The sequence below is a fragment of the Myxine glutinosa genome, chromosome 11, assembly GCF_964187855.1.
Source record: "Myxine glutinosa chromosome 11, kmMyxGlut1.1, whole genome shotgun sequence".
NCBI classification, from domain to species: Eukaryota; Metazoa; Chordata; class Myxini; order Myxiniformes; family Myxinidae; genus Myxine; species Myxine glutinosa.
This window is the reverse complement of record NC_136271.1, coordinates 51,731,650-51,875,828: the sequence shown is the minus strand read 5'-3', so window position 1 is coordinate 51,875,828 and position 144,179 is coordinate 51,731,650. Positions and strand designations below refer to the sequence as shown.

Genomic DNA, 144,179 nt, shown 5'->3' with positions numbered 1-144,179 from the left:
CACAAAATCCTTTAAAAAACACTAAAAACACGTCCTGGCAAGGGTCTACAATCTCTGATTGCTCTTTCTTGTTTTCTTTGCTAACCTTCTCCCTAATTTCTCTTTTTTTCTCCCCCCTGGCCCCCCACCCAACCCCTCTCTCTCTGTCTTTCCCCTGCCCCTCTCTGTCGTTCTGCTGCCACTCTCTGTCATTCCCCCCCCCCCCTCCACCTACCCACCCTCCTGGCCCTTACTTTCCTCGCCCCCCCCCCTCATTTTCCCCTCCCCTCCTTCCCCTATTCCCTCCCCCTATCCCCCATCCATCTCCTACCCTTCCCCCTCCTCCCTTCCTCTCCCCTCCCCTTCCCCTTACCTATCCACCCATCCTCTTCTCTCTTCTACCCCCCCCCCCCCCTTCATATTCCCGCACAAAGCGACTCTGCATTAGCCAGCAACACCGGGTACGTGTGTGTGTGTGTGTGTGTGTGTGTGTGTGTGTGTGTGTGTGTGTGTGTGTGTGTGTGTGTGTGTGTGTGTGTGTGTGTGTGTGTGTGTGTGTGTGTGTAAGATAAAGTACAAGGTAATAATGGGGCAATGGGACAACATGTGGACAGAACACACAATGGGACTTGGAAGAAGAAAGGAAAATGGAAAGGAAACAAGTTCCTGCAAGTGAAAGGGTAAGGCGGGAGTTAATAGGGAGAGAAAAAAAAAGGTGGGATAAGAGGGGGAAAAAGAAGGGAATCGAGTCGAGCAGAAAACCTGTATGTTGAGACTTTCAAAAGGAAAAGGTGACTGGAAGAACTTAACCACGGTAATGGCACACAACGTTTCATTCTTTTCAATAGGCAAGTGGGATTTCCAAACTTGTACAAAATGTTATTCCAAACTTGTACCAACTGAGTGTGAACAGAAAAGACACTTGGTTTTGTATCACCTTTGAAAACATACATATGTGATGATGCAAAACATTCCTGTGCAGCACCAGATGGGTTTTAGTCGATACTACCTCTGAGACATCCTGCAATTCTCATCCCAAAGGTACAAGTAATAAGTTAAATAAATGCAAAGCATTCTGTGCTCAGATCTCAAATTTGAAGAATGATCTCTTAGCATTGTGTACAGCCTTGATCAAGTTGTACAATAATAATTTGATCTGGATGTAAATATTGTTGTGGTTTTTGGAAACCGCTAAGAAGTAATGGCAACCACCATACTTGTCCTTTAGAATAGTTATTTCATAGAGGAACATTTTCCTTGTCCCTTCCCCTTTATATGGGTTGGTATGTTGTTATGCTTTGGGAAGGGAAAGACAGGCCCTCCTCTCATAAGGGGATAATTTTCCAGGCAATGCACACAGGCTCAAAGGCACACAATCCAAGAACCAGGTAAACGTCCCTTCAAGAGGGCTTGTGGGGGCAGGGGAAGCGACACTCCTCCAATCAGCAGCCCGGGGAGAAGACCCTAAAACTGCCCCCACCTCTCGCCAGAGCTAAAAAATAAAAGGCCTTGGACTTTGTATGCTCTGGACGTGTTTTTCACTCTCTGTGCATGTGGCCTGCCAGCCGGTCTCTCTCTCTCTCTCTCTGTTCCCTCTCGCTGCACGTGTGCACGACTGACTCTTTCTGCATGAGATCACGAACGTACTCTTACTCTGCATGAGATCACAACGTGCTCTCTCTCCACGTGTCCCTGGCACTCTTACCTGCATTGTTCCTGATGCACTCACTCTGCCGAGTTCCCGGCGCTTTTTGCCTGCTCGTGTTCGTGCTGGGGATTGCCTTTGCCTCTTCATGTTCATGCTGGGGATTGCCTTTGCCTGCTCGTGTTTGTGCTGAGGATTGCCTTTGCCTGCTCGTGTTTGTGCTGAGGATTGCCTTTGCCTGCTCTTGTTTGTGCTGGGGATTGCCTTTGCCTGCTCCTGTTCGTGCTAGGGGTCGCCTTTACCTGCTTGTGTTCATGCTGGGGATCCCCTTTGCCTGCTCGTGTTCGTACTTGGGATCGCCTTTGCCTGCTCGTGTTCATACTTGGGATCGCCTTTGCCTGCTCGTGTTCATGCTAGGGGTTGCCTTTACCTGCTTGTGTTCATGCTGGGGATCCCCTTTGCCTGCTCGTGCTCGTACTTGGGATCGCCTTTGCCTGCTCGTGCTCGAACTTGGGATCGCCTTTGCCTGCTCGTGTTCGTACTTGGGATCGCCTTTACCTGCTCGTATTCATGCTGGGGGTTTTCTTTGCCTGCTCGTGTTTGTACTGGCGATCGCCTTTGCCTGCTCGTGTTTGTGCTGGGGATCGCCTTTGCCTGCTCGTATTTGTGCTGGAGATCGCATTTGCCTGCTCTTGTTCATGCCTGGGGTCACATCTGCCTGCTCGTGTTCATGCTGGGGATCGCTTTTACCTGCTTGTCTTCGTGCTGGGGATCACTTTTGCCTGCTTGTCTTCGTGCTGGGGATCGCCTTTACCTGCTCATGTTCACACTGGGGATCATCTTTACCTGCTCGTGTTCGTGCTGGGGATGGCCTTTGCCTGCTCATGTTCATGCTGGGGATGGCCTTTGCCTGCTCATGTTCATGCTGGGGATGGCCTTTGCCTGCTCGTGTTCATGCTGGGGATCGCCTTTGCCTGCTAGTGTTCGTGCTGGGGATCGCCTTTGCCTGCTGGTGTTCGTGCTGGGGATTGCCTTTGCCTCTTCATGCTCATGCTGGGGGTGGCCATCTTGCCAGCAGAGTGCTCATTGGTGACAACAAGATGAGGTCGTTGCAGTGGACACAACAAGGTCCTGGAAACATCGTAAGCATTTTGCTAACAAGATCCCAATTGTACGTTTCCCCTCTCTCTCCCCTGTGAATGTGTGCTGGGTGCCCATGTCGTGTTTATTTGTTTTAATCATCATTAGGCATAGAATAAGCTAAGTTTCTGCATCTTGTGCTTTTTTCTTTTCCTACCAATAAGTTGCACTGTACCTATTTGTAAATAAATCAAATCGATAAAAACGTTTCCTTTCCCTCTGTCCGTGAATGTCCTTTCTTCCATTGGTTCGCCATTGCTCGCACACAGAGTAACGATCGGCCGTAACAAAATTAGCATTAGCCTGGTGGGTACCAATGGTTGCTCGGCCGTCTAACTTTCCATCCAGGAACACAAGAAAGTGGTACACCGCCAGAGGGTACGGTAAGTTCCAGCCAAACAGTTCAATCTTGGTTTCATCAGACCACAGAATCTTGTTTCTCACAGTCTGAGAGTCGCTTAGGTGCTTTTTTGAAAACTCCAAGTGGGCTTTCATGTGACTTTCACTGAGGAGAGGCTTCCATTTGGCCACTCTGCCATAAAGCCCAGATCGGTGGAGTGTTGCAGTGATGGTTGTCCTTCTGGAAGTTTCTCCCATCTCCACACAGGATCTCTGGAGCTCAGCCAGTGTGACCATTGGGTTATTGGTCACTTCTCTTACCAAGGCCCTTCTCCCCCGATTGCTCAGTTTGGCCGGGCGGCCAGCTCTCGGAAGAATCCTGGTTGTTTAAATCTTCTTCCATTGAAGAATTATGGAGGCCACTGTGCTCTTGGGAACCTTCAATGCAGCAGAGATTTTTTTTGTAGGCTTCCCCAGATCTGTGCCTCGACACAATCCTGTCTCTGAGCTCTGCAGGCAGTTCCTTCGACCTCATGGCTTGGTTTTTGCTCTGATATGCATTGTCGCTGTGAGACCTTATACAGACAGGTGTGTGCCTTTTCAAATCATGTCCAATCAATTGAATTTACCACAGGCAATCAAGGTGAAGAAACATCTCAAAGATGATCAAGGGAAATGCGAGGCACCTGAGCTAAATTTCAAGTGTCATAGCAAAGGGTATGAATACTTATGTCAATGTGATATTTCAGTTTTTTCTTTGTAATAAATATGCAAAACTTTCTAAAGTCCTGTTTTCTCTTTGTCATGATGGGGTATTGAGTGTCGATTGATGAGGGAAAATATGAAATTCAAAGATTTCAGCAGAAGCCTGCAACATAACAATATGTGAGAAAAGTGAAGGGGTCTGAATACTTTCTGAATGCACTGTATATATATACAGTCACGTGGAAAAGTAAGTACACCCCATGTAAAGTTTTGACTTTTTCAACATATTGTTGCGAATATGGAATTTGGCCTCCATATCCGCTTGTAAATATTCCCCTATTTTCTCCAATACTCCCCAACTTTCCCCAATCCCCCATTCCCTAGTCCCATTGCATGTAAATAACAATCAGTAGAGCCGACCTTCCCCTTATTCCCCCATTAAATGTCGTGCCCAGGTCCACCGCACCACACGTAGACAACTTTCGGACATCTTCCTAGTTATTCTTAGTCTATGTCAGTTAAGGCCTCGTCTCCATTAATTATGACTCTTCGTTGCACCAGAATGTGATTATATGGCACCAGTAGTGAGTTTAGGACCTTCCCATACCTCCTCCCATCTTCTTCCCCGTCTACAACAACAGAGGGGCACGGCGCTGCGCGGGGGGGAGTGTGCGTCCTCCCACCGGCTCGGTTCGCCGCCATCGACAATGCGCTCCAGACGATGCGCTCCAGACCATGCGCTCCACGGGGTTACCACGAAGGGGCTCCTTGTCAGCTCCTCGTCAAGGGCGGAGCCTGGTAAACCCCCCGCACGCACCCAATGAGAAGCAACGTGCCGATTCCACGAGGCGGAGCTAACGAGCCGAGGGCGTGTCACTCCCCGCCGGATATACGCGGCCACGCGCCGGATGTGACGTCAGATGCGCCCCGAGCTGGAGAAAGAAGGACCTGCGAGCGCTGAGAGAGAAAGGCCCGCCTGTGAAAGAACGTCCCCTCCGAGCGCTGTGAAACCTCCCGCATCTCTGGACCGGACCGGGTCGATTCTAACCTTTGAGCACAGGTGCACCTGGAGCCATCGACAACCGCTTTCCTGCCATCAACCCCCGTGTGAGTCAGCCTTGTCCCGTTTACCTGTCGTCTGTCCGGGGTTAAGATAAGCTTGTGTCTAAGTGCTTGTCTTTCTATGTTGTACCTCTCGTCCCTGTAATCTGACCTTCCGTAACGAATATAATCTCCTCCGGAGGTCTTGAGAACCGTATCCCTGGTGTCGTCATTTTATAACCCAGCCGGGTGTCTTCTTTTTCTTATTGAGCCAGCGTGGCGCGGCTTCGTCAACGTTCGAGTACAATCGGGTAATTTGTGCGGACACGACGGCCATTCCGCTCGGCCCACCTTAACATCAAAGTCGTGTCTGTAACAATTGGTTGTCAGGAGTTGGATTCGAACCTGGGACTAAATTTATTTAGCCCAAATTTTGGACACCAATTGTGTTAGTACGGTAACAATTGGTGTCGAGGAGTGAGATTCGGACCCGGGACTAAATTAGTTAGGCCCAAATTTTGGGAGGGAAAATCGAGCCGGAGCGCGTACGGCGCTCGACCAAATCGATCCGGAGCGTGGTCCCGCGGTTACTGCGCTCGACGAAATTATAACAGCAAAATTTGGATTGGTGTTACGAAACTCGAATTTTGAAAGTCGCGCTATGGCGGATCAAGACGGCTGGGGTCCGGTAGGGGAGAGTGAAGCAGGGTCTGTCCAGGACCAAATTGAGGGACAAGAGGAGAGCGAAGCAGTGAGGGCGGCAGGTTCGCAAAATAGCGCCGTCACGCACGAAGTAGCGGGCGCGCAAAATGGCGCGCTCGCTCACGTGGTTGAAGGGTCCCAAAATAGCGGCGCCGCGGAGGGCGAGCCTGCGGTGGCGGCTGGGGACGCTGGGCAAACCGGGTTTGACCTCAGATTATTCTTGACCCAACTGAATGCAAAAATGGATAGGATGGAGGGCCAAATGGGGGTAATGAGGGACGAAGCGAGGGCTCGGAGTGAGCGATTGGGGGTAATGGGAAACCAGATGGGGGTAATGAGGGACGAAGCGAGGGGTACCGGAGAGGGGTTAGACAACGGGATAAAGGAGGTGAAAAATGGGTTAATGGGGGTAGAAAATAGAATGGCTGCCCAGGAGAATCAGATAGAGGGAGTGAAAAATGGGGTAGAGGGAGAGGAGATTAGAAGAGGTGTGAGTGAGGAGGTCGGAGGAGTGCGCGAGGAGGTGAGGCACTGTGAGGAGCACATGGAGAAGGAGGTGAGAAAGGGGACTGTAAAGTTACAAGGGGGCATAGAGGACCTGACGCAGGAGGTGGAGCAGCTGACGGTGGGACAGACGGAGTTAGTGGAGCAGGTTCAAAGGAACACTGCGGTATTAGGAGGGTTGAAAGCGACACAGAAAGAAGTGGAAGAGGGGGTGAGCGAAATTAAGAAGCGACGGAGAGGGGATAACAAAGAGATAAAAGAGGAGATGAAAGAATTGGCCCAAAGTCTGTGTTTGGATCGTGATGTGCTCATTAACCGGATGAGGGATTCGCAGGTGATGGAGGAGAAGCGAAGAGGAAGAGGACCCGGTGTAAGTGGTGACCAATATGGTCGTGCGTATGATGCGCCAGGGGATTTAAAAAGCTTGGGGATTGGTTTGGATCCGGGTGTTCGTGAAAGGCCGTTGGTGAGGTGTGTGACAGGTCTGGTGTGCGAAAGAGGAGGTGTGCGAGAAAGTCCGACTCTGGGGTGTGTGAGGAAAAAGTGTGTGCCAAGGAGTGAGGGTGTTGGCGAGAATGAGTCGGTCGTAGCGTGTGTGCGAGGGAGCACATGGAAGCGCGGTGTGGTGAGTGTTACAGAGGGTGTAACGGGAGAGTGTGCGCGAGAAAGGTGTGTGATGGACAGGTACATGGGGAAAGAGTGCGCTGTCAAAGGCAAGGAAGAATGCACACCTGTGGTGAGTGTTACAGAGGGTGTAACGGGAGAGTGTGCGCGAGAAAGGTGTGTAACGGACAGGTGCATGGGGAAAGAGTGCGCTGTCAAGAGTAAGGGTGAGTGCGCTGTCAGGAATGGAGGTGAAAGTAGTGAGAGTGACATGGCGCGTGAGTTAGTTGTGACAGGTGAGCGAGGATGTACACCTGGGATGGAAGTATGCACACCTGGAATGGTAGAGCGTGAGTGGGAATGCACGCTGGAGTTGGTGGTGAGGCACGTGGTTGGGTGTGCGAATGAGGGCACACCTGTGATTGTCACAGAGGAGGTGACCGAGGAGGGGGTGCGAAGCGGTGTATTGGTGAGGTGTGCGAGCGACGAATGTGTGCCAAAGTGTTCGGTGGTCAGGTGTGTGACCAAGGCTGTGAGTGGAATGAGGGTACCTGGGTGTGTAAGGAAAGGTACGAGGAGCATGGGCACGGCTGGATGTGTGAGCAAGGAACGGGCTGCGGGGTGTAAGCATGCAGGTGAAGCATCGACGTTACACGGGTTAGAGGTTAGAGCGACTTTTAGCCGAAGCGGGCCCTCGGTGCGTGCTGGCCTCGCTTTGAACGGCCGCGTCCGTGCTCCACCAGGCGGAGCGGGCGGCAGGATAGGAAGGGTCGTCATGGCGACCACTTTTTGGTGAGGCATTCCGGCAGGCCGAGATCGAGCCATGGGATGGCTCCGTGCCGAGATGGTGCGTGGGATCTCGGCCCGGGTAAACCTCCTTCCCTGCACCGAGTGCTGGACGCATCCAGCCGCTGGCACAGAACAACCCGCATTCATGGCTTGGCTTTACGAAGCCGGGCTTTGGACAGGGATTGGCGCACCGAGAGGTATTAGTGAGTAGACTGGGTGATGAGGTTAGTGTTTTGGACCCAAAATTAGAGAAAAACAAAATTTGATGATTAGCAAGGGATTGGCAGTAGTGATTGGCAGATGATGGGCAGTGATTGGCAAATTTTTAATTTGTTGAAATTTGATGTGCAAAATTGGTAGTGAGAGACCCCCGATGTGGTGGGATGGCATCCCTGCCACCTTTCCCATGAGTGGGGGCAAAGGAGCAATAGCTTATGGGGTGTATGGCAGTGAAAACTAGCCCGGGTGGGTTAGGATATTGTGTGTAGGGATCTAGAGAAGATGACCTTAGGTGACGTTAAGTTTAGTTAGTGACTGATACCTGTAGTAGGGACGCAGGTAGATTAGTGTGGATGATAATGACGTGGGAGCGCAATAGTTTAAAGGGACGACTGGGAAGCGCAAGTTTCAGAAGGGAGTAGTTAGCTGAGATGATGCTGTGTGTGTGAGAATTGAACAGGTGTGATTGCACAGGTGTGCAACTGGACAGGTGTGTGGAGCAGTGTATGAGTAGTGAGTGTTGTGGATCAGCGCGAATGCGCTTGGGGAGAGAAGGGTGCAGGTGGCACCAGGTGTGAGAGCACAGGTGTGCAAGTACAGCTGTGTGGAGAGAGTTGGAGTAAGTGGTACGGAGTGGTGTGCATGGTGCGAAGGAGTGGATGGGGGAAGAGTGGACCCCTTTCACGAGTACCCGGGGCGGGTAGTGTAAGTGTTAGGTGGAGGGTACAGGTAAATTGTGGTTGGATATTGGCATCTGTGGTGCGGTTGCAGAATGGTGTTGTGGATGGGTGCATTAGTGTTGTGGAAATGGCTGGGCGTGTAGCCTGTTGGTGTGTGTAGTTGGTTGGGCACTCCACCACTGTGAGGATGTCGGCCAGGTGAGGCCGCAGGTGGGCTCTGGGAGCCGGTAGAGTTGTGGATGGGGCCCGAGGATCCGGAGGACGGACCCGGGTAGCCTAGTGCCAGAGAGGGCACCGAGTGGGGAGAGTGCCAGAGGGCCTTCCCGAGGTAGTTAGGTTAGGGCAAGGAGCAGGTAAGCTCGGAGGCAACTGCAGTGGTGGAGGTGTGCAGGTGGGTAGACCCGCTGGGATAGGTACACGCCACAGCCCAGAAATTGTGCGAGGGCACCGGGAGATGAATCGGGGGAGTGAGACCCCAAATTGAAGAGCACCACAGTTTGGCCAATGGGAATTGGTTTTTAGAACCCATAGTGTAAGAGGGCCAATGGTTTGGCCGGAGAAAGACCCCGGGTAGTGTAAAGTTGTTAAAGTCATTTAGGAAATAGTTAGGATTGAAGAACCTGTCGCACCATACGCAGCCACTTACCTGTGGTGATGATGATGACTCCACACCTGTGTTTTCTTGGTTTGTAGCAGGAAATGAGATTGCTGTGGATTTGTGAGACGCATCACGACGTGGATGAGACATTGGGGTGATTCCATCTCTCCCTCCCTAGGAGGGACTGATGATGAATTGGTAATGGCAAATTTTGATGTTGAGTTGAAAATGGCAAATTTTGATGAGAGTTGAAAATGGCAAATTTGATTGGTTAGGAGGGAGAGAAGACGAATTTGGTATATGGGAGGAACGGGGAAGACAGTAGGGATGTTTGTTGATTTGTAAAGTAGATGTTTATGGGTAGTGTTGTGTTTTGTGGATACAGTAAGGGGTAAGGGAGGGGCCATGTAGGTTACCTGGTGGGGGGGGGGGCGTACGATAGGAACGTACCTGTCTCACCTGGTTCCCATGTGCCCCCAGTGTGCATCACCTTACATTGCGTGCACTTTTGCGCCCTTACCACCTTACTCACTTGTCTGCTTCTTTTGTCTCCCACCTCCGAGGATCTGGCTTTGGGGTAGAGAGAGAGGAGAGAGAGGTGCTGGCTGCGCAGTTGTGGGCTTGCACTTTCGCTGTTTGCTGCCGGGATCGATACACCATATGGACCGCAATGTTTGTGGCCACCCACAATGGACCGCAGTTCGTTTGCGGCCAAGCACCACCCGGGGATGGACCTATGGGTCAACGTGGCACCTATGCCATACAGGTGAACCACTTCTAGTTAACACCAAGTGCACCACAAGAAGAGCAAGAGACACCTGCAGGGTTAGGGGTTGTCGAATTTATTTTTATTCCAATGAACAATGGTGACTGCACCGATTGGTGGTGGGGTGGTGCTTTTGATGCTGGGAAAGGGTGCTCTGCACGTTATTAAAGGCCGTCGGCCACAGAGCACTCGTGGGTTGGTGTATCGATGCTGGCAAGCGCTCTCTCTCTATGCATAACATCTGCATGTGTTCCTCCAAAAACAGGTCCTGGATCGTAGTGTAGATATCAGCGTAATCTTGTAAATAATGCTCCCTACCGGCTGTATGTTTAGTTTGAGAATTCTTTCCGGATTCGGTTATCCTGTGGGTGTGTTTCTGTGAGGAGAAGGGTGCAACGTCGCAGGGGGACATATTTACTCATTCGTGAATATCTGTAAAACTGTCGCACTCAGGGTAGAGTTAATAGTAGAGGGAACTACATTGCGTGCCACACTAAAGTAGGTAAAAATTTATCGGGTCGGGACGCCCCGAGGGTAGAGAAGGGTGCAATGTTGCGAATATGGAATTTGGCCTCCATATCCGCTTGTAAATATTCCCCTATTTTCTCCAATACTCCCCAACTTTCCCCAATCCCCCATTCCCTAGTCCCATTGCATGTAAATAACAATCAGTAGAGCCGACCTTCCCCTTATTCCCCCATTAAATGTCGTGCCCAGGTCCACCGCACCACACGTAGACAACTTTCGGACATCTTCCTAGTTATTCTTAGTCTATGTCAGTTAAGGCCTCGTCTCCATTAATTATGACTCTTCGTTGCACCAGAATGTGATTATATGGCACCAGTAGTGAGTTTAGGACCTTTCCCATACCTCCTCCCATCTTCTTCCCCGTCTACAACAACAGAGGGGCACGGCGCTGCGCGGGGGGGAGTGTGCGTCCTCCCACCGGCTCGGTTCGCCGCCATCGACAATGCGCTCCAGACGATGCGCTCCAGACCATGCGCTCCACGGGGTTACCACGAAGGGGCTCCTTGTCAGCTCCTCGTCAAGGGCGGAGCCTGGTAAACCCCCCGCACGCACCCAATGAGAAGCAACGTGCCGATTCCACGAGGCGGAGCTAACGAGCCGAGGGCGTGTCACTCCCCGCCGGATATACGCGGCCACGCGCCGGATGTGACGTCAGATGCACCCCGAGCTGGAGAAAGAAGGACCTGCGAGCGCTGAGAGAGAAAGGCCCGCCTGTGAAAGAACGTCCCCTCCGAGCGCTGTGAAACCTCCCGCATCTCTGGACCGGACCGGGTCGATTCTAACCTTTGAGCACAGGTGCACCTGGAGCCATCGACAACCGCTTTCCTGCCATCAACCCCCGTGTGAGTCAGCCTTGTCCCGTTTACCTGTCGTCTGTCCGGGGTTAAGATAAGCTTGTGTCTAAGTGCTTGTCTTTCTATGTTGTACCTCTCGTCCCTGTAATCTGACCTTCCGTAACGAATATAATCTCCTCCGGAGGTCTTGAGAACCGTATCCCTGGTGTCGTCATTTTATAACCCAGCCGGGTGTCTTCTTTTTCTTATTGAGCCAGCGTGGCGCGGCTTCGTCAACGTTCGAGTACAATCGGGTAATTTGTGCGGACACGACGGCCATTCCGCTCGGCCCACCTTAACATCAAAGTCGTGTCTGTAACAATATTTCAACATACAGCTATTTGATCTTCATTTCAACAATAATGGCTAAAGTGTTTGCAATGCTGGCGAAAGTGTTTGCAATGCCGGCTAAAGTGTTTGCAATGCTGGCTAAAGTGTTTGCAATGCTGGCCAAAGTGTTTGCAATGCTGGCGAAAGTGTTTGCAATGCTGGCTAAAGTGTTTGCAATGCTGGCTAAAGTGTTTGCAATGCTGGCTAAAGTGTTTGCAATGCTGGCTAAAGTATTTGCAATGCTGGCCAAAGTGTTTGCAATGCTGGCCAAAGTGTTTGCAATGCTGGCCAAAGTGTTTGCAATGCTGGCCAAAGTGTTTGCAATGCTGGCTAAAGTGTTTGCAATGCTGGCTAAAGTGTTTGCAACGCTGGCTAAAGTGTTTTCAATGCTGGCTGAAGTGTTTCCAATGCTGGCAAAAGTGTTTGCAATGCTGAATAAAGTGTTTGCAATACTGGCTAAAGTGTTTGTAATGATCGCTAAAGTGTTTGCAATGCTGGCTAAAGTGTTTGCAATGCTCGCCAAAGTGTTTGCAATGCCAGCTAAAGTGATTGCAAAGCTGGCTGAAGTGTTTGCAATGCTGGCCAAAGTGTTTGCAATGCTGGCTAAAGTATTTGCAAAGCTTGCCAAAGTGTTGGCAATGCTGTCCAAAGTGTTTGCAATTCTGGCTAAAGTGTTTGCAACGCTGGCTAAAGTGTTTGCAATGCTGGCTAAAGTGTTTGCAATGCTGGCTAAAGTGTTTGCAATGCTGGCTAAAGTGTTTGCAATGCTGGCTAAAGTGTTTGCAATGCTGGCTAAAGTGTTTGCAATGCTGGCTCAAGTGTTTGCCATGCTGGCTAAAGTGTTTGCAATGCTGGCTAAAGTGCTTGCAACGCTGGCTAAAGTGTTTGCAATGCTGGCCAAAGTGTTTGCAATGCTGGAAAAAGTGTTTGCAATGCTGGAAAAAGTGTTTGCAATGCTGGCTAAAGTGTTTGCAATGCTGGCTAAAGTGTTTGCAATGCTGGCCAAAGTGTTTGCAATGCTGGCCAAAGTGTTTGCAATGCTGGCCAAAGTGTTTGCAATGCTGGCTAAAGTGTTTGCAATGCTGGCTTAAGTGTTTGCAACGCTGGCTAAAGTGTTTTCAATGCTGGCTGAAGTGTTTCCAATGCTTGCCAAAGTGTTTGCAATGATGGCCAAGGTGTTTGCAATGCTGGCTAAAGTGTTTGCAATGCTGGCGAAAGTGTTTGCAATGCTGGCAAAAGTGTTTGCAATGCTGGCTAAAGTGTTTGTAATGATCGCTAAAGTGTTTGCAATGCTGGCTAAAGTGTTTGCAATGCTCGCCAAAGTGTTTGCAATGCCAGCTAAAGTGATTGCAAAGCCAGCTAAAGTGATTGCAAAGCCAGCAAAAGTGTTTGCAATGCTGGCCAAAGTGTTTGCAATGCTGCCTAAAGTGTTTGCAAAGCTGGCCCAAGTGTTGGCAATGCTGTCCAACGTGTTTGCAATTCTGGCGAAAGTGTTTGCAATGCTGGCAAAAGTGTTTGCAATGCTGGATAAAGTGTTTGCAATGCTGGCTAAAGTGTTTGCAATGCTGGATAAAGTGTTTGCAATGCTGGATAAAGTGTTTGCAATGCTGGCTAAAGTGTTTGCAATGCTGGCTTAAGTGTTTCCAATGCTGGCTAAAGTGTTTGCAATGCTGGCTAAAGTGTTTCCAATGCTTGCCAAAGTGTTTGCAATGCTGGCTAAAGTGTTTGCAATGCTTGCTAAAGTGTTTGCAAAGCTGGCCAAAGTGTATGCAATGCTGGCTAAAGTGTTTGCAATGCTTGCCAAAGTGTTTGCAATGCTGGCTAAAGTGTTTGCAATGCTGCCTAAAGTGTTTGCAATGCTGGCCAAAGTGTTTGCAATGCTGGCGAAAGTGTTTGCAATGCTGGCCAAAGTGTTTGCAATGCTGGCCAAAGCGTTTGCAATGCTTGCCAAAGTGTTTGCAATGCTGGCGAAAGTGTTTGCAATGCTGGCTAAAGTGTTTGCAATGCTGGCTAAAGTGTTTGCAATGCTGGCCAAAGTGTTTGCAATGCTGGCGAAAGTGTTTGCAATGCTGGCCAAAGTGTTTGCAATGCTGGCCAAAGCGTTTGCAATGCTTGCCAAAGTGTTTGCAATGCTGGCTGAAGTGTTTGTCATGATGGCAAAAGTGTTTGCAATGCTGGCTGAAGTGTTTGCAATGCTGGCCAAACTGTTTGCAATGCTGTCTCAAGTGTTTGCAAAGCTGGCCAAAGTGTTGGCAATGCTGGCCAAAGTGTTTGCAATGCTGGCTGAAGTGTTTGCAATGCTGGCCAAACTGTTTGCAATGCTGGCCAAAGTGTTTGCAATGCTGGCTAAAGTGTTTGCAATGCTGGCCAAAGTGTTTGCAATGCTGTCCAAAGTGTTTGCAATGCTGTCCAAAGTGTTTGCAATGCTGGCCAAAGTCTTTGCAATGCTGGCCAAAGTGTTTGCAATGCTGGCCAAAGTGTTTGCAATGCTGGCGAAAGTGTTTGCAATGCTGGCGAAAGTGTTTGCAATGCTGGCCAAAGCGTTTGCAATGCTTGCCAAAGTGTTTGCAATGCTGGCCAAAGTGTTTGCAATGCTGGCCAAAGTGTTTGCAATGCTGGCCAAAGTGTTTGCAATGCTGGCTAAAGTGTTTGCAATGCTGGCTAAAGTGTTTGCAATGCTGGCTAAAGTGTTTGCAATGCTGGCTAAAGTGTTTGCAATGCTGGCCAAAGTGTTGGCAATGCTGGACAAAGTGTTGGCAATGCTGGCTAAAGTGTTTGCAATGCTGGCTCAAGTATTGACTGTTGCCATGAGACTATATATATATATATATATACACTAGCAAGGTACCCGTGGGAGGCCATAAGCAAACAGGCAATGCAGAAACGGTGAATGTTGAAGCATGAAACCAATAAAATCCACATTCCTGTAGCACCTTCAGTCGTCGCACGTCAGACATGGACAGCAGGTTTGTTAAAGACTTAGGTAAAAATACGACGAATGGGAAACCATGTAACCAATAAATTCCACATTACTGTAGCACCTTCAGTCGTCGCACGTCAGATATGGACAGCAGGTTCGTTAAAGACTTAGGTAAAAATACGACGAATGGGAAACCATGTAACCAATAAATTCCACATTCCTGTGCCACCTGCAGTCGAACATCAAGCATGGACAGCAGGTTCGTGAACGATTTCCACGAAAAACGTACCCGTTTGAATGGTCCCATACCCAGTCAATAGCGAATATGCATATGGCGATCCGCGAATGTCACGCTTCGAAAGTAGAAACCGTCACGACATTTCGTCATTCACTTGAATTCAATATATTGTTGCGGATATGAGGATTGAGTTTTTTTTTATTGTGTTGTATTGTATAGTAAATGGTTGTGAATTATTGTTTTAGTCTGAGCCCTCCTTGCTCCAGTGTGTATAAAGGTCAAAGGGCGTTCCGGTAGTTAATTCCATAAAGCATACATGAAGGACACTATAATATCCCTGTTCAGTAGTTTATTTCCTTATTCTGTGTATTAGGTTAAGGCTTTGTCTTCCATTAAAATGACACTCCATTGCACCAAGTGAAATAAGATAGATTGCCTTCATTCTTCATTCCCATTCCCAAAACCTCCATTTCCCCTTTCGTCATGGCCAAGCCTCGATTGCCAATATTACATCCCCTCCAAAACCACCATTGAACATGTGCTTGGGTCGGGGAAGAAAGGCATCGTAAGCATTTACAAAGGCAAGCCCGTCGTCATCAAGGGTGGAGCCAGAGGGTCGCGCGACCAACCAGGGCCGAGGTGAGCACACCAATGGGCGTGTCCTGAAGGCCGGCGGCTTGATCGCCGGAGGCGTTATAAAAGCGCGTGCGCAAGGAGTTGCGTAAGGAGGTCCATGACAAGAGAGGTCCATGACAAGAGTTGCGGCGAAGAGATCACCGAGAAGAGAGTTGAGTAAGGGATCCCTAAAGAGAGCAGCTTGAGCCACCGAAACTGCAGCCACAGCAGCTTGGGGCCTGGACGGACGTTTTGGAGCAGGGCCGCGAAGGAACGGCGGCTGCCCAACGCGCCGATCGTGCTGCAGGACCCGTTGGACCCCCCTCTCCCTCCAGCCATCCACCTCCTGCCATTCCTATCATCATCCCCCGTGTAAGTGTGTTCGTAGTCTTTCTTTTGTCTTGTCCCTGGGAATAAGTTAAGCCTGTTAGATAAGCTAGTATTTTCACTGTGTCTCTAATATCTTCTGTAAATTATTTTCTTATCTTTCCTTCTTCCTTGGTTATTTTGAGCATGTAAATAGTAGAAATAAATTTAGTAGTATTTCCAACCTTTTGGTTGTCTTCTTCTTCTTCACATCCGTGTCGCCTTAGTCTTTTCCCTATTGAATATCTGTGGCGCGATCTGGCCAACGTTCGGGAATCAGGTTAGTCGGGGTAACTGTACGACCGCGGGGCCATCCGCTCGGCAAACAACATCCTTATCCGCGGGCCGTAACAATTGGTAGTCAGGAGTTGGGATTCGGACCTGGGACTAAATTTATTTAGCCCAAATTTTGGACACAATTGTACAATTGGCAGTAACAATTGGTGTCGGGAGCGGGAACAGACCCGAAGTGCGCTTAACGCGCTCAAAATTACGAGCTACTGAAATTTGTTTTGTTTTACAAAAGCCGAATTTTGAAATCGCGCCATGGCTGGTCAAGGCGACGGGATGCCGGTGGGAGAGATAGACGGGGTAGAATCGACCCAGGACCTCGGGGAAATGTAGGTGGAGGAAAGGGAGGAGGAGAAAAATGGCAATGTGGTTGAGGAGGTTTCAGGCGCGCAAAATGGCGTCCTCGCGCACGTGGGTGTAGCAGCACCAAATTGCGCCGCGCACGTAGCCGCGGCGGCCGAGCCCACTGTACTTCGACATGCAAGCCCTCATGGCGCAAATCATGAAGAGATTGGAGAAGCTAAATGATAAGATGGATGCTAAGGGTGAGCGATTGGGAAACCAAATTGAAGCGATAACGAACGAAATGAGGGCCGATAATGAGGGACTGGCGAGGGACAGAGTCGCATATGAAGTAAGGGAAGCGGAGAGGGACAGAGACCGCAGGTTGAGCGAGCAGGTCCCAGGGGTGCATGAGGAGGTAACGCGGGTCGAGAAGCGCTGGTTGAGCGAGGCGGAGAAAAGCGCGGGTAAAATGACGGAGAAAGAGACCGCGACCCGGGGTATGCAGCAGCCGGCGACCGTTGAGGTAGAAGAAGGTGTTTTATTAAAGCCAGCGGTCGTCGAGGGGAATAAAGAAAAAGAAATTATGGGTATAGTTGAAATTGGAGAGACCGGGGACTTAAAAGAGCAACAATCGGAGGAAGGAATGGAAACTGTACAAAGTCCGTGCTCACATCACGATGCTGTGCTCATTAATCCTCAAAAAGATTTGCAGGTTTTGGTGCAGGGAGGAAGAAGAACCCCGAAGGTGAGACGGGCTGCATGTGGTGCCGGGAGATTTTGTAAGAGGATGTTTGACGACAAGAGAATTGTCGCGCGATTGGGGTCAATATGGCACCCGGGCGTTGGTGAAGGGTCCCGTGGGAGTGGAAATGGCACGCGTGTGAAAAAAAAGTGTGCGTCAAGGGGTGAGCGTGTTACGAAGTGCGAGTGTGATACCGAGTGCGAGCGAGAATGCACGTTGGGGTGTACGGGGTGTGACACAGGGAGTGAGAGCGATACGGAGTGTACGTGCGAGGGTGAGAGTGACCCGGAGAGTGAGTTGGTGGTGGAGCGGGTGCGAGAATGCACGCTTGGAATGGTTGAGGGTGTGCGAGGAAGCATACCTGAGTTGGTCATGGCGCGGGTGTGGGAGAGCCCATGTGAGCGCGTTAGTGGGTGGATGCAAGGGTGCACGCCCATGGTGGTGAGTGGTACGGAGTACGTACCGAGGGAGAGTGCGCAAGACGGTGCGCGAGGTGTGTTAAGGGAGTGTGCGAACGGCGAGTGTGCGCGAGAGGTGTGGTGTGTAACGGGGAGAGCGTTGGTGGAATGTACGGACGGCGTTGTAGCACCGAGCTCGGTGAGGGTGAAAGGGGTAGCGTATGCGTGTGAGCATGCAGGTGAAGCATCGACGGTAACCGGGTTAGCGGTTGGAGCGACGGATAGCCGATGCGAGCACTCGGGGCGCGGTGTGCTTTGTTGGATGCCAGGCCCGGCGCGGATCGAAGCTGCTTCGCTTCTCTTCGAAGCGTCGTTGCCGATTCGGGCTTGGCCCCGCCCCGCACGGTCGAGTCCGGGCCTTGTCGGGCGAGGCGACCGGTCCGGTTCAAGGGCGAAGGGGAGGAAGCGGAATGATGCCCCCTCGTGGGGACGGGGTTCCGACCGGGCGAGCCTCAGCCATCGGGCCCGGGACCGCAAGGTACCACGCCGAGATGGTGCGTGGAACCTCAGCCCGAGCATGCCTCCTCCCCAGAGTCATGAAAGCCGGACGGATTCAACCTGCAGGTGACCAAACCACCCGAATTCATTGCTCGGCTTTGCGAAGCCGAGTTTAATGATGTCATGACGCACCGAGGCTAGGATATAGCGGACTGTGATGATGGTGATACTGATAGTGGTTTTGATCCGAAATTTAGAAAAGTGAATAGAATTGGCAGTAATGGGAAATTTTTGATTGGTTGAAATTTGGTGTGCAAAATTGGTAGTGGAAGATACCCGATGTGGTGGGATGGCAACTCTGCCATCTCTCACAGTGGGGGCAAAGGAGCACTAGTCTTATGGGGTTTATGGCAGTGTAAGCTCGCCAAGGGAGGGTTTGGATAATGTGTAGGGATCTAGAGATTGACATTAGGTAACGTTAAGATTAGGTAGTGACTGATACCTGTAGTGGGGACGCAGGTAGATTAGAGTGGATGATAATGACGTGGTATGTGCTTAGTTTAAAGGGAAGACGGGGAGCACTAAGTTAGCAGGGCAACAGGTAGTGCAGATTATGCCGTGTGTTTGAGGATTGGAAGTGTATTGAGCAGGGTATGAGTAAATGATTGTGAGTTGTAGTGTGATTGCACCGGTGTGCAACTGGACAGGTGTATGGAGCGGTGTTTGAGTGAGTGATGGTGATGAGTATTGTGCTGACCAAATGGTCCAGGAAGGAAGGAGGGTGCAGGTGCAACCAGGTGTGATTGCACAGGTGTGCAACAACAGGTGTATGGAGAATGGTTGTGTGAAATACATGGAGTGTGGAATACAAGGAGTGTGGAATATATGGAGTATTGGAATGGATGGTCGTGGAGTGAGTAGGATGGAAACTGTGGAGTGGAGTGGATGGTGCGGAGGTGTGAATGGGGGAAGAATGGACCCCCATCACAAATACCCGGGGAGGGTAGTGTGTTAGGTAGAGGGTATAGGTAAATTGTGGTTGGATATTGGCATCTGTGGTGCGGGTGAAAGAATGGTATTTGGATGGGTGCATTAGTGTTGTGGAAATGGCTGGGCGTGTAGCCTGTTAGTGTGTGTAGTTGGTTTGGGCACTCCACCACTGTGAGGATGTCGGCCAGGTGAGGCCGCAGGTGGGCTCTGGGAGCCGGTAGAGTTGTTGTGGATGGGGCCCGAGGATCCGGAGGACGGACCCGGGTAGCCCAGTGCCAGAGGGCACCGAGGGGTGACAGAGCCAGGAGGGGCCTTCCCCAGTTAGATAGGTTAGGTAAGGAGCAGGTAAGCTCGGAGGCAACTACAGTGGTGGAGGTGTGCAGGTGGGTAGACCTGCTGGGAGAGCTGCACGACCCAGCCCAGAAATTGTGCAAGGGCACCGGGAGATGAATCGGGGGAGTGAGACCCCAAATTGAGAAGCACCACAGTTTGGGCAATGGGAATTGGTTTTTAGAACCCATAGTGTAAGTTGGCCAATGGATTGGCAGGGAGAGACCCCGGGTAGTGTAAAGTGTGTTAATGTCATTTAGAAAGTAGTTAGGGTGAAAATCTCCTCGCACCATCTACATCCACTCACCTGGCATGACGTACCTCCACACCATGCCAGGTTGTTTTTATTATTTTTATGATGCAAATGTTTGGAATGTGAGATGCATCATGACGTGGGCGTGACATTGTGCTTTGTGTTCCATCTCTTCCTCCTTATGAGGATTGATGACGAATTAGGTGATGGCAAATTTTGGTTAGAGGGATTGTGGGAACGAATTTGGTGTAGGGGAAATATGGGGAAGACGTGACAGTAGTGACGAATTTGTAAATGTGTAGATTTTGTAAATATGGGGTAAGGGTAGGGTAGGTGACAGGGGGGGTGACGTACGGTAGGGACGAGCTTTCTCACTTCGCTCTCCGTACGCACTTCGCCTTGCATTGCCTTGTTTGATGTGTACCCTTGTGACCTTACCCCTCGCTCATCTGTCTTCCCCCCTTTTGTCTCCCACATGAGGACCTGAGCGCCACTGGGCGCCGAGGGGAGCGTGCGTGAGTCCCCCATTGTGCGCCCGGAACTCCCAGAACCAGCTGTCTGCATCGATGCACCACATTATGGACCACATGTCTGTGGCCGAGCACCACTTATGGACCCCATGGGTTGGGGCATGGCCCCTCTGCTGGAACCGGCCATGAAGGCCCAAAATCTTGCTGGCGGACCTTGATCACAGGGCACCAATGCCCCACAGGTGAACCACACTAGTCGGCCCTGTGGGCCATAAATAAAATAAATAGACATGGACACATTGGGTGCATTTTTTATTGCAAATAGGCCGCCAGCAAAGGAAGATGACAACATCTGGAAGAGAACAATAGCCAGCAGAGGGAGCCGAAGAGCAAGAGACCACCTGCAGGGTTAGGGGTTGTTGTTTTTATTTTTATTCATGGACAATGATGACTGTGCACCGATTGGTGCTTGAGGGTGTGTTGGTGCGTTTTGGGTGCTTTCATGGTGCGTCGATGCAGAGCAGACTGTCTCCCCCCCAGAAAGAACAATCCCAGGTCCTGGGTTGCGTTTTGTAAATAAAAGTAGCGTCAATTGTAAATAATGCTCCCCACCGTCAATGTATAGTTTGAAGACCATTCCGCAATTCGGTTAGCTGTGGGCGTGTCTGTTAGGTAGGGTGCAATGGAGCAGCGGGACATATTTATTTATGTTTTAAAACTGTCGCACTCAGGGTCAGGTTAAATGTAGAGGGAACTACACCTACGTGTCACACTAAATTAAAGTTATAGGCCCGGGACGTGCCTAAGAGGAGGAGGGTGCAGTGTTGCGGATATGAGGATTGAGTTTTTTTTGATTGTGTTGTATTGTATAGTAAATGGTTGTGAATTATTGTTTTAGTCTGAGCTCTCCTTGCTCCAGTGTGTATAAAGGTCAAAGGGCGTTCCGGTAGTTAATTCCATAAAGCATACATGAAGGACACTATAATATCCCTGTTCAGTAGTTTATTTCCTTATTCTGTGTATTAGGTTAAGGCTTTCTCTTCCATTAAAATGACACTCCATTGCACCAAGTGAAATAAGATAGATTCCCTTCATTCTTCATTCCCATTCCCAAAACCTCCATTTCCCCTTTCGTCATGGCCAAGCCTCGATTGCCAATATTACATCCCCTCCAAAACCACCATTGAACATGTGCTCGGGTCGGGGAAGAAAAGTGTGCCCGCCCGTCGTCATCAAGGGCGGAGCCAGAGGGTCGCGCGACCAACCAGGGCCGAGGTGAGCACACCAATGGGCGTGTCCTGAAGGCCGGCAGCTTGATTGCCGGAGGCGTTATAAAAGCGCGCGCGCAAGGAGTTGCGTAAGGAGGTCCATGACAAGAGAGGTCCATGACAAGAGTTGCGGCGAAGAGATCACCGAGAAGAGAGTTGAGTAAGGGATCCCTGAAGAGAGCAGCTTGGGGCCTGGACGGACGTTTTGGAGCAGGGCCGCGAAGGAACGGCGGCTGCCCAACGCGCCGATCATGCTGCAGGACCCGTTGGACCTCCCTCTCCCTCCAGCCATCCACCTCCTGCCATTCCTGTAAGTGTGTTCATAGTCTGTCTTTTGTCTTGTCCCTGGGAATAAGTTAAGCCTGTTAGATAAGCTAGTATTTTCACTGTGTCTCTAATATCTTCTGTAAATTATTTTCTTATCTTTCCTTCTTCCTTGGTTATTTTAAGCATGTAAATAGTAGAAAGAAATTTAGTAGTATTTCCAACCTTTTGGTTGTCTTCTTCTTCTTCACATCTGTGTCGCCTTAGTCTTTTCCCTATTGAATATCTGTGGCGCGATCTGGCCAACGTTCGGGAATCGGGTTAGTCGGGGTAACTGTACGACCGCGGGGCCATCCGCTCGGCCAACACAACATCTTATCCGCGGGCCGTAACAATATATTTTTTCACTCCAAGCAGCATAACTCCAATCACAAATTATACACAGACTTGGCATTTAATATGGAATATTTTTTTTGTGGGGGTGAACTTACTATTCAAGATGACTTAGAACCAAAAGTTCATTGGAACTCCCAAACGCTCCCCGGCTAAAGTTCACCCTTTAAAAGAAACAAAAACCACATTTGACATTTCGAAGCAAATAAATTGATCCTTGAAAGTGATGTAAACTCATATCGAACTCAATTCACAGACAGTACTGTGTTAAACTTCTGTGCGTTTTCCAGAAGTATATTTTTATTTTGCACATTAGCCAAAATTTTTTTTAACAAAAACAAAAGTTAAATTACGACTTGGATTACGGAGAGTAAAATTACAGTTCAGTACTTCGTGTAACCCCCACGAGCATTCAGGAGAGCACGTACACGTTGAGGCATGCTGTTCACGAGATTTGCCAAGGTTTGGACAGGAATCGCTTGCCATGCAGTTACAATAGCCTGCTGCAATTCACGCACAGAGGCAGGATGCTGGTCCAAGTTGTCGATTTGACGCGTTAATTCTGCCCACAAGTTCTCTATCGGATTCATACCCGGGGACATGGCAGGCCACTCCATATGCTCTACACCATGGTCAGCAAGAAAGTGTTGGATCATGCGAGCACGATGAGGCCGTGCATTGTTATCTTGGAAGACAAAGTTTCCTCGAAAGGCTGCACGAACAAATGGAAGCAATGTTTCTCCCAGAATGGCCCTGTGCTTGAACTGGTTCAGGTTTCCATTCAGAACAACCAGGTCAGTTTGGCCCCCTGCATGAAAAGCAGCCCAAACGGTCACCCCACCACCTCCAGCTTGGACTCTTGGCACTATACAATCTTCGTTGTAGGCTTCATGCACTTGTCTGCGCACTCGGACGCGGCCATCTTGACGATAGACCAGAAATCTAGACTCGTCACTGAAGATCACGTGATTCCAGTGTCCTGGCTGCCATTGACGGTGCTCTCTGGCCCACTGCAATAGGCGCTGGCGGTGTTGTCTGGTCAGACGTGGCTTTCTCAAGGGACGCCTGGCACGATAGCCTGCTTGAACCAGTCGTTGGTTGACTAGCCTTCTGGATACAGGCACATTTGTCAGTTGCTGCCACTCAGCCCTAAGCCGATTAGCTGACTTGGTACGGCCATTGCGGACTAACCGGTGCAGCTGGCAATCATCCCTCCTTGTGGTTCTGCGGGGACGTCCTGGCCTCGGTATTGGAGTAGGGACACCCCTCTGAGCATTTCGTTTCAGGATCTTTGACACCTGACCTTGGGTGATGCCATACTGCCGAGCAATAGCACGCTGTTTCATGCTGGAATTTCGTAAAGCCACCACTAAATGACAAACAGCATTGTCGAGTTGACGGGCCATCTCCAGGGGAAGCGGCAATAACTTTTGTAGACGTGCAGCAGTTGTTTTCCACTAATACAGAATGCAACAACCCTTATATACCCGATTGTGAAGCCAATCGTCAAATGTACCTGTCCATACATTTTGTCACGCCACCTGTGATATAATCCTGTTATTGACTTCTTGCTGCGACAGACAATCAGTGACATGGTTCTTTTAACAAAAAAATCACCGAAGCGTAAAAGAAACTCACCAGATTGATATACCGAGTTCAGAAAGTAAACCCAAGTCAAGAAAAAAAAAATATTCCATATTAAATGCCAAGTCTGTATATGTGTACCTAATGTAAGAGCAGTACCTGGAACGTCTTGGCTTCACTATCTTCCATAAATCACCCAAATTGTATGTGCGGGTATTACCCAGGTTGTAACTCAGGAACAGGAAACCGATTTACACAAAAACATTTATTGAAAATTTTCAGTTCATTCATTACACATTAATCACGTGAGAAATATTGCATTTACCATCAGGGTGAAGGAGAAGGAAATGAGATTGTGGGAATTATGGAACTGTGTGATGCAATCCACAATTGTGATGACAACACCAGTGGGAATAAACAAACTTGGCTCGTGATGGAGTTGGGAGATTATCATTACGTCATGGAAAAGAAACTTTTCTTTATTCCCAACAGCAATGCATCCCTGTGTGGTGGACAATTGGTTATCATAATATTTAGTTTAAACCTCAACGTTAACTTATGATAATCAATTCCATAAAGTAGTCTTTCTCATGTAGACTTGTGTTTATATGTATCGGCAGACAGGTAGCAAAATTGTACCGACGCAGGGTTATCATCCAAAACGTCAGTTTCCTGCTTCCAGTGGTAGTTAACATGCCTCGAGCAAAATGGCCAGACTCTCAGGTAGAGCAGACTCGTATTCAATCGAGTCAAATACCTCTTTCAGAGCTTTTGGTAGTCGAGACGAATCTAGGGAATAGCCCTGAACCATCGGGATGTGATGTGAGTTTTGGTTACCTGCCACTAATCCTTTTTGCCTTTGGACCCTATACAAGTGGTCTGAATGTGGTTCCTTCCTTGCTCCTGCATTATTGGTAAGGTGCTCTCATTTCCACAGGTACGTGTTCACCTTTCTACAATGCTATTTATACAAGTTGCTTGTCTGTAACGGATATCTCATCACCAGCCTCCTCGCCCAAGAACCTGAGCCAGGCGCAGGTGTTGCTGGAATTCCAGGTTCAAATCTCACATACTGTGTTGCTTTGGCCATCGTCTCCTCAGGTCGCATTTATTAAACACCTGCATGAGCTGTGAAGACCATGTAAAAAATCTGGTGAAATAAATATCACATTTCCCGAGACCAATCCAATATGTAACTTTAAATACTCCTGCAAATTATAGTTTCATTGCTTCACTCGTCTTACTATAATTCACCAAATGTCTGTCTGTCCGTTCCCAGGTACCGCAAAACGGCTGAACCGATCGCAACAAAATTTTGGGTGGGTAATCACGGGACCCCCTGGAGTAAAATAGGCCATGTTGTTTTTCCAATCTTTTTCCCAATTTTTCCAATTTCCAGTTTTTCCAAACACGATGGAATAATATTTACCGATATGAACAGTGATGTGGCTTTTATTGAAATTCTAAAGATACTGTTTAGATTTTGATGATTTGCGTGTGATATGATTCAACGGATGTTTATATGAATCGTTTAAAATAAAAAAAACCTTCAATTTCTGATATTTAACTTTTCATTTGGGCCTCCCAATTGAAGCCCCGCCCATAGGGCGGGTACCGTTGCTAGTCACTTTAATTCTCTTAAGATGGACAGAATCTCCCAGATACCATGCAGTCAAGGTCACGGTTGTGGGTGTGGGTGTCTTCTGATACCTCAGGGAGATGGATGCCCCTGCCCTGCATAACCCCAGGTCACCTGTGGGAAGGTGTCAGCCCCCCTTACCAGGGTAACGGTTCGCAGCCATGCGGTTTAAATGGCAGATGGCATCCACATCTGGTGGATGAGAGTCTAGTTGACTCTATTTGGGCGGAAGAGGGTGAATTCCCCAATGGCCAGTAGAGGGACGGAGAGTAGTGGCAACCCCCCGTCGATACTGTACCAGCCATAGAAAGGCAATGCCATCATTGCCCGAGGACACTCGACATCATCATGGTAAAGCAAGAAAGGAGACCAGCACTTGTTACAGTCGGGGCAAGGCCTCGAGGTACACACAATCCGTCTCTAAACCGTCTCTCCTGTGTTTAAATCCCGACCCATCTATGAACCGTGATCCCGGTGTTTCACAGGTAGGGCTGTTCATCAATGTGTGTCCCGTCTTACAGCATTAGTCGGTGAACGTTAAAGATCCCACAGCATCCTTCGTCAAGAGTAGGCGAGCTATCGCAGGCACTATGGACAAATGACAAATCCCTGCACCAACCAGCATAGGGCATCGCACCCGGTGACACAGCCACGCCCTCGGCCAACAATGTGACCCTGCAGCCCCGTACTGCATACTAACGAAGAAGAAGATCACACTTCTCATGCAGGTGCAATTTCCACAAGGTAATACATGTAGTAAAATACTCGTTTGTAAATAGATAATAATTCTATGACACAAAATCTGTTTATGTAAAAAATAATAAAAAGTTACAGCATTCATTTTCTGCATTAAAAGATACGTTTCTCCAAGTTTGCAATCTCGGCACCAGTTTACTCCGGCTGCGTTACCAAGACCTCACATTGGCATCATCTCTGTAGTAAAGTAAACCAAATAGAGATTTCTTAGACCGACCAAAGCTGACCAAGTCATTATTTTTTAAGTCACAGCTTAGGAGTTAACTTAATACCCAGCTAACACAACACCGTTGGCCCAACGTTGGCCCAACGGTGTTGTGTTAGCTGGACATGGCCCTCACACAGTTGGTACAGACCATTTGTGGTCATTTCCAATAAATATAAAGAAAAGTTATATTGCGTAACACATCAGGTCAACCTTTGCTCTGAGATTTTGGCAACAATTTCTGCATGCTGTTTATGCCATGTTTATAGTCCATACGGGTCATGTCCATACATAGTCCATACGGGTCATGTCCATACATAGTCCATACGGGTCATGTGTCACAGTAATTTAAAAAAGATTGCTCTACACGTCGAAAAACGAACTTTGTTCTTTAATAATCCATTCTGCATTTGGGTTGACGTTGTATAAATCCAGCATGAAGGTTCCCCGGTCAAGGCAACGCTCACCTGTAATGGACAAAGACAAAGCAACGTTTTGGTGTCACAACATTGTTTTGCTGCACAGGTTGAGGATTTTCTTGTTATGGTGTTTTGTGGAAATATAGATCTAAGTGCTGAAGAATAAGTCTTAGACTTCCTCCCCAAACTCCCCAACCCCAGTTACCCTCTCATAGTCCCCACCCTCATTCTCACCTATATTTCCTCCGACCTCATACAGACAATGCTTGTACCTCCATGATTCCTCGGTTGAGTCTCCGCTGTGAGAAGATGACAGTGGATCATTAGGATAACATGTTATAAACTGATCACCAACTGCAAGATCACATGCTACCTCCACCAATATCACGTGGTTCGGCCACCATCTTGGAAAAATCAAAAAGCTTTGCACCTCTATATCTAGGAAAGCACTGAATAGGAAAAATTGAGACATGGCTCATTGTAAAGAACTCTCCATGGGGAATGAAATATGTTAACTAGAACGCCACTCAGTAGAGCGCATACGCCCGCCGTGGGTGGCCGCTGCTGAGCCCTATCTTTCAATGGTAAAAAATCCTTCAAAAATTCCTGGATCCAGAATAATATCCTGAGCTTCACCAAAAACTAATCAATTCTTCCTTATCCCAAGGGCAATCATCCCACCAACCTTCATCCAAATCCGTTCAGAACATTTCCAGATATCTTGTTCACAAACACACGAACACACACACGGACGGACACGATCGAATGCATTACTCCCTGGCGGGAGTAATGATGATGTCATAGGCGCCTCCATTATGACGTCATAATTTGACAAGTACAAAACTTCATCCTATCAAGATGATATTTCTTAAGCATAATCTAGGAATAAATGAGTTTAGAAAAAAAATTGATGACATCATCGGTCACGTGGTTCGGCCGTCATCTTGGAAAAATCGAAAAACTCTGCACCTCTATCTCCGAAAGCGCTGAATAGAAAAAATTGAGACATGGCTCATTGTAAATAACTCTCCATGGGGAATAAAATATGTTAATGATGATGTCATAGGTCCCTCCATTATGACGTCATAATTCGACAAGTACAAAACTTCATCCGATCAAGATGAATTTCTTAAGCATAATCTAGGAATAAATTAGTTTAGAAAAAAAAAAGACCATCGGTCACGTGATTCGGCCGCCATATTTGTTTTAACACAAAAGCCTTAAAAACCACAGAAAATACATCCTGGCAAGGGTTTGCAATCTCCGATTGCTCTTTTTCTTGTTCATACTGTATTGACAACACCCTCCTTTGAGAGATAACAAAGACATCAGAAACTAGAACGTCACTCAGTAGAGCGCATACGTCCATCAGGCTGAACATTTTACGTTTTGTATCCCACTAGTAGGCCAGATCTGGATCCAGACCTGAACCAAAATCTAATTGGCTTGTTCTTGTCTCCTAGCCAACACATTCACCAAGTTTTATCTTAATCCAATCACATTTAGACTGTCTTTCCCTCGCGGTCCCCCTGTGCTGTCTTTCCCTCGTGGTCCCCCTGTGCTGTCTTTCCCTCGTGGTCCCCCTGTGCTGTCTTTCCCTCGTGGTCCCCCTGTGCTGTCTTTCCCTCGTGGTCCCCCTGTGCTGTCTTTCCCTCGCGGTCCCCCTGTGCTGTCTTTCCCTCGCGGTCCCCCTGTGCTGTCTTTCCCTCGCGGTCCCCCTGTGCTGTCTTTCCCTCGCGGTCCCCCTGTACTGTCTTTCCCTCGCGGTCCCCCTGTACTGTCTTTCCCTCGCGGTCCCCCTGTGCTGTCTTTCCCTCACGGTCCCCCTGTGCTGTCTTTCCCTCGCGGTCCCCCTGTGCTGTCTTTCCCTCGTGGTCCCCCTGTGCTGTCTTTCCCTCATGGTCCCCCTGTGCTGTCTTTCCCTCGCGGTCCCCCTGTGCTGTCTTTCCCTTGCGGTCCCCCTGTACTGTCTTTCCCTCGTGGTCCCCCTGTGCTGTCTTTCCCTCGCGGTTGTCAGCTCTTTCACGAGCCTCGATTCAGTATACAAAAAATTTTTTAAAAAAATGGTGAACTAGGCCTAACTCTCTTGATGTGGTATCTCGTCTCAACATTACTTTAAAGGTCTTGCAGCCGTGCACCTGCAATAGTGCAATTTTTTTTTTTTATTGCCGTCAGTTGTTCTGCTCCATAATGCAATGACAATGGCAACTCGTCATACGTTTTACGAGAACGAAAAGCTGTGTTCCTCCAACATCCACCATGGCCCTATTTATGACGTCATCAAGCATAAGCCCAGCAGCAGAGACACCTCCACATATCACATGAATGATCGTTTTAAGGCCATTTTCCCCGCTACAGTGGGGGTTAGCCTTGCGGGCCCCGTGACAATCATGGTTCCCTGTTTGAGGCAGTTTTTTTTTATGGCCGGATGCCCTTCCTGACGCCAACCCTTAATCGCCTCTTACGATGCCCAGGGATACGGTGTACCTATTCTAAATCGGGGTACACACCGTGGTCATTCATCCCAGCAAGCTGGTACTCAATTTGCCGACCTCGGGAGGATGACAGGCTGAGTCAACCCCCCTGGCGTTAATTCAGCGATAGACCGGGATTCGAACTCAGGGTCCTCGGATCCCAACCCGGCACCCTGACCGCTAAGCCAACACCAGGCTGCCAACACTCTCCACCAACATAACCTCCACATATTACATCCATAACATAATTTCAATCATTTAAAAAATTTAAACCAGTAACTGTACAAGGTGTTGCTGATGTACTTATTTTGAAACATGAGGTCTGTGGCCTACCTGCGACAGGCCAGGCTACTCTGGAAGCGATCCAGTATGGTGTCAGCCGTGGTGCTGCTGTCCAGTTGGATGGCCATTGAGACCTTGAACAGCTGTGGAGCCTGCACCCGGATAATACCCTCTGGTACACTGGGGACTTCACTCTGCAACCAACAAGCAGGACAATACAAGGTCATTGGACTCTGTTTCCTCTTTTGCTTTCCCTTCTCCTCCCTTTCTGCTGTCCTATCTTGAAATTGACAAATAGTCCATTCTTTTTAATGAATTTATCCATAGAAGAGGAAATTATCCATAGAAGTGTTTCTCGCTTTATGGCTATATCATCAATGGAGATTGGATTCCACCCAGGAGATGAGCTGGCAAGATAGGACTTCATTTTCAGATATAACCTGCAGGTTATACATTTGAAAGATCTTATTAATTGGTAATGGGTAACAAAATAAATTGGACGTGTGGCACAGGGTTCATGGTTATATGTGTACCATTCTATATAAGAGATGCTCGTTGTATATACTGATGATGCCCCCCTCATGTAAAGGTCTGCCATTTCATCTCTTGGGGGAAATCCACCTCATGGAAATCCCCAAACAGAAAACGCTTATTGTATGACCATGAGCTTTGGCCTTAGGGCGAAGGTACATGTATATCAGGGGGCATTCAAAAATAACATAGCACATGGGAGGGTGGAGGTTGTATGTCCAAGTGCTATGGAATGCTACATGGGGGGTGATGGGGGTTTCCAGTGCTGGAACGCTAAATTAAACAATGACAGCTTTGTTCAAAGCACCATTGTTTTTTTTAAAGATCTAAATATTTAATGATACACGTATTTCAATTCATTAACGATAAAAGCAAATCACCTTTTTAAATTCCATCATTGCTGTTTCCAGACACTTGATCTCATTTGCAAATGAAAGCAATTTAACATATTTAGAATTGATGACATCACTCCGAGGGATTAGTCCGTTGACTCATTGGAGGGATTCCGACTGCTGCCTGGTCTTATTGATCGTACACTGTACACCACCTTTACTTTTTCAAATATAGTGTAATAACATACATAAACAACGAGTTTCTGTTGAAGCGTCACAGAGCTTTAAAGAGGGGTGGGTGTCACATTTGGGCAAAAAATGTGTTACATAATTTTTGAATGGCCCCTTAATTTGAACAGCTTTGTCTGACCGTGTACTTTGGTCAGGGTGTACAAATACAACATTGTGTTTGTGTGTTTGTGGGGGTTGGGGGGGTAGTAAAGGCTATGTGGCCGCAACCTCACGTGGGGGTGTGGGGGCTGGGGATGGGGGCATAAATTAATTATCGATGCAAATGTGTACCATGTAGTGCCACCTTGTGGGGGTGGCAGAGGGTATTATAATTTCCTTCTTTATCTGCGCAATGCTGAGGTTAAAACACTCTTTGCACAAGTAAATTTGACCCTTCCCTTGCCCCACGACCCCAAAATGAAGGGGCCTGTCAAAAATTAGCCAGGTCATTAAAGATCTGGGCCAAATATTCCGCCGGCCAACACCACAAGCACATGGGAATAGTTGTGGTTGTTAAAGAAAAAGAAATTGTGTAGTCCGTCTGGATTTTGGAAGTTTAACCTAGAGGGGGGGGGGGGTATTAGAAGAATGCATGCATCCTGGATTAGATAGAGAGGGTCGGAGAACTGAAAGAGTGGAAGGCGTAAAGTTGGAGAATAGAGGGTAAAAAAAAGACAGACTACCGATCTGCCTGCGATGGGAGAGCAACAGCCCTTGTGCGTCGGCCTCATCACAGGAGATTCCATTCATTTTGAAAGTTTTCTATTCCACAGAATCTGGGAGACCATTGTGATGCTGGAGCGCCAGCCCATACGGAAGAGCAGAGATCCCATAAACCAGCCCACAGCAAAACTTTTGTTTTTGCAAAAGTACTAACTTGTAAATGAATGGATGCATTGTAAAGGTGTTATTGTGGTTACTTGTTATTTTATGCTAAAATGCTATTTTACATAAAGTTATGAGAATAAATCTGGCTTTGGTTCTTTAAGTTAAATAGAGAAGTCAAAAGGAGCACCAAGGGAAAGCTTGGTCAATGACAATAGTAAAACCGACCACCAAATGTAAAAAACAAAATCACAAAATATGGACAAAATAATAGATTTCATGAACTTTTATGTGATAAAGTGATTATGTGACTTTCACTTGCCTCTTTGGCATTCCACTCAGACCGTTTTTCTCTCTCTGAGTGAGTCTTCCTGAGAAACCTCTTCTTGCTCCTGTCCCGTGTCCGCTTCTTGCACTGAGCTGCATTTAAATGCCGCACATGTTGTACCAGGAAAACCGGGACCTGTCGGAAAAGTTGAATGGTTTTAAGGCTCTGGCCTTGGAAAAGGGGAACACCTCTAAGGCTCGTAACTTCCTAAAAACGATTTTACATGGTGGAGAAGAAGAAACCACCGATACAAGGTACATAAACAAACAAGAAACAGCAATGAGAGATTGCAGACCCTTGCCAGGATGTGTTTTCAGTGGTTTTTAAGGCGTTTGTGTTAAAAACGAATATGGCGGCCGAACCACGTGACCAATGACGTCATCATTATTATTCTTCTCCACCAATTTATACCCAGATGATGCTCAAGAAATTTCATCTTGATCTGATGAAGTTTTGTACTTGTCGAATTATGATGTCATAATGGAGTCTTTATGTCGGGTAACTACTCCAAGACACTTTTTTTTTCTTTTCTTTTTTTTTTTTTTTGTATACAAGATCGAGGCTCGTGAAAGAGCTAACATTAATCACACAAAAAGACAAACCGACCACACAAAACACAAAAAACAAGGGGAGCGGCAGACAAGATGGGGAGAGAGGGGGAAGGACACAAAAGAGAGGGGGAAGAGGGGGAAGGACACAAACACAACATTTGAGAGCAGGGACATCGGGAGGACTTGGGGGGAGGTGGGAGAGGAATAAAACATATGAACACTGCAAGGACTCTGGGGTGAATTACCGGGGGTAGAAAAGATCAAGGTTTTCGATGGGGGAAGATAAGAGATGGTGGTGAACAGCTGTTTTAAAGACCTGGAGGGAGGAGTGGGATTGAAGGGAGTGGGGGAGTTTGTTCCAGAGGCGGGAGAAAAGGGGAATGAAAGAGTGAAGGTGAGCAGAGAGCCTAGACTTTGGCAGTTTAACCATAAGAGGGTTGCAGGCAGATCTTGTGCGACCTGAAGGAATATTGGGGGGACAGAGCACAGAGAGAGCTGGGGGAGCAAGGCCGGAGAGGAGTCGGTAGAAGACAGAAAGACCACCAACCTGCCTGCGGTGAGTGAGTGAAAGGCCCTCGGTGTTGACTACATCGCAGGAGATTCCAATGATTCTGAAAGCTTTGGCCTCAACAGCGTGAAGCCGAGCAAGGTGTGAGGCAGGAGCACCAGCCCAGAAGGGGGAACAGTATTCCATTGAGCTGCGGATGAAAGCCTTGTATGTGGTGAGGAGCTCAGGTGTGCCAAGGAAGGACTTCGCACGACGGAGGATGCCCAGTCGGCGACTGGCTTTGGAGGCCAGCTTGGAAATGTGGTTTTCCCAAGAAAGATCATGGCAGATAGTGAGACCCAAAAGCTTGAGCGACAGAACTTCTTGGAGAGGATTGTTGAGAAAGTAGATGGGAGGGTTGTCCAGTCGGTCCTTTCGGAGAGACATTGTAAGAGTGTGAGATTTGTATATATTGGGCTGATCGACACCAAATTTTCAAGGTATATATTCAGCGACTCCTACTTTGGTTTTCCACAATATATGTTTCAAAATAAAAATTCCAAAATTTAACAAATCCTCCCATAGGTGTTATTATTTGGGTTATTTTTTCTCCATTGTGGTAGACCAATCCCATCACTTTGTCTGGTAACTCCAATACCAAAGACCATACATAGATAGGACAGGTAACTCCTATTATGCATAAATGAGCTAAATTAGAATTGTCTCCCTTCCATTAGAGGTCCCATGAGCAACCGGATGACATGGTATTTCAAGGCGTATACTGTAGAATAGGATATCAAAAACCAAAATGTCGAATATATAGCATTTTCGATCCCTTTTATACACGATTTTTTATATATATTATATATACTAGGGCATGCCCGTACTATATCTATATCTAAAATTATATCCCCCCCTCTATTTACATGAATGGTTTGGTCCATTCGCAACGACCACAGAACCCCCCCCCCCCCCCTCTATTTACATGCAATGGTTTGGTCCAAAGCGAACGGTTTGGTCCATTCGATGTGATTCGATGATTCGATGTGAATGGTTTGGTTCATTCGCAACGACCACAGAACCCCCCCCCCCCCTCTATTTACATGAATGGTTTGGTCCATTCGCAAAGCCAAAGCGAACGACCACAGAACCCCCCCCCCCCCTCTATTTACATGAATGGTTTGGTCCATTCGCAAAGCCAAAGCGAACGACCACAGAACCCCCCCCCCCCCCCCCTCTATTTACATGAATGGTTTGGTCCATTCGCAACGCCAAAGCGAACGGCGAACGGCTAAATCGCCACAGCTCGGTAAGTACTTGTCCGATTAATTTCAAACCTTGAAAAGGCACATCCTCGGGTCCCCAGCAATATACCTGGCAAGTTTCAAGTATATCGGACCGGTAGTTGTCGAGAAACAGCGGTCACAGACAAACGTACAGACGTACAGACGTACAAACGTACAGAGATTACTGGAATTATAGATAGATAAAAAAGATCAAGGCACCTCCTAGCTTTAATGGTGAGCACCAGCCATGAATTATGTCTCACACGGTAAATACTACACGGTCTCACACGGTATTTACCGTGTGAGACATAATTCGTGGCTGGTGCTCACCATTAAAGCTAGGAGGTGCCTTGATCATCTTAATAGACGATTTTGGTCCTCATTGGTTAGATTTTTCGCAGTGTGCCGCCCTGTGCGTGGCAGGAGTAATGCCCTGCTGGTGGATTAAGGGGTCTTACTCCTATTAAGAGGAGTGGTCCCAACTGTATGACCATGCATTGTGGCCCTTCGGGGGCATGATGCATGCGTTTGAATGACCATGTGCTTCCCCCTCGGGGTTGAGGCGCATGTGTATTGTTATGGGGACAGCCTTGTTGACGTTGTTCCTTGGCCATGGGGTCAAGGTGCACGTCCGAGGCTGTTCAAATGTTTGGACTTTTTACCTTTTTTCACACGTAAAAAAGGCAGGCCCTGACTGTGGCCCTAAACCAGAACTGCATGCAAATCGGACCTGGCAGGAGTAATGCCCTGCCGGTGGATTACGGGGTCTCACTCCTATTAAGAGGAGTGGTCCCAATTGTATGACCATGTATTGTGGCCCTTCGGGGGGCATGATGCATGCGTTTGAATGACCATGCGCTTCCCCCTCGGGGTTGAGGCGCATGTGTATTGTTATGGGGACAGCCTTGTTGACGATGTGCCTTGACCATGGGGTCAAGGTGCACGTCCAAGGCTGTTCGAATGTTTGACTTTTTACCTTTTTTCAGTGTAAAAAAGGCAGGCCTTTTTGAGCGGGCCCTAAACGCTTAAAGACCTGCATGCAAATCGGACCTGGCAGGAGTAATGCCCTGCCGGTGGATTAAGGGGTCTCACTCCTATTAAGAGGAGTGGTCCCAACTGTATGACCATGCATTGTGGCCCTTCGGGGGCATGATGCATGCGTTTGAATGACCATGTGCTTCCCCCTCGGGGTTGAGGCGCATGTGTATTGTTATGGGGACAGCCTTGTTGACGTTGTGCCTTGGCCATGGGGTCAAGGTGCACGTCCGAGGCTGTTCAAATGTTTGGACTTTTTACCTTTTTTCACACGTAAAAAAGGCAGGCCCTGACTGCGGCCCTAAACCAGTTAAAGACCTGCATGCAAATCGGACCTGGCAGGAGTAATGCCCTGCCGGTGGATTAAGGGGTCTCACTCCTATTAAGAGGAGTGGTCCCACCTGTATGACCATGTATTGTGGCCCTTCGGGGGGCATGATGCATGCGTTTGAATGACCATGCGCTTCCCCCTCGGGGTTGAGGCGCATGTGTATTGTTATGGGGACAGCCTTGTTGACGATGTGCCTTGACCATGGGGTCAAGGTGCACGTCCAAGGCTGTTCGAATGTTTGACTTTTTACCTTTTTTCAGTGTAAAAAAGGCAGGCCTTTTTGAGCGGGCCCTAAACGCTTAAAGACCTGCCTGCAAATCGGACCTGGCAGGAGTAATGCCCTGCCGGTGGATTACGGGGTCTCACTCCTATTAAGAGGAGTGGTCCCAATTGTATGACCATGTATTGTGGCCCTTCGGGGGGCATGATGCATGCGTTTGAATGACCATGCGCTTCCCCCTCGGGGTTGAGGCGCATGTGTATTGTTATGGGGACAGCCTTGTTGACGATGTGCCTTGACCATGGGGTCAAGGTGCACGTCCAAGGCTGTTCGAATGTTTGACTTTTTACCTTTTTTCAGTGTAAAAAAGGCAGGCCTTTTTGAGCGGGCCCTAAACGTTTAAAGACCTGCATGCAAATCGGACCTGGCAGGAGTAATGCCCTGCCGGTGGATTAAGGGGTCTCACTCCTATTAAGAGGAGTGGTCCCAACTGTATGACCATGCATTGTGGCCCTTTGGGGGGCATGATGCATGCGTTTGAATGACCATGCGTTTCCCCCTCGGGGTTGAGGCGCATGTGTATTGTTATGGGGACAGCCTTGTTGACGATGTGCCTTGACCATGGGGTCAAGGTGCACGTCCAAGGCTGTTCAAATGTTTGACTTTTTACCTTTTTTCTTGTAAAAAAGGCAGGGCTTCCCTGTGGCCCCCAATACAGGTAAATAAAACTGCATGCAAATCGGACCTGGCAGGAGTAATGCCCTGCCGGTGGATTAAGGGGTCTCACTCCTATTAAGAGGAGTGGTCCCAACTGTATGACCATGCATTGTGGCCCTTCGGGGGGCATGATGCATGCGTTTGAATGACCATGCGCTTCCCCCTCGGGGTTGAGGCGCATGTGTATTGTTATTGGGACAGCCTTGTTGACGTTGTGCCTTGACCATGGGGTCAAGGTGCACGTCCAAGGCTGTTCAAATGTTTGACTTTTTACCTTTTTTCATAGTAAAAAAGGCAGGGCTTCCCTGTGGCCCCAAAACAGGTTCTCAAGCCTGCATGCAAATCGGACCTGGCAGGAGTAATGCCCTGCTGGTGGATTAAGGGGTCTTACTCCTATTAAGAGGAGTGGTCCCAATTGTATGACCATGCATTGTGGCCCTTCGGGGGCATGATGCATGCGTTTGAATGACCATGCGCTTCCCCCTCGGGGTTGAGGCGCATGTGTATTGTTATGGGGACAGCCTTGTTGACGATGTGCCTTGACCATGGGGTCAAGGTGCACGTCCAAGGCTGTTCAAATGTTTGACTTTTTACCTTTTTTCATTGTAAAAAAGGCAGGCCTTTTTGTGCGGGCCCTAAACGTGCAAAGAACTGCATGCAAATCGGACCTGGCAGGAGTAATGCCCTGCTGGTGGATTAAGGGGTCTTACTCCTATTAAGAGGAGTGGTCCCAATTGTACGACCATGCATTGTGGCCCTTCGGGGGCATGATGCATGCGTTTGAATGACCATGCGCTTCCCCCTCGGGGTTGAGGCGCATGTGTATTGTTATGGGGACAGCCTCGTTGACGTTGTGCCTTGGCCATGGGGTCAAGGTGCACGTCCGAGGCTGTTCGAATGTTTGACTTTTTACCTTTTTTCACAAGCAAAAAAGGGAGGCCCTCACTGGGGCCCTAAAACAGTGATCAAGTCTGCAAAATCGGACCTGGCAGGAGTAATGCCCTGCTGGTGGATTAAGGGGTCTTACTCCTATTAAGAGGAGTGGTCCCAATTGTATGACCATGCATTGTGGCCCTTCGGGGGCATGATGCATGTGTTTGAATGACCATGTGCTTCCCCCTCGGGGTTGAGGCGCATGTGTATTGTTATGGGGACAGCCTCGTTGACGTTGTGCCTTGGCCATGGGGTCAAGGTGCACGTCCGAGGCTGTTCGAATGTTTGACTTTTTACCTTTTTTCACAAGCAAAAAAGGCAGGCCCTGACTGGGGCCCTAAAACAGTCGGTAGACCTGCATGCAAATCGGACCTGGCAGGAGTAATGCCCTGCTGGTGGATTAAGGGGTCTTACTCCTATTAAGCGGAGTGGTCCCAATTGTATGACCATGCATTGTGGCCCTTCGGGGGCATGATGCATGTGTTTGAATGACCATGTGCTTCCCCCTCGGGGTTGAGGCGCATGTGTATTGTTATGGGGACAGCCTTGTTGACGTTGTGCCTTGGCCATGGGGTCAAGGTGCACGTCCGAGGCTGTTCGAATGTTTGACTTTTTACCTTTTTTCACAAGCAAAAAAGGCAGGCCTTGACTGGGGCCCTAAAACAGTCGGTAGACCTGCATGCAAATCGGACCTGGCAGGAGTAATGCCCTGCTGGTGGATTAAGGGGGTCTTACTCCTATTAAGAGGAGTGGTCCCAATTGTATGACCATGCATTGTGGCCCTTCGGGGGCATGATGCATGTGTTTGAATGACCATGTGCTTCCCCCTCGGGGTTGAGGCGCATGTGTATTGTTATGGGGACAGCCTTGTTGACGTTGTGCCTTGGCCATGGGGTCAAGGTGCACGTCCGAGGCTGTTCGAATGTTTGACTTTTTACCTTTTTTCACAAGCAAAAAAGGCAGGCCTTGACTGGGCCCTAAAACAGTCAATAAGCCCGAAATCTGGATTGGCGGCTCTGCTTGATGTTTAGCCAATGGGGACCAATGAATAAATCTCTGTCTGTTGACAGAGTGGCCGGGCTGAGGCCTCCAGAAGACCCTTTGGGTCGGAGGTGACGCTTTGGTCTAGGACTTCGGTCCACAGGAGATCGGGACAGCGCTCGTCACGCTGTTATGTTCGTTGATTAATATATATATATATATATATATTATTTTTTATATATAAATTTTTATATACATTCTTTATACATTATACATATTTCGATCCCCGTTTAGACCCTTTATTAGATGTAATTTTATTTATTTATTATTTAATATTTTTATTTTTATTATAATTTTTTTTTTTTGTTTTTTTTTTTACTTTTTTTTTTTATTATTTATTTATTTATTTATTCTTTTGTCCTTTTTTTTTTTCTTTTTTTTTCTTCTTTGTTCGTTTTATTTATTTTTATTTATTCTTATTTATTTATTCTTATATTTATTCTTATTTATTCTTTCTTAGCAATGATTCTTTCAACCTTTACATCTCTTGTATCCCCAACTCCCCTTAAACTTATTAGACCCACACAAACATCTACAGAATATTCTTGCAATATACAGATTATACTTTTTTCAGCAAGTATGCGCAAACTCTACCCACTCAGAGTGTACTCTGCTCGTATTTACATAGTTTACACCTCACATTTACATTATAGTAAAGTTGCTCGTGCTTTCTCAAAATGCCTTCATATTGGGTGAGGTGAACTAGTACTGAGCTGCTAGTCTGCTATGTCCACAACACTCTTCCACTACCTTCTATCACCAGCCATCTCTGTTCACCTTTCTGACATCTCTCTTTACACATTGTTCCCATTTCAACCACAGCCTACCTCTTTCTCCTGTCTCTCTGTCTTTCAACACCTGCTCTCTTCGGAAGTCTATCCTCCTCTACCTATATCAACAACCATGTCACTTCAATTTTATGGTTTAGTATTCCCAATACAACCACCATCAAATTAGCATTGATCATATAATCCTTCTCAAAATGTCACTATATTGTTATCTATAACCTTTTCAAAACCTCCTTTTGGTCATTATGTATCATTGTGAGTTCACTGGCATCCCAAAGATGGAAAGTTCAAATCACGCCTCTTTTTTATCTTGCATATGACAAATTACAGCTCACAGATCTAAGTCTAAGTTTGACAGCCAAGTCACAGCACTGTCTGTTGTTTGGTGAATTGCCTTAAATCCTTCATCAAGTCACTGTCGGTGACACTCATTCACAATGTGATGAATAGTCTGATCTGGGTGACCCCAGTCACATGTTGAGCTGTCTTTGAAATCCCATTTATGGAGGTGTTGTGATGTCCTGGCATGGAGAGTACGGATCCTGTTGACCACTGTTTCCAGGGGAGGTTTAAACGTGGAGGCTTTTCTGTCGGATCACTCACCAGGTCTTTGTCAGCAATGTTGTTGTCTGTCCAGAGATTGCACCACTTGTCCTTTGTGTTAAACTCCGCATCATAGAAAAAAAAACATTTCCAGAGCGCAGAAAGTTTTCCGTGACCCGAGTCGCATATTTGGTAGGTTCTACAGGTCTTCATGGATTGGAAACTTTGGGTTGGTTTTGATGTAGTAAAACTCTCTTAGAGTTCTTGCCTTCCAGCCTAAATCCAGCCTAAGGGAGCAGTATTCAGCATTCAGACTCGAAACTTGCATAAATCGGGTTATCCCTTGTAGAATTAACTTGTTGCTATGATTTTGTTTGTAAAAACCCAGCTGTCTCATTAATTCCCATCAGGAAGCTGATGTTTTTTTTTTGTTTTTTTGTTTTTTTTTGTATACAAGATCGAGGCTCGTGAAAGAGCGAACATTAATCACACAGAAAGACAAACAGACACACAAAACAAATAACATCGGGAGCGGTAGACAAGATGGGGAGAGAGGGGGAAGGACACAAACACAACATTTGAGAGCAGGGACCGAGAGACATGGAGACATCGAGAGAACTGTGGGAGGGAGAGGGCTTTGGGGGGGAGGCATGGGAAGGGGGCGGGGGGGTGGGAGAGGTATAAAACATATGGACACTGCCAAGACTTCCAGGAAAGAAGTTGGAATTTCAAACAAGGTGGATCTGGGGTGAATTAGTGGGGGTAAAAAAGATCAAGGTTTTGGATGGGGGAAGATAAGAAGTTTGTTTGGTTTCCATCCCTGCCTGCTTTTATCTACAAGTGATGTCAGTCTTAGGGTAACTAACAGTTGAGTAATAAAACGCTATGCATGAAAAGGCAGCTCCATCCACAAAGCCCCTCACCAAAAGAATAACCTCACCGTCCACAGGAGTTGGTGGTAATTAATCAGGAGTCTTGTGATGCTCGCAATACCAGTCCCCGAACGCCCCGCTCTGCGGCTCCCTGTGACCTCGGTGGGACTCCTCCTTGGCAGGAAGAGGTTCGGAGCCATGACCAGTGCCACATTGCGCACGCTCATGCGGTTATACTTTTCATGTGCGCAGACCTTATGCAGGAATACAAGCAAGGCCTGAAAGGAAAATTTATGGGTGGGTGGACTTGAGACACATGGTGAAAGTAATTCCATTCTATGATCACATGGTGAGTACAAATCCATTCTATGATCACATGGTGAGTACAAGTCCATTATATGATCATCACATGTAGTGTAGCAGCATAGCAAACCTGTTGTGCATTTTGTGATACAAGCACCAAATTTGGCACAAATGTACATTAATATGTTGCGAACATTTTCAGATATTGGGCCACTTGAAATTCCGTAATTTATTTTTTCAAATTTCGTAATTTCAAATTTTTCGGGTGACACCGTCACAATTTCGGTCTTCGAGGCCGGCCGATATAGTGGGGCGGCTTAGCCCAAATATTCAAAAGAATTGTGCATTTTGTGATACAAGCACCAAATTTGGCACAAATGTACATTAATATGTTGCGAACATTGTGTGGTCAGCAATGAAGACGAGAGTCTGAATTACATGTATGCAAAAGACCTTGTGAACCAGTGAAGCAAATACACGGGTAAGCATGAATTAAATCTAGGGCATGATATAATTTCCATGATGTTTACCTCTACACTCAATGGTGGAAGGAGGTAATGTTTTGATCCCAGCTTGTCTGTATGTCTGTTTGTCTGTTAGTCCACAAAATTCCAGACAAAGCTTGTAGTAGTGGTAGTTGTAGTGGTAGTGGTGATAACAGAAATTGTTATATAGAACTGAACTTATATTATTATTATATGCAGAAAATAACTTCATTTCTATATGCCCTGCAGTGGACAGGTTAATTGGTTTATGCACTGAAGGGGTCACCCTGGTGTGCACTGCTGTGTTCTGCCTCACTGAGTTGTTCAGGTATGATGTACTCAGCACAAGCTTCCGGTCGGCCCGGAGGTGGGGGTGCGGGGCCTGTCACGGAACGTCAAAACAAACGGCCTGCCGGGGCCGCCCAAAAGTCGGGCGTGAGGGGCGCGTCCACTAATGGAACGCCTCTCGCTTCCCAGATCGAGGGCCACGTGGTCAGGAGAACCTCGTCCCTTCCGGTCACACTTTGCCTATCGGCCGGCCTCGAAGACCGAAATTGTGACGGTGTCACCCGAAAAATTTGAAATTACGAAATTTGAAAAAATTTGAAAAAAAAAATTACGGAATTTCAAGTGGCCCAATATCTGAAAATGTTCGCAACATATTAATGTACATTTGTGCCAAATTTGGTGCTTGTTTCACAAAATGCACAATTCTTTTGAATATTTGGGCTAAGCCGCCCCACTAATGGTGAGTACAAGTCCATTATATGATCACATGGTGAGTACAAGTCCATTAAATGATCACATGGTGAGTACAAGTCCAGTAAATGATCACATGGTGAGTACAAGTCCATTCTATGATCACATGGTGAGTACAAGTCCATTCTATGATCACATGGTGAGTACAAGTCCATTCTATGATTACATAATGAGTACAAGTCCATTATATGATCACATGGTGAGTACAAGTCCATTCTATGATTACATAATGAGTACAAGTCCATTCTATGATCACATGATGAGTACAAGTCCATTATATGATCACATGGTGAGTACAAATCCATTCTATGATCACATGGTGAGTACAAGTCGATTATATGATCACATGGTGAGTACAAGTCCATTCCATGATCACATGGTGAGTACAAGTCCATTCTATGATCACATGGTGAGTACAAGTCCATTCTATGATCACATGGTGAGTATAAGTCCATTCTATGATCACATGGTGAGTAGAAGTCTATTCTATGATCACATGGTGAGTACAAGTCCATTCTATGATCATATAGTGAGTACAATTCCATTCTATGATCACATGGTGTGTACAAGTCCATTCTATGATCACATGGTGTGTACAAGTCCATTATATGATCACATGGTGAGTACAAGTCCATTCTATGATCACATAGTGAGTACAAGTCCATTCTATGATCACATGGTGAGTACAAGTCCATTACATGATCACATGGTGAGTACAAGTCCATTCTATGATCACATGGTTAGTACAAGTCCATTACATGATCACGTGGTGAGTACAAGTCCATTCTATGATCACATGGTGAGTACAAGTCCATTCTATGATCACATGGTGAGTACAAGTCCATTACATGATCACATGGTGAGTACAAGTACATTATATGATCACATGGTGTGCACAAGTCCATTCTATGATCACATGGTGAGTACAAGTCAGTTACATGATCACATGGTGAGTACAAGTCCATTCTATGATTACATGATGAGTACAAGTCCATTCTATGATCACATGGTGAGTACAAGTCCATTCTATGATCACATGGTGAGTACAAGTCCATTATATGATCACATGATGAGTACAAGTCCATTCTATGATCACATGGTGAGTACAAGTCCATTCTATGATCACATGGTGAGTACAAGTCGATTATATGATCACATGGTGAGTACAGGTCCATTCTATGATCACATGGTGAGTACAAGTCCATTCTATGATCACATGATGGGTACAAGTCCATTCTATGATCACATGGTGAGTACAAGTCCATTCTATGATCACATGGTGAGTACAAGTCCATTATATGATTACATGGTGAGTACAAGTCCATTCTATGATTACATAATGAGTACAAGTCCATTCTATGATCACATGGTGAGTACAAGTCTATTCTATGATCACATGGTGACTACAAATCCATTCTATGATCACATGGTGAGTTCACGTCCATTCTATGATCACATGGTGAGTACAAGTCCATTCCATGATCACATGGTGAGTACAAGTCCATTCTATGATCACATGGTGAGTAGAAGTCCATTCTATGATCACATGGTGAGTAGAAGTCTATTCTATGATCATATAGTGAGTACAAGTCCATTCTATGATCACATGGTGTGTACAAGTCCATTCTTTGATCACATGGTGAGTACCAGTCCTTTCTATGATCACATGGTGTGTCCAAGTCCATTATATGATCACATCGTGAGTAGGAGTCCATTCTATGATCACATGGTGAGTACAAGTCCATTATATGATCACATGGTGAGTACAAGTCCATTCTCTGATCACATGGTGAGTACAAGTCCTTTCTATGATCACATGGTGAGTACAAGTCCATTCTCTGATCACATGGTGAGTACAAGTCCTTTCTATGATCACATGGTGAGTACAAGTCCATTCTCTGATCACATGGTGAGTACAGGTCCATTCCATGATCACATGGTGAGTACAAGTCCATTATATGATCACATGGTGAGTACAAGTCCATTATATGATCACATGGTGAGTACAAGTCCATTATATGATCACATGGTGAGTAGGAGTCCATTCTATGATCACATGGTGAGTACAAGTCCATTAAATGATCACATGGTGAGTACAAGTCCATTCTATGATCACATGGTGAGTACAAGTCCATTCTATGATCACATGGTGAGTACAAGTCCATTATATGATCACATGGTGAGTACAAGTCCATTCTATGATCACATGGTGAGTACAAGTCCATTATATGATTACATGGTGAGTACAAGTCCATTCTATGATCACATGGTGAGTACAAGTCCATTATATGATCACATGGTGAGTACAGGTCCATTCTATGATCACATGGTGAGTACAAGTCCATTCTATGATCACATGGTGAGTACAAGTCCATTCTATGATCACATGGTGAGTACAAGTCCATTCTATGATCACATCGTACAGCCCAAAGACAGAGGAACATCTATCTTCATGTTTCCATGAAAGAACATTCGTAGCAACAAGGCCAATGTAAGAAATTTTAAGGAGAAGTTGAATTTCCAATGTGTTTAATGGTTTTGTTTTTTTTGTTAGCTCATCTAATAATGGAGTCGAGATGAGCTGTTAAAACCATAACGATGTCCTTCAGTCAGGCAGTGGATCCATTAACGATTTTTCGTTTTTTTTCCCCTACTACTCCGTGGTAGCTCAACGGATCGTTTCGAAACTCTGCATTATGATTCATTACGTCGATGCGATGCGCAAAACGAATGGAGCCATTTTTAATTTCCATCCAGGTGGTGAGATAATTTACAAATTAAGTCAAAGTGTAATCAGTGTTTGTATGTCCATCACATATGTCTATATGTCCAAAATTCCATCATCTCACAAGATTCCACCATCTCACTAGATTCCGTCATCTCACTAGATTCCGTCATCTCACAAGATTCCGTCATCTCAGGACAGATTCCGTCATCTCAGGACAGATTCCGTCATCTCATGACAGATTCCGTCATCTCATGAGATTCCGTCATCTCACAAGATTCCGTCATCTCACAAGATTCTGTCATGTCATGACAGAATCCGTCATCTCACAAGACTGTCATGTCATGACAGATTTCGTCATCTCACAAGATTCCGTCATCACAAGATTCCGTCATCTCACAAGATTCCATCATCTCACGACAGATTCCGTCATCTCACGACAGATTCCGTCATCTCACGACAGATTCCGTCATCTCACGACAGATTCCGTCATCTCACGGCAGATTCCGTCATCTCATGGCAGATTCCGTCATCTCACGACAGATTCCGTCATCTCACAAGATTCCATCATTTCATGACAGATTCCGTCATCTCACGACAGATTCCAGAATCTCACGACAGATTCCAGAATCTCACAAGATTCTGTCATCTCATGACAGATTCCGTCATCTCACAAGATTCCGTCATCTCATGACAGATTCCGTCATCTCACGACAGATTCCGTCATCTCACGACAGATTCCGTCATCTCACGACAGATTCCATCATCTCACGACAGATTCCATCATCTCACAAGATTCTGTCATGTCACAACAGATTCCGTCATCTCACAAGATTCCGTCATGTCACGACAGATTCCGTCATCTCACAAGATTCCATCATCTCATGACAGATTCCGTCATCTCACGACAGATTCCGTCATCTCACAAGATTCCATCATCTCATGACAGATTCCGTCATCTCACGACAGATTCCCTCATCTCACGACAAAATCCGTCATCTCACGACAGATTCCGTCATCTCACGAGATTGTGAATTAAATGAAAAAAACTAATTTTCGTCTTTTATTAATTTTAAGCTCTTCACACCTCTTAATTTAACCTTTTAATTTAATCTTAATCATAATTTACTTTAACCTCTTAAAGTTTAACCACTTAATGGCATTAATGCCCTCTTGCTTTGAAATATGAGAAAGCAAGGGGGAGATAAAGTTGGGGTAGAGAGGGGACGGGACAGTCCTTTTAGTCCCTTTTTGTGTTTTACAGGCAGGGTGATTCATGATTCATCAGTGTGTGTTCCGTCCCTCAAATGGACGCTAAACGGACATCCCGTCTGCCAACATTCATTTGTGGGCACGAAGGATCTCATGGCGTCTTTCGCGAAGAGTAGGCGAGCCATCGCCGGCACCATGGCCAAATGACAAATTACTGCCTAAACCAGCAGAGGGCACTGCATCAGCGGCACAACCGTGCCGTCAGCCAATGATGCTGCCCTGCAACCTTGTGCTGTATACGAAGAAAGAAGAAGAAGAAATGCTCAAAACTGAAAATAGAGTTCAACAGTGATCAGGAATAACCTCGACGTTTTAACATGACCACTGTATAAGAACCACCTTTGGAGGCCATTTTTCCACGCAGAGCAGGGGTTGGCATTTTCCCCCTTTTTTTGAAGCAATATTTTATGGCCGGATGCCCTTCCTGCTGCCATCACTGTTAGTCCCTCTTGCGACACACAAGGAATTACCAGTGAACTGGTCCTCAATTTGCCGACCTCGGAAGGATGACAGGCTGAGTCAACCCCCCTGGTAGTTAATTCAACGATCGACCGGGATTCGAACCCAGGATCCCCGGATCCCAAGCCGACACCCTAACCGCTAAGGCAACACCAGGCATAATGAGATCACTGTATGTACAAGCATTTCGAGATGCACTGTAAGCTTTAGACTGAAAAAAACTTTGTTTACTCTCCAATGTGATAACAAATGTTAATGTTTACATACAACACATTTGGCCTGTATGCTTTTCATATTTACAATCTAAATCTCAATTACTTAGCTTACACTTACAATCAATATCCCCTTATTAATTTATTTTTTAATGTCAGACTGTATATCCGCCCAATACCTTAATATGGGAAAATTGTCATTATATTACTGACTACTAGTCGTAGTATCAGTAGTAGGAGGTCAGACTGTATATGGCCATATTGCCACCCCACAAATGTCGACACTTGCAAAAGATATGATGAATCCAAACGATTGCAGGCAAGACAGCCAGCTTAACGTAGTGCTCCACAATGCAGCACCCCTCGTGAAACTCCCCCATAACAGCAGTTTTAGTCTGATTTTACTGTTCCGAGAATTGAACCCAAGACCAAATGGCACAGGGAACCAGGCCATCCTGCCATCCTTACTGCCAGGATGTAAACAACCCGAGAGCGAATCTCCGGAAGCATGTGACGCAGTGTTCCAAATGATCTAAGCCGTTAATAAAGGCACAGTGAAACGATGCACACACAACCATTAAAGCAGAGCCTCATGGAGTCCCGTGTTGAGTCATCCCTTGCCCGTCTGATGGTTGACGACCCATTCCTTACCTGCAGCATGTCGCGGTTGGGATCAGGTAATAACATGATGAGAAGATTCAGAGCTTGCAGCTGTTGCTTCTGGGCTGGGATGTCTGGAACCGACACGTGGGAGGAATGGAACACGTAGGGGTAGAAGTTGTGGGTTAGCCTTGTGTTATTTTCTCGGTGTAGTTTCTTGATATGCATCATACGCGTGTATTCATTTGTGGTGCAGCTGGAACCTTGAAACTGTGATTAAATAAATGCTTCAGAAATTGCCAAACGTTTAAACCAGAAATTTCCTTTTTATTTACAGTGCCTTCAGAAAGTATTCACACCATTGACTTTTTTCACATTTTGTTGTGTTAAATGCCAAATTTAAAATGGATTCAATTGAATTTTTCTGTCACTCATCTACACAAAATACCCCATAATGTCAAAGTGGAATATATTTTTTTAAATCCTCACAAAATAATTAAAAATGAAAAGCTGAAATGTCTTGGTACAATAAGTGTTCGACCCCTTTCATATGACACTCCAAATTGAGCTCAGGTGCATGCAATTTCCTTTGATCATCTTTCAGATGTCTTCACAACTTGATTGGAGTCCACCTGTGGTCAATTCAATAAAATTGTACATGATTTAGAAAGAAACACCTTTCTATACAAGGTCCCACAGTTGACAGTGAATGTCATAGCACACACTTCACCATGAAGTTCAAGGAACTGTCTGTAGAAATCCAAGATAGAATTGTGAGGAGGAATAGATCTGGGTAAGGGTATAAAACAATTTATATAGTGTTGGAAGTTTCCAAGAGCACAGTGAGCTCCATCGTTAGGTCATGTAGAGAATATGAACTACCTAGATTCTTCCTAGAGCCGGCCGTCTGATCAAACTGAGCAACCTGGAAAGAAAGAAATGTAGAGAATATGAACTACCCAGATTCTTCCTAGAGCCGGCCGTCTGATCAAACTGAGCAACCTGGATAGAAAGAAATGTAGAGAATATGAACTACCCAGATTCTTCCTAGAGCCGGCCGTCTGATCAAACTGAGCAACCTGGAAAGAAAGAAATGTAGAGAATATGAACTACCCAGATTCTTCCTAGAGCCGGCTGTATGATCAAACTGAGCAACCTGGAAAGAAAGAAATGTAGGGAATATGAACTACCCAGATTCTTCCTAGAGCCGGCCGTCTGATCAAACTGAGCAACCTGGAAAGAAAGAAATGTAGAGAATATGAACTACCCAGATTCTTCCTAGAGCCGGCCGTCTGATCAAACTGAGCAACCTGGAAAGAAAGAAATGTAGAGAATATGTACTACCCAGATTCTTCCTAGAGCCGGCCGTCTGATCAAACTGAGCAACCTGGAAAGAAAGAAATGTAGAGAATATGAACTACCTAGATTCTTCCTAGAGCCGGCCATCTGATCAAACTGAGCAACGTGGAAAGAAAGAAATGTAGAGAATATGAACTACCCAGATTCTTCCTAGAGCCGCCTGTATGATGAAACTGAGCAACCTGGAAAGAAAGAAATGTCGAGAATATGAACTACCCAGATTCTTCCTAGAGCCGGCCGTCTGATCAAACTGAGCAACCTGGAAAGAAAGAAATGTAGAGAATATGAACTACCCAGATTCTTCCTAGAGCCGGCTGTATGATGAAACTGAGCAACCTGGAAAGAAAGAAATGTAGAGAATATGAACTACCCAGATTCTTCCTAGAGCCGGCCGTCTGATCAAACTGAGCAACCTGGAAAGAAAGAAATGCAGAGAATATGAACTACCCAGATTCTTCCTAGAGCCGGCCGTCTGATCAAACTGAGCAACCTGGAAAGAAAGAAATGTAGAGAATATGAACTACCCAGATTCTTCCTAGAGCCGGCCGTCTGATCAAACTGAGCAACCTGGAAAGAAAGAAATGTAGAGAATATGAACTATCCAGATTCTTCCTAGAGCCGGCCGTCTGATCAAACTGAGCAACCTGGAAAGAAAGAAATGTAGAGAATATGAACTACCCAGATTCTTCCTAGAGCCGGCCGTCTGATCAAACTGAGCAACCTGGAAAGAAAGAAATGTAGAGAATATGAACTACCCAGATTCTTCCTAGAGCCGGCCGTCTGATCAAACTGAGCAACCTGGAAAGAAAGAAATGTAGAGAATATGAACTATCCAGATTCTTCCTAGAGCCGGCCGTCTGATCAAACTGAGCAACCTGGAAAGAAAGAAATGTAGAGAATATGAACTACCCAGATTCTTCCTAGAGCCGGCTGTCTGATCAAACTGAGCAACCTGGCAAGAAAGAGCTACATCAGGGAGGTGACCAATAACCCGATGACCACTCTGACAGCACTACAGAGTTCCTTGGCTGAGATAGGAGAACCTGCCGGAAGGCCAACACTCTCTGCAGCACTTCCCAAACATAGGCTTTATGGGAGAGTGGCCAGAGAGAAGCCACTCCTGAGAAAAAGGCACATGACAGCATGCTTGGAGTTTGCAAAAAGGCATGTGAAAGACTCAGAGCAGAAGATTCAGGCAAAGGATTCTGTGCTCCAATGAGATGAAAATTGAACTCTTTGGCCTGAATGAAAAGCGCTACATCTAGCGGAAATTAAGGACAGCTCATCACCCATTTAACACCACCCCTACCATGAAGCATGGTGGTGGCACCATCATGCTATGGGAATGCTTTCCAGCGGCAGGGACTGGGAGACTTGCAAGGATGGAGGCAACCCTGGATGGTACCAAATACAGGCAAATCCTTGAGGAGAACCTGCTTCAGAGTGCAAAATACCTCATACTGTGGTGAACATTTATGTTCCAACACGACAATGACCCCAAGCATACAGCCAAAGCAACAGGGGACTGCAATTTTCAAGTTTTGCCATAAATATTTAATTGAGTTCAAGTCAGGACTTTTCAATTGAGTGACTGGGCCACTCAATACTATTTATTTTATTATTATTCAGCCACTCCAGTGTGGCTTTAGCTGTGTGTTTCGGATCATTGTCCATCTGAAATGTGAATCCCCTACCCAGTTTCAGATTCATGGCCGACTCAAGCAGGTTTTCATCAAGGATTCTCCTGTACTTTGCTCCGTCCAGTGTCCCTTCTATCCTGACAAGCTTGCCAATCCCTGCTGATGAAAAGCAGCCCCATTACATAATGCAGCCACCCCCATGCTTGACAGTAGGGATGGTGTTGACTGGGTGATGTGCAGTGTTAGGCTTGCGCCAGATATAACGTTTTGAATTTAGACCAAAAATTTCAAGTTTTGTCTCATCTGACAACAAAACTTTTCTCCACATGCCCTGCAGTGCCATTAAGATGCTTTTTCACAAACTCTATATGAGCTGTTAGATATGTCCTTTTCAGTAATGGCTTTGTTCTTGCCACCGATCCCAAGAGTCCAGCTTGGTGCAGAGAACGGGATATTGTTGATTGGTGAACACTGACCCCCATCTCAGACAAAGAGCCTTGCAGATCTTTCAAAGTCCTTGTTGGATTTACAGTGACATCCCAAACCAGTTTCCTGCTTGTCCAGTTGTTAAGCTTAGACAGGCGACCTGATCTTGGTCGAGTCTGGGTGGTATGATACGTCTTCCTCTTCTTAATGATTCTTCTTCTCCTTCTTCCTCTTCCTCTTCTTAATAACCCTCTCCTGAATGGTTCTTCTCCATCACTTTATGTCTGACTTATTTGGAAAGCTCTTCACATTTGCCTTGTTGGTTCATCTAGTGAGTTGCACCTTAAAACATGTTAGATAAGTGGGGGTGGGGGGGCTTAACTTTTACGTTCACGAAATGAAGGCCCAGGTCCCGGGTTGAAATCCCATATACTGCGGTGATTTGTCTATTATCTAGTCATATCTTTGTAATTCAATAGATGGCCCATTGCAGCTAACGTCTGCAAATCCACTCGCGTTAATCAATTTACTCAGCAACCTTTCTCCCGTTCTCTTACACAAAACAAACACCTCGAATGATCATGATCATTTCCAATGTCGATGGTTTTCATACACATAATAATTAATTGACATATTTTTTATTGCATTATGACATGTAATACCCACTCCAACCAGGACCGATGGACGCTACACAATACACGTTTACGGAGAATAATTTGTGTCTCCACTTAAGCCGAAAAAAGCAGGGCTATGAATGTTTTTTAACCACCTAAAATCCTCCGTGTACGCCCCAAGTACAACCACTAAGTTTCAACTCGTTCCGCCCAGCGATTTAAAGATTGAATACAAGACAAGCAGACATACAGACAGACAGACAGAATCATGGTAAGGGTGTGGACCTCAAGGTAAGTTTTGTATAAAAGGTGATGATGTAAAAATAGAATACAATGACGTCTCCAAATGTCTTTGTTGTGCATCCCAGGACTATGAGTCTCCTCATGCCCGTGATGGTATATAAGATTGTATATATTAAGATTGTATATATAAGTATATACGTATTGAGTACCAGCTTGCTGGGATGAATGATCCCGGTGTGTACCCCGGTTTAGAATAGGTACACCGTATCCCTGCGCATCGTAAGAGGCGACTAAGGGTTGGTGCCAGGAAGGGCATCCGGCCATAAAAACATTGCCTCAAACAGGGAACCATGATTGTCATGGGGCCCGCAAGGTTAACCCCCGCCCTAGCGGGGAAAATGGCCTTAAAACGATCATTCATTCATATTATATTCCGCACAAGCCTTGAATGCTTTGAAGCAAAAATAATCAAATCGCTAATAATCATTATTTTTCAAGAAGCATTTCAAGCTTTCAGAACTTAAATGTTCACTTGTATTAGTAATTTGTACACATCTCACGGCAGTAAATGCGAATACAGGTATAAGACAACCAGGGTTTCGATTTTTAGCTGGTCTACGACGGAGTTGAGATGAGCTGTTAAGGCCAGAACAATGTCCTTCAGTCAGTCCGTCCTTCCTCCCCTCCTTCCGTCAGTCAGACAATGGGTTTTGAAACTCGGCGTGATGATTCATGATGTTGATGCGTAAAAACTACTGGAGCCCTTTTTATTTCCATCCAGCTGGTGAGATAATTAGCTAATCAACTCAAAATGTGATCTATGTTTGTATGTCCATCATATATAGAAAATTCCGTCATCTCACAAGTTGTTTCATTGTTGTTTCATTTAATAATAATAATAATAATACATTTATTTTATATAGCGCTTTTCAAGAAGCCCAAAGACGCTTTTTTAAATCCCCTATTTTTTTTTGTATACAAGATCGAGGCTCGTGTAAGAGCTAACATTGATCACAAAAAAGATAAAGTGACACATAAAACATAAAACATGATAAAGGGAGCGGGAGAACAAGATGGACAGCAGGGACATTGGAAGATATGTGGGAGGGAGAGGGCTTGGGGTGAGGAGGCATGGGAAGAGGGGGGGGGGGCCCACAAACCTCTTAACCTCTTAAGACCCACCAAACCCCTCAGACCCTCAAGATCCTTAAGACTCTTAAGACCCTGAAGACCCTCCCGAAAGCCCCTAAGACTTGTTAGAACCATAAAAAAAACTTTAAGACCCCTAAGACTCTTTAAGCCTCTTTAGAACCCTCAAGACACTTTAGAACCAAAAGACCACCTTCATCACCTAAAGCAGCTCGACTATGACCGCCCTCCATCGGGAGACAAGCGTCTGTCCCAATTGGGACTATTCATTAATTACCTGATCAGCATGTCTCTATATAATAATGTGCAAAAATTGTGCGGTTAACCAAAATAAACTCCCTCCCCGCTACCTTTTACCCACTGCAACCCATCCCGATGGACCGGTGGTCCCGCTCGATATAGAGCACGATGTTTGATATTTCTATTTTCGTGTCGTGGTCGTCGTAGTCGGTTATCGACTGAAATCTGCTGCGGTGATCGACTACAATCCGGATCAATTGAAATCTGCTGCGGTGATCTACTACGATATAAAAATTAAAAAAACACCTTTAGAGGCCATTTTTCCCCGCAAGCGGGGGTTGGCCTTTTTCGGGGACCGTGGTTGTTGCTGTTTTTCGGTCCCCTTTTTGAAGCAATGTTTTACGGCCGGATGCCCTTCCTGCCGCAAACCCTTTTTGTCGCCTTTAACGACAAGCAGGGAATTACCAGTGAACTGGTACTCAATTAGCCGACCTCGGAGGGATGACAGGCTGAGTCAATCCCCCTGGCGTTAGTTCAGCGATCGACCGGGATTCGAACCCTGGATCCTAGGTATCCTAAGCTGGCACCCTAGCCGCTAGCCCAACACCAGGGCTCCCAACATCAGATCTACTACGATCTACATCAATTGAAATCTGCTGCGATGATCTACTACGATCTACATCAATTGAAATCTGCTGCGGTGATCTACTACGATCTACATCAATTGAAATCTTCTGCGGTGATCTACTACGATCTACATCAATTGAAATCTGCTGCGGTGATCTACTACGATCTACATCAATTGAAATCTGCTGCGGTGATCTACTACAATCTACTAGAAACACCTAGTCCTTAAGGGAGCAGCAAGGCAGTGTTTTATTTTAATGACACATCATCTGTATCACAATTTAACAATTAAATTTATTTCATTTATTTTATCGTGAATAACTCTCAAAGTTCAAATTACCTTATTCAAAGCATCTAGGCCCGTTGATTTTGCAATGGGTGACTGCTAGTGCAGCATATAAATATAACCAACAAAAAGTGTCTCCAACTACTTTGTGTGACCTCCATCGATATGCATGTATGTTCCCAACAACCTAGATTCTGTCTCCAAAGGATGAAATGCATTGTCAGTCACCGGGCCCAAGGAGCCCTAACCACGATGTGCACACCTTGGATTGAAGTAAAAGCCGCCAGGTACTCAAGGGTAAGCAATGGGAAGGGTAGTTCTCGTAAGAACAGTTTGAGTAAAGTCGCTGCATCGTTGCCACGCACAGCATCCCAGTCAAAGGTCCTCCCATAAAAGTGCATTTCCAAGTCCTGGCGCAGAGTCTGTGAGGCACAGGAAATTCAAGGATGTCCCTTGGGTAGAAAGATAACTTTAGCAGAAAGGGGCATTGAAACATTAGTGTTAGGAAGTGAAAATAGCGCTTTAAAATACATTTGATTTTGATGATTATCTATTGTGCTATAAATACCAAAACGCAGTAGAACTCCCTAAAGTTTACTTAAGTTTCTGGAGAAGGAAAAATGCAATAATATTAAAAGTGTAAAAAAAAAATTGGGAATAATTACCCGATTCATTTCCATGTTTTTTTATTGTTTATATTGTATCTCGTGCACAACTTGACAAATATGTTGCGTGTGTGGACCTCAGGGTAAGCAGCAGCCGTTCGGGGGGAAAAAAACATCCACACTTGAACCTCAGGGTGCGCGACGACCTTTTTTTTTTTTTTTTTTTTTTTTTGGTATACAAGATCGAGGCTCGTGAAAGAGCGAACATTAATCACACAGAAAGACAAACAGACACACAAAACAAATAACATCGGGAGCGGTAGACAAGATGGGGAGAGAGGGGGAAGGACACAAACACAACATTTGAGAGCAGGGACCGAGAGACATGGAGACATCGAGAGAACTGTGGGAGGGAGAGGGCTTTGGGGGTGAGGCATGGGAAGGGGGGGGGGGGGGGGTGGGAGAGGTATAAAACATATGGACACTGCCAAGACTTCCAGGAAAGAAGTTGGAATTTCAAACAAGGTGGATCTGGGGTGAATTAGTGGGGGTAGAAAAGATCAAGGTTTTGGATGGGGGAAGATAAGAGATGGTGGTGAACAGCTGTTTTGAAGACCTGGAGGGAGGAGTGTGATTGAAGTGAGTGTGTGAGTTTGTTCCAGAGGCGGGAGAAAAGAGGAATGAAAGAGTGAAGGTGAGCAGAGAGCCGAGATTTCGGCAGTTTAACCATCAGAGGGTTGCTGGCAGATCTTGTGCGACCTGTAGGAATATTTGGGGGACAGAGCACAGAGAGAGCTGGGGGAGCAAGGCCGGAGAGGAGTCGGTAGAAGACAGAAAGACCACCTACCTGCCTGCGGTGAGTGAGTGAAAGGCCCTCAGAGATAGCTTCATCGTGGGAGATTCCAATGATTCTGAAAGCTTTGGATTCAACAGCGTGAAGCCGAGCCAGGTGTGAGGCAGGAGCACCAGCCCATAGGGGAGAACAGTATTCCATTGAGCTGCGGATGAAAGCCTTGTATGTGGTGAGGAGCTCAGGTGTGCCTAGGAAGGACTTCGCACGATGGAGGATGCCCAGTCGGCGACTGGCTTTGGAGGCCAGCTTGGAAATGTGGTTTTCCCAAGAAAGATCATGGCAGATGGTGAGACCCAAAAGCTTGAGCGACAGAACTTCTTGGAGAGGATTGTTGAGAAAGTAGATGGGAGGGTTGTCCAGTCGATCTTTTCGGAGAGACATAGTAAGAGTGTGAGATTTGTCAGGATTGAAAGACATGTTCCACATGTTTGACCAGTCTGTGATTTTGTCCAGGTCTTCAGAGAGTGAGGAGGCTGCAGACTGCCGATCTGAGGGAAGAGGAATGGAGCGGCAGAGAGTGGAGTCATCAGCAAAGAGATACAGAGGATTTTCCAGAGAGTCGGAGAGATCATTGATAAAGACCAGAAAAAGCACAGGGCCCAGCACACTGCCTTGGGGAACTCCAGCCTGAACGGGAAGGGGAGATGAGAGAAATCCATTCAGGGCCACACGTTGACCCTTGGCCAAAGACAGAGCAGATAGCGACTCTTGGGGAAAATAACTTTCACCTGTTTAGGTATCTGCCTGGGCTAGATGGTTATGTGGAAGTAAACCATGCCTTCCTCTTCCGGGGCATTTGTTTTGTCACTTTGCCAAATTGGCTATTATATTGTACAGTAAACCCTTAGATATTGCGGGTTTCGGTTTCGCAATTTCAACCAATCGTGGGAAACTTCTCTACATACCTATTTGGTTATCGCAGGGCATCATTTCGACCATCTGCGGTTTTTTGGATGAGTTTTTGCAACAACACTTCGCTGAACTCTCATCGTGTATACCACAATAGTGTTTGTGCTTACCCATTGTGTGTTTGCACTTAATAAAGGTGCCTCAGCATAAAATGATGGCAAAAGTTAATCTACTGCAAAAAGGCAGAGAAAAGCGATGACCTTGTGCGAAATAATATCGCCTTCCTCTAGGGGAGGTTTCGCTGGTTTGCAGAGCTGCAGTATGATTTATAAAAGAAACACATAGACAGATTACAAAGGGACAGGGATTAATATGGGAGGAATGTTGGGTGCTTTCGACACATTACAGAAGGGAGGGGTCACGTTTTATGTGCTTCAGTGCAGATAAGACGTTCAGAAGCACATAAACGAGACTTTGTCGCAAGATTTTAAAAAAACCTTGTTGCAGAAAAAACAAGACATCATCGTAAAGCTGATTTATATTTAAATCACATGTTTATTTCAGTGTTTACATGTTCATTATTTATTTTACTCGTACATTACCTAAGGTGGACGAAAGTTCTGTCACTCAAGCTTTTGGGTCTCACTATCTGCCATGATCTTTCCTGGGAAAACCACATTTCCAAGCTGTCCTCCAAATCCAGTCGCCGACTGGGCATCCTCCATCTTGCGAAGTCCTTTCTGGGAACTTCTGAGCTCCTCACCACATACAAAGCTTTCATCCACAGCTCAATACTGCTCTCCCCTCTGGGCTGGCGCTCCTGCCTCACACGTACCTCGGCTTCACGCGGTTGAAACCAAAGCATTCAGAATCATTGGAATCTCCTGCGATGAAGCTGATTCTGAGGGCCTCTCTAACCACAGGCAGGTTGGTGGTCTTTCTGTCTTCTACCGACTCCTCTCCAGCCTTGCTCCCCCTGCGCTCTGTCCCCCAAATATTCCTGCAGGATGATTTTTGCTGTGTCCCAGGATGCTCCCCCAAATATCCCTCCCTCCTCCCCCAGCCCTCCACCTTCCACAGATCTACCGATGTCCCTGTTCTCTGCTGTTGTTGTGCTTGTGTGCTTCCCCCTCTCTCCCCATCTTGTCTCCCGCTCCCTTCATTGTATGTTTTACGTGTCTGTGCATGTTTCCATGTTCAATGTGTTAGCTCTTACACGAGTCTCGATTCTGTATACCAAAAAAAAATAATTATGTTTTCACCATTGTCTGTTTGTCCATCTGTTTGTCTAACTATGAGCTGGATTAAAAAGTTGTGGACGGATTCGGATGAAACTTGTTGGACAGGTTGAATGTGTGACAAGGACGAATCGATTTGATTCTGGTGAAGATCTGGATCCGGATACAAATGTTTTTTTTAAATCCAAGTGATTCTTCACCATTGAGTGATAGGGCCAAAAACGATATATGGCACGATATTTCAAAAAGGTGTGGACGACTCATGACAAAACTTGGTGGATGAGTTAGGTAAGTGACAAAAACAAGCCGATTAGCTTTTGGTTCAGATTCAGATCCAGATCCAAACTGTTCAGCCTGATGGAGGTATGCGCTCGAATGAGTGGCGTTCTAGTTTCAAGAGTGATATGTTTGTTTTTGGCTGCCGGCCCCCTTCCTCTACAGTTTCTCTAAGTCGAGGAATCTAACCCCATTTTCCCATGAGGTTTAAATATTAACTTTCGTGGTTTTGGATTTTGCGGCACTTTTCAGGAATATAATTCCCCCGTGACGGGATTAATTTACTGTACTTATAAACAACTACAGTGGCTGTTGCCTGTACGACTCTTAATTAGCGAAGTTTTCCCAGTTGTATAAATGAGGATTTTTCAAGAAACATTGTCATGTCTTTTTTAAGGCTGAACTGGTCCACTTTAAATAACATCTTTTCAAAGTGAGGATGCTCTGTGCCTTGGTTCCTGATCTGCTGCAGTGTCTTTCACTCTACGAGAAATTTATGTCTCACTGGATCGAGTGCTCTGAATACTTCTTATTTTGCACACTTGCCATCAAACAAAGCCTTAATACACTCCCTGTCTAGACCCCATCCTCCTCCTCCATCCCCAATCTAGGCTCCCTTTATGCTCCCCATCTAAGCCCTCTTTACGCTCCCCGTCTAGGTCCCCTTACTCTCTGTGTGTAGGCCTTATTGCACTCCTCTGTATGTACCACTCCATGCTTTTTTATTCCACAAAATGTAAAGGGCTGAACAATTGTCAGAACTTCCACAGGTATCACGTCAGGTCCATTTACCAGTCTGTTTTACAGACGAAGCCAATAGTCTCCTCATTAATGGGAATAGTTACAGAGAAGTACCGGTAAGCCTTTTAGTTACAGATATGTTTGTATTAAATAAGCATACCTTGAAAAATCATTTAATAATCATTGGTGAGCATGCTCCCATTATATTGCCTTTTCCAAGAGTTGCAATGGTCATAGTTAGACCTCTCCAATAATGAGGTCTCTCAATTAATGGTAATAAATAAATCCAACTCATAGGAACCGAAAATAGATAGACGTAATTTCCCAAGCAAGTGTTGCAGAAACCTCTGAGATGTCCTTACCTTTACTCGACCCACTGACCCGGGAACCCTAAGGATTCCTTCTGTGCACAAACCATAATCTTCCAGATGCTGCAACAGCTGTAGAAAATGAAAAGAAAGAAGCAGGTTTACCAAAAATGCCAGCAGATGGCACGGCCTGATTTTTACCTGCTGTGTCCCAGGATGCTCCATCCTCTAGTTCACAAACCCAGAACGGTTCATTACATTTGGATGAATGTGAAATCTCACTGCACATCGGTGCCCCCATGGTAAATAATAGCTCCTTATGCCAAGCATGTCGCTGCATGAGCACATTTAAGGTTTTGGAAGGGTGTATACTGCCATTACGCACTTTAACAGGTGCACTTCGCATCGCCATGATGTGCGTGATTCTGAGTGAGGTGTTTTTGTTTAGGATGTTTGCAAACACTTGTGCTTACCCTCTGCATAATAAGAGGAACCCTAGTCCCAGGAACTCGTTTCTGATCCTGCTCCAGCAGCGTACAAAGAGGTACTCCAAAAAGCCCTCCTTCTGCAAGTGAATCAACATGCAAGAATGCAGCAAAAGGTCACATAGCCCACCATGCTCATATCGCATCCTCATTCCATTAATCCAATCTGTTTTCCAAGTTTAAGATCTGCCATTCCATTAGGACAGCAAGCTTCATGGTTCAGCGTCCCTTGCTCCCCTTTCATCGGAACACCAGTTTTGTTTTCAGCACAGATATCCTGCCATTCTGAAACTTCACAAGAAACGAGAAAAGTACAGGTACATTCAAAGTACACCACCCCCATGGAAAATAAAAAATAACATATTCTCCAGCACGCGGCATTGCCGGAGCGGCTTCAGCACCTGGCAATGCCGCCATGCAGCACATGGAGACGAAATTTGGAGGGAGCAGTGCACAATAATTAAATGATTAATTGATTAATTGCATAATTAAAATAAATAAATGATAATCCTAAAATCATTAATTTCTTAATCAATTGGCTAATAGCATACCTAAACCAGCATTGTTTCATTTGCAGGTGTAGCTTTTTGCAAACTAATTAAATTAATAATTAATTGAAAAAATTAAATATTTAATCGATTTATTGATTAATCAATAAATCAAAAATACCCCCTATAACCGAATCACTTGGTCACTGTTGTGTCAAAATATCAGCTTCCTAACCCAAAAGGTGCCTGAGATATTGCCCAGATGAGAAAAGAAATTAAAAAATGATTAATAATGAAAGGAAAAAAATAATAATGGTAAAATAATTAAATTATTAATCAATTGGCTAATTGAATACCTAAACCACCACCGTTTCAATCTGTAACTTTAAAAAATAATTAATTAAGTCTTTAATCGATTAATTTATTGATCGATAAATCAAAAATGCCCTTTACAGCCAAATCACTTGGTCATTGACGTGTAGTGTCCAAATATCAGCTTCCCAGCTCAAAGGATTGATGGCTGAGACATTGCCCGGACAAACAAACAAGAAATGTCATGCATAGCACAATACTTGTGAAATTCCTAAAATAAGTTGTTAACCTTTGGCCTATGTTGACCTCTATAGTCCCTGGTGTTGGGCTAGCGGCTAGGGTGCCGGCTTAGGATCCTGGGTTCGAATCCCGGTCAATCGCTGAATTAACGCCAGGGGGGTTGACTCAGCCTGTCATCCTTCCGAGGTCGGCAAATTGAGTACCAGTTCACTGGTAATTCCCTGCTTGTCGTTAAAAGGCGGCAAAAAGGGTTGGCGTCAGGAAGGGCATCCGGCCGTAAAACATTGCTTCAAAAAGGGGACCGAAAAAACAACAACCTCAAAAATAATTGGTGGTTTGAATTAAGTGACCGGATATGCAATTCCTGTTCAAATTCCAAGTCAATCGGATGAAAATTGAGGATTTCAGAAATTTGACATTTCTTGACCTTTGGCCTGTGTTTGCCTTAATTTAACCCCTCCCTTTTCCACTCTAATTCAACCCCTCCATTTTCCACTCGAATTTAACCCCTCCCTTTTCTGCCCTAATTTAACCCCTCCCTTTTCCACTCTAATTTAACCCCTCCCTTTTCCACTCTAATTTAACCCCTCCATTTTCCACTCGAATTTAACCCCTCCCTTTTCTGCCCTAATTTAACCCCTCCCTTTTCCACTCTAATTTAACCCCTCCCTTTTCCACTCTAATTCAACCCCTCCATTTTTCACTCTAATTTAACCCCTCCCTTTTCTGCCTCAATTTAACCCCTCCCTTTTCTGCCCAAACTGAAACCCTCACTTTTATGCCCGATGTTAGCTCCTACCATCACTTTTCTCATTTTTCCTTTTCCAACATCTCCTTCCCATCCCCAACTCATCGTACCCGCCCGCACACTACTTTGTAACTGCTCACTGGCTTTGATCCCAATACAATTTTTTTTCCGGACCCTAGGCATCAAAAACTGCATGTATCAAACAAACAGTTTCAAATGGAGCACCTCACCACCATTAGAGAATTAAAATTGCATCAGATGTAGCAATAAATGCGAATTATTCCTCCCAAATTACCAGCTCGATGACAGAAGATGCCAGTTGCATTTTTGCCCTCTCCATCCCTACCCTGTTTAGAATCCCGTGTGGGCACGGGCAACTTCTGAGTTATGGTAATATGCAGATGACAGCTTTCGCCAAGGTCAGAAATGTATATCCTTACGAGACATTCAATATTGAATAACAAGACAATGCATTTGATCGTAAAACATGGAATACGTCGATTGGGAGCAGACAAATAAAATCAGTCGCACCTGTATGGGTGGACCCAAGATAACGTGAAGGATACTCCACATGTGACCAAGGAACCAAAACCGGCCCTTTTTAGTTAATTTATAAATCACATAAAACATGCATTTTGATGAGTATGTGATGCAAAATGCACAATCATGTATCGGCCCATTGTACAAAAGTATTCTCTAAATATCCATGTAATTAGCGTAATATTCAGATCGATCTTCGTGAAACCGGACCCGTAAAGCAGTACAGAACAGAAGGGGATTTGGAGTTTGGCCCCATCCTTGCAGAGCTGCGATCCTCACCTTTGACCTTCGCTCTAACTGCCTTGCTGCGTTTCAGATCGATGCCGAGTGCGTCGAAGAAAGCGGTGAGCTCGATCAGCGCCAAGAATCGAACCTTTTTCATATCTTGGAGTGAGAGATCTTTGATGCGGGTTCGACCCAACCTCTCGGTCCACACTCCAGTGATCTTGGACAGGAAACCGTTTCTCTGCAACACAAGTCGCCATGCTGTGTGTGCTCTGATTGTCGGAAACCACTTCCAGGCATTCCACTTGTATGATGTCTCTCCTCGATATAATTCATATATATATATATATATATATATATATATATATATATATATATATATATATATATATATATATACAGTATATGTATATGTATATATATATATATATATATATATATATATATATGTAAATATTATATATGTAAATGTATGTAAATATTATCTATCTATAATTCCAGTAATCTCTGTGTGTTTGTTTGTACGTTTGTTTGTCTGTGACCGCTGTTTCTCGACAACCACGGGTCCGATATACTTTAAACTTGCCAGGTATATTGCTGGGGACCCGAGGATGTGCCTTTTCAAGGTTTCATATTAATCGGACAATTACTTACCGAGCTATGTCCAAAAAACGATTCAACCAATCAGAGAGCAGCGAGCTATCGCGTCGCGTGTGCCGAACGTGGCGGACACACTCTGCCTCGGATGGCACATTTGAGAGCGTATTCATTTATTTCACGTTTGCAAACTATGTTGGCGCTATGTTGGCGTTAAACTATGTTTTAAAACTAATAAAAACCCCGGGGGGATTGTTACTGTACTCGCAAGCCGTTCGCCGTTCGCTTTGGCGTTGCGAATGGACCAAAACATTTCATGCACCAAACCATTTCATGTAAAGCGTTCGCCGTTCGCTTTGGCGTTGCGAATTGACCAAAACATTTCATGAACCAAACCATTTCATGTAAATAGAGGGGGGGATATAATTTTAGATATAGATATAGTACGGGCATGCCCTAGTATATGTAAATGTATGTAAATATTATACATGTAACTATGTATATATTATATATGTAAATGTATGTATATATTATATATGTAAATGTATGTATATTGTTACGGTTCTCTACGCCGGCCTTCTTCCCCTTATCAAGGGGGGATTAATCCCCTTGTCTTGACTGGGCCTGGCGGAACCGAGACTTATTACGTCCCTCCCGGACACACGCGGAGTAGGGTTTCGGGACTACTTTCTCGCTCGTACCTAAGTATCCGCGCTGCCCTGGGAGCAAGGAAACAAGTCTCGCACGAACCACGTGTGATGTTGGTGCGCCGAGCGGATTGCGTACATGTGGTCCGCGCAGTCTTAACTAGTGGAACCCGATTCAAGGACGAAGAGACTCAGAGTAATCCTTAAACAGTCTTAACTTATCCCTGGGACAACGGGCCCGTCTCACTCACACTCACACAGGGGATTGCAGATGGGCAGGTGTTCCCCAACGCGTCCAGAGATGGTCCTCATCCAGCTCTCCACGGTCCCCGGCACGTCCCGCAAAGATGGCGGCAGGCAAAGGCAGGGACCCGTAGCGTGTCTCTCGAACAAAGGGATGATGATCGGGCGGAACGGTAGAGGGCGGACTTTAGCGCGGCTGGCGGTTACTCAGCCTCGTTTACTCGCGCGGCTGAAATGCGCTATTTCGTTATAAACGCGCCTGGCTGCGCCCGCGTATATGTAAAGACCAACTCCTCTTCTTCAATACACTTGGTTTTGGTTAGCGCGCACGTTGTCGTGCAATGATCAAGTTCATCCGGCAGCACAACGTGAGTCCTCTTGTGTGTCTGTCTCTCTCTTTCTCTTTCTCTCTTTCTTTCTTTCTTTCTTTCTTTTTCTCTCTCTCTCTCTCTCTCTCTCTCTCTCTTCCCCCCCCCCCCCCCTCTGCAAGTCCTTTTACCACAAGCTCCCTCTGTAAGTCCTGTCGAGGGCGGGTTTTATAGCTACGCCCCTCGAACCTCCTGGAACTCACCAGACTCTTCTCACCACGCCCTCTGACGCCACCACCTCTGAGCTCTGATTGGCGGCTCATGCTTACCGTCATCGCTCCTGCCGCTCTGCCTCGACTCCGCCCCGATCCTCCTCTGCCTCCCTCGTGTTAGCTCGCCCAATATGAACCAACGTTAACAAACTGGATTGAGGCTACGGACGTAAGATGATCGGTGGCAGTAGGGCCTATTTTCCTGGCTCCTACTCAACGCAGAATTAACAAAGGAGAGGAACTAAGCTCACAAATACTAAGACATAACTATACTATCGCGAGGCTGCATGTTGCTTGTGTGACTAACTATGGGGGACAGACTTTAACCTTTATTAAACTCACTTGACAGACTCAAAACCGCAACAATATATTATATATGTAAATGTATGTATATGTTATATATGTAAATGTATGTATATATATTTAAAAATGTAAATGTATGTATATATATTTAAAAATGTAAATGTATGTGTGTATATATATATATATAAATATATATATATGTAAATATATATATATGTATATATTAGATATGTAAATGTATGTATATATTATATATGTAAATATATATATTATATATGTAAATGTATGTATATATTATATATGTAAATGTATGTATATATTAGATATGTAAATGTATGTATATATTATATATGTAAATGTATGTATATATTATATATGTAAATGTATGTATATATTATGTATGTATATATTATATATGTAAATGTATGTATATATTATATATGTAAATGTATATGTACACACACACATATATACACACACACACACACACACACACACACACACACACACACACACACACACACACACACACACACACACACACACACACACACACACACAGTATATATGAGAGATCACTCATGTCTGCATCTTCAGATACATATATGGCTGCCAAAGCAGTTTCTTGACTATTGGGCACAATGTTGGTCTAGTCGCCACTCCGATGCAGGACACTCGAATGGTTCATTCGTCCCAGTAAGCTGGTACTCATTTCGCCGATCCCGGAAGGATGACAGGCTGAGTCAACCCCACCTGGTGTTAATTCAACGGCATGGCAAGGACTCGAAGTCAAGACCATAAAGATCCTAAGCCAGCCACCTTAACCGTTAAGCCAACACCAGCGTTATATAAAGGTGGAAATAGATATCGTCTCTTTCTTAGGTTTTCATTGCCCAATTTGAAAATCCAAACAAACGATTCATTGGACAAACCTGGTGGTGGGAAAGGTTCCAAGACCTCCTGGAATAGGTCCAGCGAGCCGTCAATGACGGATGCTTGTCGCACCTGCTGGAGTGTGGACCGGTGCTTTAAAAGCAATTGGGTCCAGTTGGAATTATTTTGTTTCTTGGGAGTCGATTCATGCAAAGTCAATGAACGACACCGAGGTCAATGGAAAATAAAACAAAGTATTTTCTCTGAATGTTGTAAATGTAAATAAACACTGAACAATTTTACGAAGCTGTGGGGTTTGTTTAGGTTGTAATGAAAATGTAAAAAAGTGCATTTTCTCCATGGTCCTTGAGTTGGTTGTTGAGTCCCATGTGCAAAAGATCCATTAAGTGTTGTACACGCTTGGTTAGGGGTTCGTGACCATATGTTTGTGTGCTGGGGTGGGAGGGTTGTGACCATGTCTGGGGGATGGGGAGTGTGTGATCCATGTGACAAGGGAATCATGATCATGTGAGGGATGGGGGAGGTGGTTCGTGACCCTATGAGGGGTAAGGGGTGGAATGTGGAATTTTCCACAGCTGTGGTGGTAATTGGAGGGACATTCCCCCCTAGTGTTTTGTGAATGCTCAACAGTGAGCCATAAGTATTGTCTGCCCCCATTGGGTAGCTGTGGTTGTGGTTGTACAAGTATATACATTGAATTTTAAACGTATTGCTCATTCTAGATGAATAACTCAGTACAAATCAGCCATTCATTTCCTGTCTTTGCAATAAATACCGATCGATCTACTCGTGTGTTGAGAAGATGTCACCTTCCTTGATCTTGGCTTCCATAACGCATTGCAGCTGCTGTGATTAGATGGCAGAGTGCGAGTGAGTAAAACGCCAATCTACGCGCACACTGGTGCCTCATCCCGTTTACAATGAAGCAGACAGTGACATATAAGAATGATTGTACACCTGTATCTTTGACAAGTAACCTCATTTTCTATTTATTATTTGGTTATACCCCCATTGACATTGTATTGTCAGGAAGTGAATAAAATGGCCAACGACTACACCACTCTTTTTGTCGTACTGGACTAAATGAAGGAAGAGGGAAGAAAAACATTCAACGATGAGGAAGATGATATAATAAAGTGGAAATGCCGTCAAGTGGACACTAAAAATAGGAAACGGTGAGATATACCCGATCTCCACAGGAGGGGCAGGAAGGGTCATGTTATTACCTCCGTGTGGAGTATATATATTACAGTAGATCTTCGCTCAGTTTCGTAAGTAAAAATTGCCTTACTGATGTTAAAAATTCTTCGAAATGATTTCAGTTTAATGTTAAACAGCATTTAAAGTTTCCAAGGGATGTTGCAGTAAACTCGTGGATAGTGAGTGGTGACGCCACTCCCGGAGGAAAAGGTTAAAGAGGAAGAAGCGGGAGTGCGAGGAAGGAGCTCTGCTGAATCAGCCAGCCACTCTCAAGGGTTGCCTTTGGAGACGGGATCAGTGTGGACGTGGAAGGAAGCCGGTGGGCGCTAGCTGCATGGAGTAGATGCGAGTCGCAGGGTGAGGCCACGCCAGGCTGAAGGAAGCCGTTGTTGCCGCACTTACTGAGACATCACGTGGACAACAGGGTAAAAGTATTGACTTTCAGAGATTGACCTCAGGGTTCTCATTCCCAACTCATTCGATTGGTCTATAAAGTCTGAAATAAATCCCTTCAGCTAATACATGGAACAAGGACTACTTAATCGTTGTTCACCCGAGCTGCCACATGACACAAGTATTAACAACAATAACAACAAGAAAGAGCAATCAGAGATTGCAGACCCTTGCCAGGATGTGTTTTCAGTGTTTCTTAAGGCTTTTGTGTTAAAACAAACATGGCGGCCAAACCACGTGACCGATGACGTCATCATTGTTTTTTCTCTCCACCAATTTATCCCAAGATGCCGCTCAAGAAATTTCATCTTGATTTGATCGGATGAAGTTTTGTACTTGTCGAATTATGACGTCATAATGGAGGCACCTGTGACATCATCATTAATATATTTTATTCTTCATGGAGAGTTCTTTACAATGAGCGATGTCTCAATTATTTCCATTCAGCACTTTTGGAGATACAAAGGTGCAAAGTTTTTCGGTTTTTCCAAGATGGCGCCCATACCACGTGACCTATGACATAATAATTATCATTAAAAAATTATACAGGTGGAGTTGCACCTAAGGTGGAAATTTCCTGTCAATCGGACCAACGGTTGCCGAGAAAATCATATTTATTCTGTGCGGACAAACAAACAGACAGACAGACAGACAAACAACCGACCGACCAATATACTTGAAAAATCTTCGATTTTGCAAGTAACAAACAAACAAATGGACCCAAATGCAATACCCTCTCCTGCTGCGAGGGTAACTAGAAAGCATCTCAAAATGCAAATCCCATCCGTGTCCGTTTGTATTCAGACGCCTTCTTCCATATGCTCAAAATAATGGTCTTAAAAAAAAATAAATTTGATTTTATGCAACCTTGAACTTCGGACTTTAGATCTAAAAAAAATAAGCTTCTAGCTGTTGATTGGTGAACCAATTATTCTGTGACCCAATAAGCAAACTCTTAAAATGTCAGGTCAATTGGACAAAAAATGACGATTTTTCTGCAATCTTGATCTTTTGATCTCAAAAAACAACAATCGACTCCTACCTTTTGATTGGTGAGCCAATTCAGTAACCCGATATGCAAATTGTTTAAATTTCAGGTAAATCGGGTGAAAATTGGTGATTTTACGCAACCATGACCTTTGACCTTTTCATCTAAAAAAAACAATCAGCTTCTGGCTTTTGATTGGCGAACCAATTCAGTGACCCAACTGAATGCAAATTCTTAAAATTTCACATCAATTGCATGAAATTGACAATTTTATGTGATGCTGACCTTTGACCTTTTGACCAAAATATTCATTTTCCTTCTGCATATTCTCATAATAAAGCTTTGTTGAAAATTTGATGACAAAACTCAAATGGTAAATTGAAATTTCAGGTCAATTGGATGAAAACTGATGATTTTATGTGACGCTGACCTTTGACCTTTTGACAAATATATTAATTTTCTTTCTCCATATTATCAAAATAAAGATTTGGTAAAAAAATTGATGACAATATCTCAAATGGTCAATAACGTTACGGCCCAGACAGACAAACACACAGACACTCACACACACATACACACACAGGCACACACACACACACACACACACACACACACACACACACACACACACACACACACACACACACACACACACACACACACACACACACAGACACACACACACACAGACAAACACACACACACACACACACACACACACACACAAACACACACACACATACATACACACACACACACAGAAACACACAGACACACACACTCACACACACAAACACACACACACAGAAACACACACACGCACACACACACACACACACACACACACACACACACACACACACACACACAAAGTGATTACAAAACCACATCTACTGTGCAGCGGATGGACTAACTACATCGGCACTCGATAGAAAGCATAGAAATCATTTTGACATTAGACCCAAATGCAATACCCTCGCCAACTAGAATCGCACTCAGTAGATCGTGCATACCTCTCCCAGACAGAACAGTTTACGTTTTGCATCCCTCTGATAGGCAGATGTGGATCCGGATCTAAACCAAAATCGAATCAGCTTGTTGTTGTCACTTACCCAACTCATCCACCAAGTTTTGTCATAAGTCGTCCACAACCTTTTTGAGATATCGTGCGAGATATCGTTTTGGCCCTATCTCTCAATTGTGAAGAATCACTTAAGAATTCTCAGATACGGATCCGGATCTTCACCAAAATCTAATCATTTCGTTTTTGTCACATACCCAACCTGTCCACCAAATTTCATCCGAATCCGTCCGCAACGTTTTCAGATTTCAGGTTGACAAAGAACCAGACAGACAGGGCTGAAAACATTACCGCCATCCACCTTCAGTGTCGGAGGTAACAAGAGTGAGAATTGCTTTGTAATACATGTCCCTACTGATGTGATATTTTCTAAGTCCAAAAAAAGGCATAACTCTGAAAATTTGACGAAATGCCCTGAAACTCGAACTTGTTATGTAACTTATCATAATAAAACCACGTACCAGGTTTCAGTTGAATATGTTAAAGGGTATGGGGAAAAAAGTCTGAAAACCACAGGTGGGACGGACGTACAGACAGACAGAGATCAAACCTAGAGACCCCTCTGGCGGAACCGGTTGGGGACTAATACCTGAATCTCACTCACCAGATCACGAGGAAGCCTCTCACAAGACGAGATCACTTGGTCTGAATATGGTACCTCTGTCCTGAGATCTTCCCTCGTTATGTCATCTCTGTCCAAGCGATAGTCACGTGACCACGAGGACTCACATGACGCTGCAACGTAAGCAGAAAAGGTTTAACTTTAGGTTACAATGGAATCGCCCAGTGTATTATCTCTAGTAAAGCTAGAACGTGTAACGATGGTGCCAATTGCCTTGTCCATCTCCATTTTCCCCATGGACATTTCTGTTGTCCTCCTGATGGCTTTCCTCTTCAAACGCGTCCTCCTTGGCCGAAGCTCTCAAAGCATAATGCAGTCCATTTTCAAGACCCTGAAAAGATCCACACACCATTGTACAATAAGCTGGTTGTCCAACCTTGTAACACAAATAGTTTATACCCGGTAATCAAAAATCTTAATGGATATTGGCCAAAAGTAAGTCGTTGCCTCCGCCAACAAAGGTTATGGTTATGTCGATTCGATTCTGGTGAAGATCTGGATCCGGATACAAAAATTTTTTTTAAGTCAAGTGATTCTTGACCATTGAGGGATAGGGCCAAAAACGATATATAGCACGATATCGCAAAAAGTTGTGGACGAGTTGTGAAAAAACTCGTTGAATGAGTTGTGTCGATGACAAGAACAAGCCGATTAGACTTGGGTTCAGGTTTGCATCCAGATCCGGCCTATCAATGAGATACAAAATGTAAACTGTTCAGCATGGCGGAAGTATGCACCCTAGCAAGTGCAGGTGAAGGTTATTACGGCGTAGCCCATAGGACAAAGCCGTCTAGAACAGTGTTTGTCCGTCTGTATGTATGTATGTATGTATGTATTGTTGTGGATATGAGGATTGTGTTTTTTTTATTGTGTTTTTTATTGCTTTATTGTGGACCCTCCTGCCTCCAGTTGTGTATAAAGGTCAAAGGGCGTCCCGTAGTTAGGTCATATACAAGCACGGTTAGCCAATAATAGATTTCCTCCTTGTTGACAGTTATTTCCTTATTCTGTGTATTAGGCTAAGGATTTGTCTTCCATTAATTGACACTCCATTGCACCGAAGTCAAATAAGCTAGGTCCTCTTTCGTTTTCATCCCAGCGGTGCGAGTGGTTTTCCATCGCCGCAAGACTCCATTAGCCACGAGGTCATCTCGGAGCAGAAGGTGGGAGGAGTCGGCCCCGCGCCGGGGACAAGGCGTGGCCTAGCCAACGCCTCCTCTAAGGGCGGGGTCGGTGAGCCCTCGCGACCAATCAGGGCCGAGGCGAGCTCACCTATGGGCGTGTCCTAGCGGCCGGCGTCTTGATCGCAAGGCGCGCTATAAAACGCGTGCGCATGCGTCAGAAGGGTGTGGTCGGTGGAGAGAAGTGCGCCAAGGAGTGATGAGAAGGAGGCCAAGTCGAGAAGTGAAAAGAAAGGGTTGCGGGAAGTGCGAAACCAGAAGTGCGCCAGAGACGGCAGAGGAGTCCAAGTACAGAGGTGCCAAGAAAGAGTTCAAAGGGGCAGCTTTGGAGAGCGCACGGTGCACCGGAGGAGCTTCGCCATGCAGTTTGGAACCGCGGCGGTTTTGGCGATCCCAGCTCGAGGATTGACGGCGGCTGTCCGCTTCCAGCCCGACCGATCCCCGCTGAACCTTCCTCTCCCGCCAAGCTATTCCTCCTTCCGACCATTCCTGCCTGCAAATTCCCCGTGTGAGTCCGTCTTTTGTTTGTTCTGTCCAGGGTATAAGTTAAGCCTGTGTAGATAAGCTAGCATTTTCACTGTCTTTCTGGTCCGTCCCTCTTTCTTTCTTTATTTTGTTATCCTTCCTTCTTCCTTGGTTTCTTTGGTCCTGTAAATAGTAATAAATAATAATCGTATTTAAAACCTTTTTTTTTTGTCTTCTTCTTCTTCTTCTTCACATCCGTCGCCTTTGTCTTTTCCCCATTGAATATCTGTGGCACGATTTGGCCCACGTTTAAGGAATCGGGTCTAGTCATTGTTAACGGTTCGGGCCGCGGCGCCATCCGCTCGGCAAATTAACATCTTATCCGCGGTCCGTAACAGTATGTATGTATGTATGTATGTATGTATGTATATCCCCTCAAACGTATACCAATCAGAGCTGAGGATCTGGTCACATGACAGGGCGATGTGATGACGTATGATGTCATTATGGTGTCAAACAGTTGACTCCACATTCCGGCATTTTGATTCCAATGTCGTTCAGGCCGAACATATTGTCGAACCTGTCATGTATCACAATCGCCATGCTCTACCTTTACGTTTTTCATTCAGTGTGAAACACAAACAAACCGATTGTTAAAATGATCATCAAATATCGAAAGCATCGGCGTAATGTCTCCTCCAACAAAACGGTACGTACGTAACCCTTGTGGGGTATAATATAGATTACAGTAGATCTTCCCTCAGTTCTGTCAGTAAAACCTACCTCACTGATGTCTGGATTCTTCCAAATTTGTTTATTTAATGTTATAAACAGCATTAGCGACTATTTAAAAAGCTAATCATGTGTGTTTGTGGTTTATAATATTGTTGTGGTTTTGGAATAAAGGATAATTCCCCCTCGTAGGTAGACGCACCACAACATGAAGCCTCACGATAGTTCAGTTATTTCTTAGTGAATGTAAACGTAGTCCTGTCCTGTGTTAGTTTTGCGTTGAGCAGGCCCGTGAGTAGGGCGGTCTTTTGGTGATAGCATGCCACGTGGCAGGCCTGAACAAGTCTGGCGAGGCCGAAGGGAGGCGCTGCAGGAGGGAGTGGCTGGTACAACGAGCCGCCAATCAGGGCTCGGGGGAGTGGCTAACCACGACGATGAGAGGTGGGGCTTGGAACATTCGAGTATGGCCAGGGCGGAGCCATATAACCCTGCTCCGAGCCCCCCCCCCCCCCACCTCAGTTACCTGTGAGACGAGAGATAAGTTGAGTTCAAGTTGAGTTCCGAGTCAGAGTCATGTGCACGTCAGTCAGAGCCGGAGAGTATCGTGAGTTCAAGTGCTGAGTTACAGTTCCCTGTGAGACGAGTTCAAGTTCCCTGTGAGAGTGAGTGGAGTTGAGTTGAGCTTGAGCACGCACGAGAACGCGCCGCAGAACGAGTGCATTGAATTGCGGTGATCAAGATTGTACACGAACTTTCCCCGTACCCCGTGCCCTGCGCTGTATTAATCGCACGCTCAAGAGGACGACCCGTGCCGGGCCACAGACGCGCGATCTCCTCCTGCTTGCCTTCACCTATATACGTGCCGTGAACATCCGAGAGCCACGCCGGGCGAGCTGCCCCGGAGTGACCGATGGCAAAGCGCGTTTGGCGCGCAAACTTCTTCTCTTCTTCTCCCCGTGTGCGTGAGTGGGCCCTGTGTCTGGATATAAGTTAAGATCGATTAAGCTTCTGCTCTGTGTCCCCTTTCCTTCATCCTGATCATTGTAAATAATAATCAATTGTGTTATTCCTTTGATTTGACCGTTCTCGTCCCTTCCATCCATTGGCTTCGCATGGTACGAATAGAACCGCTCGAATCGGGTTCCATAAAAGTAACGGCATGAGTCACATGATACGCATACCGCTCGGCATACTCGATTAAGCGTGGCTTGTGCAAGGTTCGGTCCCCGCTTTTGTGGCAGCGTGGATTAAAGGTACATGCGACGTTGACCTGATACCCTTTTTCACGTTTGCTCCAGAAGTGGCGATTCGGCCTCGTGGACCCGAAGACCCAGGGGGAAAGAAGGGGATTAACCTCCCCCCCCCCCCTTTGTAACGGAACGGGCTTCGGGATATCCACAACAATATTTTACAAGCCGTTGTTAGACTTTCGGTCTTGTTTATTATTGACTTCAAGATGCAGGAACGGAAATTTTGATTTCCTTGCCAATCATCTGCTTTGTTTGCGCTGCCAAAATCTTCTGAGGAAGAAAATATTTTCTGAAAATAAAAAAGTTTTCTTATTTTAAGAAAGCATTTTCTTCCACGGAAAATTATATTTAGCAGCGTATAAAGGGAACCCCACATATCATCTAGTATTTCCAATATGATCAGTTTAATGCAAAAACTTATAATAGTACCCAACCAATCTGTATAATGATCCAAAACAAGGAATCCAAAAACGTATAACGGCAAATAAGCTCGTGGTACATCCGATGCTTACGGGTCGAGCAGTCACATCAGTGGAAGGGAAGATCTCTCGGACGTCCCTCGTGACCGGCCGGCTCTTCTTGCGCACGGTTTGGTTATAAGTGTCTAGACGGCGTAACACGGCCGCTGCCTGGGCTCGAGTGAGCGTAGAAAGCAAGACCATCCCATCATCTATGCAGGCCATCTTTGATCCAAGGTTCGGAGCTGTCGCACCAATGTCGCCAACTTCCTGCACGAGTGTGGCGAGTCCGGCTTCCTGCAGCCAAGCTTCCTCCTGCTCTCCGGCTGGAAAAATGAAGGGCCGGGAAAGCATAGGGGCTTTGGATTCTCGAGAGGAACGCTTAAAAGTCTAGTCTCAAATTGAGCTGAAAGATGGCACTGATGTGCTATACCAAAAGGTTCCCCCCAAAAAAGTAAAGAATAAGCGTTAGAGGAGAAGTTGAGACTTGTAAGATGTTTTGGACTCTGTTTGCACAGTGAGTTCAAATGAATGGTGTATGTAACACACGGCCAACAGGTCTCTCATTTCTAAGTGGACAGTGATTGTGTTTTTGGAACATCAAAGTGTTTTGTTACCTTCTGGAGTTCTGATAACAAGAGCGTCCTGCTCGTATTGATCCTCTTTAAAGTGCTCAAACTCTCTCCAAAAGTCGTCCATGGCAGGATCTTCAGATTGCGCACCTTTCTCAAGGTGCAACGTTTGCCCTGCACCAACTTCCTGAGTCGGCTTGCTTTCAGCCTCACTCCCTCGCGATGTCGAGAGTTCTACCTGAAGTTTCCAAACAGGAGAATCTGAGGTTCCCTCACCATTCCAGCTATCTCCATGCTCCTGGGGCCATGCTGGCAATGCAGCTACATCCTTGATCTGTCCCAGGTTTGGCCTGCTCTTCTTCCTGCTCGAGTTCAAGAGATACGGTAAGGTATGTTGAGCATGTATCAAAAAGGCTTTCATCAGAGTATACAAATAAATGTCATTTCTATATTTTTTACAGGATCTAAGGCTTGTAGTGAAGCTGCCACACACTTCTCACACACATATGGACATACAGACGAATACATGAGACATACGCAGGACTGTTAGACTAGACAAACCTCTGAGCTTGGAGGAAGTGCCGTCAGTTCCTGGGGCACTCTGGGTACTAGCGACGCCAAAACAATGGCGACAACATTCTCACTGCACTCAGCGGGGCATTTCTGAAAGAGGAATTTCCTCCTCCCTGTGGATGCCAACCAATGGGGATTGACTGTGCTCCAACCTTTTAAATGCTGAACATCAAGCAAGGAAGGTATGACTCGGCCGGGGTTTGAACCGCCAACCTCTCAGACTCATACCGAACGCTCGAATCATTAAACAGGCTCGGAGTGGATGCTCTAATCATTTACAATACCGAGTCTGGTTCAACAAATTTTCTAATTTCTAACCATTACACCGAAGTTTCACCATTTATTCATGACTACCCGAAAGCACCCGGCGTTGCCCAGGTTCTTTTTGAATGAATTTACTACTATAATTCAGCTTTTACTCGCGGCCATAGAAGATTGACTACTATAATTCAGCTCAGCTTTGAATTGCGAAATGGGCCCAGCCCGGCCGAGGTGGCCTCGACCGGCCTCGCCACCTAGCCTATAACCTTCCCGGGGCCCGTCCCGACATTTTTTGTTTTCGAGGTTTTTTTTTTTTTTTTTTTTTTTTTTTTTTTTTTTTGTATACAAGATCGAGGCTCGTGAAAGAGCGAACATTAATCACAGAAAGACAAACAGACACATAAAACAAATAACATCGGGAGCGGTAGACAAGATGGGGAGAGAGGGGGAAGGACACAAACACAACATTTGAGAGCAGGGACCGAGAGACATGGAGACATCGAGAGATCTGTGGGAGGGAGAGGGCTTTGGGGGGGAGGCATGTGAAGGGGGGGAGGCATGTGAAGGGGGGGGGGGGGGGGTGGGAGAGGTATAAACATATGGACACTGCCAGGATTTCCAGGAAATAAGTTGGAATTTCAAACAAGGTGGATCTGGGGTGAATTAGTGGGGGTAGAAAAGATCAAGGTTATGGATGGGGGAAGATAAGAGATGGTGGTGAACAGCTGTTTTAAAGACCTGGAGGGAGGAGAGGGATTGAAGGGAGTGTGGGAGTTTGTTCCACAGGCGGGAGAAAAGAGGAATGAAAGAGTGAAGGTGAGCAGAGAGCCGAGATTTCGGCAGTTTAACCATCAGAGGGTTGCTGGCAGATCTTGTGCGACCTGTAGGAATATTTGGGGGACAGAGCACAGAGAGAGCTGGGGGAGCAAGGCCGGAGAGGAGTCGGTAGAAGACAGAAAGACCACCTACCTGCCTGCGGTGAGTGAGTGAAAGGCCCTCAGAGATAGCTTCATCGCGGGAGATTCCAATGATTTTGAAAGCTTTGGATTCAACAGCGTGAAGCCGAGCCAGGTGTGAGGCAGGAGCACCAGCCCATAGGGGAGAACAGTATTCCATAGAGCTGCGGATGAAAGCCTTGTATGTGGTGAGGAGCTCAGGTGTGCCGAGGAAGGACTTCGCACGACGGAGGATGCCCAGTCGGCGACTGGCTTTGGAGGCCAGCTTGGAAATGTGGTTTTCCCAAGAAAGATCATGGCAGATAGTGAGACCCAAAAGCTTGAGTGACAGAACTTCTTGGAGAGGATTGTTGAGAAAGTAGATGGGAGGGTTGTCCAGTCGATCTTTTCGGAGAGACATAGTAAGAGAGTGAGATTTGGCAGGATTGAAAGACATGTTCCACTTGTTTGACCAGTCTGTGATTTTGTCCAGGTCTTCAGAGAGTGAGGAGGCTGCAGACTGCCGATCTGAGGGAAGAGGAATGGAGCGGCAGAGAGTGGAGTCATCAGCAAAGAGATAGAGAGGATTTTCCAGAGAGTCAGAGAGATCATTGATAAAGACCAGAAAAAGCACAGGGCCCAGCACACTTCCTTGGGGAACTCCAGCCTGAACAGGAAGGGGAGATGAGAGAAATCCATTCAGGGCCACACGTTGACTACGACCAGAGAGGAAGTCCGCAAGCCATGCATGGAGATTTCCTCCTATCTTTCACCGTTCAGGAGATTAGTGCGTGCAGACAAACAAACAAAAACTTTCTTTTAGATTTCATGATAAGAAGGGGCCAAAAGTGAAAGGGGTTGGGTCATAAGTAAGGGGTTATAAATGTAAGGGCCAAAGGGAGTGAAATTCCAGGTTAAAAGGTCTACACTTACGAGTAGCGACTCAGGAGACAGTGGACAATCAAAAATTAACCCTCCCTCCATTCACATTTTCCTCTTTTCTTGCTGAAGAAGGGCAAATGCTCTAAACCTCAGGACACCAACGGGCATGAGCCTTCACAAATACTTCTCTTCCTTTATATTTACAATGGATTTCCAAATCCGCAGGTGATCAAGACAAGCTAAAAGAAATGTCGACAAAGCAAGAACCCATTCTCTCACTTTACTTAACATTATCTAATTTATCCATTATTTATTTAACTATTGACGTTCACATCAGTCACACTTACTCAATATCTAGTTTACATGCAAATTCCATTTCCTATCATTGCAGGGTTTTGAGTGCAATGTAGCAGCCAAAAGGCCAAGATAAGATGAAAACGTTTACATCCACATGAAGACAGACATGACACCGAGCTGTACGCCATTTTCACTGGTACGTTTCACGGTGCGGCGCTGCCTGCTGGAAACCGTACCAAGCTGCAATTTTAATGAATATTCTTGGGAAAAATGCCAACAGCATAGAAAATGTCCCATTATATGGTATGTGCCATGTGGCAAAGTATAGAAAAGAAGGGACATTCAAAAAAATCTCGTGTACATGCTGGACTACCCTTGTGTTCTTAGGAGGAACCAAGGAATGCCCCAGAAAAGTTCATATAAAGGGGTGCCCGACAGCTGCCAAATAAAATACATCTACTTCTTCATGCAGCTGTATGAATCAAATTGGTGACTGACTGACTGACTGACACACACACACACACACACACACACACACACACACACACACACACACACACACACACACACACACACACACACACACACACACACACACACACACACACACACACACAGCTTTCATACCACATTTTAAAAGTCTCGTATTGAAGCAAGGACCAGATGGCCCATATGGAAGCATTGTACATCTTTATCTAACCTACAGGTGAGGTGGAAATTGCATTCAAATCCAGCAGACATTTACATTTTGTCACTTTGTTGCAAATCTTTCACAAAGGCTCTGCCCCAGGGCTACTTTCCCTGTTAGCTGCTTCATCCACCAATGAATCTAAAGTGCCAAACAGACAGCTCTTAGAATTATGTGAGAGTGAAATCAGCACTAAGTTGAATTAACGACAAATTGCTAAGTAGAGTGATCTATCCGAGTTGCTCTCGCAACACACCGGCCTCCACAGTCAATATAATACAGTGTAGTATTAACACCCTTGTGTGAAGCTTCATACAAAATTGCACCAAAAAGTGTTTGAATAGATTTACACAAACACATAATGGCCATTAAAAGGTTGTACTTTAAAACGTTTACCTTCCATAATGGTAATCTGCACCCATGTACAGTCGTGGCCAAAAAAATTGACACCCTTGCATTTTCTTTCAAATAATGCACCATTTCTTTCAGAAAATTGTTGAAATTAAAAAGTCTTTTGGAATCCACATATTTATTTCTTTGGTTTGCAGTGGAACAAAACAAAAAAAAGCTGAAAAAATTACTAAATCTTAGCTTATTCCACACATAAATCCTAAAATGGCCCGGACAATATTATTGGCACCTTTTAGAAGTTGTTTGAAACAATTAGATTATCAAGCAGGTGATTCTCCTTTACTTTGGAAATGAACTAATCTATGGTGAGTTGCAGGTGACTGCAATATAAAAATCACTCATTAAACCAGTTTGAAGAGAGAAAAGGAGTCATTATGTTGTTTTGTGTCACTGTGTGTACTGCAATGAGCATGGAGAAAAGTAAGAAAACCAGAGAATTGTCTGAGGAGGTCAGACACAAGATCGTCGCCAAGCATGGACAATCTCAAGGCTACAAGTCCATCTCCAGAGACCTTGATGTTCCTGCGTCCACCGTACACAATTTTATCAGGAAGTTTAAGGTCCATGGCACTGTAGCCAACCTCCCTGAACATGGCCGCAAGACAAAACTTGTCGAAGATTGCAGCCAAGGATTGTTCAAATGGTGGAGAAAGCACCTCAATCAACTGCCAAACAGATTCAAGCTGACCTTCAGACACAAGGTACGACAGTTTCAACTTGCACCATCCATTGCCAAAATAATTAAACGGGCTTCCATGGAGCACCCCATTGCTGAGAGAGAGAGACATGAGAAATCCGGACTGGAGTTTGCCAAAACACACACGAACAAGCCAAAATCCTTCTGGGAGAATATCCTGTGGACAGATGAGACCAACTTAGAGCTTTTTGGTAAAGCACATCATCTCTATGTTTAAAGAAAACAAAATGAAGCCTTCAAAGAAGAGAACACCTTCCCTACAGTCAAACATGGAGGAGGTTCAGTGATGTTTTGGGGTTTCTGTGCTGCTTCTGAAACTGGGTGCCTTGAATGTGTGCATGGCATCCTGAAATCAGGAGATTACCAAGTAATTTTGGAGCGCAATGTTCAACCCAGTGTCAGAAAGCTGGGTCTCCATCATGGGTCTTGCAGCAGCACAATGACCCCAAACATTTTTAAAAAGCACCCAGGAATGGTTCAAGACAAAACGCTGGACTGTTCTGAAGTGGCCAGCAATGAGTCCGGATCGAAATCCCATTGAACACCTGTGGGGAGATCTGAAAACAGCAGTTGGGAGAAGGCATCCTTCAAATCTGGGAGAACTGGAGCAGTTTGCACAAGAAGAGTGGGTCAAACTGCCAGTAGAGAGGTGGAGGAAGTTCATTCATGGCTATAGGAAGCGCTTGACTGCAGTTATTTTGTCAATAGGCTTCCTTTTTTTCTATTTTTGTATACAGAATTGAGGCTCGTGTAAGAGCTGACACATTGAACATGAAAACATGCACAGACACATAAAACATGCAATGAAGGGAGGGGGAGAGAGAGGGAGGGCAACAAGCACAACAACAGAAGAGAGCAGGGACAACGGTATATCTGTGGAAGGGGGGGGGGGGCTTGAGGAGAAGGAAGGGGTACATGGTATAAAGCAAATGAACACTTCTAGGAATTTCAGGAAAGAAGTTGGGGATTGAAAGAGGTGGATTTGGGGTGCTTTAACGGGGTGGAAAAGTTCAAGGTTTGGATGGGGTAAGATGAGAGATGGTGGTGAACAGCCGTTTTAAAGACCTGGAGGGAGGAGTGGGATTGAAGAGAGTGAGGGAGTTTGTTCCAGAAGTGGGAGAAACGAGGAATGAAGGAGTGAAGGTGAGCAGAGATTCTTGATTTTGGCAGTTTCACCAGAAGAGGGTTGCTGGCAGTTATTGTGCGACCTGCAGGAATATTTGAGGGACACCGCACAGACAGACCGCTTGAGGAACTCCAGCCTGAACAGGAAGGGGAGATGAGAGAATTACATTCAGGGCCACACGTTGACTGTGACCAGAGAGGAAGTCTGCAAGCCATGCGTGGAGGTTTCCATGGATACCATACGAGGAGAGTTTGGTGAGCAGAGCTGGGTGCCAAACCTTATCGAAGGCATGAGATATGTCAAGGGAGACAGCTCTGGTTTCCTGTTTGGCATTGAGAACCTCCATCCATTGTTGAGACAGCAGAAGCAGCATATCCAGAGTATAATGACCTGGTCTGAATCCAAATTGATGATCTGAGATCAAGCCATTGGAGAAGAGGAAAGATTTGATGTCAGAAGCGATGATCGATTACATGACCTTGCTGATTATTGGGAGCAGGCTGATTGGTCTGTACTTGCAAGAATCTGTTTTTGCACATTTCTTGTGTAAAGTGGTAATGTTGGCTGATTTCCAAGCAGATGGCAGATGACTTTGAGCAAAAGAGAGGGTGAAGAGAACAGAGAGAGGGTGTGAAAGAGCAGCAGAGCAGGATTTTAGGACCCGTGGGCTGATGCCGTCTGGTCCAGTTGCAGAATCAGAGTCGAGGTTTGACAGAAACTTCTCCACCTTGTCATACTTAGGCAGTTAAGACCGAAAAATAGGGCGTATCGTTCATTTTTTTAGGAAAGCACCAAATTTGGCACAAATGTAGAATGGACCTATGCAATTGTTTTCCTGAGGGGCGCCCAAAAATTCAGAACCCCTGGTGGCCGCCATATTGAATTTCAACATGACCGCCCTCTGTGACCTATTTCCCTCAATAACTTCTATAGTATGAGCGATAACACCACAGTTCCAGTGTCTTACCCCATGTTTTCATGGTCTCTGAATCCAATGGGATCAATTGCATAAAGATTGGCATCCATCATCTTTAATTTCAAGATGGCCGCCATGGTGTTTCCATTTTCCTTGAATCTCTCATAGTATTTTAGGTAAAATTTCAATTCCAAGTGATACACATTGTTTTATTGGTCTCTGATAACAATGGAATGGTATTAATTCATCAAAGTTACACACAGTTGCAGTTTTAACTTAAAATATTGTGGGCACTTGAAAGGTGGAGGCTCTCGCACAGACACGTAGTACTACAACACTGTCCATCGCAGTCACACAGTGATGTGCAGGGCAGATTTGCCCTGGAGCATTTACAGTTGCCTTTACAGGCCGACTTACAATGGCAGCTTGTAAGCTCTGAACATGCCTCCTGTATCAGTGGTATTGTGGTCCAAATTGGTGTCCAAGAAGTCCCTGTTTTCATCCAGCCCCAATCAGCTGGTGATGGAAGTTCTGGGTAGGGCACAAGTGCCTGACTCCATACGTGTCCAGCCTGAAAACATGCACGTTTTAGGTGTTGTTCGAAGGCGTCTGCTGTTGGGGGAATGTGATCAATTGTTCTTGCCTTCTTCGTGAACAAGTGTCGGCGCATGTCATTCACTGTCTTTATCTCGGTAGTCCGGTCATAGAGGATGGCAACATATCTTTCTATGCTCTGTAGTTCCATAGTAATAGCGTCCACAGATGGCCTATAAGCGAGAGCATGAAAGGTCTGCGTGATGCTGGGGTATGCCTCCCAAGCCTTCCAGGCTCTCTTTTTTCCCAATTTGGGCAAAAAATGACACTGTGTCACAGCCAGTGAAGGCATGAAATAATGGCAAAGACTCGGACTTCCTGCGGCCAAGGCCGGTGGCAATTTTATGGATGGCAAGGTAGACGTAGCTTTTACCAGTGCCAATGGCAATCCAGAGTTCCTCCACACCGTGTGACTGGTAGGTAAAATAGTGTGCTATTGCCAAGACCACAATATCAGAATCTACAGTTCGAATCAATACCCGTTTTCTCCCCTTTTTCACGGCATCCAGGACAGTTTTTTGGATTTTTTGAATTTTCTGAATTTTTGGGCGCCCCTCAGGAAAACAATTGTGTAGGTCCATACTACATCTGTGCCAAATTTGGTGCTTTCCTGAAAAAATGAACGATGCTTCCTCTTAACTGCCTAACTATCAGGAGAGAAGGATACAGAGTCCAGCAGCAGCTGGGTACGACTGGGTAAGGTGGGTACATAATTTTCAAATTACAGTACATACAATAGGCTGTGCTACCAAATGTTAAATCTTGGGTGTTAATAATTTTGTCAATGCCATTTCTTTTTATTTTCTGATTTAAAAGGATATATTAAGTTCTGAATCAAAAACAAAGCTTCTGTAATATTAACAGTGAAATAAAGAATTGTGGAGACAACATACTTTTGTCAATTTCAACTTATTTTTGGAGAAAATTGTGAGTTATTTGAAAAAAGTGCCAGGGTGCCAATATTTTTGGCCACGACTGTATATACTCTCAATACATACATTCCTTAAACATCCTGCAAGGTAGATCCACCCCACCCACCCTCCCCACACCACTAGCACTACCTTCTCCCATGCATGTTGCAAATGTAAATCTAATCTACTGCCACAAATTAACCTGTCTGTAATACACAAAACAGCTCTGGGAGCAGCCAGGAACAATTTAAATTTAAAACAAAAATTGCTCGTGGTAGAGCGCATACATCCACCAGGCTGAACAGTTTATGTTTTGTATCCCACTGATAGACCGGATCTGCATCCGGACCTAACCAAAATCAAATCAGCTTGCTGTTGTCATCTACCCAACTCATCCACCAAGTTTTGTCATAATCCGTCCACAACGTTTTAAGATAACCTGCTATATATTGCATCCAGTAATCACACGAAACGTATTGCTTGTGAACGTCAACGGTTTAATCACCACCAATCACCCAGCTTTCGGCCTCAGGCCTCATGCCAAACCGCGTGCCTCACTCAGCTCCTCCCACACTCTCTACTCTAACCGTCATTTCCGTTTCCGATGACGTCACTCCCATATTCCAAACATATCAATTATTATAAACATGTGAATTGCAAACATAACACTATATATCGTTTTTGGCCTGCTTACTCAAGTCCTCACCTCCTCCTCCCAATCCTAAGGGTTCAATACTATCCTCACTCCAAGTCTTAACATCCCCCTCTCTACCCACTCCACCTCAGCAGCTCAGCTCCTCAAGACATCCCCAACACCACAAGTCCTCAACCTCCTCCTCCCAACTCTGTCCCATCCTTGCTCTACCCCACTTCCAATCCCAACCCTCCCTCCATTTCCCCCCTTCCCCTGCTCATAAAAGCAACAGGGCATTCCCACATCAGTCTTACATATTTCTTCATTACCTCATGAAAACAGCGGAATATTTAACTTTTTCCCTCCCTTTTCCACCCCACTATAATGTCATCACCGACTTCACAGAAATCGTGATTGAAACTGCAACAGCATGGCCCCGACATGCCATGCCCCATCACAGTCACATGTACAACAATTCCGCAAGATATACGGACACCCTGTGGAATTGCAACTCTCAAGTGAGCATGAGCAGCCTAATTGTGCCAATAAACGACCCTAAACCGATTATCTCCTGATGCATATGTTGTCGCGATCCCGGCTGTTAAATGCTTCCAGCCCGGAATACGGACGTTAATGTCCGGGCTTCAAGTAGTCCACGGGGTGGACAAAGAGAACTCAATAAACACAACTGTGTTTTAACCGGCCTCTAGGGGTAGGCACGATGATTTATTGGCTCGATCTCAAAAGCAATGGATGGTAACAGAGTGGAATACCCAGCACAAGGCCTGCAGGAACTGTCGGCACCAGAAGCTCCAAACACGACACAGGCAATATCACTCACAGTTCCAATCTACGATATCCGGGAATCACTCGTTCTCTTCCGGAGTTACTCACTCTTAAAATACAGAACTATAAACGATCAGCACAACTCGGCTGTCGTGAGGCTTAAAAAATCCCCGTTTTTCTATTTTCCACTCGACGCCTTCGAGCCACGTCCGTCGCACAAGATGGCGGCCGGCTCTCTCCCCCTCCACCAATCGCGTGCCGAATCGCCACCCAATCGCGTGAGGCTGAAAGGAGGTCACGTGACGTGGTGGGCGGGGCACTAATTTGGTGAGAACAAGGTTGTTTCTCACAGTCCTCCCCACCTAAGTAAAAAACCCGTCGGATAGACGGCGTTTTGAAACCAGTATTTGTAGTAGGTGCAAATCACATGGCAATATGATGGCGGTAATTGTTAACAGGCTTATACAATGAACAAGGTTTATCCACAACTCAATATTAAACACAATACACCACATTAATATCTACCCCACAAGAGTTACACTTCACACAAAGCACAATAGAGAGACAAGGGGGCCAAACCCAAGTTGGGGAAAGCGTTTACAGGAGGGAAAACGGACCGAGGAGCAAGTCTCGCGACATGGCGGCCATACGAACTGATTCTTGACCTTGGCTAAGGTCTTGGCAGCTCCGACATGACCCGAGGAAATATTGTCATGGGCCAATTGCATGACTGACTGACGATGCCTCCCCGGTACGACAACTCGGTGTCGAACCTTCCACGTCTGGGTGGAGGACATGTTCTTTGGGGAATACTTATGCATCAGCACACCTGCACCATTCACATAGTAGCCTGTTCGTCCCGGCTCGGAGTCGTCTCCCATTTCCCAGAGGATGGCAAGGGTGGGATCGAAGTGCTGATCCTCCACTAAACTGGTTACCGCAGACAATGCGGGAGTGACTTCCGGCCCAGAACTGAGGTCGCTAACCGCCTCGGAGGACTGATCCTCCTCCCCGGATTCGCCGACCGGCGAACACGTAGCTGGGGTCCCCGTGTTACAGGCGGGAGCGGTCCCTGAGGAGCACGGCACCTGAGGTTGGCTTGACGGGAGGCTCGGGTGGACTTCAACTGACGCAACGTCACCGTCGGGAACTGGAGTCGAGGCGCTAGGCTCCTCGGGCCAGAGTGAAGATATGTCTGACTCCGCCACTCTCTCCGCCTGTTTACTCTGGGATCTAGTGACCACCCCACAGGTCAGAGTCAATGACTCCTCCCTGGCCATGGCATCATTGCCAATCAGCAAGGAGACCCCGGGTACCGGGTAGTAGGGTACCACCGCACAGGTCATTGGACCCGTAAAAATGTCACTCCGGACCTCGAGGAGGGCAAGGGGATACCGGCCAGGAACCTGGTTAATGCCCCGAAGGATGATATACTCGCCGGTATAACGCATCTGAGAGGCCGGCACTACCCCCGCCCGGAGAACACACAGTGTCGCCCCAGTATCCCGAAGGTATTGGGCCTCAAACTTCAGCACCGAATCAGGGCCACCCACTAAGGCTGTCCCTGAATAATCCTGATACAGAGGATGAATGGAATTAGCCTCGGTGGCAGTGACCTCTGTCACCGATGCCACCGTCGTGTGCGAGGGCCCAGTTGATGACCTCCACTGACCTCCCTCCGATTTAACAGCAGGGTTGCCTCGGTAGGCCGGACTAGCTGGGTTAGAGAAGCAGCGGTCTCCACCGTGCCCCACGCGTTTGCAGAAATCGCACCAGGGCCGTGCCCTGGCCTGCAGCTCGCGACCGCCACCAGTGGAGGGCATCGGAGAACCCTTCCCCTCGATCCAGCCGCCGGGCAGACGGGGGGCGGTCTCGATCGCAGAATCCTCCGTCTTACGACGCGACTGCGTGACTTGCAACATTTTGCACGCCAAAACATGTTTATCAATAAGGTTGACGCAGTCTGACAAGGAAACAGTGTCTTTGTCGACAACAAACAACGCTAAGTCAGGCGGAAGCTGTTGATCGATACGGTAACGCACCAGGAGTTCCGCAACCGCTTGAGGTAACTCAACCATGCTCCCCTTGAACCATCTCTGCAGCTGTTCCAACAAGACCCGCGAATGTTCCTCATAGGTTTGACTGGACTGACGAGTCCAACTGAAAAAATTACGCCTATAAATACACGCGGACACCGCATAGGCGTTCAAAATCTCGGCCTTCAATTTCCTGTATTTGTTTGCGTCCTCGGTTGCCATCCCCGCATATACCTCCCTCGCCTTCTCAGATAGATGGCTAACAAGATGGCCGACCCACAAGCTCTCATCAATGCCACCGGAAGCCAACAACTTCTCCGCCATCTCCAGATACGCTTCTGGCTTCGTGTCTCCCGTCCAGTCCGGCAAACGAACATGAACAGTTTCCGGGACGCTTGCAACAGACACCTCTGCCCGCAGTCGTTCAGTCAACATTCGCAACTCATGCTCTCTGACGCGTTCAGCTTCTGCTGCCGCATGCTCTCTCTCTGCTGCCGCATGCTCTCTCTCTGCTGCCGCCTGCTCTCGGTCTTCTCGCTTAATACGCTCTGCCTCTGCCCTGTCATTCTCCCTGTTATACATGTCGAGTTGTTGAACCGGAGTCAGCCCGGTCCAGAAGGTCGAACGCATGCATTTAGTCATGATGGGATCGCTTCCTAACATATCGGGTTCAGTGACCGGGTCAAGGCTGATTGCGTCGCTCACATCGCCACCCACGTGACTGTCAACATGATCAGGTTGAACTCTCACTTCTCTGGTCGACATAGCTTGGCTACAAGTTATCATAAGACAAGGCACAAAACACTGAGTCTAAAAGGAGGCTGGATCGAAATATTTCAGCAATATCTTTCACCACATGGGACGGCAATTCACCCAGGGGAGGCAAACAATATTGGGGTGGTACACGTAATTCAAACACAACGCTCTGTTGGGGAAATACGACACGAACTACACAATATCACCAACGCACATCAAATTGCCAATGAGAAAAATGCAACGTACAAATAACTCACGTTTTTTTTTTGTTTTTTTTAATTTATTTTATTTCATTTTTTTGTCGGTTTGTTTGGAGGGATCCGGAAACTATTCACTTATCCGGTAGTGAAGTACCACACAAGATAGCGTCCTATGGTGAGAAAGTTCCTCCAAGATGGCGTCTGCTGGTGAGAAGGTTCCTCCAAGATGGCGTCTGCTGGTGAGAAGGTTCCTCCAAGATGGCGTCTGCTGGTGAGAAGGTTCCTCCAAGATGGCGTCTGCTGGTGAGAAGGTTCCTCCAAGATGGCGTCTGCTGGTGAGAAGGTTCCTCCAAGATGGCGTCTGCTGGTGAGAAGGTTCCTCCAAGATGGCGTCTGCTGGTGAGAAAGTTCCTCCAAGATGGCGTCTGCTGGTGAGGAAACGATGAGCAGATGCAGGAAGATGTCGTCCACTGCAGAATTCCCGTCTCAGTTCGAATGTCTCTTACTTGAATGATCCTTGGACGAGCAACCCATTTGTCGCGATCCCGGCTGTTAAATGCTTCCAGCCCGGAATACGGACGTTAATGTCCGGGCTTCAAGTAGTCCACGGGGTGGACAAAGAGAACTCAATAAACACAACTGTGTTTTAACCGGCCTCTAGGGGTAGGCACGATGATTTATTGGCTCGATCTCAAAAGCAATGGATGGTAACAGAGTGGAATACCCAGCACAAGGCCTGCAGGAACTGTCGGCAGTCGGCACCAGAAGCTCCAAACACGACACAGGCAATATCACTCACAGTTCCAATCTACGATATCCGGGAATCACTCGTTCTCTTCCGGAGTTACTCACTCTTAAAATACAGAACTATAAACGATCAGCACAACTCGGCTGTCGTGAGGCTTAAAAAATCCCCGTTTTTCTATTTTCCACTCGACGCCTTCGAGCCACGTCCGTCGCACAAGATGGCGGCCGGCTCTCTCCCCCTCCACCAATCGCGTGCCGAATCGCCACCTAATCGCGTGAGGCTGAAAGGAGGTCACGTGACGTGGTGGGCGGGGCACTAATTTGGTGAGAACAAGGTTGTTTCTCACAATGTACACATCGTTAAAAGTAAAATATAGCATGGACCAGTGGAACCTCCGAGGCAAAAATCCTTCTCCAAGAGAATGACACAGTTATTTGGGCGGTGTATAGGCAACAGACCACTGCCTCGATCGCTCCCGTTTTTTGTTTTTTTGATCATTGCCTATGTGTTTTTATAATACATCATGGTTAATGGTTATATAGTTCGGATAGATTCCAATTGATAAATACACTAGAAAAGGCTCTTCGGAGCCGAAAACGACATGACGCTGATGTTGTTCACAAATGCAAATCGCCATATCACCTCCAATCGAGGATCGCTTCGACAGGGTTTATAAATCAGGTCTTTATCTTGCCCACTTCTAATCTCAACACATGCGAAGACACACACGCACACACCGAGGTGGATACGTTGAGACCTGGGAGGGTTCCATTCCACCTTCTGAAACCCACACATGAGACAACAAACAACAACCACTCACACCAATAAGATGATGACATTTGTTTTGTGCTTTTTTTTTTTTAACTCGGCAGGATTTTCTTCATGAGTGATGCCTGGAGACTTTCTGTGACTGAGAATGAATTAAAGGATCATACAGAACCTTGTTGTGGAAGTACAGCTCATACATATGCTAATGAGGGAATGATGACGCGTTCCTGTGACGTATGCGAATTGCGAAAAAAAGCAGTTCCATCATGGCTGCTCACTGAACGGGTGTGTCTCCATGACTAAATCGATAATAGACTGAACCTTTCCAGGATCAAGTATTGGCCTTGCTTGACCGAGATTGGGATTTGCCATTATCTACGTCAAGGAATGCCCAGCAAGATCCTCCGGGGAGAACATTGTCTTCAGGAGGTAATTTGTTAGATCACTCACTTCACCCCACCTGTTCTGCACGCTCATGCCTCTTGGACATGGGCCATTAGTCTGGTAGGAAGAAGGGGTTCCCATGCACCTAGTTGATAGGCCTATATATTTTTAACGTACATTTTTGGAATCCTCGAGGTGTCTAGTAAACGAATTTTCATGTTCCCAAGACGAAATATTGTCCCATGTGGTCCGTTGGCTGCCATCTTTGATTTCCGATGAAAATCGATAATTGGCATAACTTTTGAACTAGATATCATACAGAGACAAATGACCCCATTTTTCCGGCTAATTCTGGCCTGAGGAATCGTTTGAGAGGGTTATTTGCATGATTTAAACAAGTTTAATACAATAAAACTCGAAAAGTATGGAAAACTCCAATAGGGTTTACACACAGCATCTTGCATGGGGATCATATCTTCCTGCTAGACCTGTAAAGCCAAACACTCTGCTCCAAGGCTGATTTTGGTAAATTTTAAAGATTGTAACCCAACAACATTTGTACTGTATGATCCACACGCTTATTTATTAATGTAATCTCTTTTTTTCTTTCAGGGTGAAGACCTTATTGTATAATTAGCTAGACCTGTGCCTTGGTGATGATGATAATGAACTTAACAATCGTAGTGTAGTTATAGTGCGGTGGACGGTGGTGGATAATCATGCCAAAGTCACAGAAACGCATGGTGGTGGGTCGGAAGAACTGTGGAAGCATCCTCCTGTGAGCTGTATTTTACATGTGAGTGCCATTCCACATCTAGATTTTACACCGCTTAGTCAAGTCAAGGGGTCTGTCACTGACAAACTGGCTCAGCTACATGGTATTCGTGACAGACGACTCATGGAACCTCTTGATTCACCATATCGCATGGAGGATGCCTGTAATCACATCCCAGAGAGTCTTGCTGGTGCGGATTTAGAAACAATTGGCTATCATAGAGGCTGCTTCCAAAACTTTACAAAAAACCAGGATCGCCTGAAGTGTAGTGCTTTATCTACTGAAGCCGCAACATCACGCTCCCATCGTAAACTTCCATCATCCTCTGCCATGCAGCTGTTCCCTCCAGAATGTATCTTCTGTGGAAGGCGTGAACTGAAAGTGTCGGGAAAGACTGAGCGATGCATCAATTTCGCAGTATTCAAGGACAAGGACGGAGCCTTGAAGGAGCCTTCGTGGAAACAGATTGAGCCTCGAGCCCTAGAACTAGGGCTACATAGTCTACATCGCATGGTGCAAGGCGAGGACCTGTTTGCGAGAGAGGCCAACTTCCACAACTCCTGTCGCAAGTCCTTCAACCTGAAGTACGTCAATCACCTGCATGATACAGGCCAAGCTAAGAACCGCGCCATTGATACGGAGCAGCATCGTAAGGCTGTGGCACATCTGAAGGCATTTACTGCTGTGCTTGATTTCATTCAAGACCAAGTGATTGGGCAGAAAAAAGTTGTGCAGCTTACAATGCTGCATCTTCTGTACATCCAAGAATTGGAAAGAAATTGCTTCCCCAATCCAGAGTACAGAAGTGATAAGCTGAAGGCCTGACTTGAGAACCATTATATTCATGAGTTGATCGCCTTTGCCAAGATCAATCCAGGTGACAGAGGCTGCATCACCTACAACCTGGTCTACAGTGCCAGCATCTCCGTCGCAGATGCGGTGACCTGTGCATATAAACTTGGGACCAAAGACAAGTATGAGGATGTGGCCCTGCTTCTTCGAGCTATGATCCAGCGGGTGTTCAATGAATCGAAATCACTTCCTTGGCCTCCTACAGCTGATGATCTTGAGGTCAAGTCACCAGATGAGCTCCTTCCACCTGACCTCGTGAAGTTCCTGAACTTCGTCATCTCTGGTGATGCAGATGTGGAGAAGTGTGAGAAGACTAGGCGCATCGTGCTCTATATAGGCCAGGTACGCCATAACTCTCCGCATTCACATATGTCTAGTTTTTTAAGCAATCGGTCTCAACTTTTTTAGTAATAGTTTTGTATTATGCTAGTTGGTCTCATACTATAATGCGAATAACTTTCTTTACTGTTCCACAGGACATCTGCCATGCTGTAACTAAGGGAGAATGGAAGCTGTCAAAACATATCCTCTGCACTACCATACGGCACCTCTATTGCAGTAAAAAAAACTCACCACCACCCTCAGTAGGCTGGGTCACTGTGAGACCTATGACTTTGGCTTGGAACTTGAGACGGCGCTGGCCAAGGCTCTCGATTGAGGTTTCCACCTCCCTCACTCCCCAGATTATTTATGGCGAAGGCAACGATGTGTTCCATCTTGAATGGGACAATATGAACAAAATAACGACGAACATCCATGGCTCAAACGTGGTGAACAGCACGGGTGGGATCATGATACAAGAAGTGAAACCCGGGTTCGAGGCCACCATCCAAGATATGACGCTCCCTCTCGACAAGCGGAGCATGATACGCTCCTTGAAAGTGGATATGCCCGAGACCCTGGCGCCTGTCAACATCTATAGGCGAGTCGGGCCCAAATTTCCTGAGGGAGCTGTGTTCACTCTGCCTTCTGTAAACAGTGAAGTGTACTCAAAGTGCATCCAAGAGTATCGCGTGTGGTCACTTGCGTGGGTGATGGGGAGCAGCGGAGAGAAGCAACTTGTTCCAGGGTTTGGTGGCTTCATCTCAGCTACTGGTGCCAAGCCACCCCAAAGGTCAACCATCGACTATTTCACCCCTCTCAACCAGCCACTCACAGAGTACTCAGTCATCCAGAAGCTGTTGCAGCGGTCAGAGGATGCCACCATGGAGGTGGGTCAGGAGTATGTCCTCAACACCTTTGACCTTGGCGACTGCATGAAGGCTCTGCCCCTCATTTGGAAATTCCCAGATGAGTACAAGAAGCATCTCATCACCCCAGGGGCATTCCACACCGGGATGAATTACATGGGTATGGTGACTGGTCACAAATGCAGGGGCTCAGGCTACTCTGAAATCCTCATTGAGGCTGGACTCGTCACCAGTGGCTGCCTGAATAGTGTGCTGAGTGGGAAGGCATATGCTAAAGCCTGGTTCTGTCTCAAAACAGTCAGTGAAGCCATGGAACGGTTGTTAATTGAGAGATTCACAGAGGAGGAGAAAGTTGAGGTCACTAACCCAGAGGCCCTGCTCAATCTCATCCAGACCTGTAGTCGCGAGACCCTCGACCTTACTTTGCAGGATCCTTACACTCTCACCATCCTCAAGAAGTATGTGGCCTATGAAGACGAGGTGCGCGCCAGCCACCTCGGCAAGACCGCTACATTCTGGCTCAGCGTGATAGACTTTGCCCGTCTGATCCTAATGTTGCAGTATTCTATGAAGACTAACAACTTGGCCCTCTTCGACAAGTGCAACGGGGATATGGCAGACCTATTCTTTGCATACGATGGGCCAAACTACTCCAGGTAAATGTCATTTCAGCCTAAAATGTGCATCTTAAAATTAGTATTGTGAGTAAACTAGTAGAAATTATTTCATTATCTGATTTGTAGTCGTGAAGAAATAGTAACTTGCATCCTTTCTATCCCTCCACAGGTACTTGTTGTGGTTGGAGGTGTTCCTGACAAATATCAATCTGTCTCATCCTGGAGCCAAGGAGCTGCTGAAGAAGGGTGGGATCGTGGTGGCACGGTCTCTCATTCCTGGTGCTCTCAGCACAGTGGACAAGACGATGGAGGAGACCTTCATGAAGTTTGCCAAGTCAGCAGGTACTGAAATACTATTACTACTTTGGTGTTTTAGATGAAAGTTAGTATTAAAATATTTTCTATCACTCCATTATTTATCTCTCCAGGTGGATTTGTAGGGCTCTTCTCCATGTTTGGTGCCTACCAAAGATGGTGCCGTACGACGTCAACCCGTGCTCAGTACTTTGAGAAGATGCTGGAGATGTGTGGCCTAATCAACAACCCGGACTGTCTGAAGGCTGGAAAACACCGTGAGCTGGAGAGAGCTGAGATCACGAAGTCTGAGGAGGCAGTTCAGCGTACCATCTCTGCTATTCGCAACTTCACCAATCCTTTCTCCTTGGTCGACAAGGACCATCTCTACAGCCTGGCGTCTGGTGCTCCTGCTTCCCCGGAGGTGGAGTTGGATGTGCTCAATGCTGAGTCAGCTGGTAAGGAGGCCAAGAAAACATTCATCCGAGATCGTTTCATGAATGGCGCTTCTGAGGCACTGTCCTTTGAGCCAATCAGGAAGCAGAAGTTGAAGATTATGGAGGCCTCCAACAAGACAGTCAAGCTCACTACCTCTCAGGGAAAGGTATGGAACCCCATCATCCTAATATACATATAACAATAATATAACATTGTTGCAATACAATATGCATGCCTAAGTGAGGCCTAAAATATTTTTCCCATGTTAATCTTTGAAGGTTATCCACTACCGTGAGCAAAGTGACCTCACTTTCATGCTGCTCATCAGGTTTCAGCACTTGGACGAGCCCCTGAATCTTGACAAGCTGATGCGATACTCGCTCACTCCTGTCCCTCACAGCCTCGGCACTGCCGACGGGTTCTTCAATAAGACCAACAAGGCCACGATGCTTCATTTATTGATGGAAGATGCTCCTGAGGATGTGCCTTATCCAAAAGATGCCCTCTACATCCAGGATGGCAATGCACTTTTTCATGCCCTGAGGCATGAAAGCACATTGACCGTGTGAACCACCGCCTTGCCAACTACAAGCGAGCTGACAAGACGATCTTCTGGTGCCCCAAGCCCTATGATCCTGGACAAGGCTGGGAGAAGACGGAGGAGGGTATCTTGCAGCCTTTGTGGTCATGTGGCCCATCCTTCCTCCTTCCCTCATTGACTTGGTGGAGAAAACTGCTGAGGAGGTGGAAGAGGACGGAAGGGAGCTAGAGATTGATTATGAGGAGCTACTCAATGACGATGATTAGATATACAGTAGTGCGATGAAAAAATGGCATTGCTTACCGCTTCTGAAGCTTGACCTGTCGCACAAGATGAGAACATTAGTGGCATAGTTTCCTTCTTATTTTCATTTGTTGAATTAATAGTGTATTATATAACCCTGGTGTTGGGCTAGCGGCTAGGGTGCCGGCTTAGGATCCTAGGATCCTGGGTTCGAATCCCGGTCGATCGCTGAATTAACGCCAGGGGGGTTGACTCAGCCTGTCATCCTTCCGAGGTCGGCTAATTGAGTACCAGTTCACTGGTAATTCCCTGTTTGTCGTTAAAGGCGGCAAAAAGGGTTGGCGTCAGGAAGGGCATCCGGCCGTAAAACATTGCTTCAAAAAGGGGACCAAAAAAACAACAACAACCACGGTTGCCGAAAAAGGCCAACCCCCGCTTTGCGGGGAAAAATGGCCTCTAAAGGTGGTTATTATTATATATATTTATTGTCTTATTTAACCCTAATTACTCACAATTATTATAATTTCCAGTATGCATGGGCATCTTATAGTTTGGTATATTTGAAGTTAGACGTCTGGCAAGATCTTTGTCCCCCGTTGCACCGCGGAGCGAAAGGGGGACTATGGTTTTCCCCTCCGTCCGTGTGTGCGTGCGGACGTGTGTGCGTAAGCGAAGGACCAAATTCTAATTTGGTGTGTGGGTGCAACTAGGCATATGGAAGAACCCTATTGAAAATTAGGTCGCCACATCAAAATCCAAGATGGCCACCGCCATGTATGTCTGAACCTTGTGAGCGGAATATCTTGAAAAATAAGCGAAGTACCAACTTCTAATCTGGTGTGTGGGTGTATTTAGGCATAAGGAAGAACGCTATTGCAAATTGGGTCGCCACGTCAAAATCCAAGATGGCCGCCACCATATATATGACTGAACCAAACCACCAAATATGTCTGAACCGTCCACCAAACAGTGATGACTCCATCTACATCTCGCTGTCTGATAATATGGACCAACTTCTATCGACCCATCCCAACTCTCTCTTCCTCATATGTGGTGATTTCAACTCTCACCATGCCAGTTGGCTGGGTGTGGGTACCTCTCTCACCAGCCATGGCTCTTCAGCAAAGGACTCTGTGACTCACTGGGACTGACACAATCTATCAATTTCCCAACCCGGATCTCAGTCAACGGAGAATCTTCTCTTCTGGACTTGGTTATGACTAACTTCCCTGAAAATGTCTGCTGCTCTTCTTCTGCTCCGATCGGCTCTTCTGATCATGTGCTTGTTAAAGTGGACATCTCTCTGACCATTTTCAGAGAGCCTCCTCAGCGTCCTTCCGTCGAACTTGGGGCTGACTCAGAAGAAGACCTTTGTTGGTCGAAAGCTTGTCGACAATTAAAGATCGACGTCCTGAAGCTACGTCCGCGTCTTATTTAATCTAACGATTTATATATCTATATATATATATATATAATTATATATATATTGTTGCGGATATGAGGATTGTATTTTTTTTGATTGTGTGTATTGTAGTGGTAAATTGTTGTGTAACATTGGTTGGATATGGCCCCTCCTGCCTCCAGAGTTGTGTAAAGGTAAAAAGGGCGTCTCGGTAGTTAATTCCATGAAACACCACATTGAAGGACACGATAAAAACCCTTGTTCAGTAGCTTATATCTTATTATGTGTTTTAGACTAAGGCCTTGTCTTCCATTAGAATGACACTCCATTGCACCGAATCAATTAAGAATAGCTCCCCTTCAATCATTCCATTTCCCAGCCAAACTCTCCATCTGTGGGTAAAGCAGTTCACAAGCGTGGGGTGCACGCCCTCTCATTTCGCTGCTATAGTGAATATGTGCTCCGTGCTCTGTTTGAACCAAGGGGCGGGGTCGCCAGGGAGAGGCAAGCCCAGGGCGCACCACGAAGGGCGGGGCTGTTCAGCCCCATGCCCAAATAAGGAACCAAGCCCGTGGCTCGCCACAAGGGGCGTGCCGTCGGCGCCATGCCCAAATAAGGAGACAGGCCCGTGGGATTACCATTCAAGGTCACGAAACAGAGCACGGGGGGGAGGGCGGTACCGAAACCGGGGAGGGCGTGTCAGACCCGCGCTGAAGGTTTGGAGAGAAGGGTGCGACGATCGCTGGGACAAGCTCCACCAGAGATACGGCAGATGAGTCCAGGTGCGTAAGAGGGTTGGCAGTCCACCGGGAGAGAGTTCAGAGTTGCACCGGAGTTGCGTGAGAGATACGAAAAGCCTTTGACAAAGAGCCGCTTCAACCAGCCCCGTTTCAACCCGCCGAGTGACCCTGCCGGCGTGCGCTGTAAAGCCGAATACAAGGAGCTGCCGGCGTGCGCTGTAAAGCCGAATACAAGGAGTTGCCGGCGTGCGTTGTAAAGCCGAATACAAGGAGCTGCCGGCTCCTCGCTTCCCGCCCGGAGTGGACCTGCTCGCTGTGCCCTGTGATTCCACCTGCTTATCCCTCCAAACGATTCCTACCCTTCCATCCATTTGCGTACGTGAGTTTGTTCTGTTCGTGCTGTCCTGGGTAGGTAATTAAGTCAGTATAAGCTAGTAATTTGCACTGTGTTACCTGCTTTTTCATGTCCGCTGTAAATACCCGTGACTGCTCTTTTTGCTTATGTGTGTGTAAATAATAATAAACCCCGTTACTCTTCTGTACGTCTTCTTCTTCCTCTTTGCATTCGTCATCTTAGTCTTTTCCACATTGAATATCTGTGGTGCGATACGGCCAACGTTTGGGTGAATCGGGTTGAATCGGGGAAACTGTTAGGTCGTGGAGCCTCCGCTCAGCAAACATTACATCCTTAACCGCGTACCATAACAATATGAACAAGGAAAAAAGTAGCCAAAACACAAAATTTACACACACACACCCACACACTCCTACACATACATACAAACATACACACACAGAGAGACACATACACACTCACACATATAAATTTTATTTTAAAAATTTATTGTATATAAATTTTTATTTACCTACGATGTTATAAATGTTTATGTTAAGTAAAAAGTCGAAGAACAAAAGAATTAAAGATTTGAGATTTATTCACTAAAGCACAATATTAAATGAATGCTAATATTGTATTTCCCTTGGAATAAGTTTCCCCCCTGGAATCCTAAAATTTCCCCCCAGGGGGAAATTTCCCCCAGGTTGGGAAATGCTGTGTTGGAGCCTTGAATTGGTCATGAAGGCCAAAGACATCTTTTTTGAGTTCTTCAATTCTTTCTTTTCTAAGCGTATCAACACTTACATCTTCTGTCGTATCAACAACCTCTCCATGTTCACCGCGTTTTCCCTTTGGCATCTTTGTATTTTCCAAAAGCAGCGAATACTGTGACGCACATTGCTTTTGAGAGAACCAACCGGCAGGCCTGCCAGGTTCAGCATAGGGCTTAATAGCGCGAATAACTTAATAGTGGCTGATTAATAGTGGCTGATTTCCACTGCGTTGCACAGAGGATGCAAGGCACAGTTTCTCCCTTATATACCAGGGTTCTATGGGACACACATTCTGCGCTTCATGCTCTCAACATGACAATGAAAGAAAAGAGAAAAATGGAGGCCAAACAACGCTTTATAAGCAGCAATCGGAAAATCAATCCGTTGCTCGTTGGGGCATTCTTGATACTCTCATCTCAGACAATGGAAGTCAATTCACATCCAAGGAGTTTGCAAAATTTGCTGAAAAATATGGCTTTAAACATGAGACCGCAAGCGCAAGGTATCCACAGGCAAACGGATGTGCTGAAAAAGCTGTACACATTGCAAAAATGATCCTGTGCCAACCTGATCTGTATCTATGGCTGTCTTACTGTAATACTCCTATTGAGCCGACAGGTTTTAGCCCTGCACAGGTGATGCTGGGTCGGAGATTGAAGACAACGATGCCGACCTTGCCCCAGAATCTTCTACCAAACACAGACAAGATTGACCCTGATATCGTGAAGAGCAACGATGACAAGCCCAAGAAAAGAGACGCTTACTACTACTATCGGAGACATTCCCCTCAGATTCTTCCTGAACTTCAGGTCGGTGAAAAAGTTCAAGGAAGAACTGGTGATCAATCGACATGGGAACAGTTGGGTACTACCTATTCCACCCCGACACCTAAACCTCCTCGCTCGTATGGTATACTCATTGGTGACAAAGTTTTTAAAAGGAACAGACACCACCATGACATGGGCTGACATGCCCATGGGCTGACATGACATGACATGCATGCATGCATGACATGGGGGGGGGGGGGGCTGATACTTCAGAACCTTCTTCATCTTCTGCATTGCCATGCTCAGAAGACGTTCCTGAAGAGCCCGAGGATGAAACTCCTCGTATGGCAGATAGGTAAAGGAATTGTGCCTTTGATGATACAAGCTTTTTTGAAAAATGGCCGCCATTTTTGTCACAGGACAAATCTGCGATGGCCCTATAGCCAAATATCTTCCTTAGGGCATACTCTAACTGTGTGCCAACTCTCGTGCTTTTATCATCAAAGGCACAATTCTCCCAAATATTTTACCTATCTGCCGTACTAAAAATTGGTATTGGAACTGAAGGCTCTGAGAAATCCGTCGAGTATAAAACTCACTCTGGCAGAAAAGTTAAGCCAGTTGAAAGCCTTGATCTTTAATTAAAGCGAGAAAGAGGTGTTGGGCCAGAATAATGACCTAGATTATTTATACCAAATACTAAAGACAGGTACTCCACCCTGATGGTGTCGCTCAGTTTGCTTTAAAGTTTGGTTGAGTTTTTGTTGTTCTGATATGTGGTCTGTTCTAGTTTACTGGTAATTCCCTGCTTGTCGTTAAAGGCGGCAAAAAAAAGGTTGGCGTCAGGAAGGGCATCCGGCCGTAAAACATTGCTTCAAAAGGGGACCGAAAAACAACAACAACCACAGTTCCCGAAAAAGGCCAACCCCCGCTTGCGGGGAAAAATGGCCTCTAAAGGTGGTTTTTTATGTGGTCTAGTTTGATACTTTAGAAATAACCGTTTATTAAACATTTTGTTGTGCTTTGTTCTGCTTATGAGTAACTAGTTTGATACTTTAGAAATAATTGTTTATTAAACATTTTGTTGTGCTTTGTTCTGCTTATAAGTAATTGGGGGTTTGAAGCCTTTCAGCCTTATTTGTTGGGGGAGATGTTATGGAAGTACAGCTCATACATATGCTAATGAGGGAATGATGACGCGTTCCTGTGACGTATGTATAATAAAATAGTTCCATCATGGCTGCTGACTGAACGGGTGTGTCTCCATCATTCCCGGGCTTTCGGCTACTGTTACAAACCTTTCCTTCATTTATGTATTTACTCATTCTCTCAATGAAGTGCAAGAAACATTGTTGGAATATGTAAGGAGACTTTCAGATTAACAGTGAAATCTACCAGGACCATATTTATAACATATGAACATTTATTTGATTTTGAGACGCGTGTATGTGAAAAGCAGCGGTAGTTAAAGAAAAGTACAACATATTTGGCTCCAACTTCAAATTCACCAAGATCTCCCAGTGGCTCCTTTTCTGGTGGAAAGAATCTCCCAAAATGACTTCCTGCTTTAATTCCCACTTGACTGCAGTAATGTAAACTTCATTTGAACCACTTCCTGCCTGTTTACGGCATTAGTTTTACCTCATTTGGCATTCTCATCTGAGCATGTGCAGCTCATCTGATGCTGGAATCCCAGGTTCAAATGCCACATACTCCGTCGGTTTGTCCATTGTTCCAACTAATGCCCTTGGACTTCATGTTTAAGTACACCGATGTCTCCTGATGTCCTTGCGTCCTGTAAGCGATTACATGTACGAGCTCTTCCATGAGCCTTAGATCACTGTAGACAAAATATTTTACCCGTGTGACGATGTGGCCTCCACATACTTTTCGTGTTCCACAGATAGCCGTGGAATTCTCATGTAATTTAGAGCACAAACTCCTGCTCGAGTGTTCGTCAAAATCCATAGCTGTTTTGTCATTGCCCTTGCGTGTTCCATGTTCCTGTTACAGCCTCTAAAAAGTGGATTTGGCTTTTCCACCAGATGTGTGAATCTCAAACTTTTGAGGCAATGCTTTAGGTATGTACACCAGAATGTTTTACAATTCCAAGTGAGAAACACTTTACATTATGCACTGGAATGTGACATGTGCTGCAGTAATCAGTTATAAATTAACACAATTGTCCTGCAATACAATTTTTTTTATGCCGTTTAAAGATCATTCTGTGAACTTTAAAACTTTTGAAAACTTTCTTTCACCACATTGCCTCCTGCTTGTAAATTCCTTCCAACAAGAACCTGCTATCCATTATATTATTTAAGTCAACTTAATCCAAAGCTTTACAAACTTCCTACATTGTGGAAATGACAACCAAACTCAAAGCGATCACATGAAGGAATCTTTTGTATTGTAATCATTAAACAAAAGCACCGTGAATGAAGAATGTTCTTTATTCCCAAAAACTCCACTTTCTCATCATCCACTTTTGTCTGGAGTGAGCTGTGATGTGCTGGACCCTCTGGCCAAGGCCGATCTGGTCTCGCTTAGAGTCCGTGCTGTCACTATCCGGACATAAAATGGCTGCCCAGGCTGATTTGATTTCGGCTCTGCAGTATATTTCCTGCCTTCGGCCTGATGCCATTGTTACCATGGAAACTGGGCAGACAATCGAGTCAACCGAGAGTGTTTAAGGGAGGGTATGAGGGCTTGGGGGGAGGAGTCTGGGACGCTTCACTGAGATCCCCACTGGAAATCTCTTTGTGGAACGTTTCTTGACTTTTTCCCAAATAAATGATCCGCGAGCTTACAGTCATGGCTACAAACATATTGTGAATGTTATGGTCTCATGTCTCGCTTTGCACATTCTCTCCAGTGTTCTCCGGTCGACATAAAGAGGTGCATTGTGTTTTTGTTTTTAATTAAAGAAAGATTTTTTTTTTTCTTCTCTTCACCGGAAGTCAAGCGAATATGGTGTATTTATTTTATTAATGCATTTCCTCGGATTAAGTTTAAATCAAGGGTGTATGATATTTAATGAAACACAAATATCAAAGTTAGAATAAAGTCCGAGTGCTACAATTGATCGAAATTGCTGTAAGGACGAATTACAAGTACTATAATTGATGGACGTTGTTGTAAGAATGAGGGTTGTTCAAGGTTGCTGTAAATTTCTACTTTAGACAACATGAAGATAAATGTAACAATTGCATTTGAATTAGATTTAAAGCCGCCTTGTTCTGAAGAGCCTTTTTATGACTTTAGATTTACAGTTTTCCATTTCATTCTATGTCAGCATCATTCGTCTTGTTATAAGAACGACAGTGAAACTATGACGTCATTTAGAATCGTGCCATTGGAATGTTGTGCTGCACATTCATCCTTTGAAGAATTTTCTTTTCCAGACAGTTTTGATTTTGCATCTGGTCGCAGACAGTCCCGGCGTAAATGGGGGAACCCGGTTCGGTTGTTGACGACCCATGTGTGTAAGTGGTAGTGTTGGGTTACTCCCTCTCCGTGGAAGATCAGTATCAGATGGCAGCATGCAAGGCCTCACAATGACTTCCTGCGCAAACTCTTTTGTGCCTGACTGCGCATCCACTGCCTTGCATGGCATGCTGTGTGGCATGTGTGCCATCTTATCCTGTTGCATGACATGTCGTGTGGCCCGTCTGTTGCTGAATCAAGGCGCATGTGTTCACTATACACGTCCCAATGTCATGGCGTGGAACACAGGCCCTCCCGCTTACAATTGCTTCATGGTTCCTCAGACACCGCCATATGCCTTGATTTTTGTGGAATCTTTCCTTTTTGACAAATACATTCATGACTTGGAATCATCCTCAGGCCTGAGCAGGCACACTGTATTCAGGTATCAATCAAACGCTACATCATCAAAGCCACTTTACCTAAGCAGTCCTGATGTGGTTGTGGAGAAGAGATTGACGCAAGAGCTTGAGATCTAAAAGATCCCTTTGCAATGTGTTTTATACTTCTCCCACCATCCCGCCCCCCCCCTTCCCATGGCCCCTCCCCCAAGCCCTCTCCCTCCCACAGATCTCCCGATGTCCCTGCTGTCAAATGTTGTGTTTGTGTGCTTCCCCCTCTCGCCCCATCTTGTCTACCGCCTACATCTTGTCTTCCACATCTTGTCTTCCTTGTCTACCACCCTTATTATATGTTTTATGTGTCTGTTTGATTTTTTTGTGTGTGTGTGATTAATGTTAGCTCTTTCACGAGCCTCGATCCTGTATAAAAAAAAACAAAAAAAAAGGTGTAACGGTCTTGCTTATAGTCGTAGAGCTCTCGGTGTGATGGGACGCATTAACCCCATAACCCCAGCTTTAAACCAGGCACGTGGAAATAACCCGAGCAGAATGTGTGCCAGTATCTCTGTCTGCCTCGACCCACCTCGAGCATATAATGGCAAACACATGCCTTTCCTGTAGTTCAGCACGGACGGACAAACGCTCGCCATCAACTAGCTGTGTCCGATGCCCGACTGTTACCTAAAATGGTTATGGGTTCACTTGTCATGGTCAGTCGCAACAATATGTTATAAGTCACATCAACCCATGTGTACTGCCCAAAGGATGAAAATTTTGGGAGGACAAAAAGATGTGTACAGTACTGTATATGCACTGTACAGTACTGTATGCACCGTACATACTCTACAGTGGATGTATACACAGCAGAAGCATAAATTCCCTCATGCAGAAGGGACACTAATCAATTACCATAACGAACCATTGCGCAGAGAAACCATAATCAAATTTAAATTCCTTTGTGTGCCTATGATCCATCCATTGTGGATGTCAAACGACAAAGAAAGAGCTGCACACCGAGATAAGTGTGATGAATACGATTGTTGCAGAAGTAGACGAAAAGCTTGTATTTAGATTTAAATATATAATAATAATAATATGTTCCCTTGCCAGGAATTTCAATGCAGGAGGAGGCGATTAGGCCCATGAAAGCCTCTGCAATAGTTGCCAACCTAAGGTTGCTTGTCTGTGCTCGATCCTATTTAAATGCGAAAGCGTCAAGCGAGTTCGAATCGAACCGCCGACCACCCAGACCTAGAGCAGATGCTCCAACCATTACGAGTCTGGTTAGACGTTCTGCAAACATTACATTCCAGAAAAATGGAAATCTGGCAAAAGCATTTCTTTTTTATTTTGTCATGTCTCATCTTAAAAGTACAAACAATCTAAAAATGGCACTTAGAGTCAATGGTAGTTATAACATCACATTACAGTGCACATCTTACAAACATCCTCTTGAACTACAACAAGTGCGGAGAACATTGGTGTTTCCTGTTGGTGTTTTCCCCCTTTCCATTTTCTTCCACTTCTGCTTGCTCTAGCTCTTCCACTAGCCTTAACCATGCACACCAAAAAAATGCAAATGTGTTCAAAGGTCATTTTCCATTTCAGCTCAAACCTAATTCTCCAAAGTGCTTCGAGAGCATTGTGCCTGTCTCGTGCATATCCATTGTTGTACGAAGACATAATATGGTCTTACAGCACTTGCATCATGCTGTGTTAGTCCTTCATTTTGCTGCATGTTTAAATCGTGTATTTACAACAACGGGTTGGCCTGGTTATCATTCCCATATGAACCCCTGTTTCAGGATATGACAAATGCAGCTTCAAATCCCATATATTGCATTGATGTTTGTCCATTATTTACATTTTTTTTGTATTCCATGTGAAAGTACTCTGACATCTATCATTTCTTTATCCTGGATGTGATTTCTGTACTAGCTCCTCCATACATCCGGAGATTACTGATAAAAAAATATATAAATTAATGATTTCCTTTTGAGACTGCAGGTTCATTTGAATCAACAAAATCTCCGTAACTGCATCTCATTAAAATATCATGGACAACCGAAAGTGCGCTTAAAGAAATGGATCAAGTTAGAAAGGGTAATAAAAGAAAATGCTTATTTGTAAAATGAATAACTGTCAATTCCAAGAAAGTATCAGCCAGAGGAATTTTTGCTCACAACAAAATGGCTGTCAGTAAAAAAGAAAAAAAAAGAATATCGATAAAAGTGAGTTTGACAGGAAGTTGTGTGTAAAAGCAAACAAGATTTTTATAACAAAAACTTTAGTCAATATGTGAGTATTGTTACGTGCTCCTTCCCAAACCCCGGTCACGGTGTACCTCCGAGCCCCGAGAGGAGTCACGGCAGAAAGATGTGTTATTCTGTATGTCAAAGATCAATGGTGAAACCACACCAATTGTTACCAACAAACAAGTATTGTATTAAGATCACACAAGAATAACAGTACAACAACAATAGTAATCAATTGTACAGCCAATATATATTTCCTATGATGGTACCATCAGGTTCGTACAATATAACTCACTGTGCTCCAAGTGAGCGAAAAGAACATTCCCAATGTCTCTATTCCGGCATCAAGCCAAAGTCGATCCGCTCCAGTGATCGTCAGATCGATGTCTAATCGAGACCAGAATCCCGTTCGGATGACAGTCCCAGTCACGCTGCCAAAGCTGCGCAAAGGTGCCCTCAAGGCGACTGGGAAATCACACCCTCGTGTGTGGACGTTCCACGGCTCCCAATCGGCGAACCGCAGATTTCCCACTCAAAAGCCACGTTACACACACACACCAGATTAACGTCTGAATGCGGTGAAAATGGTTGAAGCGAAGTGAAAAACCTTGAGCGAAGCGCAAATCCTGCGCGAGGTAAAAATTGCCGACGGCCCGTTCTCTTGGCGTAACGGCACTCCGATGATTCTCTTCGGAATCAACCGCAAAACCTGTCACGCAGGTTTATCTGTCACAGCGATAACAACTCTGTCACAGGAATCCCTTTCCCAGGAAACCCCAAAGTTCACACGTGACCCTCGTTCGCCAACGTTCGCTCAGGACCTTGAAGCAGCTCGGCTTCTTGTCCGACTCACTCGCTCCGCCTTCTCTTCCTCCTCTTCCTCTTCGTCGTCGTCCGGTTCCGGTTTCATTTAAAACATTAACTTTTTTACCTTTTGAAAATAGTAATCTCTATTTCCCTTAAACGACAACAATAATAGTACATGGAATCAAAAATGTTTACAGTGGATGAAAACCACAACAATGGAAGTGACAAATCCGTAACAGTATGTCATAGGAAGATAAACGTTTTACAATTGTAAAATGGTAATAAAAACAAAATGTTTTGCAATCACAAAATCGTAATACCCCGATTTACATCTCCCCTTTTTACGTCGTTTTGCAAATACGTCGTAACCTAACGTTAGTACTAGTACCCGATTTGCGTTGCCTCAACTCACACTTAAGTCGTTTTAAAAGCCATACCTTTTATTCTGGAACGTTTTCAGGACTTGCAAGACTGATAAAGACGTCAGAATACCTCGCTAAAGTACCAAATCGGGATATCATAAAATCGACGAAAGAACTACTTTGCGTCACACATAAAAAAACGTGCTGTGCTGTAGAGTGACTAAGAGGCATTGTTAAAGTGTTACCTTAAAATTAAAATTAGACGTTATTTGTCAATTGGATGCTGAAAAACGTTGATGTTGCGGGTTGTTAGGTTTGCCTCCGACTATGGAGCACACCATCTATAACAAGTACAAAAAGTTTTAATGAAAACAAAATCCGTGTCGATGTTACACAATGCCTAGATGCAGCTGTGCCTATAACGTCGATGTTATAGGCACAGGACATTCCTATTGATTCGATTACTTGATGTTATTTTTGTGCAAAGTGAAAATATATCTCGGCAATTTCCCGTGTGTGGCGACGAATTTTTAATATATCTCGGCATTTTCCCGTCTGTTATTTCAGGCGGTGTATGACTGACCATGCCGCGATTTAAAATATATATATCTCGGCAATTTCCCGTGTGTGGCGACACGTAAACGAAGCTATGCTCCTCTCTCCACATTATTGTGACGACGTATAAATTAAATATTTAATCGTGACGATTGTCATCAAATGGACGAATTTTTAATATATCTCGGCATTTTCCCGTCTGTTATTTCGGGCGGTGTATGACTGACCATATAATAATAAATAAAAAAATATATATCTCGGCATTTTCCCGTCTGTTATTTCGGGCGGTGTATGACTGACCATGCCGCGATTTAAAATATATATATCTCAATGGACTTGAAGTTACAGGCCTTTGAGAATTCATTTCGTTCTATAAAGGGCAACTTTCATCGGATTTTCTTCCCGTTTTTTTTCAACCGAGTCTAAAACTATGTTAGCAACTGTGAAAAATGAAATGATATATCGAATTTGATTTGAAATAAAACTGTGTGAGAGAGGAAGACACCACGGGCCTACAAAACAGGCCTCAAAGCTATGCGAGTTAATAAAATGGTGGATATTTGTTTATATGAAGCCTCTCCCACAATGGGTGGAGCTATGGTTCCCAGAATGGGTGGAGCTTTGAGGTTTTGTCTTCTCTGCAAGAACAAGAACAAGAAGAACAACAACAACAACAGCAGAGGGCACTCTATTAGCAGCGTCTGTGACGCGGCTAAAAAATGTCGACGTTCATTGGAGACGGAGGAGTAAAAAGAGGTACCACCAAGTTCGACTGCTTCCAGCATAAGTTTATTTTTATTTAAATATGTGTGGGAATTGTTTTTGTTTTAGTATGTGTATTTAAATATAACTCATTAATCCCCAAAAATGATATCACAGGTAAAAAGTGAAATATAATACGTGAAGTGGTGGCGTTAGCAACACATCCCACACTTATTCCATTAATTCTTATCAGAAACATTGCTTCGATTTAGGTTGTTTTGATATTCGGCACACCTTTAAGGGTACTAGCCTGGTGTTAGCTTAGTGGTTAGGGTGCCGGCTTGGGATCCTAGGATCCTGGGTTCGAATCCTGGTCGATCGCTGAATTAATGCCAGGGGGGTTGACTCAGCCTGTTCATCCTTCCGAGGTCAGCAAATTGAGTACCAGTTCACTGGTAATTCGCTGTGTGTCGCAAGGGGTGACTAACAGGGTTGGTGGCAGGAAGGGCATCCGGCCATAAAACATTGCCTCAAAAAGGGGACCACGGTGCCCAAAAAAGGCCAACCCCTGCTCTGCAGGGAAAAATGCCCTCTAAAGGTGGTTCTTCTTCTTCTTTAAGGAACGACGTAAACCGGGGTCCGACTGTAGTAACAAAAATAGGACCACGGGTCCTGAAGCTCACCTGGATCAGCAACATTCAATAACGTCATAAAATATCGACATTTTGTTCATACGCAGAATCTGGTCACATGATTGGTTGAATGAAAGCCCTCTTGATGCTGATTATAGCATTACATGTTTACAGGTCATGGTTTTACAGGTTGTAAGTCATGGCTTTGGCTGAAGGCCTGGCTGTGCTGCTGATACAACGCCCCCTGTAGGTTATAGCAGGAATTTTTAGAGTTTTAGGCCTGATTTCAACCCGTTAATGAGCACAGATTTTGATGCGGTCAATACACCTTCGTTAGGCATCAGATATGAAGCTTGTGACCAAATTTCATCAAAATCGTGTGTTTGGTACAACCGATAATGACTGAAGTGTTTACAGACTCACTGACTGACGGACTTATCTACAGGCACTGCTCGATCCATAAGCTCACTGGACTGAAGTCCAATTGAGCTAAAAATGATTTTACAATCACAAAATCTTAATAATAAAAAAGCGTTTTACAATCACAAAATGATGAGTTACATCACAAAATTAACAAAGACATTAATGAAGACGTTTTACATCACAAAATGATGAGTTACATCACAAAATTAACAAAGACATTAATGAAGACGTTTTACATCACAAAATGATGAGTTACATCACAAAATTAACAAAGACATTAATGAAGACGTTTTACAATCACAAAATTAACAAAGACATTCATGAGGACGTTTTACATCACAAAATGATGAGTTACATCACAAAATTAACAAAGACATTAATGAAGACGTTTTACATCACAAAATGATGTGTTACATCACAAAATTAACAAAGACATTAATGAAGACGTTTTACAATCACAAAATTAACAAAGACATTCATGAGGACGTTTTACATCACAAAATGATGAGTTACATCACAAAATTAACAAAGACATTAATGAAGACGTTTTACATCACAAAATGATGTGTTACATCGCAAAATTAACAAAGACATTAATGAAGACGTTTTACATCACAAAATGATGTGTTACATCACAAAATTAACAAAGACATTAATGAAGACGTTTTACATCACAAAATGATGTGTTACATCACAAAATTAACAAAGACATTAATGAAGACGTTTTACATCACAAAATGATGTGTTACATCACAAAATTAACAAAGACATTAATGAAGACGTTTTACATCACAAAATGCTCATAATACCCAGGACTTTTACAATCACAAGATGTTAACAGAGAGTTTTCCAATCACAAAATGTTCATATCAGCAAAAATGGCAAATTCACAAAATGGTAACAAAAACAAAAACGTTTTATTATCACAAAAGGTTTGTAATAACAAAATGTTTTCAATCACAAAATGGTAATCAAAACTAATTTATTATATAATTACATCATTGTTTAAAAAACGTTTTAGAATCACAAGAGGGTAATAATAATAAAAAATCATTTCTCATCACAAAATATTAACTCGACACCATCTCCAAATGCAAAACCCATCCACGTCCACTTTGTACTCAAACTAAACTTGACAAAAACAACAGTTAAAAATAAATTGTGTATTTCATTAATATGTGTTCTCCATATTCCCACAATGGACCTTTGTTGAAGATTTGATGACAAAAGGTGAAATGGTAAAAAATATTATTATCTGGACAGAAATGCTGAAACTCATTTGTAAATAAATAAATAAACATGGAAGCGATTATTTTATTTTTTTACATGGGGCGTCTCGTGATTGACGTGCTGTGCCGAGGCTAATAAGGACTATTTCTAGTCACTATGACTTTGTCCTTTCACATATGGACAAATTTTTTTTTTATTACCTCCATATTGTCACAATAAAGGCTTGTTGAAGATTTGATGACAAAAGCTCAAATGGTAAGTTATGGCTTGGACACACAAACACACACACGTGTGACTACAAAATCTGCTGCGCTGGGGGTGGACGGGCGGACTTTTTTATTTTGCCAATCTTTTTTTTTTTTTTTTTCCTTTTTTTCCCCCCAAATTTTTTTATTATTACCTCCATCTTGTCACAATAAAGGTTTGTTGAAGATTTGATGACAAAAGCTCAAATGGTAAAAGTTATGGCTTGGACACAAACACACACACGTGTGACTGCAAAATCTGCTGTGCTGGGGGTGGACGGGCGGACTTTTTTTATTTTTCCAATCTTTTTTTTTTTTTTTTTCCCCTTTTTTCCCCCCAAAAATTTTTTCCCAAATTTTTTTCCAAATAACAAAATATTTTCCAATCACAAAAAGCTCATCAGAATAAAAACGTTTTCCAATTACAAAATGCTTAAATAATAAAAACGTTTCACTGTCTCAAAAAGTTTATGGTCACACAAAGATTAGCAATATCAAAGCGGCTTTTTGGTCACAACACTTTTCCCGACAATTAAAAAAACCTTTACACATAGGAAGCACTTCCCTTTAACAACAATTCCATGCTTCAACAACACAAACGTCATGACAGTGAAGATTTGCCGTCACATTTCAGTTATAAAAACGCTTTGTATTTGTTGCGTCATCAACCTGGAGTAACTTTCAAACTTGTAGGTGTGGACATGTTATGAACAGCAAAGACAAATAAATGTGGAAAACGTTTTTCTCCTGGTGTGACCATTTCACAAAGAAACGCCAAAGGAAGTTTGAAACAGACAATGGGGAAAGTTTGAACTCGTACCCGAACCACAAACATCCAACTAGGGGTGAAAGAGGTGGCATTACCCAGTCCTTAGTCATAACTTCGAACCGATCGGGTTATCCCTGACACAGTCCATTCGCTCTCTCTCTCTCTCTCTCTCTCTCTCTCTCTCTCTCTCTCTCTCTCTCTCTCTCTCTCTCTCTCTCTCTCTCTCTCTCTCTCTCTCTCCCTCTCTCTCTCACATTCAGGCTTTGGAATGTCCAGAAAAGCACGAAAAACAAGGACATCCTGACGAGCAATCTGTGAAAACAAGTCTCGTTTAAAGGCCCCGTTAGATAAAAGGCCTCTGTCTGGCCCCACGTCGTGTTTTCACAGTTCATGCAATTGTATTCTTTGTACAGTTCGTCAAACTTGCACATTACAAGTAATAACAATAGCTGGTTCACCAAATATAAGCATTGGCTATATTGTAATTTGGACATAGTTATTACATATGGCTGTGCGTGTGCATATGTGTGAGCGTGCGGGTTTCTTCTTTAACGGCCACAATTATCCCCATATTCTTGTGGCCCGGAGTTTGGCCAAAGTCTTTCATGATCCAGGTGGCCAGGCCCTATCGTTCGACGAAGGTTCGGGTGAAGGAGCTGCGCTCCAACGCGAGTCGAAATAATTGACGCGACCAAAGACGGAATTCGTCCGAGTTGCTTTATTGAAACCAAACAGCTCAGGTATTCTGACAAGCCCGTTTTTCGGGCAACAATATATATACACATTTATGTCGGGAAGTTTGCCCGGCAAAAGCTATACCGGGCATGCCCGGGTATCAAGGGCGAGCCTTGGAAAGGCGAGTCTGGACCTGCCCGGGCGTGTTTGGCTGCGGCCTGGCAAGTCGAGGCTGGGCGTGCCCGGGCGCTCTGGGCGAGCACTGGAAAGGCGATAGCGGGCATGCCCGGACGCTCTGGGCGAGCCCTGGAAAGGCGATAGCGGGCATGCCCGGACGCTCTGGGCGTGCCCTGGAAAGGCGATAGCGGGCATGCCCGGACGCTCTGGGCGAGCCCTGGAAAGGCGATAGCGGGCATGCCCGGACGCTCTGGGCGAGCCCTGGAAAGGCGAGAGCGGGCATGCCCGGGAAAGACGAGACCGGGCGTGCCCGGGAGGTTCGGGCGTGCCCGGGAACAGTGAGTCCGGGCATGCCCGGGAGAGGCGCGTCTGGCCGTGTTCTGGCCGGTGCAAGGCGATTATGTACATCCAGCGGTAACCGCTACACACGCCCCTCCAGAATCGACCTGCACCGGCAGGGTCAATTTAAGGGGGGTCCGGATGACCCGGCCAAAGCGACCCCTGGAGGGTCGTGGGGAGGGGTCTGACGTGGTGGTGGGTGGTCGAGCGGGGGGAACTGTGGACGGGGGGCGGCCTCGCCGCGGAGGAAGGGCCAACCGTGGTGGTCGGTCGACGTCCATGTGCGCCGGTTTGAGGCGGTCCACAGAAATCCGGTCCGGCCGGCCGCCGAAGTCGACGATGAAAGACTTGTCGCCCCGTCGCAGGACCCGGAAGGGCCCGTCGTACGGCGGCCGGAGTGGCCCCCGGTGCGCGTCATGACGCACAAAGACGTACTCCGCTGTGCAAAGCGCCGGGGGGACGTAGGACTGGGGGCCACCGTGGCGAGACGTCGGCACGGGGGCAAATCGTCGGGCGGCCTCCTGGAGGTCCGAGCGTTGGCGAGCGGCGGACCAGGGACTGGTAGCGTCAGGCACGAATTCGCCCGGGACGCGGAGTGGCTGGCCGTAGACGAGCTCGGCGGCGGACGCCTGGAGGTCTTCCTTGGGGGCCGTGCGAAGGCCCAAAAGGACCCACGGCAGCCGGTCGGCCCAATCGTCGTCCTGAAGGCCGGCCATGAGTGCGGCCTTCATGGAGCGGTGAAACCGCTCGCACAACCCATTGGCTTGGGGGTGGTAGGCCATGGTGCGGTGCAGCGTGACCCCCAACGAACGGGCGACCGCGCCCCAAAGCTCAGACGTGAACTGTGGGCCGCGGTCAGACGAGATGTCCGCTGGTGCGCCGAAGCGTGCGACCCAGGTGGCGATGAACGCCTGCGCCACGTCGGCGGTGGTGGTGGAGGTGAGGGGCACGGCCTCCGGCCACCTGGTGGTCCTGTCCACCATGGTGAGCAGGTGGGTGAACCCCCGCGAGGGGGGCAGGGGACCCACCAGGTCCACGTGGACGTGGTCGAAACGCCGTTCAGGCACGGCGAAAGGTGCCAGCGGGGCCTGGGTGTGGCAGTGGACCTTGGCTCGCTGGCAGGCCGTGCAGGCATTGGCCCAGTCGCGGATGTTTCGTCGAAGGCCGTGCCAGACGAAACGCGCCGACACCAGCTTCTGAGAAGCTTTCCGGCCCGGGTGAGAAAGGCCGTGGATGGAGGCGAAGATGCGGCGCTGCCAGGAAACGGGCACGATGGGGCGAGGCTGGCCCTGGGAGACGTCGCAGAGCAGGACGGTGCCCGCGAAGGGGATGTTGGCCAGGCGGAGGCCCGTGTCCGCCACGCGGAGTGCCTGCACCGAGGCGTCGGTGGTCTGGTCGGCCGCCATGAGCGTGAAGTCCACGCCGAGGTGGACCGCGTTCGCGCTGGCCCGCGAAAGGCAGTCGGCCACGGCGTTGTCTTTGCCGGCGACGTGCTGGATGTCCGTGGTGAACTCCGACACGGCGGAGAGGTGGCGCTGCTGGCGGGCCGACCACGGCTCCGTGACCTTAGCCATTGCGTAGACCAACGGCTTGTGGTCGACGAAAGCCGTGAACGGGCGGCCCTCCAGGAGGTGTCGGAAATGGCGAACGGCCAGGAATAGCCCGAGCAGCTCGCGGTCGAACGTGCTGTAGTTTAACTCGTTCGGCCGGAGTTGCCGGCTGAAAAAAGCGAGTGGCTGCCAAACCCCGTCCACCCATTGCTCATGGACGGCGCCCACCGCGTAGTTGGAGGCGTCCGTAGTGAGGGCGATGGGCGCGTTGAGCACCGGGTGAGCCAGCAGCGTTGCGTCGGCGAGGGCCCGTTTGGCACTGGCGAAGGCCGCGTCCATGGCCGCGGACCAAACAATGTCATGCTTGGCCGGCTTGCCCCGGAGGGCCTCGTAAAGGGGCCGCATGAGCTGAGCAGCGCGGGGCACGAATCGGTGATAAAAATTCACCATGCCGAGGAACTCTTGGAGGGCCTTGATGGAACGGGGACGCGGGAACGTGGTGATGGCCTCGACCTTGGTCGGCAGCGGCACGGCCCCGGTCTTGGTGATGCGGTGGCCCAAAAAGTCAACGGTCGTCGCGCCGAAGTGGCATTTGACCGGGTTGACAATTAAGCCGTGCTCGCTGAGGCGACCGAACAGTGTTCGGAGGTGGAGGAGGTGCTCGGCGCGGGACGTGCTGGCGACGAGGATGTCGTCCAGATAGACGAAAAGAAACGGCAGGTCGCGCAGCACGCCGTCCATCAAGCGCTGGAACGCCTGGGCCGCGTTCTTGAGGCCAAACGGCATCCGCAAAAATTCGAACAGGCCGAACGGCGTGATGACGGCCGTCTTCGGGACGTCGGCCGCCCGGACAGGTACCTGGTGGTAGCCCCGTATCAGGTCAATTTTCGAAAAGATGACCCGTCCCGCCAAACGGGTGGAAAAGTCCTGAATATGCGGGATCGGGTACCTGTCGGGGGTGGTAGCGTCATTGAGACGGCGGTAGTCGCCACACGGGCGCCATCCACCCCCCGGCTTTGGCACGATGTGCAGTGGCGAGGCCCACGCGCTATCGGAGCGCCGCACCATGCCGAGGTGCTCCAACGCGTCGAATTCGGCCTTTGCCACGGCGAGCTTGGCTGGGTCGAGGCGGCGGGCCCTGGCGTAGACCGGCGGGCCTGTAGTGGGTATGTGGTGCTCGATCCCGTGCCGCACCGCGACGGCCGAAAACGTCGGCCGCGTGAGGGCCGGGAATTCCACGAGCAGGCGAGCGAACTCGTTCGTTGCCGGGAGGGCGCACGCCAGTTCGGTCGGCGCGGAGCTGCTCATTGTGCACGCCAGGGAGCTGAAGGTCTCGGCGTGGACAAGGCGACGTCGTTTGACGTCGACCAGCAGCCCGTGCGCGCAGAGGAAGTCGGTGCCCAGCAAAGCCACGGGGACGCTGGCGGTAACGAAAGTCCATTCAAAGCGCTGGCTGCCGAAGCAGAGGGTGACGACGCGTGGGCCGAAAGTGCGTATGGCCGAGCCATTAGCAGCGACCAAAGAGGGGCCGCAAACTGCGTCCAGCCTGTCCTGCTCGGAGGCAGGTATGACGCTCAGTTGGGCGCCGGTGTCGCACAGGAAACGCCGTCCAGACGCTTTGTCCCGAATAAACAGCAAGTTGCCCGAGTGGCCGGTGCTCATGGCTGGGAATGAACGCCGGCCCGGCCGTTTCCCGACCTGCCGAAAGTGCACGGGGGCCGGCACGTCCGAGCCTTGTGTCCGAACCTGGCGTGGTAATAACACCACGCCCGGTCAGGTGGAGGCCCCGGCCGTCGTGTCGGAAGCGGGCGGTGCGGCGTGGCGGCCGCCAGTTGCACCGGCAGTTCGGCCTCCAACCGCGCAGGGCGCTCGGGCGTCGTGGGCGTCGCCTCGGACGGCGGCGGGCTCCAGGTAACCGCGCCGATGTGCTGGCCCGCCGAGGAGATCTTATCGGCTTCCCTGGCGAGGGCGCGGGAATCCGTGATCAACGTGCCAGCCAGGGCGAGGCGTACCGGGTTAGGCAGCTGACGGAGGAACAGCTCCCGGAACAGGAATGCCGGAGAGTGCTCGCCGAGCAACGAGAGCATATAGTCCATGCGCTCGGACGGGCGCGTGTCGCCGAGCTCGGGCAGCTCAAGCAGGCGCCGTGCGCGTGCTGCCGGTGAGAGGGCGAAAGCGCCGAGGAGGAGCGTCTTCAGCGCGTCGTATTTGTCAGCAGCCGGCGGGTGCTGGAGGAGGCTCAAGGCGCGGGCCGCGGTGGTGGAACCGAGCGCCGCCACAACATGGTGGAAGCGGGTGTCGTCCACGGTGATGCCTCGCAGGGCGAACTGGGAGTCCGCCTGGGCGAACCAAACAGCCGCGTGAGTCTCCCAGAAGGTAGGCAGTTTAAGCGTCACTGCTGTATCCATGTCGGTAGGTCACCAATGAAGGAGCTGCGCTCCAACGCGAGTCGAAAGAATTGACGCGACCAAAGACGGAATTCGTCCGAGTTGCTTTATTGAAACCAAACAGCTCAGGTATTCTGACAAGCCCGTTTTTCGGGCAACAATATATATACACATTTATGTCGGGAAGTTTGCCCGGCAAAAGCTATACCGGGCATGCCCGGGTATCAAGGGCGAGCCTTGGAAAGGCGAGTCTGGACCTGCCCGGGCGTGTTTGGCTGCGGCCTGGCAAGTCGAGGCTGGGCGTGCCCGGGCGCTCTGGGCGAGCACTGGAAAGGCGATAGCGGGCATGCCCGGACGCTCTGGGCGAGCCCTGGAAAGGCGATAGCGGGCATGCCCGGACGCTCTGGGCGTGCCCTGGAAAGGCGATAGCGGGCATGCCCGGACGCTCTGGGCGAGCCCTGGAAAGGCGATAGCGGGCATGCCCGGACGCTCTGGGCGAGCCCTGGAAAGGCGAGAGCGGGCATGCCCGGGAAAGACGAGACCGGGCGTGCCCGGGAGGTTCGGGCGTGCCCGGGAACAGTGAGTCCGGGCATGCCCGGGAGAGGCGCGTCTGGCTGTGTTCTGGCCGGTGCAAGGCGATTATGTACATCCAGCGGTAACCGCTACACGGGCACAAATTTGTAATTTGGCCAGGGTGCCAGAAACCTACTCTTCACGAAGGACAACATATGAATCTTTTACGTCCACTAACTAAGGGCCCGTTTAAAGACCATCTGATGTACGCCACACACATTAATGAATCACCCTGCAATGGGATGACCTTTTATAACTGGGTCGGGGTTCAATTCCAGGCAAGACAGCTCGGAGGCAAATGCGCCATCCTGCCAGCCCGTGTTTGTGTGACATGTGGTGGTGATGATGTATGTATATATATATATGTGTGTGTGTGTGTATATATTCCCATAAAAAGGGCAATTAGGAAGAGAAGATATACATTTTATACAGTACTGTATATTACACATACACACACACACACACTTGTTAGAATATCCTGTTTGAAAATGTATAAAAACCTTTTGCAATGAAAATATTACATCATTTAGTTGTCGTTATGTGAGACTCATTTTTCTTTTAAATAGTTATTGGTAAATTGATTGTTTACAGGTGTCTAACCAGTCGTTCTTACCTGTGCAGTCGCACTGGCATTTTCTCTCTCTCTCTCTCTAACAAATAACTTCTCTACTCCCTCCCGGATGGCCGGTAATCAGTCCAGAACACTCTGTTTAACCACCATATCCACAGCAAGGCAGCCAGCTCATGGCCCGATGCCTTGGCCGAAGCGCAACTGTCCGTGCCAGCTGAGTTTGTCCAGGTTTCGTCTCCTCTGCCAGGAGGGGAAGCATGTGCTGTTGAGTTGAGGAAACAGGGGGGGGGGGGGAGAGTGGGGGTGGGAAGCAGAGTAGGTGGGTGTGACTATCTCAGGGAAAGCCAATGACTGTGTCTCTTGGGAGGGGCTTGTATGCCATGTAGAGCTGACCGGGCCCCTGCCACGAGAGCCTGTAGCCCAAAGGTTTACAATGGCACATGTCTGGTCTTCAATGTTCCTCTTTGTCTGGGCTCCCTGGTGTGAAATTGCTTCTCGTACCTCATAGTCCGGAACACTTTGGAACTCTGCTTATATCATTATCATTGTGACTGAGCTGGCTCTACTTTTCTGAAGGGTGTTGTACTTTCCCTTGTGTCTTGCATGTCTGGAGCCATTGAGAGAGGGAAAAGAAAGTGTATAACATGCACAAATGTCTGCCTCTAATACTCATCAGTTCCTAGAGGAGACACACGTATTTGCGTGGATATAATTCGCTACGATTGTATGAATATTGTGATAATTGTTGTCATTAAATCCATTAATTATCCAAAACACACAAGATTCCCTATTATTCTTCACTCAATTTGCTGAACTCTCTCTTTTCCACAGCTTATCTGGTTAATAATACCAGTTACCATGGTAATGTGCAGACAATCCTGCCCATTGACATGTCAACCATTTTCCTTTCATTGTGTGAACAAAGATTTTTTTTTGATTTTTTTTTTTTGTGTGAACAAAGATTGTTAAATCAATCACAATATTCTTTGAGGAATAAAAATAATTTTTCGTGCATGAAGATAGATTTAAAATACAGCTCCATGATGAGCAGTTTAAATAGGATTGGCTTCGGGAATAATAGGGACATTTGGGATGCAGCCAAGTCGCTTGGAATATCCCAAAGAGAAGCAAAGTACATGTGCACTCAAGGGCCTGAGGGCGACATCAGGGTGACTTGTATTTCCGAGACAATTTGTCAGAAACATTGGCAAAGGCAGCACAGTCTGATGATCAGAGGAAGACGTGGACCCGGCGGTGTGTTCATGTTCGGTTACCTGGTTTCTCGGTCACCAAACTCACCTGGTTTCTGGCAAACGCTAGCTATCTGCTTGGTAACTGAACATACCCCAGGTCTGACACTTTATGGTGTGTACCGACACCTCCGGCTACATAATGTGGATCCCTGCTTCATGTGGGCCTCCACGTTGCCTCAAAATGCTTTTCCTGGTCTCGTTTCCATCCTTGTTTGCTTTCATTGTCTGACCTGCCGTTCTTTGGTTACAGAAGAACTCTTGATGAAGCTGCTACACAAGAGGGATTCTCTATCGTCTGAAGATGTAAGGCTGCATGGTGTAAAAGCAGGCAAGGTCTTTTTCTTTAATGGTGAACTCAAGTTTTTTTTTTGCTTTGTTTTTGTATACAGAATCGAGGCTCGTGTAAGAGCTAACACATAAACACAAAAACATAAACAGAGACACATAAAACATACAATAAAGGGAGCGAGAGACAAGAGGACGAGAGAGAGGAAATCACACAAGCTACAGTAGAGCGGGGACATCGGTAGATCTGTGGAAGGGAGAGGGCCGGGGGGGTGGTGAGGGAAGAGTACACGGTAACACTTCTAGGAATTTCAGAAAAGAAGTTGGAGATTGAAAGAGGTGGATTTGGGGTGTCTTAACGGGGGTAGAAAAGATCAAGGTTTTGGATGGGGGAAGATAAGAGATGGTGGTCAACAGCTGTTTTGAAGACCTGGAGGGAGGAGTGGGACTGAAGAGAGTGAGGGACTTTGTTCCAGAGGTGGGAGTAAAGAGGAATGAAGGAGTGAAGGTGAGCAGAGAGCCTTGATTTTGGAAGTTTCACCAGAAGAGGGTTGCTGGCAGTTCTTGTGTGTCCTGCAGGGATATTTGGGGGACAGAGCACAAACAGAGTTGGGGGAGCAAGGCCGGAGAGGAGTCGGTAGAAGACAGAAAGACCACCAACCTGCCTGCAGTGAGTGAGTGAGAGGCCCTCGGAGATAGCTTCATCGCGGGAGATTGCAATGATTCTGAACGCTTTGGTTTCAACAGCGTGAAGACGAGCTAGGTGTGAGGCAGGAGCACCAGCCCAGATGGGAGAACAGTATTCCATTGAGCTGCGGATGAAAGCCTTGTATGTGGTGAGGAGCTCAGGTGTGACAAGGCAGGACTTCGCACGACGGAGGATGCCCAGTCGGCGACTGGCTTTGGAGGCCAGATTTGAAATGTGGTTTTCCCAGGAAAGATCATGGCAGATAGTGAGACCCACAAGCTTGAGCGACAGAACTTCTTGGAGAGGATTATTGAGAAAGTAGATGGGAGGGTTTTCCCGACTGTCTTTTAAGAGAGACAAAGTGAGAGTGTGAGGTTTGTCAGGATTGAAAGACATGTTCCACTTGTTTGACCAGTCTGTGATTTTGTCCAGGACTGCAGAGAGTGAGGAGGCTGCAGACTGCCGATCTGAGGGATGAGGAATGGAGCGGCAGAGGGTGGAGTCATTAGCAAAGAGATAGACAGGATTTTCCAGAGAGTCGGAGAGATCAATGGTGAAGATTAGTAAAAGTACGGGGCTGAGAACACTGCTGTGAGGAACTCCAGCCTGGACAGGAAGGAGGAGATGAGAGAATTCCATTCAGGGCCACACGTTGACTGTGACCAGAGAGGAAGTCTACGAGCAATGAGTGGAGATTTCCATGGATACCTTAAGAGGAGAGTTTGGTGAACAGAGTGGGGTGCCGATTAATTAATCGATTAATTATTTAGTTTTTCGATTAATTTATTAGTTTTAAAATGTTACACATTCGGATGAAGCAGTGGTGGTTTAGGTATGCTGTTATCCAATTGATTAAGAAATTAATTGTTTTACGATTTTTAGTTATTCATTTTAATTATGCAATTAATCAATTATTGCACACCACTCCATCCCAACAATCCCTGGTGTTGGGCTAGCGGCTAGGGTGCCGGCTTAGGATCCTAGGATCCTGGGTTTGAATCCCGGTCAATCGCTGAATTAACGCCAGGGGGGTTGACTCAGCCTGTCATCCTTCTGAGGTCGGCAAATTGAGTACCAGTTCACTGGTAATTCCCTGCTTGTCGTTAAAGGCGGCAAAAAGGGTTGGCGTCAGGAAGGGCATCCGGCCGTAAAACATTGCTTCAAAAAGGGGACCGAAAAACAACAACAACCACGGTCCCCGAAAAAGGCCAACCCCCGCTTGTGGGGAAAAATGGCCTCTAAAGGTGGTTTTACTCCATCCCAATTGCATCTGCATGTGCTGCATTGCGGCATCGTTGGGCACCAGAGGCGCCCCGGCAATGTCACGAGCTGGAGGATATGTTATTTATTTATTTGGCATTGGGGCGTTGCACTTTGAATGTAGCTCTACTTCTTCTTCTTCTTCTTTTCAGATAGCCTAACTCAAAATTGGTTTACGCTCAGTACTTGGACTAAACATCAATATACTGCATTTTAGAGTGGGAAGGTCCTTGACTACTCAAAATTTTCATAACTTAAATGGATTCCACAAAGTATGCAGAGCTGTATACCTACATGTAAGGAAATGAAAGCACAAGAGGGTTGAATGGGGCAATGCCTGTCAATCAGCGGGCAAGCCCACGTGGCTAAAAAGGCCACACAAAAAGATTCATTGAAAGTGATCCACCTTGCCCCTGAGGAATCCAAGAGTCTGGAAATGGGTGGAGGAAACTGGGACAAGGGACTTTCTCACAAATCCCAGGAGCAGGTGGGATCCTGAAAGGAACCTGCACGTAGTCTTGGGACCCTTCAGCGGAGAAGGTGGGATCCAACCAGCGAAGCTCGCCTGGAGCACTGGTACCAACCTGTACTGAGAGAAGCTGGGAGCTGAGGATGTGGTCCCTCAATCCCCGTCCAGGCCTAGAAACCTCTTAATGGGTAAGGCCTCATCTGCTATGAGATATGCGAATAAGTCCCAGGACAGGAGTGAGGGAAACTAGAGAAAAGAGGAGGAGTTATCACAATATTCTGATATTTACATCTGAAATAAATTTATCGCCACTAATAAGATGATGTTTATATTTTACGTAATTCATGTTCAGTAGTCACAAGATTCCCCATCCCCACCTGGCCACGATTCAAAGCTTGGCACAGATGTTCGTCCTTTTCAATGTAGTCTCCAGGCAGTCTTGTACATTTTCCTGGAGGTGGATGAGCTTTAGGTTTTGAAGACTTTTCAGGGGAAAAAGTTTCCTTCGTTGAGGTTGTACACTTACAGTTTCCAGAGCTTGGAGGATTTTATTTGACTTTTATTTACCAAAAGGTCTGAGGGTTGTTTCTCGGGTATAACTATCTGTAGAATTCAGAAATCCATTCCTGACAAACAGCTACTTGGACGTTTTTCCACAATTTGCTCAAGAAGTGGGGGGTAACCCCCCTAACTGCAATATCACGATTTTGCGTCATGTCGTATTTCGACTTTGTACAGTTTTGTACAGTCTTGGAAATATGTAAAACTGAACTGATACTGATAAATACAAATAAGGTATCATATGACCAAGCGTCATCTTCTGGTTCATCTTCTATGCCGCACTGCCTGCTATTCACAATATATGTAATAGGATTGATACGGTTATTTGTGACTACCACAATTTTGTTGATGATGCTTTTGAAAAATGTGTCTTAGCTACTTTTCTCCGTCTAGAATGCATATATTGAACTTAAATGGTGATTATGGTATATTATAGTGAACTAGAATCTTTCAGCTGTAAATATTTGACACCATCCATATGTTTGTATGACATCCTGGGAGCAAGATCTTGGACTTTTTACTGATGAGAAGTGTCACCAGCGACACCAGATTTGACTAGATTCACCTCTGAATGTTCAGATTTATTGTTTGTATGGTAATAATAGACACTGTAGTCATACTAATTACAACCATGTGTTTTACTGATGCTTCGGTAATGATTTTCGTGTTCCAACATATTTAATTTTCTTTCCAGTGTACCAGATAATCTATATATTTACGTAGCGGCAGTTTTCTGTCCATCTGTTTTCCCTTTCTGCCTATTGATTGGATGGCTGGCCTGATTCCACCCACAACGACGTCTTTACCCCATCCTACCTGGCTGACCTCCTCTCCAAACACACTCCCACCCGCAACCTCCGCTCTGCTGGTACCAACCTCCTGACCCCCCCCCCCACCCCATCCGGACCAAATTCAGATCCTGGGGGGACAGGGCCTTCTCCATCGCTGCTCCCACCCTCTGGAACTCACTACCTCACACCATCAGATACTCCTCCTCACTCACCACATTCAAAACATCACTCAAGACCCACCTGTTCAACAATGTATTCAACATTTAACCCACAGCATTTAACCCCTGACTACCTCTTCTCCTTCTCCTTCCTTTTCCAGTGTACCAGATAATCTATATATTTACGTAGCGGCAGTTTTCTGTCCATCTGTTTTCCCTTTCTGCCTATTGATTGGATGGCTGGCCTGATTCCACCCACAACGACGTCTTTACCCCATCCTACCTGCCTGACCTCCTCTCCAAACACACTCCCACCCGCAACCTCCGCTCTGCTGGTACCAACCTCCTGACCCCCCCCCCCCCCACCCCATCCGGACCAAATTCAGATCCTGGGGGGACAGGGCCTTCTCCATCACTGCTCCCACCCTCTGGAACTCACTACCTCACACCATCAGATACTCCTCCTCACTCACCACATTCAAAACATCACTCAAGACCCACCTGTTCAACACTGTATTCAACATTTAACCCACAGCATTTAACCCCTGACTACCTCTTCTCCTTCTCCTTCCTTTTGCTTTGATTATTTACCTATTGATTTTTGTCTTTTTGCACTTGTTTTTTGTACTCTGTCAAAGCGTCTTTGGGCTTCTTGAAAAGCGCTATATAAAATAAATGTATTATTATTATTATTATTATTATTATTACTAGGGCATGCCCGTACTATATCTATATCTAAAATTATATCCCCCCCCCCCCTCTATTTACATGAAATGGTTTGGTCCAAAGCGAACGGCTTGCGAGTACGGTGACAATCCCCCCCCCCCCCCCCCTCTATTTACATGAAATGGTTTGGTCCAAAGCGAACGGCTTGCGGAGTTTGGTAAAGAAATCGCCATAGCGTGCCCAAACGCGCAGGAAAGCGAAAGAATCGCAAATTTAAGTAAATGCCCGTACTTCCGTAAGGAAGAGAAAAAAAATGAAAAGGAAAAACATTCCAAACCGCGAGGGAAAACAACACGGCACGTCGACACAACAACGTGTCCTGTGATTGGCCGTACGTGGCTGCCAGTAGCTGCCCCCAAAAAAAAGCTTTCACCGTCCGGCGACTGAATTTAAGGGGAAAAATAAAACGCTCTTCGCTTAAAACAACGCCCTTCGCTCTGACTGAATTGGGACAATGTTTTTATGTTTTTAATTGAATTACTATCCGTAATGGCGCACGCTCTCACGGGAGCTCCGGAAGGTCGTATATCGCAGTTACGATGAATCGCAAATTAGTTTTTATTAGTTTTAAAACATCGTTTAACGCCAACATAGCGCCAACATAGTTTGCCGACGGGAAATAAATGAATACGCTCTCAAATGTGCCGTCCGAGGCAGAGTGTGTTCGCCACGTTCGGCACACGTGATAGCTCGCTGCTCTCTGATTGGTTGAATCGTTTTTTGGACATAGCTCGGTAACTACTTCTGCGATTAATTTCAAACCTTGAAAAGGCACATCCTCGGGTCCCCAGCAATATACCTGGCAAGTTTCAAGTATATCGGACCGGTAGTTGTCGAGAAACAGCGGTCACAGACATACAAACATACAAACATACAAACGTACAAACAAACATACACACAGAGATTAGTGGAATTATAGATAGATTAGTACAAAGTCTCCACCCATCAGCATTTTGATTTTCATGCAGTTTAGGGTGTTGGCTTAGCGGTTAGGGTGCCGGCTTGGGATCCTAGGATCCTGGGTTCGAATCCCGGTCGATCGCTGAATTAAACACCAGGGGGGTGGACTCAGCCTGCACCATCCTTCTGAGGTCGGCAAATTGTGTACCAGTTCACTGGTAATTCCCTGTGTGTCGCAAGAGGCGACCAACAGGGTTGGCGGCAGGAAGGGCATCCGGACCATAAAACATTGCTTCAAAAAGGGGACCACGGTGCCTGAAAAAGGCCAACCCCTGCTCTGTGGGGAAAAATGGCCTCTAAAAGGTTGTTTTTTTTTTTGGGGGGTGAACACATTGTTGAACCTGTCGTATTCACAATTGCCATGCCATATCTTTACATTGCTAAAACGTAAACTTCCGGGAGCATGTGGAGCAACGCTTCATTGCCTATACACCCCCCAAAAAGGGGAGGGAGTTCTGCTGGTCCCCTGGTAGTTAAGGCTGAAAGTAGACATGTTGGTGATGGTTAGTGGTGGTCATACTATAACACCATGTTTTCTGTCCATTGCAGAGTACTGTGTAGCTTGCATTTTACATCCTGATGGAAACCATGCTGAATAAGTCAAATGATTCGATGGTCAATCATGGAATAGAATCAAACGATTTGACAGAAGAAGACGTGCGTTGTACAAGACCTCCCGGAATATTTGTATCAAACTACCTGATATGTATGATGACACTACTTTATAGGTTATCATACACAGTGTTATCAAGACTTTACCGATAAGGAGGTTGGAGTAAAGCGCAGCCATAAACCACAAGAATTCTCTAGCAAAACAATATCTCACAAAGCAGCATTTGATGCTCTCAAACTACACATCAACACTACCTTGATAGAAAACCAAGGCGCTGAACAACTAAAATCACTTCAAAAACGATACAAGGCAAGTTTGGATGAATCTGCATATCCGGCTACCCGCCTCTGTGAGAAAATTCTCAAAGAATATCCAGAAGATTTGAGAAGTACCAAACTTTCAAACAAAGAGGGCATAGTCATCCATAATTCAGCCCTCGGTGAGGAAGGAACAGTACGTAAAGCCAACTTTGATGAGATGTCAGTGAACGAATCAGCCTTCTACCTCAGATCACTGATCCTTAACATGCAGAGTAATCAAGAAGAATTGCCACAGCCAATAACAGCAGAAACGCTCATTTCAGGACAAGGGGAAACTCCTGCACTTTTAGACTTCTTCAGAGTACTGTATCCAGGATCCAATGTACCTTCAACAACTGAGAGGATCAAAAGTCTGATCAAATCTGTGTCAAATGATGTCGTTTTTGTAACAATCAGAGGACGAACAAAGCCAGCAAAACACGTGTGCATGGGACTTGGTCTCAAAAGTCTGACTGGTAGTAGGAAAGTGATATAAATTTATCAATCACTTTGGTCACTGTGTCAACTACCACATGGTTGCGAGCCTACAAACTGACCTGGCTACGAACATATCCCAAAGAAGCAATGCCACGCAGGATGGTATCGACCAACTGGCTGCTTTGTGTTCTGGGATAACGTGGGATAACTATGGCGAAAACACCGAAACATTATCAGGTAGTGGTACACTCCACATTACGTTTGGAATCTACACTACATGACTAAAAGTATGTGGACACCCGAACATGACACATCTCATTCCAAATTCATGGGCATTAATATGGAGTTGGTCCACGCCCCCCCCCCCCCCCTTTTTTTGCTGCTATAACAGCCTCCAATCTTCTGGGAAGGCTTTCCACTAGATGTTAGAACATTGCTGTAGGGATTAGCTTCCATTCAGTCACAAGAGCATTAGTGAGGTCGGGCACTGATGTTGGGCGATTAGGCCTGGCTCGCTGTCGGCGTTCCAATTCATCCCAAAGGTGTTCGATGGGGTTGAGGTAAGGGCTTTGTGCAGGCCAGTCAAGTTCTTCCACACCGATCTCGACAAAACATTTCTGTATGGACCTTGCTTTGTGTATGGGGACATTGTCATGCTGAAACAGGAAAGGGCCTTCCACAAACTGTTGCCACAAAGTTGGAAGCACACAATCATCTAGAATGTCATTGTATGCTGTAGCGCTAAGATTTCCCTTCACTGGAAGAAAGAAGTGGTGGTGGCCGAGCCTAAGTGGCCGAGCCTGAACCATGAAAAACAGCCCCAGACCATTATTTCTCCCCCACCAAACTTTACAGTTGGCACTATGCATTAGGGCAGGTAGCGTTCTCCTGGCATCCGCCAAACCCAGATTCGTCCGTCAGACTGCCAGACGGTGAAGCGTGTTTCATCCAGAGAACGGGTTTCCACTGCTCCAGAGTCCAATGGTGGCGAGCTTTACACCACTCCAGCCGACACTTGCCATTGCGCATGGTGATCTTAGGCTTGTGTGCGGCTGCTGGGCCATGGAAATCCATTTAATGAAGCTCCCGACGAACAGTTGTTTTGCTGACGTCGCTTCCAGAGGCAGTTTGGAACTCGGTAGTGAGTGTTGCAACTGAGGACAGACTATTTTTACGCGCTACGTGCTTCAGAACTCGGCGGTCCCATTCTGTGAGCTTGTGTGGCCTACCACTTCGCGGCTGAGCTGTTGTTGCTCCTAGACATTTCAACTTCACAATAACAGCACTTACAGTTGACAATATAATAACAATATGCAGTTGTTAATATGTCAATATGCAGTTGACAATATGCAGCTCTAGCAGGGCAGAAATTTGATGAACTGACTTGTTGGAAAGGTGGCATCCTATGATGGTGCCACGTTGATAGGCACTAAGCTCTTCAGTATGGCCTATTCTACTGCCAATGTTTGTCTATGTAGATTGCAAGCCTGTGTGCTTGATTATATATACCTGTCAGTAATGGGTGTGGCTGAAACAGCCAAATCCACAAATTAGAAGGGGTGTCGGCATACTTTTGATCATTTAGGGTATTATTGAAATATTGATCCTGCCATTATCCAAGCATCGCATTCAGGCAATCTTCCTCTCCCTGCAACCTCCACAGGTGACAACAAGACATATTGGCCATATCTACCTTCAGCCTTGCTTTTATACACTATTTTCATGCAATTTATGACTTTTATTAACCAAAAGGTCTGAGGGTTTTAATTCGGAGGTGAATCTGGTCAACTTTGGTGTCACTGTCGACGTGTCCCATCAGGAAAAAGTCCAAGATCTTGCTCCCAGGATGTCATACAAACATATGGATGGTGTCAAATGTTTAACCTAAAGTTCTAGTTCATTATAATATACCATAATCACCATTAAAGTTCAATATATGCATTCTAGACAAATAGAAAAATAGCTAAAACATTTTTCAAGAGCATCACCAACAAAACTGGGGTATAACCTTATCAATCCTATTATATTGTGAATAGCAGGCAGTCCTGCATGGAAAATGAACCAGGAGATGACACTTGTTCATATGATACTGTAGCGGTTCCCGCTGAATGTACACAATCGCCTTGCACCTGCCAGGACGCGGCCAGGGCGCGATCGCCATGCCGGGCTCGTCCGGACGGGCCCAGACGCGCCTCTCCTGGGCATGCCCGGACTCGCTGTTCCCGGGCACGCCCGAACCTCCCGGGCACGCCCGGTCTCGTCTTTCCCGGGCATGCCCGCTCTCGCCTTTCCAGGGCTCGCCCAGAGCGCCCGGGCACGCCCAGCCTCGACTTGTCAGGCTGCGTCCAGGACGCCCGGGCATGTCCAGACTCGCCTTTCCAGGGCTCGCCCAGAGCGTCCGGGCATGCCCGCTCTCGCCTTTCCAGGGCTCGCCCAGAGCGCTCGGGCACGCCCAGCCTCGACTTGCCAGGCCGCGTCCAGGACGCCCGGGCATGTCCAGACTCGCCTTTCCAGGACTCGCCCTTGACACCCGGGCATGCCCGGTCTTGGTTTTCCCGGGCAAACGCCCCGGCATAAATGTGTATATATATTGCTGCCCGATAAACGGGCTTTTCAGAATACCTGAGCTGTTTTGTTTCAATAAAGCAACTCGGACGAATTCCGTCTTTGGTCGCGTCAATTCTTTCGACTCGCGTTGGAGTGCAGCTCCTTCACTGGTGACCTACCGACATGGACACGGCAGTGACTCTTACACTGCCTACCTTCTGGGAGGCTCACGCGGCTGTTTGGTTCGCCCAGGCGGACTCCCAGTTCGCCCTGCGAGGCATCACCGCGGATGACACCCGCTTCCACCACGTCGTGGCAGCGCTCGGTTCCGCCACCGCGGCCCGTGCCCTGAGCCTCCTCGAGCACCCGCCGGCTGCCGACAAGTATGATGCGCTGAAGACGCTCCTCCTCGACGCTTTCGCCCTCTCACCGGCGGCACGCGCACGGCGCCTGCTCGACCTGCCCGAGCTCGGCGACACGCGCCCGTCCGAGCGCATGCACTATATGCTCTCGTTGCTCGGTGAGCACTCTCCGGATTTTCTGTTCCGCGAGCTGTTCCTTCGCCAGCTGCCTCACCCAGTACGCCTCGCCCTGGCTGGCACGTCGATCACCGATCCCCGCGCCCTCGCCAGGGAAGCCGATAAGATCTCCTCGACGGGCCAACACATCGGCGCGGCTACCTGGAGCCTGCCGCCGTCCGAGGCGACGCCCGAGCGCCCTGCGCGGTTGGAGGCCGAACTGCCGGTGCAACTGGCGGCCGTCACGCCGCGCCGACCGCTTCCGACACGACGGCCGGGGCCTCCACCTGACCAGGCGTGGTGTTATTACCACGCCAGGTTCGGACACAAGGCTCGGACGTGCCGACCCCCGTGCACTTTCGGCAAGTCGGGAAACGGCCGGGCCGGCGTTCATTCCCAGCCATGAGCGCCGGCCACTCGGGCAATTTGCTTTTTATTCGGGACAAAGCGTCCGGGCGGCGTTTCCTTTGTGACACCGGTGCCCAACTGAGCATCATACCCGCCTCCGAGCAGGACAGACGGGACGCCGTTTGCGGCCCCTCTTTGGTCGCTGCTAATGGCTCGGCCATACGCACTTTCGGCCCACGCGACGTCACCCTCTGCTTCGGCAGCCAGCGCTTTCAGTGGACCTTTGTGACCGCCTGCGTCCCCATGGCTTTGCTGGGCGCCGACTTCCTCTGCGCGCATGGGCTGCTGGTCGACGTCAAACGTCGTCGCCTTGTCAACGCCGAGACCTTCAGCTCCCTGGCGTGCACGATGAGCAGCTCCGCGCCGACCGAACTGGCATGCGCCCTCCCGACGGCGAACGAGTTCGCTCGCCTGCTCGCGGAATTCCTGGCCCTCACGCGGCCGACGTTTTCGGCCGTCGCAGTGCGGCATGGGATCGAGCACCACATACCCACTATGGACCCGCCGGTCTACGCCAGGGCCCGCCGCCTCGACCCGGCCAAGCTCGCCGTGGCAAAGGCCGAGTTCGACGCGTTGGAGCACCTCGGCATCGTGCGGCGCTCCAATAGCGCGTGGGCCTCACCACTGCACATCGTGCCAAAGCCGGGGGGCGGATGGCGCCCGTGTGGCGACTACCGCCGCCTCAATGACACTACCACCCCCGACAGGTACCCGATCCCGCAAATCCAGGACTTTTCCGCCCGTTTGGCGGGACGGGTCATATTTTCCAAAATTGACCTGATACGGGGATACTACCAGGTACCTGTCCGGGCGGCCGACGTCCCGAAGACGGCCGTCATCACGCCGTTCGGCCTGTTCGAATTTTTGAGGATGCCGTTTGGCCTCAAGAACGCGGCCCAGGCGTTCCAGCGCTTAATGGACAGCGTGCTGCGCGACCTGCCATTTCTTTTCGTCTATCTGGACAACATCCTCGTCGCCAGCACGTCCCGCGCCGAGCACCTCCTCCACCTCCGAACACTGTTCGGTCGCCTCAGCGAGCACGGCTTAATTGTCAACCCGGCCAAATGCCACTTCGGCACGACGACCGTTGACTTTTTGGGCCACCGCATCACCAAGACCGGGGCCGTGCCGCTGCCGACCGAGGTCGAGGCCATCACCACTTTCCCGCGTCCCCGTCCCATCAAGGCCCTACAAGAGTTCCTCGGCATGGTGAATTTTTATCACCGATTCGTGCCCCGCGCTGCTCAGCTCATGCGGCCCCTTTACGTGGCCCTCCGGGGCAAGCCGGCCAAGCATGACATCGTTTGGTCCACGGCCATGGACGTGGCATTCGCGAGCGCAAAACGGGCCCTCGCCGACGCAACGCTGCTGGCTCACCGGTGCTCAACGCACCCATCGCCCTCACTACGGGCGCCTCCAACTACGCGGTGGGCGCCGTCCATGAACAATGGCTGGACGGGGTTTGGCAGCCACTCGCTTTTTTCAGCCGGCAGCTCCGGCCGAACGAGTTAAAATACAGCACGTTCGATCGCGAGCTGCTCGGTCTATTCCTGGCCGTTCGCCATTTCCGACACCTCCTGGAGGGCCGCCCGTTCACGGCTTTCGTCGACCACAAGCCGTTGGTCTATGCAATGGCCAAAGTCACGGAGCCGTGGTCGGCCCGCCAGCAGCGCCACCTCTCCGCCGTGTCGGAATTCACCACGGACATCCGGCACGTCGCCGGCAAAGACAACGCCGTGGCCGACTGTCTTTCTCGGGCCAGCGCGAACGCGGTCCACCTTGGAGTGGACTTCGCGCTCATGGCGGCCGACCAGACCACCGACACCTCGGTGCAGGCCCTCCGGGCGGCGGACACGGGCCTCCGCCTGGCCGACATCCCCTTCGCGGGCACCGTCCTGCTCTGCGACGTCTCCCAGGGCCAGCCTCGCCCCATCGTGCCCGTTTCCTGGCAGCGCCGCATCTTCGCCTCCATCCACGGCTTTTCTCACCCGGGCCGGAAAGCTTCTCAGAAGCTGGTGTCGGCGCGTTTCGTCTGGCACGGCCTTCGACGGAACGTCCGCGACTGGGCCAATGCCTGCACGGCCTGCCAGCGGGCCAAGGTCCACTGCCACACCCAGGCCCCGCTAGCACCTTTCACCGTGCCTGCACGGCGTTTCGACCACGTCCATGTGGACCTGGTGGGTCCCCTGCCCCCATCGCGGGGGTTCACCCACCTGCTCACCATGGTGGACAGGACCACCAGGTGGCCGGAGGCCGTGCCCCTCACCTCCACCATCACCGCCGATGTGGCGCAGGCGTTCATCGCCACCTGGGTCACGCGCTTCGGCGCACCGGCGGACATCTCGTCCGACCGCGGCCCACAGTTCACGTCTGAACTTTGGGGCACGGTCGCCCGCTCGTTGGGGGTCACGCTGCACCGCACCACGGCCTACCACCCCCAAGCCAACGGGTTGTGCGAGCGGTTTCACCGCTCCATGAAGGCCGCACTCATGGCCGGCCTTCAGGACGACGGTTGGACCGCTGCCGTGGGTCCTTTTGGGCCTCCGCACGGCCCCCAAGGAGGACCTCCGGGCGTCCGCCGCCGAGCTCGTCTATGGCCAGCTGCTCTGCGTCCCGGGCGAGTTCGTGCCCGACGCTACCAGTCCCTGGTCCGCCGCACACCAGCGCTCGGACCCCCAGGAGACCGCCCGACGATTTGCCCCCGTGCCAACGTCCCGCCACGGTGGCCCCCAGTCCTACGTCCCCCCGGCGCTTCGCACAGCGGAGTACGTCTTTGTGCGTCATGACGCGCACCGGGGGCCACTCCGGCCGCCGTACGACGGGCCCTTCCGGGTCCTGCGACGGGGCGACAAGTCCTTCGTCGTTGACGTCGGCAGCCGGTCGGACCAGATGTCTGTGGACCGCCTCAAACCGGCGCACGTGGACGTCGACCGACCACCACGGTTGGCCCTTCCTCCGCGGCGAGGCCGCCCCCCGTCCACAGTTCCCCCCCGCTCGACCACCCACCACCGGATCGGACCCCCCCCCCCCCACGACCCTCCAGGGGTCGCTTCGGCCGGGTCATCCGGACCCCCCTTAAATTGACCCTGCCGGTGCAGGTCGATTCTGGAGGAGCGTGTGTAGCGGTTCCCGCTGAATGTACACAATCGCCTTGCACCTGCCAGGACGCGGCCAGGGCGCGATCGCCATGCCGGGCTCGTCCGGACGGGCCCAGACGCGCCTCTCCTGGGCATGCCCGGACTCGCTGTTCCCGGGCACGCCCAAACCTCCCGGGCACGCCCGGTCTCGTCTTTCCCGGCCATGCCCGCTCTCGCCTTTCCAGGGCTCGCCCAGAGCGCCCGGGCATGCCCAGCCTCGACTTGCCAGGCCGCGTCCAGGACGCCCGGGCATGTCCAGACTCGCCTTTCCAGGACTCGCCCAGAGCGCCCGGGCATGCCCAGCCTCGACTTGCCAGGCCGCGTCCAGGACGCCCGGGCATGTCCAGACTCGCCTTTCCAGGGCTCGCCCAGAGCGCCCGGGCATGCCCAGCCTCGACTTGCCAGGCCGCGTCCAGGACGCCCGGGCATGTCCAGACTCGCCTTTCCAAGGCTCGCCCTTGACACCCGGGCATGCCCGGTCTCGGTTTTCCCGGGCAAACGCCCCGGCATAAATGTGTATATATATTGCTGCCCGATAAACGGGCTTTTCAGAATACCTGAGCTGTTTTGTTTCAATAAAGCAACTCGGACGAATTCCGTCTTTGGTCGCGTCAATTCTTTCGACTCGCGTTGGAGCGCAGCTCCTTCAATACCTTATTTATGTGTATCAGTACAGTTTGATGGCTTCCAAGCCAAAACTGTACAAAGCTGAAATATGACGTGACGCAAAATCATGATATTGCATCTGGGACAAAGTCATCCTAGCTCCGGGATTATTAGGAACCATAGATGGCGTCACTGGTATCCAGGGTGCTGTGGGAATCCCCAAACTCATTGGTTATGTTCGGCTGAAGTTAAGTCAAATGTGTGTCTCCTGTATTTGTCTGCACGTGTGTACATGATTTGGGTTGTAGCTCCTCCATGACCCTGAGGTCCTGTAGAAAAAGAACACAACCCTCTCTGATACGTACATCTCTTCACCTTGGATTTGAAATAAAAGTTGCGATTTATAAGCATGAAAGGATTGTGCAATCCTCGTGATTTTTCTGCTGATGAGCCCCCAACTGGAGCTTGTCCACAACACAACCATTTAGCTTCAGTTTATTCGTGACCTTCTTTTGAGCATTCTTGTAAGAAAGCAAGACAAAGTGGATTTTATTTTATATTCCTTTTTTGAAGTTCCTTTCTTTCATCACTATTTTTCTGCATCTCACCATCCCAGTAGTCTTATGATTAAAAGCAGTTGCATGTCCCATATCCCTAACCCCAACCCTGACACTAACCCAAAGCCTCAGAGGCCTTGTCTGGAAACAAATAAGTAACAAGAAAGAGCAATCAGAGATTGCAATCCCTCGCCAGGATGTATTTTCAGTGGTTGTTAAGGCTTTTGTGTTAAAACAAATATGGCGGCCGAACCACGTGACCAAAGAAGTCATCGTCTTTTTTTTCTAAACGAATTATTCCTAGATTATGCTCAATAAATTTCGTCTTTATAGGATGAAGTTTTGTACTTGTCGAATTATGATGTCATAATGGAAGCACCTATGACATCATGAACATAATCTATTCCCCATGGAGAGTTCTTTACAATGAGCCATGTCTCAATGTTTTCTATTCAGCACTTTCGGAAATATAGAGGTGCAAAGTTTTTCGGTTTTTCCAAGATGGCGGCCGAACCATGTGACCTATGACGTCATAATTATCATTAAAAAATTATTCAGGTGGAGTTGCACCTATGGTGAACATTTCCTGTCAATCGGACCAACGGTTGCAGAGAAAATAATATTTATTCTGTGTGGACAAACAAACAGACAGACAAACGGACTCAAATGCAATACCCTCTCCTCTTGCGAGGGTAACAAGAACAGCACTCGTCACAAAGCCCATGGTCTTACCTCGTACCTCATTCTGAAAGCATTTCTTTCCTACCGGGAGGAGTGTCTTCCAGAATGACAATGCCCCCATCTACAGAGCACGTGTGTGTGGTCGCTCAATGGTTTCATAAGCATGACACTGAAGGAACTGCGCTCCAACGCGAGTCAAAAGAATTGACGCGACCAAAGACGGAATTCGTCCGAGTTGCTTTATTGAAACAAAACAGCTCAGGTACTCTGACAAGCCCGTTTTTCGGGCAACAATATATATACACATTTATGTCGGGAAGTTTGCCCGGCAAAAGCTATACCGGGCATGCCCGGGTATCAAGGGCGAGCCTTGGAAAGGCGAGTCTGGACCTGCCCGGGCGTGTTTGGCTGCGGCCTGGCAAGTCGAGGCTGGGCGTGCCCGGGCGCTCTGGGCGAGCACTGGAAAGGCGATAGCGGGCATGCCCGGACGCTCTGGGCGAGCCCTGGAAAGGCGATAGCGGGCATGCCCGGACGCTCTGGGCGAGCCCTGGAAAGGCGATAGCGGGCATGCCCGGACGCTCTGGGCGTGCCCTGGAAAGGCGATAGCGGGCATGCCCGGACGCTCTGGGCGAGCCCTGGAAAGGCGATAGCGGGCATGCCCGGACGCTCTGGGCGAGCCCTGGAAAGGCGAGAGCGGGCATGCCCGGGAAAGACGAGACCGGGCGTGCCCGGGAGGTTCGGGCGTGCCCGGGAACAGTGAGTCCGGGCATGCCCGGGAGAGGCGCGTCTGGCCGTGTTCTGGCCGGTGCAAGGCGATTATGTACATCCAGCGGTAACCGCTACACACGCCCCTCCAGAATCGACCTGCACCGGCAGGGTCAATTTAAGGGGGGTCCGGATGACCCGGCCGAAGCGACCCCTGGAGGGTCGTGGGGAGGGGTCTGACGTGGTGGTGGGTGGTCGAGCGGGGGGAACTGTGGACGGGGGGCGGCCTCGCCGCGGAGGAAGGGCCAACCGTGGTGGTCGGTCGACGTCCATGTGCGCCGGTTTGAGGCGGTCCACAGAAATCCGGTCCGGCCGGCCGCCGAAGTCGACGATGAAAGACTTGTCGCCCCGTCGCAGGACCCGGAAGGGCCCGTCGTACGGCGGCCGGAGTGGCCCCCGGTGTGCGTCATGACGCACAAAGACGTACTCCGCTGTGCGAAGCGCCGGGGGGACGTAGGACTGGGGGCCACCGTGGCGGGACGTCGGCACGGGGGCAAATCGTCGGGCGGCCTCCTGGAGGTCCGAGCGCTGGCGAGCGGCGGACCAGGGACTGGTAGCGTCAGGCACGAATTCGCCCGGGACGCGGAGTGGCTGGCCGTAGACGAGCTCGGCGGCGGACGCCTGGAGGTCTTCCTTGGGGGCCGTGCGAAGGCCCAAAAGGACCCACGGCAGCCGGTCGGCCCAACCGTCGTCCTGAAGGCCGGCCATGAGTGCGGCCTTCATGGAGCGGTGAAACCGCTCGCACAACCCATTGGCTTGGGGGTGGTAGGCCGTGGTGCGGTGCAGCGTGACCCCCAACGAACGGGCGACCGCGCCCCAAAGCTCAGACGTGAACTGTGGGCCGCGGTCGGATGAGATGTCCGCTGGTGTGCCGAAGCGCGCGACCCAGGTGGCGATGAACGCCTGCGCCACGTCGGCGGTGGTGGTGGAGGTGAGGGGCACGGCCTCCGGCCACCTGGTGGTCCTGTCCACCATGGTGAGCAGGTGGGTGAACCCCCGCGAGGGGGGCAGGGGACCCACCAGGTCCACGTGGACGTGGTCGAAACGCCGTTCAGGCACGGCGAAAGGTGCCAGCGGGGCCTGGGTGTGGCGGTGGACCTTGGCTCGCTGGCAGGCCGTGCAGGCGTTGGCCCAGTCGCGGATGTTTCGTCGAAGGCCGTGCCAGACGAAACGCGCCGACACCAGCTTCTGAGAAGCTTTCCGGCCCGGGTTAGAAAGGCCGTGGATGGAGGCAAAGATGCGGCGCTGCCAGGAAACGGGCACGATGGGGCGAGGCTGGCCCTGGGAGACGTCGCAGAGCAGGACGGTGCCCGCGAAGGGGATGTCGGCCAGGCGGAGGCCCGTGTCCGCCACGCGGAGTGCCTGCACCGAGGTGTCGGTGGTCTGGTCGGCCGCCATGAGCGTGAAGTCCACGCCGAGGTGGACCGCGTTCGCGCTGGCCCGCGAAAGGCAGTCGGCCACGGCGTTGTCTTTGCCGGCGACGTGCTGGATGTCCGTGGTGAACTCCAACACGGCGGAGAGGTGGCGCTGCTGGCGGGCCGACCACGGCTCCGTGACCTTAGCCATTGCGTAGACCAATGGCTTGTGGTCGACGAAAGCCGTGAACGGGCGGCCCTCCAGGAGGTGTCGGAAATGGCGAACGGCCAGGAATAGCCCGAGCAGCTCGCGGTCGAACGTGCTGTAGTTTAACTCGTTCGGCCGGAGTTGCCGGCTGAAAAAAGCGAGTGGCTGCCAAACCCCGTCCACCCATTGCTCATGGACGGCGCCCACCTCGTAGTTGGAGGCGTCCGTAGTGAGGGCGATGGGCGCGTTGAGCACCGGGTGAGCCAGCAGCGTTTAGTCGGCAAGGGCCCGTTTGGCACTGGCGAAGGCCGCGTCCATGGCCGCGGACCAAACAATGTCATGCTTGGCCGGCTTGCCCCGGAGGGCCTCGTAAAGGGGCCGCATGAGCTGAGCAGCGCGGGGCACGAATCGGTGATAAAAATTCACCATGCCGAGGAACTCTTGGAGGGCCTTGATGGAACGGGGACGCGGGAACGTGGTGATGGCCTCGACCTTGGTCGGCAGCGCCACGGCCCCGGTCTTGGTGATGCGGTGGCCCAAAAAGTCAACGGTCGTCGCGCCGAAGTGGCATTTGACCGGGTTGACAATTAAGCCGTGCTCGCTGAGGCGACCGAACAGTGTTCGGAGGTGGAGGAGGTGCTCGGCGCGGGACGTGCTGGCGACGAGGATGTCGTCCAGATAGACGAAAAGAAACGGCAGGTCGCGCAGCACGCCGTCCATCAAGCGCTGGAACGCCTGGGCCGCGTTCTTGAGGCCAAACGGCATCCGCAAAAATTCGAACAGGCCGAACGGCGTGATGACGGCCGTCTTCGGGACGTCGGCCGCCCGGACAGGTACCTGGTGGTAGCCCCGTATCAGGTCAATTTTCGAAAAGATGACCCGTCCCGCCAAACGGGCGGAAAAGTCCTGAATATGCGGGATCGGGTACCTGTCGGGGGTGGTAGCGTCATTGAGACGGCGGTAGTCGCCACACGGGCGCCATCCACCCCCCGGCTTTGGCACGATGTGCAGTGGCGAGGCCCACGCGCTATCGGAGCGCCGCACGATGCCGAGGTGCTCCAACGCGTCGAATTCGGCCTTTGCCATGGCGAGCTTGGCTGGGTCGAGGCGGCGGGCCCTGGCGTAGACCGGCGGGCCCGTAGTGGGTATGTGGTGCTCGATCCCGTGCCGCACCGCGACGGCCGAAAACGTCGGCCGCGTGAGGGCCGGGAATTCCACGAGCAGGCGAGCGAACTCGTTCGTTGCCGGGAGGGCGCACGCCAGTTCGGTCGGCGCGGAGCTGCTCATTGTGCACGCCAGGGAGCTGAAGGTCTCGGCGTGGACAAGGCGACGTCGTTTGACGTCGACCAGCAGCCCCTGCGCGCAGAGGAAGTCGGCGCCCAGCAAAGCCACGGGGAAGCTGGCGGTAACAAAAGTCCATTGAAAGCGCTGGCTGCCGAAGCAGAGGGTGACGACGCGTGGGCCGAAAGTGCGTATGGCCGAGCCATTAGCAGCGACCAAAGAGGGGCCGCAAACTGCATCCAGCCTGTCCTGCTCGGAGGCAGGTATGACGCTCAGTTGGGCGCCGGTGTCGCACAGGAAACGCCGTCCAGACGCTTTGTCCTGAATAAACAGCAAGTTGCCCGAGTGGCCGGCGCTCATGGCTGGGAAGGAACGCTGGCCCGGCCGTTTCCCGACCTGCCGAAAGTGCACGGGGGCCGGCACGTCCGAGCCTTGTGTCCGAACCTGGAGTGGTAATAACACCACGCCCGGTCAGGTGGAGGCCCCGGCCGTCGTGTCGGAAGCGGGCGGTGCGGCGTGGCGGCCGCCAGTTGCACCGGCAGTTCGGCCTCCAACCGCGCAGGGCGCTCGGGCGTCGCCTCGGACGGCGGCGGGCTCCAGGTAACCGCGCCGATGTGCTGGCCCGCCGAGGAGATCTTATCGGCTTCCCTGGCGAGGGCGCGGGAATCCGTGATCAACGTGCCAGCCAGGGCGAGGCGTACCGGGTTAGGCAGCTGACGGAGGAACAGCTCCCGGAACAGGAATGCCGGAGAGTGCTCGCCGAGCAACGAGAGCATATAGTCCATGCGCTCGGACGGGCGCGTGTCGCCGAGCTCGGGCAGGTCAAGCAGGCGCCGTGCGCGTGCTGCCGGTGAGAGGGCGAAAGCGCCGAGGAGGAGCGTCTTCAGCGCGTCGTATTTGTCAGCAGCCGGCGGGTGCTGGAGGAGGCTCAAGGCGCGGGCCGCGGTGGTGGAACCGAGCGCCGCCACAACATGGTGGAAGCGGGTGTTGTCCGCGGTGATGCCTCGCAGGGCGAACTGGGAGTCCGCCTGGGCGAACCAAACAGCCGCGTGAGTCTCCCAGAAGGTAGGCAGTTTAAGCGTCACTGCCGTATCCCTGTCGGTAGGTCACCAATGAAGGAACTGCGCTCCAACGCGAGTCGAAAGAATTGACGCGACCAAAGACGGAATTCGTCCGAGTTGCTTTATTGAAACAAAACAGCTCAGGTACTCTGACAAGCCCGTTTTTCGGGCAACAATATATATACACATTTATGTCGGGAAGTTTGCCCGGCAAAAGCTATACCGGGCATGCCCGGGTATCAAGGGCGAGCCTTGGAAAGGCGAGTCTGGACCTGCCCGGGCGTGTTTGGCTGCGGCCTGGCAAGTCGAGGCTGGGCGTGCCCGGGCGCTCTGGGCGAGCACTGGAAAGGCGATAGCGGGCATGCCCGGACGCTCTGGGTGTGCCCTGGAAAGGCGATAGCGGGCATGCCCGGACGCTCTGGGCGAGCCCTGGAAAGGCGATAGCGGGCATGCCCGGACGCTCTGGGCGAGCCCTGCAAAGGCGAGAGCGGGCATGCCCGGGAAAGACGAGCCGGGCGTGCCCGGGAGGTTCGGGCGTGCCCGGGAACAGTGAGTCCGGGCATGCCCGGGAGAGGCGCGTCTGGCCGTGTTCTGGCCGGTGCAAGGCGATTATGTACATCCAGCGGTAACCGCTACAACACTGATGTTATCCATAGGTCATGGCCTTCTCAGTCACCAGATCTGAACCCAATCTCGCATTTATGAGATATTCTGGAACGATGCCTACCACAGCGTTTTCCACCCCCATCAAACAGGTGTGTGAGTTGATTGACTTTCTTGTGGAAGAATGGTGCTTCATCTCTCCTGCAGAATTCCAAACGCTGGTGGACTCTATGTCACGGTGCATACAGACCGTACTGGCTGCTCGTGGTGGCCCAATGTCCTATTAATTGACTTTACATTGGTATTTCCATTTTTTTGTCCACAGCCTGTGCATTGCCATTGTCCGTAACATTATTGATTGATTATTAGTATATTTGATGACCGCTTTTGTACAAAGTAAGGCTAAATTGTGTCAATGAAGATGAATACGAAAAAAAATTAATATCATATGTATGAAGTTTTGCATAAATCTGTTAAGTAATTTTGGAGAAGAATGTCTTTTTAACGTTTTTATGCTCAATCCAAGATGGCCACCAGACCACGTAATATGTGACATCATAAATTTAATTCTTCACTTGCATTGGGTCATAGACAAAACGACATGACCAAATGTATGTAGACACCCGACCATCACACATCTCATTCCAAAATCATGGTCATTAATATGGAGTTGGTCCCCCCTTTGCTGCTGTAACAGACTCCACTCTTCTGTGAAGACTTTCCACAAGATGTTGGAATATTGCTGCGGGGATTTACTTCCATTCAGGCACAAGAGCATTAGTGAGGTCAGGCACTGATGTTGGGCGATTAGGCCTAGCTTGCAGTCGGTGTTCCAATTCATCCCAAAGGTGTTCGATGGGGTTGAGGTCAGGGCTCTGTGCAGGCCAGTCAAGTTCTTCCACACCAATCTCAACAAACCATTTCTGTATGGACCTCACTTTGTGCACAGGGGCATTGTCATGCTGAAACAGGAAAGGGCCTTCCCCAAACTGTTGACACAAAGTTGGAAGCACACAATCATCTAGAATGTCACTGTATGCTGTAGCGTTAAGATTTCCCTTCACTGCATTTAAGGGGCTTAGCCGAACCATGAAAAACAGCCCCAGACCATTATTCCTCCTCCACCAAACTTTACAGTTGGCACTATGCATTCGGGCAGGTAGCCTTCTCCTGACATCCGCCAAATCCAGATTCGTCAGTCTGACTGCCAGATGGTGAAGCTTGATTCATCACTCCAGAGAACGCGTTTCCACTGCTCCAGAGTCCAATGGCGGGGAGCTTTACATCATTCCAGCCAAGGCTTGGCATTGCTCATGGTGATCTTAGGCTTGTGTGCGGCTGCTCGGCCATGGAAACCCATTTCATGAAGCTCCCGACGAACAGTTGTTGTGCTGATGTTGCTTCCAGAGGCAGTTTGGAACTCGGTAGTGAGTGTTGAAACCAAGGACAGACGATTCTTACGTGCTACGTGCTTCAGCACTCGGCGGTCCCGTTCTGTGAGCTTGTGTGGCCTACCACTTCGCGGCTGAGCTGTTGTTGCTCCTAGACGTTTCCACTTCACAATAACAGCACTTACAGTTGACCGGGGCAGCTCTAGCAGGGCAGAAATTTGACGAATTGACTTGTTGGAAAGGTGGCATCCTATGACGGTGCCACATTGAGTCACTGAGCTCTTCAGTACGGCCCGTTCTACTGCCAATGTTTGTCTATGGAGATTACATGGCTGTGGGCTTTATTATATATACCTGTCAGCAATGGGTGTGGCTGAAACAGCCGAATCCACTAATTAGAAGGGGTGTCCGCATACTTTTGGTCATGTAGTGTATATGAAGCTTCAGATTTTTCTGATGTTTTCAATTTAATCAATGATGGCTGGAATGCCATTTCACCGATGATGTCATCATTATCACCCTAAATACCTCATGGGGAGTTGATGACATATGCCAAATTTCAATTTTTGGAGATGTCCAATTTTTTTAACTTTAATCCAACATGGCGGCTATACCATGTGACCTATGACATCAGAGTTATCAATAAAATATTCTACAGGGGAGTCCCTCCAATGTTTAAGGTTTCGCATTGAGCGTACAAGTGGTTACAAAGAAAGAAAAATTAATGCGAAAATATATCGACGTGGACGCATGTGCACACACACACACACACACACACACACACACACACACACACACACACACACACACAACACACATATGCAACACACATACACAGCACATAAATACACAACACACACCTACACATACACAACATACACATTGTTGGTTGTTAGGTCTCCATATGTGGGTTTCAGAAGGTGGAACAGAGTCCTGCCAGGTCTTGAAGTATCCACCTTTATTTCGGTAAGGGATCACGATTCATGGACCAAGTTGAACTTTTCTTGTTCTCAAAGTTTTGTTCCGAGGGTTCTTTTCAAGATCGTCACTGAGGCCTGAACAGCTTCCACCTGCATTGTTTGTAGTAATATTCCCAGGGATGATAATTATTAATACCTCCCCATGAGGTTCTTTTTTATCATTCCCATTGCTCCAATAATTAATCACTGGTACAATTCCAGCGCTCTTCGGCTTCCAATATCTTTTCACTTCATTTTTGACGTCTTGGCATTTGGTCTTTTTCTTAATTTCTATATTATTTAGGCCAAAATCGCTGGGTGTTGACACCTCAATTAGCAATGCCTTCTTTTATTTTTTTGAACCCAAGTACTATATTAGATTGCAATGCTTTGCTTTCTTATGTTCACGCTTGATGGGATCATCAGGTTGTACATGTGGGTTTCAGAAGGTGGAACAGATTATTTCAATTATCGCTTTTGGTTCATGTTTCCACAAGTTTTCTGGAACTATGATATTGAAAGTTTTGCACATATGCCAGTGGAAACTCTACATTTTGTTGTGCCTTTGTGTGTACAGTTGTTCTGACAAGTCATTTTTTTTACATCCAAATAGGAGGTGGCTCATGCTTTCTGTTTCTACCTTACAAAACATACACCTGTCTTATTGACGCAATCCCACACTATCTCCTTAACGGCATTAGGATAGTGTTCTTGGTCTTGGTATTGGCCATTTATTATGATTCGTTCTCCATCCCAGGTGAGCTGACCTCTTCTTAGCCATTCCAGTGATCCTTCTTTGTCTATGCCCAATCTGTCCAACTCTTTTTTTTTTTATCTTCCTGCTCTTTTGTCATTCTCCGAGTTGTTGGTGTATATCTGTTGATATTTAGTTTTATATTTTTATTTTGTCTTTTTTGCGAGCTTTTCATTTTCTCAACCAATCCTACAGTTGTCATTTTGTGCACTTGGTTGAGTTCCATCAGGCTGCTTTCACCTTCTCCTTGACAGTCGAGGCCAAAAATATTCACACCCTTGCACTTTTTTCAAATAACTCACAATTTTCCCTAAAAATAAGTTGAAATTGACAAAAGTATTTGGTCTCCACAATTCTTTATTTCACTGTTAATATTACAGAACCTTGTTTTTGATTCAGAACTTAATATATCATTTTAAATCTGAAAATAAGGATATTTATTTATTTGGCATGGGGGGCGGTATACTTTGAATATATCTGTACTTGTTTTGATATTTAGCTTATTGATTTCCGCTTGCAGCCAGTTTATTATTCCACAGATGTATTGAAACACTTGTACTGCTTGTTGGTTTATGGCTTTGATTTTGTTTCTTGGGAGAGATATGTTTTCAGGATCAGCCTCGTTCTACACAGGTATTCTTTGGCAATTGTTTTGCTTATTTATTCGTAACATATTTGGTGGCCCTCTTTTACTTAATTTGGTGGTCCTCTTCTACTCCATGGTATTTGTTTGATGCTTCATTTTGTGCTTCGTTGGCTTGCTCCTGTATTGTTGTATCTAGGTCGATTTTTATGGTGTCCATTTTTGTTGGTCTTACCCTGTACGAATGTGCACTTGGCACATTTATCTCGGCCAAATATAATTTGAATGCAGTCGGAGTACCATTTCACTAATTTCATTAATGAGATTGCTCTGTGGGTCCAGGGCTAGACAACACAGGAGGGGTGAAAGTCTATCACCCTGGAAGATTCCAAATTATATCTTCACCCCTGGTCTCTTCCAAGTCTTGACCCTATCTAGCGGAAGCGAGTCACTCAAAACATACACAGTGCATGCCCAAAATGCCTCCTTTGCATTGATACGTCATTTTGAACGTCCCGTATTGTCAGCACAAGATAGGGCTGGAGGACACCACGTTTTGGCATAGATTAGATGCCCCAGGTACTTTTCTCGATCGCACTGAGCTCTCCAGCGATGGTAACGTGACAAAAGGGAATTGTCAATTACTTAATTGTCAATAAGTCTGTTGATGCACTGCAATCAACCCATCCCTGTTTTTGATGAGGAATGAAGAGGTAGCCACCCTGTAAATTGATGTTCACATTTTACGAACTTGCAGAGGTGCCAGATTTATAGCATGACCCTAACAGCTGAAGAAATAGGACGATCTTAGATATTGTTAGCAGTTTTTGGAGGGCAAGCTAAAGGCAGCTTATAGGCCACAGAACAAGCTCAAAATAACCCTTTTCCTGACGAGAGCGCTCTTGCACCTGCTAAGCAGCTGTTTGTGCTAAAAATCCCCTGCAAACCTGTCACCTCACCACTCCTCCCTCCATACCTCCCCTTTACCAAAGAACATTCCATATGCACAATGCATGACGCCCTGATGCATCAGCAACATGGTGACTCAGGACCTGTGAAGATGATGATGCTTCTTGAGTAGCATCAAATCTCTCCACTCAAGAAGCAAGAATAAGTGTGTGTGCCGTGTGTGTGTGTGTGTGTGTGTGTGTGTGTGTGCCGTGTGTGTGTGTGTGTGTGTGTGTGTGTGTGTGTGTGTGTGTGTGTGTGTGTGTTTGTGCGCCAGTTTGTGTGTGTGTGTATATGTGTCTTGTGTTGTGTGTGTGTTGTGTGTGTGTGTCGTGCCTGTGTGTGTGTGTGTGTGTGTGTGTGTGTGTGTGTGTGTGTGTGTGTATTTGCCAGTGTGTGTGTGTGTGTGTGTGTGTGTGTGTGTGTCTGTGTGTATTTGCCAGTGTGTGTCTGTATGTGTGTGTGTGTGTCTGTGGGTGTGCGTGTGTCTGTGGGTGGGTGTGTCTGTGGGTGTGCGTGTGTCTGTGGGTGTGTCTGTAGGTGTGTGTGTCTGTGGGTGTGCGTGTGTCTGTGGGTGTGTGTGTCTGTGAGTGTGCGTGTCTGTGGGTGTGTGTGTGTCTGTAGGTGTGTGTGTGTGTGTGTGATTTATTTAATGGACCACCACATTTGATGTGAATGTGCACACTTTGAATGGTCACACACTCAAACTGCCGATATTTCTCTCTTGTTCATATTTCGCTTATTTGCAACTGTCCGATTACTGGTGTCCTTGATAATGTTGCGCCTTACGTCTGGGTTTGTAGCAGTGGAATGAATGCACAAGGATGACGTACAGATTCCCTCCAGAGCCGTGACGTCACCAAAGCTTGAGGTTATCAGCTGGCCGTGGCCCGTTAGACCTGGGGTCTTTAATAGGCCATCTTGTCCTGACACTTAAAATCATTTGAACAGGTCACAACCTTGTCATTTATTCAATATTTTGAAGTGTTTTGCAGAAAGAAGGAAAAGTTGCTCAGCTTTGGACCGATGGTCTACACGACATGCCGCCATTAATTGGTGCCTGGTGGACGTTAAAGATCCCAAGGTTGCAATGGCAAACCACCCATGACATGAAGCTACTTTGGGTCGACCACCAGTTCGTTTTCACCATATTTTTTTTGCTAAATTGTACATTGACTGGCACTCCCTAATATTAAATGATTATAAAAACAAACACCGATCAATCTTTTTCTTGGACTCGGGTTCTTTTCGAACACACATTCCAGCACACGTGTTTCCTTCATTCAACGTTGCTGAAGAGTTCGTCGTGAAAGGCAAACTAACCGCCATTTGTCACGACATCCTCGTGCAGAACTCCGTAGGCCATGGATGCACCAGCAGGAGCCCAGGGAAGCCATCGCCCGATAACCTCTTCTTTTAAATCTGCAATGGCCGACAGCACAGGCAGCTGTGAAACGTTTGTTGAACAGACTCCAGGAGACAAAAACATTTTTCGACCTTGCAAGTTTCACTTCCTGTCTGACAAGATCGTTGGCGCCTCTACTCAGGAATATTCTTTATCACACGATGCACACACAACCACACCCAGCTCTGGGGTTCCTCGCCTATCCGATCATTCCGTACCACGAGTCCAGCACCACCATCACCGCAAGGGAAACAACACCTTTCAGTCTTCACAATTGCTTTTCCAAGCTTTACTCATGATACCTAATGGGGCCTCCCCAACTGTTGACTTTACCCCCAAGGCGGCCATAGGCAGGGGTGATCATCGTGGTTCTGGGGCCCTGGATAAAAGTCAAGGTTAGGAAGCCCCCCCCACCCCCTCCCGACCCCACACCCACTCTACCCACTTTGAACAAGAATAAAGTGCCCAATTTTCACAATGGATGTCCCTTCAATAAACTCATCGCAGTTTGTGATTTGATTTTACCAAAATATTTTTTACCAATATTTTACCAAT

General features: G+C 47.4%; 1 protein-coding gene across 1 annotated transcript; it reads right to left on the bottom strand.

The window, feature by feature from the left end:
- Positions 1–23,556: 23,556 nt before the first annotated feature.
- Positions 23,557–115,598, bottom strand: LOC137436666 (rho GTPase-activating protein 18). The gene is made up of 15 exons (XM_068130661.2): positions 115,399–115,598; positions 73,751–74,067; positions 73,188–73,459; positions 69,261–69,378; positions 69,030–69,160; positions 61,494–61,680; positions 58,875–58,966; positions 58,456–58,533; positions 53,794–53,953; positions 46,999–47,081; positions 40,201–40,410; positions 31,323–31,463; positions 29,133–29,275; positions 26,560–26,624; positions 23,557–26,373 (listed from the first exon to the last, which is right to left on the bottom strand). The coding sequence occupies exons 1-15, from the start codon at positions 115,416–115,418 to the stop codon at positions 26,270–26,272; spliced, it is 2,121 nt and encodes a 706-aa protein (XP_067986762.1). The 5' UTR covers positions 115,419–115,598; the 3' UTR covers positions 23,557–26,269.
- Between the last annotated feature and the right edge of the window lie 28,581 nt (positions 115,599–144,179).

Bases quoted from the DNA above. Each gene is read 5' to 3' on its own strand.
- LOC137436666 (XM_068130661.2), bottom strand. From the start codon at position 115,418: ATGCCAGTGCGACTGCACAG. The intron at 74,068-115,398 runs GTAAGAACGACT...GAACTCGAGCAG, and splicing joins ATGCCAGTGCGACTGCACAG to GAAGAAGAGCAGGCCAAACC. The intron at 73,460-73,750 runs GTAACAAAACAC...TCATTTTTCCAG, and splicing joins TGTTATCAGAACTCCAGAAG to CCGGAGAGCAGGAGGAAGCT.